This window comes from Eleutherodactylus coqui, chromosome 9 (genome assembly GCF_035609145.1).
Source record: "Eleutherodactylus coqui strain aEleCoq1 chromosome 9, aEleCoq1.hap1, whole genome shotgun sequence".
NCBI lineage: Eukaryota > Metazoa > Chordata > Amphibia > Anura > Eleutherodactylidae > Eleutherodactylus > Eleutherodactylus coqui.
The window spans coordinates 58,607,271-58,729,166 of NC_089845.1; the positions used below are offsets into that span (position 1 = coordinate 58,607,271).

At 42.9% G+C, this 121,896-nt stretch overlaps 2 protein-coding genes across 4 annotated transcripts in view; both read left to right on the top strand.

The window, feature by feature from the left end:
- The window catches only part of CARMIL1 (capping protein regulator and myosin 1 linker 1), a 267,172-nt gene extending 263,260 nt beyond the window's left edge, over positions 1-3,912 (top strand). For 2 of the 3 annotated variants that reach the window (XM_066579441.1, XM_066579443.1), the window contains one exon: positions 2,759-3,912. In XM_066579441.1, the coding sequence (XP_066435538.1) occupies positions 2,759-2,922 (164 nt within the window). In that variant the 3' untranslated portion in view covers positions 2,923-3,912. The remainder of the gene's footprint in view (positions 1-2,758) is intronic. The other variant, XM_066579442.1, reaches the window with a different exon arrangement.
- Positions 3,913-49,201: 45,289 nt separating this feature from the next.
- Positions 49,202-104,687, top strand: SCGN (secretagogin, EF-hand calcium binding protein). The gene is made up of 11 exons (XM_066578953.1): positions 49,202-49,329; positions 50,561-50,628; positions 71,755-71,847; positions 77,470-77,559; positions 78,794-78,850; positions 84,929-85,006; positions 88,561-88,616; positions 93,027-93,072; positions 98,696-98,755; positions 100,233-100,301; positions 104,123-104,687. Exons 1-11 carry the CDS (start codon positions 49,260-49,262, stop codon positions 104,249-104,251), a joined length of 816 nt encoding a protein of 271 aa, XP_066435050.1. The 5' UTR covers positions 49,202-49,259; the 3' UTR covers positions 104,252-104,687.
- The last annotated feature ends 17,209 nt before the right edge of the window (positions 104,688-121,896 follow it).

Consider the following 121,896-nt stretch of genomic DNA (forward strand, 5'->3'; position numbering starts at 1 on the left):
GGACTAAAATAAGAAAGGTAGAAGTTAGTGGAAAATATAGTTTTTGGATTATTCTAGAGAATAAAGAATCTTAAAAGTTCAAACCCCCCTCTCATATTCATAATAAGAAAATAGAAATCAAAACGCCAAAACATATTTGGTATTGCCGCATCTATAAAAGTACAATCTATCAAAATAACAGATTTATCCTGCACAGTGAACATCAGCATAAATAAAAATACACAATACCGGAATTATGTAGTTTAGCTTGGATGTAAGCTGTGATACAGGCGGGCATGGAGGCTCTAGTACCCTGTTGTACCACCTCTAGCTTGAATACAAGATGTGATATGGGCGGGCATGGGGGCTCTAGTACCCTGTTGTACCACCTCTAGTTTGGATGCAAGATGTGACATGGGCGTTCATGGGGGCTGTAGTACACTGTTGTACCGCCTCTAGCTTGAATAAAAGATTTCATAAGGGATGGGCATGGAGGCTCTAGTACCCAGTTGTGCCACCTCTAGCTTAGATACAAGATGTGATATGGGCGGGCATAGAGGCTCTAGTACCCTCTTGTACCGCCTCTAGCTTGGATACAACATGTGATACGGGCAGGCATGTAGGCTCTAATACCTTGTGCAGCCGTCTCTAGCTTAGATGCAAGATCTTATACTGCAGGGGTGGAGGCATACAGGTTCAATATCATGCCCTGCCACCATATGGCTCCACATTTGCTGTAACTGAAGCTTTAGATCAGGCAAACTTGTAGGCTATCGAAGTTGGCATCCCAGATGATCCTATACATGTTCTATTGGCGATACATTTGGTGACCAGGCAGCCACAGAAGTGTGAAAATGTTCTGGGGTCATTCCTGTGACCCCCTTGTGTGTGCGGCCGAGCATTATCCTGCTGGAAGCCACCATGAGAGGAACACATGTGGCTGCAGGATGTCCTGAACATATCGCTGAGCTGTCATTGTCCCTCGTACCACTACTAGGGGTGATGGACTGTTGTATCTGATGGACCCTCAGATCACCACACCAGCAGGGGGCAGTGTGCCACTCCACAGCAAAGGCAGGATTGAAGTACTCATCGCTAGATCTACAGACACAAACACAGCTGTTGTAAGTGCCTAAACAAAACCTGGATTTGTTGCTGAAGACCACTCGATTGCACTCATTACATAACTGCAAACAGAGGCAACAGTGGGTGGTGCGTACAAAGTCAGTACACATAACAGGCACCGTGAGACCAAATGTCCTTCAGCCAAGTGCCTGGAATTAATTCAGACACACAGGGGTGTAATGATGGTGCCACCTGTCTCTGGCCGGCAGACAACAAAACAGTTGGAGCTGCCTGTGCTTGTTACATGATCAGATGATCCTCTCTACTGGTGGTCTGTCGAGGGCGTCCTGAGACTCTCATATTCTAATAATACGCCTCCTCTCAAACTCTGTTAATTGGGTGAAATCTCTTTGATTGCATCGTAGAGGCATCTAGTGGTCAACAAGCTCTACACAAGCGGAAAAAGAGGTCATTACACACAAGGAGCCTCCAAGAGCCTTTTTATAGGCCAAGCATGGAACCACTTTTAGGGCCTTAAGTGGCAAGATGGTTCATCTAATCACCACAACTCTACCTGAGATGTAACTGCATGCTGAAGTTTGTAGCAAAACAACTTCTTCTAGGTGCTGGATTATTTTTCCCAAGGAGTGTATATAATATAAAATATCTTTAAAACTATATATATTTAAATAGTACAGCAAAAATAAATACATTTGGTATCCTAGTAATCCTACTGACACACAGAATAAAGTTATCGTATCATTTTTGCTGCAGTGTGTAAGACGTAAAAACAATACCCTAGCAAAGAAGGTGAAGTTGCGCTTCTTTTTCATTTCACTCCACCTAGAAATTCTTTGAAGTTTTTCAGTACATTTAATGGTATCATTGAAAGTCGCAACTTGTTCTGCAAAAACACAATCCCCCATACTGCTATATCCATGTTGGCGAAAAAATAAGAGTTTTTTTAATTGTTTTGAAAGTGGCTAGGAGAAACTGAAAGAGAAAAAAAGTGAATGTGGAGATAAATATGTAAGACCGTTTTCTGGCACAATGTTTTACAACAAAACTGTTGTATGTTGAACGGTAAATCTGCCCCATTGTGTATTGACTGCATCCGGCCTGATACTGCTATTGTAACCTTCTCGTGTACAGGGGGTGGACAAAAATATGGAAATATTGTACGAAATGCATGCCTTCCATTACATGGGATTATAAATCCTATTTCACAATACTACCAGTAAATTTCAACTGTATCAATAAGACATGTAAAGACCAATTTTAAGTGAGGTAATATGACACAGATGCTGCAGGGCATAAACGAACGTCTGCCTGAGGACCAAGGTTCCATAGAATCATAGAATGGTAGAGTTGGAAGGGACCTCCAGGGTCATCAGGTCCAACTCCCTGCTCAATGCAGGATCACTAAATCATCCCAAGCAGATGTCTGTCCAGCCTTTGTTTGAACACTTCCATTGAAGGAGAACTTGCCACCTCCTCTGGTAACCCGTGGAACCCATTGGTCAGGGGTTTCCATATTTTTGTCCGCCACCTGTAATTGTTCTATACATATGGCCTCTTCCTCTCTACAAATTTCCCACAGTGTGCCAATTTGATGTTACATTATAACATTGTCTGCCAGGTGATCTACATCCAGAGTCCATCGCAGTTGACTGCAATAATAAATAATGGTTTTGCCTTTTTTTATTTTTTTTAGCAGCACGTCCAACAACTCCGTCTGAGTCATCCCCAAAAAAGAATCACAGCCAGTCTCCAGATGGACAAGAGCTAAAGTCGAGGTCCTCAAGTAAAGATTCTCACCAACGCAGCAAGTCCAGTGACTCCGGAGAGGAGGCCGATAAGGAATTTGTCTTTATTTAAACTACTTAGACATTCTGTAACATTACCTGGAATTACTTTTACTTTTAATGTTACTTTAGTATGTTTTCTGTAATGCCCAGTTCTATAATTGTGTCTTCTTTAAATGTCTTTCTCCTCCAATTTTCGGATGCTCAACACTCTCCAAAGCAATGCTTTATTCAACATTAAAAGGACCTTCTGGTCCTGGACAAACAAAGATGGCCGCATCAATTCTCTGACTTCCTGAAGCACTCTGTGCATTGGTAGTCTAAGACGCAACATGTTGGTCTGATTGGCCAGTATTGCTCATGTGATCAGCGTTGGCCAATCTAAGCAGGTGTGTAGTGTCTTAGCCTAATGTACATTGTTTCACTGACTGTCTGATGCACAATGCGGCCATCTCTGTCCAGGACTCACTTCAACGGTCTACCAAGTACTTGTAAATTGAGTAGGTACAACTGTCAGCAGTCTCATGTCCTTTCTGTATGTAAGCTGTTGCACATTGTAATTAACAGAGCACACTAATGACAAATTATTTGTATAAATGGTAAATACCTATAAATATAGATATATATAAACAAATCTCTCTCTACGTACATATATAAATATATATATGATAATTGGATACACTTTTTACATCCTCTGGCAGGATTTTTTCTCCATCTTGTGCTTGTACATAAACTAGTACTTAATACTCATGCACTTAAGAAAAAGCACAAGCGCTGAAAACCCTCAAAAGGCCGTAAACTGAGAGGCCTTTTAATGGAATGAAAAGACAGATGCAGCATCTAATCTGGTTCAGTGATGGGAGTCTGAGATGCCGTCCTATGTTTTAACATTTTGATTTTGCTTTATTACACCATTTTTGAAAGGAAAGGACTAACTTGTGTAAATAAATAGATGAAAAAACTTTTTGACAATGCAGTAACATAAATATTCACTTATATTACAGGTTATGGGGGTTTTATCTATATGTATATTTGTATCAATAAAACAATTTTACAACTTTAAGATGACTTTCTTGTCTTTTAATTAATAGTCATTGTTGATATTTTAAAATTGGTAACATCTATCTAATCATGCAACCTGGGCTGGGATTCCGATTTTTAATAAGTTCCCTACTTGGCGTGAGGGATACCTGTGCCGTAGTGCACCACAGAAAATTATTTCCACCTTGATAGTCAAATGTACCAATTACCAAGTACCCTTTCCAATCCAATTTGTATCCTGGTTTTCCTAGGGGGTTTACTCTTTTTCTGCTGTTATACAACAGCGCTATATGCTGGCTAAAGCCAGTACTGCATGAGGTGACACGTTGGATAGGCTCCGACAGCAGAGAAGCTGGTAATGTACAGTAAGAGAACCCCGACGGATGTCTTCCAACATTGGAACCGTACAGCCTTAAATCATCATGTCTTCAGAGGTCAGACAGTGAATTGGAAATGGGTAATATATGCTCTAGGCTAGCTGGACATTTGCGTTAAAAAAATTATTTTGTGCTACGTGCGCAAAACATGGATGATTATCAATTCATGTGTCATTCTGTATGGCATCCGTATTCAATCCGTAAATTCGCTTTTTTTTTACTTTCTCAGAAAAACTGCGACAGACCCAATTGTTATTTTTCCGCATCTCTTAAGAAACATAGACTGCACACAAATGGCATCTGAGTGCTTTCCTTTTTTTGACATCCTCATTGACTTGAAGGGGTGAGTCTTGTCCATAAATTGGATCAGAATAGTGTATGCCATAAGTTTTTTTTATTTAGTTTTTTTTATTACAGACCGTGTGCACGTTTAAACGCACTATGGCATGTCTTGCCACATTAGTTAATATGAGGCCCGTATGGAGTACATTTTTAATCAGATACCACATGAACCAAAAAAAAAGCACTAGTGTGCTGGAGACCATACAAGTTTTTACCATGTGAAACTAAAATACTATGGTATGGATGCTAATGCAATCTAGTCAATGGCAGAATAATACGTACAGTGACATTGATTGACTCTGCATAGTAACATAGCATGTTAGGCTGAGAGAAGACAATGTCCATCCAGTTCAGCCTGTTTCCACCTCCCCTTCTTGATCCAGATTGCAGATGATGTCCTATCATTGAAGTCGTCCCATTTCTCTATACCTGGTTCAGACTTTCATTACTTCTTCCAGCTAAATCTTGCCTCTGTAGAGTTTGCGACCCAGACAGCTTGGGCACCATTGAAAATAGTAGTGCCATACACTATGCCCCCAGAAATGAAGAATACACCATGCCCCCTGAGATTAATCATGTTGTGGTGTTGTTGGCAGTTTAGTCGTTAATGACCCTCGGCGACCCTAAAGGCGAGCTCCCTCCATGTTTTTCGGTTTTGCGCTGCCTCTTTCAATTGTTTTATATCCATGCCATTATCAGCTTTGACAGTATCGGCCATCATGTTCTTTTGCCACTGATCTGTCCAAGCATTATAGATTTTTCAAGCGACTTTGCTCACATTACATGGCCAAAATCTGAGTCTGAGTCCGGCCATCTTGGCCTCCAGTGATGCATCAGGTCTTATATGATGCTGGATTTCTCTGTTTGTTACTCTCGCCATCCAGGGCATACGCAGCAGTTTTCGCCAGCACCACAGCTCCAACGCATCAATGCTCCTTCTGTCAGCTTTTTTCGCAGTCCAGCTTTCACATCCATACATGACTATGAAAAAACGTTGGTTTGCACTATCCTGCATTTAGTTGGTATGCCGATATCCCTACTTTTCCAGATTCTGTCCATGTTTAGCATCACGCTTCGCCTCGATGCTATCTGACGTTTTATCTCTGGCTGAGATTCTCCAGCCTGGTCAATTTTGAGCCAAGGAAGAGGAAGTCTCGCATGCATTCTACGGCCTTGCTGTCAATTTTGAATTGAATTTGGCCATTTTTTGCAGCTGTCATAATTTTTGTCTTCTTTAAATTCAGGTAGAGGCCCATTTTTTCACTTCTAGTTTTAATCTTCCATATCAGCTGCTTCAGACCTGCTTCTGTTTCTGCAAGCAGAGTTGTGCCATCTGCATAACGGAGATTGTTGATGTTTCTTCCACCTATTTTCACCCCAATTTCCAATTTGCCTAGGTCCATTTTCCACATGATCACTTCTGCATATAGGTTAAACAAGAAGAGTGAGAGGATGCAGCCCTGTTGGACGCCTTTGCCGATCCCAAAACAATCTGTGTCCCCCATACTGTGTTCTTCCAGTGGCTTCCTGATTGGAATAACGTGATTTTATCAGCTTGACTAGAGGCATTGATACACCCAGCTCTTGTGGGGCCTGCCATAGCTTGTCATGGTCGATGTAGTCAAAGGCCTTGATGTAGTCGATGAAGCCCATGTAGATATCCTTTTGGTATTCTCATGGTCCATCGCAGGTTTGCAATATGGTGGTGGGTGCAGCGTCCTCGTCAGAATCCTGCCTGCACATCAGGGAGTGCAGCTTCAACTACTTATTTCAGTCTTTCCTGTATAATATTGAGAAGTAGCATAATATGCACTTTGCTCCTTGTGATTAATTTTAATTCACACACTGTAACACGCATCGTGCCTCCTGAAGTTTACTATAATACATACTGTTCCCCCTGAAATTAATTATAAAATAATTAAGCCTTGTGAAATTAATTAAAATATGCACCATTGCCTTTTAAATTTATTATAATCCACACCTTCACATAGGCCCTGTTACAAAGTTCTTAATTGGCCTTTATATAAATTCCCTAAAAGCAACTGAAAATGAGATACATGGGATAATGGTGGCCAAAAATAGCTGATTTGGGCCATTTCAAGTGACCCTCATTTGAAAACTAATGCAAATGAACATTTGCTATGTCAAAGATTGACTATTAACCCTTTAAATGCCGCTGTCAATCTCTGTCAAAAAAAGTGTAGTATAGTAAAAAAAAAACTATACAAGTTTGGTATCGTAGCAATCATACTGACCCGTAGAATAAAGTTATCATGTCGCTTTTGTTTTAGTTTGTGCGCCGTAAAAACATGATGCACTGAAATTTGGCGGAATGTTGTTTCTTTTTCATTTTACTCCACTTATAATTCTTTTTTAAAGTTTTTCAGTACATTATATGGTACTTTAAGTAGCACTATTAAAAACTACAACTCGTCCCGCAAAAAACAAGCCCTCATATAGCGACGTCGATGGATAAATAAAGGCGTTATGATTTTTTTAAAGGGAGGAGGAAAAAACGAAAATGGAAAAAAAGGGGGGGCCCAGTCAAGAAGGAGTTGAAGACTAGGGGCATAAAGAAGGAATTATCAAGGACTGGAGCACTGCTAAAACTGGTGGCATTGTTAAAGAGTGGGAGCATAAAAGGGGCACTTTTAAAGAGTGAGGCCCTAAACAGGGCCTTTTTGATGAGCGATGTCTAAAAACAGAGAATTATTTCTGAATGGGGAATAAAAAGGTGAATGGGAGCATAAAATGGGGTACATTTACTGGGTGAGAGGCATTAAAAGTGACACCTACTGTATGGGGCATATAGGGGGCATATAAGGGACTATACTAGTATTGTGTGAAACTCAACAGATGGTATTATTACAATTTAGGAAAGCATAGTTGGGGAGATTTTGTAGAGGTAAGGATAATGTAGGGAGAGCCAAACATGTCTGTGTGTCAAATTCTGCAGAAACAAGTCAAGAATAGCAGTCTCGGTTGGATGGAGAAAAGAAACGGAAATTGGGCATACAGTATGCCTTGGGACTTCAATAAGCCTAACAAGAATGTTCCTGGAAGCTATAAAACCAGCGCTGCAGCGCTCTATATACTGTTCACACCAAATATGCTGATTTTGCTGTGGATTAGCTGAGGATTTTTTTCTGCCCCAGAAAATCTGCAGCAAATCCACCATATGTTAAGACACTCTTGAAGATTTGCCACAGTAGACATTTGTCACCTATAGGTGATTATTGTCCCATCACTGGAGGCCCCTCTGTAGGGATCTCAAAGGATCACTAGAACAGGCTTCCCAAGTTCCCCCATTATTGCAGAAAGGGGAACTTTGAATTAAGCTGCAGTCAAGCATGCACCCTACCACTCCATTCAAAGTCTGTGGGACTGACGAAGACAGCCTGGTACTGTGCTCGGCCCTTTCAGTCAGTCCTATAGATATTGAATGGAGATGCAGGAAGCACGCTTCACACCATTGCTCTATTTAAACTGCATCCTATCCCCAGCCCTGTTCAACTTTTATGCTGAAGTTATAAAGTGATGCAATCTGGATGAATCCCCAATTGGAGTGAAAATTGGTGGAAGAAACCTAAACAATCTTCGATATGCTGATGACATAACCCTACTTGCAGAAAATAAAAATGACCTTAAATACCTAATTCAAAGAGTCAAAGAAGAAAGCGAACACATGGGACTATATCTCAATATTAAGAAAACAAAGCTGCTGACAACAGCAAGCAATGTTGTACCACACATAACAATCGAGAATGAAGAAATTGAATCAGTCCAAGATTTCACTTTCCTTGGATCCAAGGTCGACCGCCATGGCGAATCGGGACCTGAAATCAAACAAAGAATCAGCCTTGGCAAAAACATCAGCGTTACAACAAAGATGCAAATAATCAATGCAATCATTTTCCCAATAACTACATATGCATGTGAAAGCTGGACACCCAAGAAAGTAGACAGAAGAAGGATCAAGGCCTTTGAGCTGTGGTGCTGGCATGTATGCTGCGCATACCATGGACAGAGATGGTCACAAATAAGGACGATCCTAGACCGTGTCAGACCAAAAGTATCACTAGAAAGCAAAATCACCAAGCAACGGCTTTCATACTTTGGTCATGTCCTACGAGCCAATTCTCTGGAAACAACATTAATGCTCGGCAGTCAGTGGGTCCAGAAGAAGAGGACGCCAAAGAACATGCTGGCTAGACTCAATCAAGGTTGACCCAATCATGAATGTGTAAAATCTGAAGGAAGCAGCCAAAGACAGGGAAGCATGGTGTATGCTGATCCACAAGGTGACCAAAAGTCGTCAACGACTGAACGGATAAATGATCAATTATGGGCGTGCAGTGAGAAGGAGCCGGCTCAAAACCCCCATTGTTGTGATCCGTGACAATCATAGCAGTGGGAAAATGCCTGTTTTTGTTAAGGACCGCTGCCCGGTCACATAACCTTTCAGGTCTTGAGGTCCAAATTAGAACCGTATCTGGATGCATCCCAGAAACCAAGAACTAGACACTGAGACAGTTATCAGTTTCCTCAGATGCGTAGAGAAAAACCACGGCAGGCAGCAAGCAGTTTTCTCTGTAAGGAGGTGAGTACATACTGAGCGTTTATTCACCTTTTTATAGATTTCTATACAGGAAACGAATGTCTTGTTAGTCACAGCATAAATCTCATTGGGTTAGACACAGATTGTGAGTTATACATTGTTCAGCAACCGCATAGAGTGAGAGTCTATGAAAATGTCTTTCATATCTCTGTTTTGGTTTCTTGACCAAACCTCAAGACGTGGGGGAGCTTCTACTGATAACAGATGCACACCAGGTGGCCAGACATGGTTCTCGGAAAGAACAGAAAGAAACAGATCATGAGACACTGTACCATACCTCATGCCCTAAGCTTATCTCTGCTTTGAATTATTTGTTCTAGTACACACAAGCCTATTCACATCTTATAATGCTCCATTTTGTATCTAGCGTCCATTTTGAGATAGATTCTTCCATTGTTATGGACGTGTACCCTCTCATTTTAAACTTTTATCATTCATAACTAAATGTAATATTTGGTATACTTAAAAACTGCTGTCATGATAATAAAAAGAAAACGCCTCTGGTTTGACTTTCAAAAACAGAACTTTGCATGAAACCACCTTATGTGTTGGATGGATAAGTTGCTATTCGATAAAAGCTTTGCTAAGTGAGTTTTAAGTCATTTGAATTTTTTAACACATGCACTGCTCCATCAGGCAGCTTCATACTGTGCAGCATGCATTTGCTTTATCATACACCGTAATTAAAACAAGACTGGTCCAGAAAAGGAAAGTAAACACGTTCTAATGAGTGAAAAGCAACAATTGAAGTATTATACAATGACTCTCCTAGCTTGCTGACAAAAGAGAATGCCAGGATTGATGAAGCAATAGCTGGCCTTTGAAATGGGAAATGTTCTGGCAACTGTATGCTTTTACTTAGTGCTGTGATAAATAGAGGGTTCAGTCCTACCGTGCTGAATACAAGCTCACTTTTACACATAGGCAATACATTAAATTATATGCTGACCTATTTACAAAAAATTTTACATGTTGGGTGTTGTTTCTATTACATTTCGTATCACATTTTCGGCATAGGACTTTATTGGCTAAATGGAAAAGAGCTCTGAAATGACAGCTAAGAAAATATTAAATGCTATTTGAAGATGAAATGACAGCAGCAATGATATCGGACATGTTACGTGTGCTTCTGGGATCTGTAGTACTAAGGTTCCTAGCAGCACAGCTCCACAGATGGGGTTAATTGAGTTGGCTGGGTTTGGTATTTTCCAGCAGCCAATCCCCTTTAGTCTGCAGCACATATAAACCCAGCTCCTGTCAGTAGTTGTTGCTGGTCTTGTACTGCTTGGATGTATCTGTTTTGTTCCCACTCAGATCTGTGTTTGCATGTACGTCTATTGTGTCTCTCTGCTTCCCTAAAGACTGTTTGGACACCTGTAGTCCTAGTCTGCAGCACATGCAGCGCCCCTTTTCCCTTCCCCTGACAGGTGCGGCCTCCAAACGTCTTATGTCTTGCTCTGTGTGTCGGTGGATCCCTAATACAGTTCCCAATGTCAGCTTGGTGGCTGACTGTCTATCCCCCCTGTATGAGGACACATAGACTTGCTGTGGAATTTCATCTGTGTGCATGTGAGCTCTGGGTGGAGTCAGTGTGGTTTTCACTATATGTTGTAGTCTGCTGAGAGTCCGTGCCAGTAGTTCTGTCCTGTCTTTTTGCAGCTTGCTGTCTGATCTGTGTTCTGTCCTGTTGTAGCTTTCTGTGTGACCTGTGTCTGGTGCCGCTGGACTCCTGGTTAGTGTAGGGATTAGCGGTATAGCCAGGAGCCGTGAAGTGGCCTGCTAGCTTCCACATTTTGATCAAAATGTCAACTAATACCTGGTATTTATATTCAGCTTACCATCTGCTATTAGTGTTTGCATTTTGGCTGCTGTATTTTCTGGCTGTGTGTGTCCTGTTGTTCTGTACCTGTCATGTAGCATGTGTATGTTTCCTGTTCTGGTGGCGTGGTTCCTAGGAGCAGCTAGGGCCCAGATCCGAAGACCCCTGGGCTGCCCTTTATCGGGGCGATGTCTCCGCTTAGGTAGGGGCATGTCATCCTCCTTGTAGCACAGGGTCAGTTGCCTGAAATCCATGCGTATCCATCTCTTGGTCACGATCTTGTGGGCCCCATGCTTAGTTTGCCAACACGATCGTAACAGGACACCGAGACATTATCAGCTGATCCTTTTAAAGTTTTACTTAACTATTCATATTTAGCTACCCTGTTCACGGGAGGAAAAACACTATTTCTGGCTGTTATATGACTTGTATGCTGTACTTTTCATATTTCCCTCCCTGCAGCGTGTACGTCTGATTCTTAATTCTCTCTGGACTGGAGGCTTGAGCCTGGCTGTTGTGCTATGCTCTATAGACTGTGCACAAAGATCTGCAGATCCTGCTTTCTAAAACCGTGACATACACATAAACATAAAATCACATAGGACACTGCACAGTAGGAGTGAGAAATGGGGATTTGATTTCTGCAGCTGAAATACAATACAAAGTAACTGTGGTCAGGATATGTGAACAGGTTTTGCAGCTCCTTACATTGCAGGGATAAGTTCATAGAAAATATGACCCCCTAACACCAATTTAGAGACTATAAAACTGTCCCATCCTTATCAGTGGACTAATTAAGTATTTACTCCTCTACTCATCCTGTTCTGGTGTTGTTTTAAGTGCAAATTAATCACACCATGTCTGTGCCTTTTTATATGTATGTATGTGTGTCTATATATGTATGCTTCTTAGGATCTATTTCATTAAGCTTGAGGAAGAACCCTAAGTAGGTTGGAAAGCTTGCTATAACATCATGTGCAGAATGTCCCCTTCTTACGGTTCCAGGTTCCATTCCAGGAAGCTGTTCATAGGTGCATTTTGTTCGTATGTCCGAACAAATGATTGTATGGAGAGGGATCGCGGGTGGATCCCGCTTCATACGACGTCAGGTGCCGGCTGTTCCTTCCAGCCAACACCCAGCGGCAGCAGTTCCGACAAACCGTGCTGCTCATCGGAGCTGTTAACGCTTTAAATGCAGCTGTCAGAACTGACTGTAGCATTTAAAGCGTTAACAGTTTCGACGAGCGGCGTGGCTTGTCGGATCTGCATCTTGGTGTCAGCTGTAAGAAACAGCCTCGTCCTATATGTCCTCCCACGATAAGATCGTGGGACGCCGTGCGGAAGCCACAGCAGCCGGGGGTCTTCTGAAAGGCCCCAGGGCTGCCTATGTAGAGTGCCTATCAAGCCGTGCCATATAGTCTGCCTGTCCGATCGCTGCGCAGTATGATGTAATGCCATAGCATTACATTATACTGCAGGACAGGCTTGTTCGTATCTTGCGACGTTCGTAACTTACTGTATTTTTGTTAGCCATTAAAATGTATCATATCTGCAGGATTACTTGGTTTCTCTTACTGACAGCAAATCACGATTTTAGCTCTACAAAAACACAAATGGTCTTTAAAAATTACATTTAGCTACTTTATCCATAAGCAAGCATATCCAAGCAGGACTAATTATTATTATTAGTCCCTAAAATAACTGTCTCACAATCTCCCACAAAATTTGAGCAACCGTGTTTTTGTATTATTGTGTTTTTACCAGGTCTCTGATTCTGCGTTTCAGGTCTCTGATTCTGTGTTTCAGTCTTGGAAGAGTTGGCATGATCCTCAGCAGGCTTTACTAATATTAGGAAACTGGCTTCCTTAGATGCACACACATTGTGGGTTATATATTTGGAAGCAAGAACTGCTGTTAAATCAGTCGGTGATTATTTATGTCACTTGATGTACAGGACACCTGAATGTGCTTATTTCAACAGTCCAGGCAAGAGTTTAGTCGATCACTTAACCCTGTTCAATAATGTAATAGCTTACCTGATGGAGGTACGTTTGTTTAATGAAAGGATCAAAATTAGAGATAAGCAAGCACCAAAATGCTCGGGTCCGCGTTATTCGAGTCGAGCTTTTCGTAAAATTCGAGAGCTCTACTTGAGTAACGAATCCCATTGACTGCAATGGGAGACTAGAGCATTTTTGTATGTGGAACGCAGGGTCCCGAACTTTTGTTTAGTTTTTTCCTTGGTTCGTCTCTCTCCCTCCCTCTCCCTCTCTCTCCCTCCCTCCCCCTCCCTCTCCTTCCCTCTCCCTCCCTCCCCCTCCCTCTCCCCCAGCCTCCCCCTCTCCCCCTTCCTCTCCCTCTCCATTTCCCACTCTCCCCCTCTCCCTCTTCATCCCCCTCTCACCATCTCCCCCCTCCCTCTCCCTCCCCCTCCTCCCTTTCCCCCCCCAGACTAAAAATTTTCAAATGGCGCGTGCTGTGTCGCAACGGGGAGGGGCCAAAAAAGGGCACATCACTGCGGGGAGGAGCCAAAAGCTGGGGCGGGGTCGAACGCGATTTGATGGCCGTTCGAGTAATGAGCACCATCGAGTACGCTAATGCTCGAACGAGCATCAAGCTCGCCAGAGTACGTTCGCTCAACTCTAATCAAAATCCACATTTTTTCATCAGTAACTCTACTAGTTTTTTTTATTTTTACCACATACTCTATGAAACGGTCCCTCACAATATCCACAATAAAATATTAATATTTTAATATGCTCTGTTATGATTGAATAAAAGTTTAATAGCCATTTTCAACAATAAGCAAATAAAAAGTTCTGTTGTGTTCTAAATGGAAATGGCGCTCCTGCTATTTTAAAGTCCAGTTTTTGAATGCTAACGTTTGTGTTTAGTGCCTCCTATACAGTTGCAATCACCATTACTCAATCCCCATTGAAAATTAGGTTTGTTTGTTAAATTTGCAAACTTTCAGTTGTTTATTATAAAGCAATCAAACAAGAACAATTTAAATAGCTCAGCACAACTAATATGCATTTTTTTCCAAATTCAACACAAAATACCATTTTTAATGACTACTGCAGTCTTAGAATTACTCAATCCCTTGAATAGAATCCCTCATAGGCGCACACATTTGCAAATCAGATGTTGTTTCAAACATTCAAGGGCTTCATTAGTTGTATTGGGTATGCTTGAAATAAAACACATCAAGTACCTGAACTAGCTAGAGCTATGTTGACTGGCATTTAATTACACAGTAGAAACAGGGTCACGTAGAGTCATCCAAAAAGTTAAGAGAAGAGATCATTGTCTTGCTCAAACAAGGAAAAACACAAAAAGGTAGCAAAAACACTGAATGTTCCCAGAGTTACAGTTGGAAGAATAGTTCACAAGTTCAAAGTTAAGGGATCACTGGTTACACCACCTAGACATGGCAGAAGAGGAAGAGATCACTGGTGCCACTTCTGAGGAAGCAGATGGTCAGAAACCCTGCAGCAAGATCTGGTGGCAGCTGCCACTTCAAAGTTTTTAACCATCTGCAACCTCAGGTATCTTGTGGCAGGCAGTGATAGCTTCCTTTTTCTGCCATATTCAGGTAGTGTCGCCAGTGTTCCTTTAACTTTGAACTTGTGAACTATGCTTCCAACTGTATCTCAAAGGACATTCGGTGCCTTTGCTCTCTTTTTGTATCCTTTTCCTTTTTTGTGCAAAGCAATGATATATTCTCTCAACTTTATCGACCTCTCTCTTCGCTTGGCCAGATTTCTACTATGCAATTAAATGTCACAGTCAACAACGCCCTAGCCAGTTGAGGTACTTGATGAGTTTTATCTTAAGCACACCTGATACAACTAATGAAGCCCTTGAATAGTTGTATTAGAGGTGCTTGAAACAACACATGATTTGCAAGTGTGAAGAAGGTGGTGGCAGCAGCCCACAAACTCAAGAATATTAATGAACTGCAGGCCATTGTCCATGAGGGATGGGCTAAGATACCTCAGGAACGCTGTCTAAGGCCAGTTTCACAAGAGCGTTTTATCATGGCTATTTTGCCACAGTAAAACGCTGGCCAAAAATCGTGACCATCTGAACATCGGATTCCAATGCATCCGGTCAGATGGGCGATTTTTCGGCACTTAAAAAGATGGCGAATACAGTGTGCGTTCTGGCCAGACGCTTTTACGCACGGCCAAAAAAAAGATAGGACTTGTCCTATCTTTTGCCGGAATACGTAGCCGATTCCCATAGACTCTTATAGTAGCCTATGAGAGCCGTTAGAAAAGGGGAGGGGGAGAAAGTTTAGCAGCGGGTCTCATTGCTAAAATTCTTTCCCCTGCCAGATTTTCCTATATGCTGGGGAGAGAGGGAAATTAGCATGGCAAGTGCTGCTAAAGTCCTTACCTCTCCCTTTGCCGGCAGCTCTCATAGACTTCTATGGGTACTTCTATTTCCGTGATCAGCCGCAACGGGAGGGGGAGTGAGGGGGAGAGACTTTAGCAGCCTAAGGTCTCTCCCTCCCATCCCCGGCCCACGTATATACGCCGCAGCCAGACCATCTGAATGAACGAGAAAACAAGAGATGTAGCCGTGACTTTGTCGTGGCTTCCTCTTGTTTATGCACTTTTTGGCTGCGATGAGGGCAGCTGAAAATCACAACGCCCGTGTGAAAGAGCCCTAGAGCTGGTGTCTGTCTATGCATCACATTTGCAGCAGGTCATAACAACAGAAGGAGCTCTACCAAGTACTAAAGACACTTGTCATGAAGGAACTATTTGTTGTATTAGTTGAGTTGAGCTATTTAAATAGTTCTTGTCGAATTGTGTTTTTTGTTTTTTTTTCCAAACAGCTGAAAGCTTGTAAATTTGACAAACAAACCTAATTTGCAGCGGGCGTGAATCATTTTGATTGCAATGTTATGTCCTAACTAGAGATGAGCGAGCGTACTCGCTAAGGCAAATTACTCGAGTGAGTAGTGCCTTATGCGAGTACCTGCCCGCTCGTCCCTAAAGATTCGGGTGCCAGTGCGGGTGAGCGGTGAGTTGCGGGAGTGAGCAGGGGTGACCGGGGGGAAGAGAGGGAGAGAGAGATTTCCCCACCGTTCCTCCCCGCTCTTCCCCGCCGCTCCCCACCCCCTGCCGGCACCTGAATCTTTTGAGACGAGCGGGCAGGTACTCGCAAAAGGCACTACTCGCTCGAGTAATTTGCCTTAGCGAGTATACTCGCTCATCTCTAGTCCTAACCTAAGGGTGCTTTTAGATGGAACGATTATTGTTCAAACGAGCAAAAGTGAACAATATTGTGCAGTCTAAATGCAAGCCAAAGACTGAACAACAAATGAGAATTGTTTGCTTCTCGCTCATCGTTCATTTTATACAGGCATGAAAACAATCATTGGCTCGTTCAGCAATTGTTCAGTTTAAACAGCGCTCGTTTAGTCTTTCACATTCACGAATATGAAAGACTGAATGATTCTCAAACAAGTCAACGATAAATCTGTCAGTCTAAACAGGCTGCATAAGAGCGAACCAGCTAGCGGTGACGTCATCCACTCTTTCGCTCATACAAACAAGAATCGTCTCGTCTAGAGAGCGCCAGTGATATTGTGCCTAGCTTAAACAGCCTGTTTCTGATCCCAATAGAGAGTTTAAGCAATACTATGAGATCTTTGGTGCCACTGATGCACAAACAAATCTGCTATAACCATGTAAATGTATGTGCAGATATCCTCAAATGTGTTATCTGTCACACCGAATGGTTTCTGGTCTTTAACTCTTTGGTTAAGCTGTTAGCTCAATCTGCTATATATGTATGGCACTGACATTCTACAGAAACAGCCAGGATTAGAGATTTCTGGAAGTTTAACCCCTTAGATGTCATGCTTAATTGTGAAAATGGCATCTGAACAAATTTAGACAAAGGAAGGAGATTCTCTGTGTCACCGCAAAGTCTCTCTGTGATGTGATTGCACGGTGCCAATGGGTTCCGTGGCAACCATGGGACTATTGAAGACCCCAAGTCTGCCACCTTTGTTGCCTTATGCTGACAGGCATAATACATTGCAATACAAAAGTACTGCAGTGTATTATATCACTGATCAAGCAATCGTGTGATTTAATCTTTTTAATTGGGTTTAAAAAGAAACATAAGAAATGTAAATAAAATGTTTACAAATCTGAAAAAACTACATTTCTTTGTATAAACAATAGTTTATAGTTATTATTTATTGATATACTGAAATCAGAAGGCAGTGAATAATTCCTCGGGGAAGAAATCAGATAGTCTCACCGGGGACCTATACCAACGTGTAACCACCTAAGAGGTTACCTCTATTAAATTAGCGCACATAGAGGCTTTATTTGCCCACACGTGTGTAATTTTCCATTGCTGGGAAGAGAAGCATTGCCCCCCTCCATCTCCCAGTTCAAGATATGGGGTTTTTGTGTACATCTTGTACAGAATTTCCCTCTCTGCAAAACACTTCATAGATATATTTTAGGATTGATTTATATGATGGTGGGTCAAAGAGAAACTTGCAATTGCTTATTTTATTCAGCAGGGACTGGATTGGTGGCCCTAGACTGGGGGCACTGTGGAAGGGTGAGTAATGCCTTTTTTTAAGTCATTCTCTACTGTGCGGCAAGTTTTAAGGTTGCATGGCCCCTTTAAAACAAAAGAAGATTGTGTACTGTTACAAATGGATCTGGATAGGTTAGAGGCTTTGGCAAAAAAGTGGAAAATTAGGTTTAACACTGATAAATGTAAGGTTCTGCACATGGACAGGGAAATACATGTCACCATTACACACTACATGGGAAAATACTGGGCAGAACTGACAAGGAAAATAATTTTTGGTTTACTTTACCAGTGTCAGGTAGCTGCTGCCAAGGCAATTGTTCTTCCTCTGTACAAGTCACTGGTCAGACCACACATGGAATATTGTGTACAGTTTTGGGCACCGATACTCAAGAAGGATAGCAGAGCTTGAGTGGCTTGAAAAGTGGGTAAATAAAGTAATAAATGGAATGGATGAATTATAATACCCAAAGGTTAGAAAAAGATGACTGAGGGGTGATCTAGTAACTATGTATAGATATGTCAGGGGACAATACAGAGATCTCTCCGATGTTCTATTTATACCCAGGACTATGACTGTAACAAGGGGGCATCCTCTGCGTCTAGAGAAAAAAAGAATTCTACACCAACATAGAAGGGGGTTCTTTACTGTAAGAGCAGTGAGACTATGGAACCCTCTGCCCGAGGACATGGTGATGGCGAATTTGCTAAAATAGTTAATGTGATGTTAAATACTCATGTAAAAAAAAGACAGAAGTATTGTAGAGGTGATACGTTTATTGACTAACTAGAAAAATTATATTTTGAGCCATGGGAATACACTTGGCCGGCTTCAATTGTAGTCAATGGAAGCCAGCTGTCATGCTATACTTCCGCTGTAGCACAGCGGAGGTATCGTGTGATTACGCGTCCCCGCCCACTGCTGGCCGCGTCATCCCGCACTGTTGGCGCGTCACGCGCTGTACTGCGCATGCTCTCCGACTCTCCAGGCAGAACGCGCACAAAGGATCTGGAGAGGTGAGTATGGGGTCTTTGTTGGTGACGTAACAGACTCCGCTGCAATATTCCGCTGGCGGAATCGGTCATGGGCATGAGGCCTTAAACTTAATACTTTCTAACTTTACCTTCAGCAGCAATAATTTCAGGAAAATGTTTCTCATAGTTTAACTTTTTCACATCACACTTTGTAAGCTGATTTAATTGAGACATATTAAAGGGAATAGGCCCGTGTTTTGCACATTTAAGATTTGGCCAGAACAAATCTTGGCTTCTTACCAGGACTTTGACTAAACCAATCTAAGATACTCATTTTTATGGAATGAATATCAGACAATAGAAGACATTTCACAAAAAGCTTTAATAGCAAAACTGTATCGTTATTGTATCAAAGACAGCTTTAAAGACAAATCATTAATAGACCGAATCCTCAGTGACTTACTTTTCCTATTCACAGTTTAGCTTTTAAAGCGATACAAAAAAGTGTCATTGTATTATAGTGATGATACCAAAATGTTGTAATGTTATTACTCATCTGTCTTTGCAAATAATATAATGCATTGACATTATTATATTGGAATAAATTAAACCAGAACAATGAATATATATCTGGACTTAAAAAGGCGGTTTCCTCTGTTACTCATGAATGTACGTAACACATCTTGCTGCATCAAGGCTGTTAGAAATCATAGCATCTAGATATAAGTAAAGGCAGACAATGTAATGTGTGCTATGTACTATCTTACAAAAAGTCTATTTAAAGGGAAATTAAACCAAACAGGATCCCCTATATGTCGAAAGAGACCTGTTAGGGGATTATGTCAGTGAGGTCTCTGACTTTACACCTTTATTGAGTTCCAGAATACATAGTCGCTGAAACCCTTTCACTTCACTTAATTCAACCTTTGTAAATCTGTATGTTTGTTTGTTGTGACCTATTTACAAATAGGTGCACGAAATGGAATATTTGTGTCTCTATTAGAGATGAGCGAGCACCAAAATGCTGGGGTGCTCGTTACTCGAGTCGAGCTTTTCGTAATGCTCGAGAGCTCGTTTCGAGTAACCAAGCCTATTGATGTCAATGGGAGACTCGAGCATTTTTCAAGGTGACCCATGCTCCGCAGAGGGGAGGGTGTGTGATTCACCTGAAAACATCAGAAAGTGATGGAAACACCACAGAAACGGATAGGGAATAGCAGGGACAACATGCATGGATGCATCTGAGGCTCCCAGGTCGCACTATTAAGCCAAATTGGGGGCAGGAGCCTGGTGGTCACCCCCCTAACAATTTAGTTGGACCAGACCATAATCAACAAGGCACATCTTAACTAAGCACGACACGAGGTGGAACGAAGGCCAATCACTGCCTGCGGGTGACACCGCTGCATCTTCTTCTGTGTTACATGCTAGCATTGCTGTCCAATCCCCCCCCCCCCAGGACACAAGCACGAGCCTGCGTCCACAGCGTACTGAAACTTTTTCCCACCGCAGCGTCCAGCTGTCTCCATCCCAGATGGTGTAAGTCGCACCCCTTCGCCTACTCAGTAATCCACAGCGTACTGAAATTTTCCCCAGCGCAGCGTCCAGCTGTCCCCATCCCAGACAGGGTAAGGCGCACCCCTTCGCCTACTCAGTAGGCCACAGCGTACTGAAATTTTGCCCAGTGCATCATGCCACACGATCGCTTGATAGCCACACCACCCTCATGTTTATTTATAGGTGCGTACTGGATGAGGAGGAACAGGAGACACACACTGCAGAGGGTTGGCAGGACCTGGCAGCGATAGCCTACAATGCTGATGAAAGTTGATGATAAATTAACGTATGATCATAATTCCAATCCCATGCGGCCTCCGTCACAAAATTTCATGAGCCACAAATGTGGGCATAAAGGTGACTCAGATGCCAGTACTTCTACACACAATTCAACAATCCATTCTAAAGCAAAAGATTTTTTTTCTTCTTTTATTAGCCATGGTGCCAGAGTGGGTGCTACCGTTGTGCCTCTACTATTGGTATCTATGTTTCTATCGGAAATTATATTAAAGTCTCCACATAATAAAAGTTGACCCTTTTGAATTTTCTTTACCTTTCTTATTACTTTATTAAGAAATCGTATTTGAGCATTGTTCGGTGCATACACATTTACTAGTGTTATAGGATACCCGTTAATTTCTCCAGTTAATATTATGTATCTACCTTTTTCATCTATATCAGATTTGGCAATTTTGAGATCAATAGAGTCTCTGATTGCTATGAGAACACCTGCTTTTTTCTTCTCTGTGCTTGACATAAATATCGATGGATACTTAGGGTGTGAAAATTTTGGGAGTTTCCCTTTTAAAAAGCGGGTTTCCCGTAGACAGATAATGTCCGCCCGGGCTGCCATTGCATCTTTCCATACAGAGGCCCTTTAATATGGGGAATTAAGCCCTTTTACGTTAAGGGACATAAGCTTTATACTCATAGTGGAAAGTCCTTTTGCCGCTTTGTATGCGAGAGCTTAATACTTAGCTTTAAACAGTTCCAGTTGGTCCTGCAGGAGGAATCTCATCCAGGATTCCATTCCAGATTGTGCTTCAGTGATACTGAAAGTAGATTGGCGATCAGGGTATGCCTCCAAGATAAGGGAAGGTGACATGATGGGGAAAAAACACCTAACCAGGTGAGGGACAACAAACTTAGGAAAGGCAACTTAACAATGTCCTTCTTTGACCCTTCGAATGTCATCAGAAAGAACATCATTTTCTTGTGTTGGGGGAAAAAGTGTCCAGCCATTGTAAGACCTGGCCCTTCTTAATTAACTGTGAAAGAAGGGATTCTTAACATTTTCCAATTAAAGACTACTTGTAAGGAGAGAACCTGAAGTGAGGAGTATATTTAAGGGTTTTCCAGTATATTCAGTGGTTAGGGACTCTGGCCCACTCTGGGTTAAGATGTGCCGGAGTGTTCGGGTTTTCCAAGTGAATATCCCACTTTTCCAGGAGTTGTTGTCCTTCTTCAGGATTTTGAATAAGGTAGACTCTGTCTTCTTTGGTTATTATCAATTTAGGGGGGAATCCCCATTTGTAAGGAATCTTATTTTCTCGCAGAGCCAGCGTGATGTTGCAGAACTTTTTCCTGTTTTGGATAGTCATTTGAAAAAGATCTGTGAAAAGTTTTATTTGCTCGTATGGTGTTGGGAGATCTGCATTTTTCCTAATTGCAAACAACATATTCTTCTTGACATGGATAAAATGGATCCATACTATAACATCTCTAGGGAGATGGTCAGGCACTGTTTTCGGACGTGGCAGTCTATGTGCTCTATCGATAATTCTTTCCTCTGGAGATGTATCTGGTAGTAAATGTTTTATAAATTGCTGGACAAATTCTTTTAGCTCAGATTGCGGTATTGACTCTGCAATTCCTCTAATTTTTAGGTTATTGCGTCTATTTCTGTCTTCGATGTCCGCCACCTTAGACTTTAATGCTTCTAATTCATCTGCCACGTTGTAGTGTAGACAAATTAATGTATTATTGTAAGTGCCATCCCATGCCACCTCCGATGCAGAATTTCACTAGTCACAAACGCCAGCATAGGGGGGACTCAGAGGCCAGTAATTCTACATTTTGTTACGTGTGCTGCTGAGACATGTTGTACTACTGTGCTTCCAGCAGCACAGCCCTCACAGGGTTAATTGATTGGGCTGGCTGGGTGTGGTACTTCCTGCTAGCCAATCTCTTGGGTCTGCGCTCACATATAAACCCAGCTCCTGGTCAGTCTGAAACTGGTCTTGTACAGTTTGGATGTGTCTGTGTCTAGTGTTCAGGGTAAGCAGTCATGAATGCTTGTCTGTTGCAAGCTTGCTGCGTGATCTGTGTCTTGCTGGTTCATGTCCGTTTGTAAGTTTGAATTCTGTCAGTTTTGTGTTGGCCTGCTGTGTGACCTGCTATCTGCGTCCTGTCCTGTTGCAGCTTGCTGTGTGAACTGTGTCCAGTTCTGCTGGACTCCTGGTTAGTGTAGGGACTAGCAGTATAACAAGGAGCCGTGAAGTGGCCTGCTAGCTTCCACGTTTTGTACAAAATGTCAACTAATACCTGGTATTTATATTCAGCTTGTTATCTGCTATTAGTGTTTGCATTGTGGCTGCTGTATGCTGTGTATTCTGGCTCTGTGTGTCCTGTTGTTCAGTCCCTGTCATGTGGCATGTGAATGCATCCTGTTCTGGTGTGTGGCTCCTAGGATCAGCTAGGGCCCAGATGTGAAGACTGCTGGGCTACCCTTATTGGGGCAATGTCCCCACGTAGGTAGGGCCAGGTCAACCACCCCTATAGCCAGGGCCAGCTGCTTGAAATCCGTGTGCAACCTGTGTGCATACCCTAGTCCTCTCTTTGATCATGATCGTAACATAAGAGAGGACTAGGTTATGCACACTCATCTCCAGTCTCTATGCAAATGAAGGCTCAATTACAAACGTAAAACAAATTAGAAGTGCATCCACAGGTTGTACCTCAGGAAAATGAGGGTGGCAAAATATTATTGAAAATACCCACCATGTGTGTAGTACCTGATGGTATCACCCTACAATTCACTATAATCTTGAAACTAATATAGAATAACACCAACGTGCTATACAATTAGAGGACCTGCTAATCCAATGCCTGATACTCAGTGACCTACATCACAGGTCCAATAATCTTAGCTAACATACAAAACATATAGAACTGGGTGGTGGTGGTGGGGGGAATCAAACAGTATTGGTATAGGTCAATAGTGTAAAATAAATGAATACATGATAGTACGGTATATAGTAATGTAAGCAAGCGGGGGTAGATTACACCTTCCCCAACTCCCATTAGAAGAAGACTACCTTAAGAGATTCCAAATTACAGAACAAACATTTTATTCAAACGCATTTTTGGGGTATAAATTAAATAAAAAACTTTCTCAAGGATACATGACCCATACATAAGACATTGCCACAAGGGGCCTTTCTACAGGATGTCCTCAAGTCATGATCTGTTGGGGGATCATGAAGACTGGAGTTTAGGAAACATTGATCTAGAACATTCATTTTATCCTCTCTTCTTAAAGTGGTTAATGCCCTAAAGTCAGCAGTCCTGTTTTGCTGGCCCACTACCCACATTAAATACCTTGGAATTTGCCTGAATAACTATATTCAACATTTTTATTTAACTAGCTCCACCCCCCACCCTCCTCTCCAAATTGGTATATTATTTTCAGGTGCTCCCAGTGTTTGTACCAAGTTATTATCAGTCAAATGGTTGATTGTTGATCTTACAAATCATTTGGAATGGGTATATCCCTAGGATTGGCACGTTTACCCTTTATGAACACCAACTTTCCCTTAACCCCTTCCTTCTCCATGACGTATAGGTACGTCATGGAGTGGCGGGGTATGTATGAAGAGAGGTTGCGAGGCAAGCTCTCTTCATACAGTGCAGGCATCAGCTGTTTATAACAGCTGACACCCGTGGGCAATAGCCGCTATCGGCCGTTCGGCAGATCGCAGCTATTAACCATTTAAATGCCGCTGTCAATTCTGACAGCGGCATTTAAATCCCCCAAACGATGTTCGGGGGGTCCTGCACGGCCCCACCGCGGTGAGATCGGGGGAGCTGTGCAGGTGTCATGGCAGCCGGGGGCCTTTAGAAAGGCCCCAGGGCTGCCTTAGCAGACTGCCTATCAAGCCATCCCCGTGGGGTGCCTTGATAGACTGCCTGTTAAATGGCAGTATCGCGTAATGCTATAGCATTACATCATACTGCAGGAGCGATCAAAGCATCACTGATTGTAGTCCCCCGGGAGGACTTTAAAGTAAAGTAAAAAAAAATCAAAGTTTTTTTAATTGTAAAAAAAAAAAAAGTTATAAACGTTTAAATCACCCCCCTTTTGCCATATCTATTATAAAAAAATCTAAATCATAAAATAAAAATATGTATTTGGTATCGCCGCGTCCATAAAAGTCCGATCTATCAAAGTGGTGCATTATTTTTCCCGCACGGTGAACGTTGTCTGAAAAAAATATAACTAACGCCATAAATGCACTTTTTTAGTTACCCTGTCTCCCAGAAAAACGCAATAAAAAGCGATCAAAAGTCCTTTCTATTCCAAATTGATACTATCAGAAACTACAGGACATCCCGCAAAAAATGAGCCCTTGCTAAACTACGTCAATGGAAAAATAAAAAAGTTATTGAGCGCACAAGTTGACCACAGAAAATAATTGAAAAAAATTTTAAATGTCTTTGAAAAAAAAGAGTAGTACAGTAAAAAAAAACTATACAACTTTGGTATCGTAGTAATCGTACCGACCCATAGAATGAAGTTATCATGTCACTTTTGTTGCCGTTTGTGTGCCGTAGCAACAAGACGCACTGAAAGATGGCGAAATGTCGTGTTTTTTTTTTCATTTTACTCCACTTAGAATTTTTTAAAAGTTTTTCAGTACATTATATGGTACATTAAATAGCACCATTGAAAAATACAACTCATCCCGCAAAAAACAAGCCCTCATACAGCGACGTCGTTGGATAAATAAAGGAGTTACAATTTTTTTGAAGGGGGGAGGAAAAAACGAAAATGGCAAAAAAAAAAAAGGGGCCGCGTCATTCAGGGGTTAAAGTATTCTGGGCACAAACTAACATTTTAAAATCTAATGTAAATCATCATAATAAGTCATGTTATAATAGTTTCCCTGCACCCGGTCTAGCTACTTTATTTTCTATCTATGTCACGTGACCTTCTGCGCAAAAAATATCTTCACTTCCTCTGACATCCTGTCCACATCTGCTCCTTCCTCCCCTGTCCATAGCCTCCAACATCCTGTGAGCAGTGGATGATGGAAGGTCAGGAGTGGAATCATTGTACTGCATTGCTCATGTACAGTTTAAACTGCTGGAAGGTCCTGTCTGCTGCTTTCATCAGGCTTTCTCTGGCACTCTGAGTGAGAGGGAGGTTGGTGCTGGTAAGTTGTTGGACCTGTTAGCTGTGGGCGGAGCTATATTGCTGACCATACAGCTCTATACATGCTGGAAGTTGTAGGTAACGGTCTGTGGTTGTCTGTGGAAGTGATGCATGTAACACAATGGCAGATTGGCAGCTACACAGAATGAGGAAGAGGATCCAGAGCGCCAGATAAAAGGTTCAGGTTGCCGCTGCTTAGCTGTACCTTCTACATTTCAGCATTTTCAGAATTTCCATTTTGTGCCCGGAACACCCCTTTAAAGGTGAACTGGGACTGTCAAACATCACTAAGTACTACTTTGCAGCTCAAATCAGGCAACTAGCTAAATACTGTGTCATGCAACCAAAGAAACACCATTATGGCTCACACTGGAGGCATCTCAATATTCACCTTCCACCCTTCCTGCTTTGCTATGGACCCCTCCCCTTTGAGACCATAAATTAATGATCCAATTATGAAACATCCTTTAAAACTCTGTGAAATACTTTTATATCTACTTATCTACCTCTACTATATATACCTGGACCTCCCCTGGAACAATTGGCTCCTTATCCATTTTTTATGGCAAATCCCAAGTTTGAATACAGTATAAGGCTTTCCAACCACTGCTTGTGTAATTCCTTTCTATACTATTCAAAAAAAAGTGTAAACTTTTCTCAAGTGAGCTTTTCCAATATTTACAAATGAGAACTGTCCTTGTGTCCATCCTTCCCCCAAAATCACCTCCCATCTGCTTTCCTTCACAACATAAAGAGTAGCCCCATATATCTCAGGTCTTTCCTCTACCCTATATTCAGATAGGCTGCAGACCAACTATAGAGCTTATATTTTTAATGTATCTATATTGGAGGCCGACCTGGGCAGTATGCAAGAGATATGTGAACCCATCATGAAGAGCTCTCTTAACAGATTGATGTTTGAGACTTCTTCCAAGCTATTATTGAGATGGTACCTTGTGCCAAACCAAAAAGTCCACGTTGTTCTACATGTTTCAGAGCTTGTCCTTCTACTAGTGATATACCGATATTACAAAATTGGTAGTTGTAAGGCAGGTACTCCTTACATCCCCCCTTACATAAAATGTGTGTATTCTACTTCAAAAGTTAAATTTTGACATGCTATGTGCTTTGTATGCCTATATTTGTTTTGTCCCTCTTAGCCCTATATATACTGTTGTCAGAGAATATGCTAATTGTCAGCATTGGCTCATACAGAGACCAACCATAGAGTGTGTGGTGATCTGCTCCCGAAGTCTACTTAGAATATGTGAGAAGAGCAGACCTGACCAGCGTATTGGAATGTATTGATGGACTGTAGGCAGATCCAGAATATACTTTTCTCAGCATCCAAAAGTGGGCTTACAGGAGTAAGCATTGTAGAGCACAAGTTTCCTATGTGATTTTTATGCGTCTTTTATAGACTGGAGGTGATAAATGATATAACTATTATGTAGTGTAAGTTAGAACCGAAAGCTTCTATTATCTCCCCAGGGATTTAGCAATGAAGAACACAAGGTAAGTGAATTTTCATCCTATAAATTAATTGCATATGTCTTGCTGTACTTTATTTATATCGTAACAATCCCTTCAAGCATAAATATACCACTAATTACAGTTTATTTGATTTAACTGTAATTGTTGTAGACTAGAGAGAAATGTAATTACCAGCTGAAAACACTAGTTCTCTAAGAATTATTACCTGTAGCCATCCACTGCCAAGGTCTGATGGGTAGTTTAAGGTGTCCACACAGAAGAGATATCTGATGGTTGCATGCTGAAGTATAACATGGCCAATACTCATTTACTACAACACTTACATTTGACACACAGCTGGAAGGCCATTATATACGTTACATTTTGGCAGATCCCCCATTTTATGTTCAAATGAGTTGTCCAATTAATAAAACTGATTTTCATATAGCCTATTTGGGAATCCTCTATTCAGGATCCTCATCTATTAGCGGAAATGGGGAAGAGCCACAAAGAGCTTCTCTTGGAGGATCTGTCCATTCCTGCATTACACAGACAACCTGTTGAACTGAATGGGCGCTGTGTGTTGCATAACGTCCCTTGCTGTGGAGAAATTGAGCACTTAAATAGTCACTAATTTTTCAAGTAACCTGTGCTTATGTAATAGCCAATGTGATAACTAGCAAAAGTGCAAATCACTTTATTTACCTAAAATCTCCATTCCTTCTAATTTGCTATCTGCTGCCTGTTGTCACGTGAAATCCACCTCTGGTAACAGAGATAACAAGATGGATAACACGAGAGGGATAACTCATGTTGCTCGTAGATGTCTATGGAGAGGAAGGATAGAGACAGAAGCAAAGATGCTCACAAATGGCTTCTGGAGCTAATGGTGAGTAATTTACTGCCCCATAACTAATGAAATAACATCCACACTGCTCAGTACTGTTCTACACTTTTCTACTTGATGCAGTTATTCATGTGAATATACTACAGAGAGTAGAATCTGCTGTTTTCTCCATGTGCAGTGTGTAAAAGACATCATAGCAGCAGTCTTCATAGAGAACTAAAAACATATATACAACCTGCAGAAGGGAAAACTGGTGAAAATTGCAGGATATAAGTCATATAATGGCCAGAAATAGTTTTATTCTGAAAAGTCATCTGTAAATTGAGGTATATTGTAGAATGTTTTTACATAGCTTGATTTGAGCCAGATGACATGTGCCAATCAATGATATGGCTAACCGGTAAGTGATTTACAGCTGGTGAAATTACATCAACACTGCTTAATACTTCTCTAATGTCCTCCAGGCTGATGGTATTCTTCTGTATGTGCTACAAAACGTTAGTGAGCAGAATCTGCTGTTTTCTCCATGTGCAGTGTCATCATAGCAGCTAGTCTTCACCTACCAGCTCAGAGAGAACTGAAAATTAGAGATGCAGCCTGCAGAGGAGAAAATAGGTGATAAATGCAGGATACACCAATAAATAGAAAGTAATCAGCAACACTATATACCAATATCTGGGAAGTGGATTACTGATGCACACTCAAGGAAAGGATCCTGACTCTGGAACCAAAGACAAATTGCAACTGTAGAAAACCCAGGAGCAGCATACATGGTGCAAATTCCAGCATCAATAAAGATGCAACTTTTATTGCTCCACAATATGAATCGCTACATTTTGACCTTACGCAGAAGGTCTTTATCAAGTGACCTTCTGCGTAAGCTCGAAACGTAGCAGTTCGTGTTGCGGAGACATAAAAGTTGCTCCTGGATTTTCTACAAATGCAGGATACACGTCATGTAATGGCCAGAAATAGTGTTAACTCTTATATACTACTCTATTAGTAGTTTAATCTGAAAAGTCATCTAAAAGTGCATGTTTAAGGGTTTCTTCACACAGGTGTATTTGTGCACGTTTTTGCATGTGCAAAATTTGCACACAGAATCCGCAAAGAATAGAACACATTAATTTCAATGAGTTCGTTCACATTTCCTTTTTCTGCACGTGCAGAAGAAAACCCAGTATGCTGTACGTTTGTGTGCATTTGCGCATCAAAGCTCCCTATAGAAGTCTATGGGGGTCTGCAAATGTATGTGCAATACACAAGAAGTGGGAAAAAGAACACATCTGGAACTCATTAGGCTAAATAATAGAGATGAGCGAGCATACTCGCTAAGGCAAACTACTCGAGGGAGTAGTGCCTTATTCGAGTACCTGCCCGCTCGTTTCTAAAGATTCGGGTGCCGGTGGGGTAGAGCGGTGAGTTGCGGGAGTGAGCAGGGGGAGCAAGGGGGAGAGAGGGAGAGAGGGATCTCCCCCCCACCCCCGTTTCTCCCCGCTCATCTCTACTAAATAACCATTCAAATTGGGGCATGGTTGTGTCCCGCGGCGGAAAAAGGACAATAAATATAAAGACACGCATAAAATCATCGTTCATGGCGGAAATACGCTGCACTGAGGCATGCGCGTACGTTCATGTGAAGGAGCCTTAATCTCAGCAGGGGGACACTTTCTGATCTGCTAATTGTCAAGGGATCCTTATAACAATATTCGAATTATTAACCATGTATATCAGTAACGTCTGGAAAATATTCCCGCACAATCCATTGCAATCGCCTGCTAGATTAAAGGATAGAGTTTACACTTGGTAACAATGCAGAACAGGTCATCTTTATAAACTGCTTAGTGCTGTAGGTTGTATGCTGTGATGCATATTATATTTTTCGGTTTGTCATAAGGTCCAAATGAACAGATGTTCATTATTGTAGGGCAAATGTGTCAATTCAATATGCATTGGATATGAATAATTTATCCTTGTGGGACATTGCTTGGAGCAGATAATGAAAAGATGAGTCCATTTTTATCTTGCTGCATAATTTATAAGAGCACACCCACAAATATTTAGCAGAAAAATAGGTTGTAAGAGATTAGGAAAAAGGGTTTTCGTTTTCCAGAAACAGCGCCACTCTTGTCCGTAGGTTTTGTCTAGTATTGTAGCCCAGTGCTCTGCCGTTTTCACATCAATAAGACTGGGCTGCCATATAAGACACCATGCATGGTCAAGAATAGGTCTGTTTCTGGAAAAATCAATGCAGGATGTTTGCCTGTTCTCAGACAAGACCTTTTGAGAAAAATTAGACTGCACTTCTTGCTATTCGCTCATCTGTTGGAGCACAGAAGTTGATGGTATAATATAAATAACCCTAAAAGAAAACTGCATATTTGGAATTAAAGCCAAATTTTAATAGCCATATAGGCTATTATGGGGCCATTTAGTATCTGTGGAATACATGGACAGCGCACAGCTTAAATATACAGGCAACGGAAAAATATGAGTTGCTACTTAAGGGCGCCCACCCACTGGCGTTTTTTTTTCCCTGCGAAATTCGCAGTATTTTTTTTCTCCTGGGGTCTATGGGACTTGTAATGTTAAAATCGCGATCGCGCAAAATCGCAATTTACCGCGAATCGCGGTAAATTGCGATTTTGCGCGATCGCGATTTTAACATTACAAGTCCCATAGACCCCTGCAGAAAAAAAATGCTGCGAAAGGGAAAAAAAAACGCCAGTGGGTGGGCGCCCTTAGTGTGTGATGCTTTTGCATGACAATATAATTTCTTGGAATTCGCCACTTGGAAATTAAGAACTTTCCTGCTAACAGCCCCAACTTTGCACCATCTAAGTTTCATATTTTTCCAAAGTTGAAGGAATGCCTTCGAAAGATACTTGCAGTCTGACACCAAAAAAAAAAAATGAAAACCTCTACATAAGTAGGGTGGATTTTTTGTTGCCACCAGGGTTTTGATTCTTTGGTCTGCTGCTTAGTTCTTCAACATAGAAGCCAATTATTTTTAAAAATCAGTTGAGTAAGCGGTGCAATATGATTCATTGTATTACACATTAAATATCAGGAAAATATGTTTTTTTGACTTTTCCTTTTATAATAGTTACAAAACCATTCTGTAAAACATGTGTCTTTTATGTATGCCGGAAATCTTGCTCCTCTCTCTGTACTATAACAACGTCCATGAAACAAAAATATTTCCATAAACAGTAGGCAATATGAAGACTGTGAATTTTGATTACTTGGACTTTGATATCCACTAATACTGGAGGATATATGCCTACGAGAGATGAGCGAGCATACTCGATAAGGCAAACTACTCAAGCGAGTAGTGCCTTATTCGAGTACCTGCCCGCTCGTCTCTAAAGATTCGGGGGGGCGGGGAGCGGGGAGTGGCAGGGAAGAGCGGGGAGGAACGGAGGATAGATCTCTCTCTCCCTATCCCCCGCTCCCCCCTACTCACCGTCGCAACTCACCGCTCTCCCCCGCCGGCAGCCAAATCTTTAGAGACGAGCGGGCAGGTACTCAAATAAGGCACTACTCGCTCGAGTAGTTTGCCTTATCGAGTATGCTCGCTCATCTCTAATTCCTACAATTAAGATTCTTATAATACTTTTGGGCTTTATCTAAAAATGTATATAGGTCTCCTGCTGAAATTAGTGTTGTAAGTAACAGAAATGTGTTAAAGCTTGTTTGGGCGTGTGCCTGGACCATGTCTGACCTTGGACAGGCTGCCTGCTAGAGAGGGTATAGTAGTGCTAAATAATGGGCATATATTCTGCATGCAGATATTTACGGATAAAGAGTTCCATAAAGTCTAATGTGCCTTTAACATGGGACGACAGTAGGGTAAATGACTGCACGACTGCTTACATCACTGCTAAGGTCGTGGATGCTTGTGCAGAGCATTTACACTGACAGACTTCATCGCTGGATTGCGGGCTTCTCGCTCAGTGCTTCACCTTCTATGGTTTTGCCATTTCCTACCCCAGTCCACTTTTACCACTGAGCAAGCTGAGTAATCATTTTACCAACCCTGAACAGATGGAAGGCTGAGTCAACCCTGAGCCAGCTACCTGAACCACAGGGATTGAACCCACAACCTTCAGGTCATGAGCGAGAGCTTAGGACTGCATTTCTTTTGCCTTAACACTCTGCGCCACACAATTTCCAATTGTTCAAGACTAGAGATGAACAAGCATGCTCGCCCGAGCTTGATGCTCGTTTGAGCATGAGCATACTCGAAAGTACTCGTTACTCGAGTGAGCACCACGCGGTGCTCGAGAAAATTTTACCCTCTCCTCCCCACATGTTTAACGGCTTTTTTTAGCCAATGAACATGCAGGGAAGGCTTTAGCAACTCCTGCTATGACGTGCCAACCCTGTGCACGTTTACAGCATTTTTTTATTTGTTTTTGTACAAGACTGTACGGACTTTTCATACTGCCTATTTTGGGCTTACAGTGTATGCAATATACCGCTGTGTGTGTCCTGTCGATCCACACTATATTACAAGCCTGTACGCAGTTTACACATTATTTTTTTTTTGTTCTTACAGTGTACACAAAATAGCTCTGTGTGTGTGCTGTTGATCCACACAATATAACAAGTGTACGCAGTTTACACTGTTTTTTTTGGCCTTAAAGGGTATGCAAAATAGCCCTGTGTGTGTCCTGTCGATCCACACTATATTACAAGACTTTGCGCAGTTTACACAGTTATTTGTGCTTATAGCGTACGCAAAATAGCCCTGTGTGTGTCCTGTCGATCCACACTATATTACAAGACTTTACGCAGTTTACACTGTTTTTTGGGGGCTTAAAGCGTATGTAAAATAGCCCTGTGAGTGTCCTGTCGATCCACACTATATAACAAGACTGTACACATTTTACACTGTCTATTTTGGGCTTAAAGCATATGCAAAATACCTCGCAGTTTGCATAGCATTTTGACGGAGTGCATTATACAGCATGATAAAGACTAGGGGTAAGGGTCGAGGACGAGAACGTGGACGTGGGCATCCGAATGAGGGTGTGGGCAGAGGCCGAGGTCCTGGGTGGGATAAAACAGTGCCTGTTGCTGAGGGAGATGTAGAACGCCACGTATCTATGCCTCCTGGCGTCATCTCACAGTTTGCAGGTCCGCATGGTACACCATTATTAAAAGCACAACAGTGCGATCGGTGATCACGTGGATAGCGGATAATGCATCGAGAAATGTATCCACCACCCAGTCTTCCACACAGTCCACTCACGCTAGCCAAGGGACTGGACCTGTGAATCCTCACGCTGATCCTCCTTCCTCCCAGCCTGGTCACTCCAGGAAAAGGAAAGATTCAGAACAGGCATACTCAGAGGCACGGGTATCAGGTCCCTTCCCTGAGTCGCAAACGATGGTTCATGAGCCACCTGAGGAGTTTGTCGTGACCGATGCCCAAAATTTGGACCTTTCACAGTGTCTCAAGAGGTATTTGTTGATGAGGATGAGGAGACACAGTTGTCTGTCAGTGAGGTTGTTGTTAGGTCATTAAGCCTGAGGGAGGAGCAGACTGAGGAGTCAGAGGAAAAGCTGGTGGATGATGAGGTGACTGACCCAACCTGCGTTGCTAAGCCTACTGAAGAGTGGGCTTCAGAGGGGGAGGCAAGTGCAGCACCAGAACAGGTTGGAAGAGTCAGTGGGGTGGCCAGAGGGAGAAGCAGGGCCAGAGCAAGTAATCCCCCAACTGTTCCCCACAGCACCTCTTCACGGCAAGCTCCCGTGCAGAGGGCTAAGTATTCGGAGGTCTGGAGGTTTTTTAATGAGGACGTGGATGACCAACGAACAGTGGTGTGCAACCTGTGCTGCAACAAGATCAGCAGGGGAACCACCACTTCCAGCTTGACCGCTACCAGCATGCGCAGGCATATGATAGCTAAACACCCGATGAGGTGGAACGAAGGCCATTCACCACCTGCGGGTCACACCACTGCCTCTTCCCCTGTGTCACATGCTGGCACTGAGATGCAATCCCCCTCCCAGGATGCAGGCACGAGCGTCTCCTGCCCTGCACCCACCCCTTCACCTGCACGATCCTCCACTGCCTCCACCAATGTGTCCCAGCACAGCGTTCAGCTGTCCATAACACAAACATTAAAGCGAAAATGCAAATATGCAGCCACCCACCCACATGCACAATCGTTAAACATGTATATCTCCAAACTGCTGAGCCTGGAGATGCTGCCATACAGGGTGGTAAAAACTGAGGCTTTCCGCAACCTCATGGCGGCGGTTGTCCCTCGCTAGTCGGTCCTTAGTCGCCACTATTTTTCACACTGTGCTGTCCTAGCCCTACACTAGCACATGTCACGGAATATCAACCGTGCCCTCACCAACGCGATTACTGGGAAGGTCCACTTAACCCCCTCCTCCTCCTTCACCTTTCAATTACCATCTGTGAGCATGTCGCCTTCAGTTGGTAGCTCGAAGCGCTGCAGCACTGCCGTGGGGAAGCGTCAACAGGCCGTGCTGAAACTCCTGAGCTTAGGTGACAAAAGCCACAATGCCCAAAAGCTGTTACAGGGTTTGACGGAGCAGACAGATCTGTGGCTTTCGCCGATGAACCTCCAACCAGGCATGGTCGTGTGTGACAATGGGCGTAACCTGGTGGTGGCTCTGCAGCTTGGCAGACTAACACATGTGCCATGCCTGGCCCACGTGTTCAATCTGGTGGTTCAGTGTTTTCTTAAAAACTACCCCAATTTGCCTGAACTGCTCAGCAAGGTGAACATTTCAGAAAGTCCACCACAGATGCTGCCACCCTCGGAACCCTGCAACATCGCTTCCAGCTGCCAGTTCACCGACTGTTGGGCAACGTGCCCACACGCTGGGATTCAACTTTGCACATGTTGGCGAGGGTTTATGAGCAGCGTAGAGCCATTGTTGAATACCAGCTGCAACATGCCCGTCGGAGTGGTAGTCAGTCTCCGCACTTCTTCACAGAGGAGTGGGCATGGATGTCTGACATCTGTCAGGTGTTAGGAAACTTTAAGGAGTCAACACAAATAGTGAGTGGCGATGCGGTCATTATCAGCATTACTATCCCACTGCTTTGCCTGCTGAGAACGTCGCTGCTAAGCATTAAGGCCGACACTTTGCAGGTAGAACAGGAGATGGGGGATGACAATACGTCACTTGATAGCCAGAGCACCCTCAGGTCTGTTTCTCAGCGTGTATTGGAGGAGGAGGAGGGGAAAGAGACTGCTGGCCACACTGCAGAGGGTACCCATGCTACGTTCTTCACATCTGTTCTGTGTGTATGGGCTGAAGAGGAGGAGGAGGAGGAGACTGAGAATCATCCTCCTAGTGAGGACAGCAATGTGTTGCGTACTGGGACTCTGGCACACATGGCTAACTTCATGTTAAGCTGCTTTTCCTGTGACCCTCTCGTTAGACGCATTCTGGCCAACACAGATTACTGGGTTTTCACCCTTCTCGACCCACGGTATAAGGAGAACCTCTCCACTCTCATTCCTGAAGAGCAAAGGAGTACAAGAGTGATATAATACCACAAGGCCCTGGTGGAAAAGCTGATACTAAAGTTCCCATCTGACAATGCTAGCAGTAGGGGACATAGTTCAGTGGGCCAACTAGCAGGGGAGACGAGGGGAACAGGCAGCATGTCCTGCACAGGCAGGTGAACACTCTCCCAAGCTTTTTCCAGTTTTATGGCACCCCAGCCAGACTGTGTCACCACTCCCCAGTCTAGGCTAAGTAGGAGGGAACAGTGTAAAAAGATGGTGAGGGAATACATAGCCGACCGTATCAATGTCCTCCATGATCCCTCTGCTCCATACAACTATTGGGTGTCAAAGCTGGACACGTGGCATGAACTTGTGCTGTACACCTTGGAGGTGCTGGCCTGCCCTGCCGCTAGCATGTTATCTGAGAGGGTGTTTAGTGCTGCTGGGGGGATTATCGCGGATAAGCGTACCCGCCTGTCAACGGGTAGCACTGACAGGCTTACACTTATTAAGATGAACAAAGCCTGGATTTCCACAGACTTCTCTTCCCCACCGGTGGAAAGCAGCTTAACATAAAATATCCTTAAGCTGGAATTGGAGAACCATGCACCCTCTTTCACTCCAAAAAAGGGTAGAAGTAGCTTGGTCTACCCTTCTCTGATCCTCCTCCTCCTCCTAAACCAGCATGTCAGCACGCTGAACAGCCAATTCTTCAGAGGGCCAAAAGGCTCTGTAAAAACTATTTTTTTCGCAGGGCTGCCTCCAGGCTGTGTTAAAACAATTTTTTCTGAGGGCTGCCTCCAGGTTCTCGCCCCCAATTTTGAAGAGGTTCACCACTAGAGTTCAGCAAACGTGTTGGTTCCAGTTTCATACACCCAGAGAGTCCACAAATGTATCCCAGCGCAGTGTCCAGCTATCTGACACCGAGACAAAATGAATTGTCCTGGTTTGGCCATTCTAATTTCTTCATAGTACATGCTGTCTTTCCCTCGGGCACTGGTTAAAAAGCCCCTCAGGGAGAGCCAGGGGCTGGGACAGGCGATAGCTTGCCTGTCGGTGGACCGCCACCTGGATCCCATTAAGCAAGTATGTGCTCTATGTTTAAAAAAATATTTCAGGGTTTCACCTGCACTCTTGGTAAACAAATATTTCAGGGGTTCAACTACACTCTTAATAAGCAAATCCTTTTAGGGGTTCACCTATACTCTTGGCAAACAAATCTTTCAGGGGTTCACCTGCACTCTGGGTAAAACAATCTTTTGTTTTAGAATGGGTTGTTGAATTGTGGATATGTGTAGATGTACTGAAATCTGAGTCCCCTTTATGCCCACGTTTGTAGCTCATGAAATTTTGTGACGGAGGTGGCATGGGATTGGAATTATTGGAATGCAACAGTCCTTTTTAGGACTACAACTCCACTTTTGTGCACCATCAATTTGGCTGCCTAGGACCAGTAGTGCGCACAAAACATTCACAAGCATCCCAGCTGTATACTGCATACTGTTAATGTTTCTATACAGTATACTGCTACTGGTGTACACAGACTATATAGGAACTAACAAAACTCCTCTCATTTTTCATTTTTTTATTTGTTTTTGGCTGAAGCATTTGCATAATATGCCCAAGTGTGTGCCCTGTCGATCCACACTATATAACAAGACTGTACACATTTTACACTGTCTATTTTTGGCTTAAAGCGTACGCAAAATACCTCACAGTTTGCTTAGCATTTTGACGCAGTGCATTATACAGCATGATCAACGCTAGAGGTAAGAGTTAAGGACAAGGATGTGGGTGTCCGAATGAGGGTGTGGGCAGAGGCTGAGGTCCTGGGTGGGATGAGACAGTGCATGGTTTGGCAACTCTAATTTCTTCATAGTACATGCTATCTTTCCCTGGGGCACTGGTTAACAAGCCCCTTGGGGAGAGGCAGGGGCTGGGACAGGCGGTAGCTTGCCTGTCGGTGGACCTCCACTTGAATGGGGACAGCTGGACGTTGCACTGGGAAAAATATCAGTACGCTGTGACTACTGAGTAGGCGAAGGGGTGCACCTTACCCCATTTGGGATGGGGACAGCTGGATGCTGTGCTGGGAAAAGTTTCAGTATGCTGTGGACTACTGACTTAACGAAGTGGTGTGCCTTACCCCGTCTGGGATTGGAACAGCTGGACGCTGCGCTGGGAAAAATTTTAGTTTGCTGTGGACTACTGAGTAGGCAAAGGGGTGTGCCTTACTCCATCTGGGATGGTAACAACTAGACGCTGCGATAGGAGAAATTTCAGTACACTGGGGACTACTGAGTAGGTGAAGAGGTGCACCTTACCCCGTCTGGGATGGGGACAGCTGAACACTGCGCTGGGAAAAATTTCAGTGCGCTGTGGATGCAGGCTCGCGACTGTGTCCTGGGGGGGGGGGATTTGGACAGCAATGCCAGCATGTAACACAGGAGAAGAGGCAGATGTGTCACCCACAGGCAGTGATTGGCATTGGTTGCACCTAGTGTGGTGCTTAGCTGAGATGTGCCAGCGTGTGTGCCTTGCTGATTATGGTCTGGCCCAACTAAATTGTTGAGGGGGGGGGGCGTGGCCTGCGACCAGCATGGAAGGTCGCAACTGAGAGGAGCTCCCCAGGGGGGATAACAAGATCCCACTAAAATCCTGGCCTGACCAGAACCAGAGAAGCCCAAACAACACCAAGGGGCTCCTGGACCAAGCCCGAGAGTGATTGCAGCCCTCTAACTCCCACAACAGAGCCGCGAGAGGGAGACGGCGCCAACATCCTGCCAATTCTTCCCGCGCTTCGCACACAGCCACCCTCGCCACCCCAGCCCGCCACCTGAACGATCCGGAGCCCTAACGGGCTACCTCCCCCCAGCTACCACCCCGCAGGAGACCCCGCTGGCACTTTGGACCGGCCGCGCCGCTCCGGTCTCACCGGAGCCCCCTCCGCGCTGTCTCCGGGCCACGGAGACCAGCGCTTGTCGCAAGTCGGGTGGGGGCAACCCCCCGGCTGAACTAGGCAGACTCACCTCGGAGAAGTGCGGCGCTCCGCTCACGCCGCACCCGGACCCAGACCACTGCTGCAGGAGCCGCAGATAGACCGCCGGCGCCGGCCGTCCTGACACCACCCATCCGTAGCCGACCGCGGAAACCGAGGCTCCCCGCCCGCTCCCCGCTGGTAAATACTTGCCTCCGATCGAGCCAGAAGCGGGGCTGAGTCGTCGCCGGACATCCCCCTCCTTGGAGAGCGGCGGAAGACATCTCCTGCGCCCGTACCACTGCCGCGGGGCCCGACGGAAGCCGCGCCTCGCCGAAACCACCATACAGCAGCTCCTCCATCGCCACATACCGCTGACACACGGCGCCTCACACGCGCCGACCTGATCCCGGCATTGCAAGCTGCAAGCCTCTCTCCCTATCCTCAGCGCCGGTTGCAGCGGGTCCGACCACCCCAGACTGATCAGCTTCTGCGGCTCAACACATCGCCGGTCCGCTCAGCCGCAAGTGAACCACACCATCTGAGGCTCGAATCCTGAGGGAATCCCCCCTCCGAGACCGGTCCTGCGGAGCCAGCGACGAAAAAACTGTGAGTTACGTACAAGGGGCTGGGGGACAATACTCATGACTGTATAGACTCCTCACATACGCAGGCACGGGCCAGGCGGCCTATAACACAACTAAACCACCTTAATTCCTAATTCCTATTCTCCTGCGAACAGACTGCACGGGGTCGGGCCAACAAACAAAAGACCCAGCAACAGGTACCGACCCATCCCTGACTATAAACCACACCAGTAGAAGCAGATTATAATATCCCGCGGTTGGTCGACCACCATACCTGACTGGCATAATCTCCTACCCTCTTCTACCGCGGCCAGACCTAGGCCAGAGACAATCGGGCACTATCAAGATCTAGACAAACGAACACTCTCTGTTTAGCAGCCCACGACAACGCAAAGATACAGACCCCTGATCTCTACAAGCAAATACTGACACAGTCTATACTATAACAACAACTCTCATAACCCGCCATACCAACCCAACGAGTTCTAACATGAGTACACGCGCGAAAGGTGGCACCGCCACCGAAAAACTAAAGGAATTCTCTCGTTCCGAAACCCCTAATCACACCCCGCGTGCAACGCGACCTACACAGGCGAAAGAGCCTGAAACTGAAACAGGGCAAAACCCAGAACCTACCATGCGTCAACTCCTAGATGCAATCAATACTTGTAAATCTTCTCTTACTAATAAAATAGAAGAGATTAAATCTGACGTCTCCCTACTAAGACAGGACTTACACAATATGCGCGACAGAATGCGGGAAATGGAAGAGCGCGTCTCCAACGCAGAAGACTCACTGCGTCCATTAACTACGGCGTTCAAAAAGGCAACAAGAGCTATAGAATTCTGCCAATCCAAAACAGACGATCTGGAGAATCGCTTGCGTCGTAACAACTTACGCATAATAGGCTTACCTGAAAAATCAGAGGGTTCCCATATAGAAACATTCGCCGAAACCTGGCTAAAAACGCTACTAGGAGACGACACCTTCTCTACCAACTTTACAGTAGAAAGAGCCCATCGAGTCCCTGCAAAATAGCGACAGCCGGGAGCCCCCCCGCGCCCCTTTCTAATAAGGATCCTAAACTGCAGGGACCGAGACGCTGCACTACGTCAAGCCAGAATAAAAGGTCCGTTAAAGTATAACAACACAACGATTTCCATATTTCCTGACTTCTCTGCTGAGCTACAAAAACAAAGAGCCACCTTTACAGAGGCGAAACGAAAATTCAAAGACAGACAGGTTCCCTACTCCATGGCATACCCCGCCCGCCTATGAATCGTAGCCCAGGGAAGGGCGATCTTCCTCCAATCTCCCACAGAGGCCTTGGAGTGGCTAGATATGCACCCTGAAACACCAAAAGGATGAACGCCCCCACAACACTAACTAATGGGACTTTAAATCTTGTTGTGACCCAAACGCCCAACACTCCTTTGACGCATAGACTGTGTGCAACACGACCGGGACACCGCTAAAGTTATTGTTGGAGCCCAGTGGTCAGCCTCAAGCCTCTAAAGGCCAACAGAAGTCTCCCCCCAAAAGACAGAACATCTGCTACTTCTAATTAGATTTTAGCTAAATTGTTTTCTTGTTTTCTTCTTTGACTTTTCTTTTTTCTTATTCTCCCCCTCCTTCCCCCCTCCCCCCCCCTTCCCTACCCTTTCTCCAACTTTTCTGTTTTGCTGTTTTCTTTGATATCCGCGGTATAATTTTAGTGAGATGTCAATGTTCAATGTTTTGAATTGTTATGTTTCTGCTCTTCATCAATGTCTTCCACAAGCAGGTGCTAACACAATTCCCCCCCTTACACACACCAATACCAACCCCCTCCCATCCCAAAATCACAGACAAAAGACTAAATCTTACACCCAAGTAAACAATGACGTCCCTAAAATGCCTTAGCTGGAACGTCCGAGGGCTTGGCACAGCACTCAAACGAAGGACTGTATTCGCATATATCAAACAACTAAAACCGCACATCATTAGCTTACAAGAGACCCACCTTGTCAAAGATAAAGCAGACACCATGTCAAAACCATGGATCCAGTGGACTTCCCATTCCTTTCACACCTCCTCCTCTAGGGGCGTCTCGGTGCTAGTTCACAAATCAGTGCGCTGGAACCCAATCACCACCCGCAGGGACCCCGAAGGAAGGTACATATTTATATACGGAGAAATAGACTCCAAACCATATGTCATCTTATCCATATACAATCCGCCCCACAATAATCTCCATCTTTTGCAGACTGCCATTGCGTTTGCACATCACTATCCATTAGCGGAGGTGATGTGCCTAGGTGATTTTAATATGATAATGGACCCTATCAAAGACAAATTCTACACACCCTCTAATCCCACCCCCACCTCAAACTCCCCTTTGAGACAATTAATCGAAAGCATCGGATGGGTCGACCTTTGGCGACTACGCCACCCCGAAACACGGGAATACACTTGCCACTCACCGGGATACAACGCACTGACAAGAATAGACTACATATTTAGCTCCATAGAACTAGCAATACATCTCACAAGCATAACACACTGCCCGAGAGGCATCTCAGACCACAGCCCCATACTGCTAACCCTAAAATTCCCACAAATTAAAATAAGGCCCACATGGAAACTGCACCCATTCTGGCTCAAACTTATTGGATCGGACGACCAGATGCCTTTTCACATCTCCTTATTCTTAGACGCCCACAAGGACAACACCCACCCCGCCTTGAAATGGGACACGCTCAAGGCCTATATCAGAGGATTCCTCAAATCAGCTATCTCACACATTAAAAAAACGACATCCCAGGCCGATAGGGAGATAGAAAACCAAACCCTAGAGGCCGAGAAAACATATATATCAGCCCCCACAGACGCCAACAAAATAGCCTGGCTCAGTCTATCCTGACTTTATAAGCACCAAATACATGCCAAAGCCAAACGTCAACTATTTTTCTCCAAACAACATTACTTTGAGCTAGGGAACCAATCCAGCCACCTACTCGCCAGCCTCATCAAACGGGAAAATCAAACAAACACGATCCTTAAGATCAAAAACCAGCAAGGAATAGAGTACACTGACGCCCCATCCATCGCCAATTGCTTTAAAGAATTCTATGCTAACTTATACACCTCCACCTCTCGTAATACGGTGACAGATGTCTTAGATTATCTGAACGATCTAGACTTCCCTACCCTCTCTGAAGAGCAGGTCAACCTCCTGGAAGCCCCCTTCACTCTGGAAGAGATCCAGCTAATAATCCAAGATATGGCCCTTAACAAAATCACCAGGACCCGATGGTCTTCCCATAGAGATATACCGCAAATACCACGAGCAACTAGGCCCACAACTTCTTGAGGTGCTAAATCAAGCGCAACTAGACAAAACACTCCCAGCCTCATTCTATAAAGCATCCATAGTAGTCATCCTGAAACCTGGGAAAGACCCCACAGATTGTGGATCTTATCGACCCATATCACTGGTGAACGCGGATTACAAGATCCTAACTAAAATTCTGGCCACTAGACTGAACCAGGTGATCCTCTCCATCATATACCCCGACCAAACGGGCTTCATGCCAGGGAAGTCTACAACCATAAATATCCGCAGAGTCCAAACAGCTATCCAGTTAGGTAAACAATACAACATGCCCTGGGCTCTGGTCTCACTCGACATGGCAAAAGCCTTTGACTCTGTGGAATGGGCTTTTCTGGAGGCCTGTCTGATCCGTTTCGGATTCGGACCCAAATTTCAACAATGGGTAAAAACTATATACAAATCCTCGACTGCAAATGTGGTCGTCAATGGTGTCCCTTCGGCGGATTTCCAACTAGCAAGAGGTACCCGACAAGGATGCCCTCTATCCCCGGCCTTGTTCGCCATAGCCATAGAAGCACTGGCGATCCGACTAAGAAGCGCCCCTAGTGTAACCGGCATTAAATGGTCAGACCTCGAAAGCAAACTAGGACTATACGCAGATGATACAATCCTATTCTTATCGAACCCATCAGACTCCTTTGCCCAAGCCATGACACACATAGACAGATTCTCCCACTTCTCCGGACTACATGTTAATTGGTCCAAATCAACAATCTTCTATACAGAGGCCAACCCAAAAAACGACCCCTGCGTCGCAAGATACGGACTAAAACCAGTCTCAACATTCAAATATTTGGGAATGATCATGTCGCACGACCATAATAATGCAATAGCAGATAACATAAACCCACTCTTAGAAAATATAAAACACAAACTGAAGCGATGGGCTATACTACCACTATCCGTAGCCGGACGTATAAATCTCATCAAAATGGTCGTCCAACCCAAATGCCTATACATATTACAACATATGCCAGTGAATGTCCCCAAGCGCCTCTTTAAGTCCCTAAATTCCCTAATTATAACATTTATCTGGAATTCCTCCCGCTCTAAGCTGAGTCTATCAATCCTACAAAGACCCAAAGAGCAAGCCGGAATGGCCCTACCGGACCTCCGGCTTTACTACCTGGCAGGGCAACTGCGAAACATCAGAGCTTGGGTCTTGGGAAGAGAACTACCCATAGCAGACAAACAACTTGCTAAACAAGTAACAGGACAAAATCTCCTGAACTTCTTAGAATTCCCAGAATACACCAAAGCCACCGAACTAACCCCACTTCATAAACTGGCTCTTAGCGTTTGGAAAGAAATAAAGACTCTGCAGAGCTACCAGGGTGTAATACCAGAACTCCCCCTCTGGAACAATCCTGGTCTTACCGCACTACAGACCGTCCCAGACCCACAATACTGGATCGCCCAAGGGGTACAAACAATAAAAGACATATATATAGACGGAACACTCCCCACTTTTACACAACTGCGAGATAGGCTACAGGCCCCACACCTCTAACTGTTCAGATTCTTTCAGTTAAGACATGCACTAAACTCCCAATTTCCCCCCCCCCCCCCCTTCGGCCCGCATATCCAAATTCCCCACAATAGGCATTCTCAAATCCCAAGGACCCAAAGGCCTAATATCAGCTTTATACACACACCTCCTCTCAGCTAAAATAGATCCTAACCCCCCCCCCCCAGCATATGATAAATGGAAACTTGCCATTGCTTCCCTTACACCTGAGGAATGGCAGGATATTTCTGAATCCCACCTGTCAGTATCACCAGCTGTAAATAACAAGTTAATCCAGCTATACATTATACACCAAGCCTACCTCACTCCCAATCGACTACACAAAATGCGCAATACGACCTCGGATTCATGCCAGAGATGCCGCCAACCAAGGGCGGACTTCTGGCACTTGATCTGGGAATGTCAGTACGTTAGGGAGTTCTGGTCAGAAGTAATAAATCTTGTAAACTCGCTGTTACGACCCCCATTATCCATTGAGCTAGACCCTAAGGTGGCGCTGTTTGGTCTACTGGAGGAGGAGGTGTGGCCATTCCACATTCGGGTCTTCCTAGAGAAGACACTATTTCTGGCCCGCAAAGAAATAGCCATGAAATGGATGGCAACAGAGCCCCCTTCGACCCTACACTGGATCCAAAACGTAAACACTGTAACCTCGTATGAAAAAATCATATACCAAAACAGAGGATGCCCGGCTAAATTCCAAAAAGTATGGGGAGCCTGGCTAAACTCTTACTCTACTCTGATCACCAACTGAAATTTAAACTCAACTCACGCTAACCCCCTTCCTCCCCCTCCCCACCCCCTAACATCCCCCCCCCCTTCCCCCATTGACAAGCGCCTGGAAGACCTGTAACCTCCAAGACCCAAATAAGGAAGAGCAAAACTCAACTTACGGTTTATATAAGTTTGAAAATGTTTATTGTTAATAAAGATACAGACGGATAGTTTGGAAGACACAGTAACAAGTTCGATGTTAACTTTTAAAGTACGAATATGTTTCTATTTACACTAATATGTACTGTACAAACCTTCTTTATTATGTGTCTCACAGACTGCTCATTATTAATAAATAAAACGAATTTAAAAAAAAAATTGTTGAGGGGGTGACCACCAGGTTCTTGCCCACAATTTGGCTCAATAGTGCAACCTGGGAGCCTCAGATGCATCCGTGCATGCTGCCTCTGCTGTTCCCTATCCATTTCTGTGGTGTTTCCATCACTTTCTGATGTTTTCAGGTGAATCACACACCTTCCCCTATGCAGAACATCGGTCACCATGAAAAATGCTCGAGTCTCCCATTGACTTCAATTGGGTTCGTTACTTGAAACGAGCTCTCGAGCATTACGAAAAGCTCGACTCAAGTAACGAGTACCTGATCATTTTGGTGCTCGCTCATCTCTATTCAAGACTTCTAAACTGCAGTCACAAATAACAACTCTGTTATAATGGAAAAGAGTTTAAAAAAACAGTCAAGCGAGATTATTACGCCTAGTAGCATTGTTTTTACTTATGGTCTTTAATACATTTATTTCACAATCCTTTTCAGAGAAGGCCACACAGCAGTGTCTGCATATATTCTTGCTATAGTAAAATCTGTACAATATCAACCAAATATAAGAGCATTTGCATGTTAACTACATGTACTTTTATTTCCATATTGATTTGCATGCCACATTTTAATAGATGACACAATGCTAACCGTCCATAGTGAACTGAATGAGGCATGCTGTTGGCCTGGATACAGAACAATGAAAGTTTATTTAGATGCAAATGCATTTATCCACAGCGTTTAACCTTTCTGACTGGGACAAACCTGGTAATATCCCTGTACTTATTATCTCACAGCATTTAAAGCACCTATTGTGAAATATTATGAATGTCAATTCTGGTAAAAGGTGCAGGAAAATACTATGACTGATTTAGAAAAGTGAATGATTAAACTGCAAAGTCCATTAGAGTGTATAAGTCTGACATCTAATTTTGCCCAAACTCACTTTTTCTATGTTTTCACGTTTATTTAAAAGTATTTTCCAGTTTATAAATAAAGCTTAATAATAATGAATGTAATGAAAAGTTATGCATCTTTTAACGCCTTCCCACTGCCCAACATAAATACACATCATGCAGTGGCAGATGAGCCTGCAGTATATTTTGAACATTGCCTATGAAGCTCTGCCAAAGTCAGAACTTGGTAGGCATCTATGCATGGCAGCCCTGGAAGCCTTCAGGTGGTTTCAAGCTGTCATGGTAGCCCATCTGCACCCCTTAATCTGGTAACATGGAGTACAAATGGGGTGTGGGAAGGGGTGTAGTCAGCTGTGAGCACAACATCTAATAGGTTAACTGCCAGGATGAGAGCTAACTCTAATTGTAGCAGTTACTGTCGGCTGTCAGAAAAAGCTGATAGTCTCCAGTAATGGAATGAACTCTGCTCCCAGGCCTGTTCCATATACCCTTCACAACCAGATGATGTATAGTTAAGTTATGCAGTCAGGAAGGAATTAATGACTAACAATATGCCTTTTACAATGTATAATCACTGTTGTATGGGTGTTTTATGCCACTCTAGAACAGGTTGTCAGATGTCTGATCTCAGCCATTTAGCCCTTTGATTACCATCGTCGAGAGTGATTTTAGCATGATCAAATGGGGCACATCTTTGAATTGGATGACTGATTTTCCAGGATGGGATCAGGAACTGAGGAACCCCTGCGTAATTAGCCCTGGGGATTTGTTTAGGCCATGTGAATGAGACTGAGTTTGCAGTACTATTCATGACCATGCTGCATAACTTGTAGATCTGTGAGCATTCCGATGCACAGCAACCATCCAATAAGGTTTACCTGAATGTGAATGTGGATGATGGGCCACAATGTTTTGATCAAAATATGAGCTAATAATCTTGCATTTTTATATAGTTAGTATAAATAACAGTTGTGCAGTTCTATTCAGATATTAAGTGTATGAGTGCTGAGGCACATGTTTCTGTTGCTCATCACCATTAGTGCAGGATGTTGGATGCCCACTTACCTGACATTGGTGAGTAGTGATGAGCAAACTTTTCAAAAGTTCAATTTGGCTGGTTCACTGAATTTGGCCAAAACTTTCAGTTTGTTCCGAATTAGTGAGAATGAAATTTGAACTTCACCAATGCCTCTGAAATTGCATAACACTAGGAGCCATAAAGGCCCTGTATAACACTGTTAGGTCACCTAGGAAGTTAATGTCAAAGTTACAGCAACATGTATGGCTATAGGTAAAAGGATGGCACCTGGTAGTAACAGCTTCTTTAAAACACACTGGACTAGTGAATTTTTTATGCTTTTTAAAAGAAAAAGGTTCCAAAACTCAACTCTTTTTGCTGGCCGGTGGCAGTGTTTATACATACATGGTGGTAATTAAAGAAGCAATGGATTTTTCCAAGTGGTTCAAAAATTATCACACTCTGGGGAGTAGCAACAAGATTGGCATCCTGAAAAGTGAAGAAGACATGTTTTTTTTGTAAATAAAAAGCTAGAAAAAATTATCCATACTTGGAATCATCTTGTTGATCTGTGCTTCTGTAGGCCTGGTAGTAGCAGCAGCAGGGGTGGTGGTAGAAGTAGCTGCATCAGCAATGGCATAGCATCAGACAAAGAACAGGACAGAGATCTGTGGTTGTGTAGGCCTGGTAGTAGTTGGTGGCTGCAGGTGTGGTGGGCTGTTGGTACTAGTGAATCGAAAGCAGAGGTAGTGGTGGTAGCAGTAATAAGTCAACAGCAGTAATGGCAGATCTAATCTGACTGGGTGACTTGGCTGGCAAACACAGCTCTGTATTATACACTAACCCTAGTAGCCACCTCGCCCTACAATTTATAGTTTTTTTTTACTGCTCTCTGGCTATTCAGTTCTCTGTTCTACTGCTCAGAATCATCAACTCCTACCTATAATTTTCTTTGAAGTAACAGTACTCCTGTCCCTCATAGAGATCTTCTCACACTTCTATCTCTGGTCAAAATGGCTACTGAAGCTATGAGGCATAGCCTTTTAAGGTGGCTCTGACCTCATCCTCATATCAACTTCTGATTGGCTGGAAGAGCTGTTTCCAAGGCATCATTGGCTACCCTGAAGTCATGTAATCCTTGATGCTTCTCTTTTTTGTCATGTGGCAGATGCTATTTTAGTGGGTTCGGCCAAGGTGAACCACCTGAGGTTTGGGTTGATGCTAAACTGAGATTTTAGCAAGGTTCAACCTGAAACAGGGTCTGACTATTTCAGTTCACTCAACATTATTGATGACCTATTTTAAAAAAAGGGAATCAATAAAAAAAGCTCCATAATAAACAGCTCTGAAAACTGTACTGCAACTGTAATTAATTCTGCACATGACCAAAATGAATATTCATTCCTTTGCGGTAAAAAATTAAAGGGGTTATCCAGGCAGCGCCATACGGGATACACTGGGGTCAGAGTGGAAGCACTGTTCTGAACCCTGTGTAGTGGCTGGGGCTCGTAATTGCAGACACAGCTCTTATTGAAATCAATTGGATCCCAGCCTGCAATTACAAGCGTAGCTCCCACTAATTTCGATGAGAGCTGCTGTGTTTGCAATTTTGAGCAGTGGCCACTACACAGGGGTCGGAGCAGTGCTTGTGCTCTGACCCTGGTGTATCCTGGTGAGTGCTAGTAGGTTCCCCAGAAAGACAAGCAAAAGTCTTGAAAATGGTAATTAATAATACAAAATGTATATGAAAAATCATAGAACTATTTATTATACAAAGAAAAATATGTATTTGTTGAAACCACAATACCCCTTTAAGAATCTTTAAAATCCGATCTGAGCAATCCAGTAGTTTACTATGTACTACTAGGAGTTCTCTTTTGATACACTATCTAGCTAAAACCTTCCAGTTTAAAATTACAGCTGTAATAATCTGAGTTGATTATAGGTTATTGGCAACATTCATCTTAAAGTTGTTTTAATGTAAGAAATAATTCATAAATATGCAGTTTTCCCCTGAAAGCAATAACTTTAGATTAGCCTAAACATGCTCATATTTACATACTCAGTAGTGAAGGTTGCAGTTCTTCTGTTGACTGGCCAACTTCTACTTGAGTAGGAATGCTGCTCAATATACTTTATGCAGCTAGTCTGTGATAATAGACATATGGCAGTGAGGCAGTCACCAAACATTAGGAATCCTGATAAGGTTTGTTGGACTTTACCCTTCAGCATATGCTGCAGCTACAAGACTGCCTCCTGCAAGCACAGCAACAAGTGTTTCAAGGGAGGAGATAGAGAGAAACTATAAATAGAGCAGAGAGCTAAAGTAGAGAGAGAAGGTTTAGCTCCCTTTGTACTATTCACATTGACTCAGACTTTCAGCGCTCAGTCTCATTCAGAACCATGGACAGCGGCTTCCTGAAGCTTGATGCAGCAGAATTCCTGGAGATTTGGCAACGCTTCGACTCTGATGGTAAGAAGGCAGAACTATTACAAATGGCATTAAGTGCAGGATATTAGTGTAAGACACACATAAAGCAAAGTAGATTTTTATACTATAAACTTTCAAACTAGATAAGTAGTAGATACATGATAGATAGATATTATATAAATATATGGGATAGATAGATATGAGATAAATAGATATGAGATAGATAGATAGGAGATAGATATGAGATAGATAGATAGATAGATAGATAGATAGATAGATAGGAGATAGATAGATAGGAGATAGATAGATAGGAGATAGATATGAGATAGATAGATAGATAGATATGAGATAGATAGATAGATAGATATGGGATAGATAGATAGATATGGGATAGATAGATAGATATGTGATAGATAGATAGATATGGGATAAATAGATATGGGATAAATAGATATGAGATAAATAGATATGAGATAAATAGATATGAGATAAATAGATATGAGATAGATAGATAGATATGGGATAGGTAGATATGAGATAGATAGAAAGATAGATGTGAGATAGATAGATAGATAGGTAGATGATAGATAGATAGATATGAAATAGATAGATAGATATGAGATAGATAGATAGATAGATAGATAGATATGGGATAGATAGATAGATATGAAATAGATAGATATGAAATAGATAGATAGATATGAGATAGATAGATATGGGATAGATAGATATGGCATAGATAGATATGGGATAGATAGATATGGCATAGATAGATATGGGATAGCTAGCTATCTAATGGATAGACTACATAGTTTGCATGCACAGAAAAAACTCTTAACTTTTGAAACATAGTATCTGTTCTTTGCAGTACAAAATATTTAATAAACCCATTATCTGCTATATTTTCTCTGGGTTTATTTATTAAAGTGATTTTCATTTCCTTTACAAGGCAGTGCAGGATATCGCAGTGCACAGATTATTTTGCTATGGCCATGTGTTTTCCATTCAAGGAAATTGCTTTCAGATTAATTGTATTGAAGAAAAAGATTGCTGGGAACTCATAGCCAAATGCAGGACTTTGTGTGATCCTGAATATCCTACAGCAAGTGAACAACAAATAATAGTAATCTGTAAATATGTTTCGTATCATACACCTCGCTATTGCTTTTTAGAATATGAGATATTTGGGTGTTACCGCCTTACACACGATGTTATGAAGTGCTCCTATGGTACTAGTAAACATTACAATGAAATATATTAACTTTATTTTTAGATAATGGCTATATAGAGGGTAAAGAACTTGATGACTTCTTTTGCCATCTTCTCAAGAAACTGGGCACAGTAAGTTTGCGTTTATTATTACTATGTCTATGTGGCACCATCAGTTCTATTGTCTGCCGACATTCTAATTTTGAGAACACACCACGTTTTTAATCTGTATTTTGTGTAAGCCTTTCCAAATGCTGATTGGCTGCATTGGAGCATCTGTAGAAATAACCCCTGGAATTGTATTATACACTTGGACAATGCAGTGTTTTTGCACCTGCTATTATTGCACAAAAATCTTTCCATGCCTGTAATAAGTGAACCTAAGATCTAACCCATTAGTAACCCATTAGTCACATTTGCTTGGTGAAATGTCTACATTTGCGGTATTTATCTTGTCAGTGTCTTGTGAGTCGAATAAGGATAATATGCAGTACCAATGCCTATAGGTCTTAGTAGAAGGAAGGCGGGGTGCACCCTTTCGGTTGCAGTTTCAGGTAGAAAAGAATAGCAGAATACATCCTACTATAATCAAGACTTCAATGAAGTTAATAAACCGGAAAACTGCTTGTCTGAATACTCTTCATTGTATACAATTCATTCCATTGTATGTTGGAAAGTGATCAATCTATATAAATGTACATTATAGCCTCAAATATATGCAGCAATAATACCAAATTCAAAAGGTTTATTGAGATACTGAGGTCTATAGATATAGTCGTAGAGGCTATACAACAAATACCATGCAGGTACTGAGAATGCACAGCGCATTCATTACACCAAACATTATAGCTGACAAATGCCCTTGTAAATAACATATAGAAAAAGAAGAGATGAAATGTATACAAGTCTATAAATGTTAGCTTTATGCCATTTTTAACCTTTTATTAGAAGCCCTCACATCTTTCCAATGCTAATATGTGACAGAGGTTCAAATGGAAACCAAAGATAATCTCAGATGGTCCCTTTATCTTTATTCCTGAACACCTTGGTCAGAACCAACTAAACCATTTAGGAGCTCCCAGCCAATACTATTAAACTTGAGTTTAGTTCTAGTACATACTATATGTGTTTTGTTTCTCTAGACACATTTAAATATAGCTTTACTGAGAAACCATTAGTGCCCTAACCATAGTAGAAGAGACTTAATAAGCATAATCTGCTAGAATTCTGGCACAACTTGCACCTCAAGAGTGGCATACATGGCATATGTCAAATTTATTATTAGACATTTTAGACACTTTTTATGCCTTATACTCAACATTTTGAAAAGTGTCAAGAAAAATGGGAACGAGAAATAGATTTCATAAAATGTTTCAGATTTACTAAAAATGTGTGCCGACTCGTCAAAGCATTTCAGACTGTAAACTCTACTGTTTGCCATCAAATCTGCTAGATTCTCCATTGCAATTTGAAATATACCACAGTTCTGAGTACCAGTATTGTATAAAAAAAATATAACCGTTATGGTATTACATGTTATAGTCACTAATTACCTCAGAAGGGTTGTAAATCCATGGAGTAGTCCGATTGCCAGACTTGTTGTCGGGAAGGATTTTTTTTCTTAAACGAGGAAAATTGGCTTCTAACTCATTGGGTTTTTTGCCTTCCTCTGGATTTACATGGATGGACATATGTCCTTTTTCAGCCTAACATACTATGTTACTATAATTTGTTCTTAGCCAAGAATCATTGCATATACAGTACAATGGTATGATGCCATCACGTATACAGATCTTGCCAAATCCATTCCTCTTTCCACCAATGGGGCAAACCAAGCATTTTTCCATGCCCTTTTAAGGTACTTTAAGTCCTATAATTATCTTTCTTGTATTCTTCCAAAACTCACCACATATTAGCAAGTGGAAATAAGCATAGCAATGTGTGAGGAGAGGGATATAAATGCATAATGTATAACATGTAACAAAACACAGTAAACGACGATTTACCAATTACTTTCATTTTACTAGTAATGAATATGAAATGTTGGTGAGACACATTTGGGTCTTAGATAAAGAGTATTTACAGCTCTAGCAATCATTAACATGACTTGTACATCATGAGAACGTGATTTACAGCATACAGTAGTGAAATTATCATAAAGTGTTAAATGTCAAGTTAATGTTTGCTACATCTGTACATAGTATCAATACTTTTCAGTGATTTATAATTGGGAGCCGAGGGGTGGACGGTGGAGCAACAATCAAGCAAAATGATGGGTAATGAAAACCAATGAACAAACGGTAGGACAAAAGGAGAGTGGATTGTTTGAGTTGTTATTTTATGTTAAGCTAACTTATGTTAAGTTATAACTAAGTGGCATACACTCAACTCTCCCCACTCTCTGCGGTGTACCACACCAATGCTCAGTCATCCACTCCAGTTGTTTGTTTGCAGTCTGCGGTTCTGCTTGTTTACGGAATGTCGAAGGCTTCTGCGGCCAATGGCGGAGGTCAGCGATCAATCGTTGAATTCTATCACTGGCTGCAGCAGCTTGTGATACCCAGTAGATAGGATGGGGCAGCCTGTAAGCATGATGTATGAAGGGAGACCCAGAGGAGTGACACAGGAAATAGCGGGGAGCAGGGAGAGGGGAGCCTATGTCAGTTGTGTTACTGCATGGGACACAGGGTCTGTTTTTCACAAATTCTTTATTTAAAAGGTCTCATTTTTGGTAAAAGAATACAAAAACAAGAATCCCGCTAGAGGATAAACAAAGTTAGCAACATTTCGAGATATAACAATAAAATACAGATTGCGGCGGACTCGGACAAGGAAATGTGAGATGGTTTAAACCCAGAGACTTAGAGTCTACCTTCAATGGTTATAACTAGAGATGAGTGAACCTACTCGGCCATGCCCCCTTTTCACCCGAGCGCCGCGATTTTCGAGTACTTCCGTACTCGGGCGAAAAGATTCGGGGGGCGCCGTGGGTGAGTGGGGGGTTGCAGCGGGGAGTGGGGGGGAGGAGGGAGAGCGAGGGCTCCCCCCTGTTCCCCGCTGCTACCCCCTGCTCCGCCATGCCTCCCCCCACCCCCCGGCGACCCCCGAATCTTTTCACCCGAGTACGGAAGTACTCGAAAATCGTGGTGCTCGATCGAGTAATTACTCGAAACGAATATGTTCGCTCATCTCTAGTTATAACATACAGGTTTACAATGTGACTTTAAATATGTCGCGAGGAAAACCATGATTACTTAATAATGTGAGAGTGCAAGTTGACAGATGATACCTCTAAACCAATAACCTAAACCAAAAGAAAAGAAAAGGGAATCTCTCATAAACAGAGACGATATTATAAACTAAAGCAAAGAGAGAGAAGAGGGAAAAAAAGAGGAAGGAAGGGAGAGGGGAACATAGGGAAGTGGGGAAGGACCGGGTTCCCAAGAGACACCCACTGATCAAAGTCAAGACACCTGGAATTTTTATTTCCGCCTCATCTCTCCTCTGGTGAGATGGTGACTCAGAGAATTGCAAGTGTAGAATTTTACATGTAGCAAGGTGGACAGCTTTCCAGAGAATTGCATATCCAAGGGCAAGCCCAGAAAATGTGTCAGGGGGTGCTTACTCCTTTACCACAGCACCAGCACATTGGGGATGAGAAAGGGAATATTTTGTGCAGTTTGAAGGGTACCATGTATCATCACGAGAGAAGCTTAAAGCTTGCTTCCTGATCTCTATTAGTGATTGAGAATCTGTGCATGAACGTAAGCACCCTGTCCACCTGGGCTGGAGAGAGAGACAGGTTGATCTCCTTGTCCAATTTGATCAAAAAGAGGGTTTAAAGCCCTATGGCTGTGAGATGAGGAAAGAGTAAAATACTGATGAAAAGTGATGAATTGGGCATATAAAGCTCATCAAAATCCTTTGGGATCCACACCTCTAAGTACTTAATGGCCTTCTTGGCCCATTTAAACTTAACATTGGAGATCTGTTGGAATTTTTGAAATTCTTCCATTAGACTAGAGACTAGGGTCATCTGCATATGCTGCTATTTTGACTTCCTGCTTGTCAAGTTGAAGGCCTGTGATATTTGAGTTAGCTCTAATGGTCCTTAATAGGGGGTCCAAAGATAGGGCAAAAAGTAGAGGAGAAAGTGGGCGGCCCTGACGAGTACTGTTACTAATGGTGAATGAGGGTGAGAAGACTTCGTTGACCTTGGCAGTAGCTGTGGGGACTGATACAAAGACTGTATCCACGTTCGCATGTCTGGGCCAAGACCAATGCATCTCAACATTACAAAAAGAAGGGGCCACGTTACTTGATCAAACATCTTCTTTGTGTCAGTAGATAAAAGACAGAGGGATACATTTACATTTAGCATAATGTATGGCATTTGTTCATAAAAGTTTTGTGGTATTGTCAGGAACTTCTCTTGATGAGAAAAATCCAACCTAGCCCTAGCCTGAATGTTCTAAATCTGCTAATAGTGATGAAAGACGCATTGCTAAGACCTTTGTAAAGAGATCTATATTAAGCAGAGAGAGAGGTAATTGAAGCAGAAAGTATAGTTTCTACTCTGTTTGTGTATGATCATAATCTGAGCACTAGTCATCTCAGGGGGGAGGGACCACCCTAGTTCAAGGCAGAGACCATTGACCAGATCAGAGTACTTCCTATAATAACAGGAGGATATCTGGGCCAGGTGCCTAATTGGAAGATATTGATTTTAAAGCTTGGGATATCTCCTCGCCTGATATGGGTAGGTCCAAAGCACTTGCCGACTCCAGTGACATTTTCAGCAGGCTGGAATCATCCAAGTACTGCTGAATTTAGGAAGCTAATGAGGTATTGGGCCTCATCTCTGAGGGAGGATCTAAATTGTACAGTCTTCTATAGAAGTGAGTGAACTCTACTGCAATTCTTTCAGAGTTACTGGTTGGGATGCTGTTGCAGGGTGAGATTACTGGTACAAAATTATGTGACCTCTGTTCCCTTAAAGATCTTGCTCGGGTCCTGCTACATTTATTTCTGAATTTGAATAAGTGATGACATCCTCTGGCTAGGTGGGATTTAAGCCCCTTTTAAATGGGATGACTGTCAGGCAAACGATGCCTGACACTCATCCCCACGTGTCTAGCTCACGTGCTTTTGCACAGGAGGGAGTATCGTTGCCTCACAGTGGGGCAGCTGCAGGGGATTTCTCTCCTCGTGCTCCCCTGCCCCTCTCCCTTCACTTAACATAGCGGCTGTTCAGTACTGAACGACTGCTATTTACACTCATCGTTAATCGTTCAGGATTTTATGCAGCTTAAAATTCTGAACTTTTTCTAGGGCTTCAATTTTGGAAATAAGAGCCACGATTTCATGAAATCTTTCTTTTTTACGCTTAGTCCCATCCCTCATGAACAACCCCCATACAATACATTTGTGGGCTGCCCATGCTGTGAGGGAAGAGTTGTTACCTGGTGGGTTTTCCTCAAAGTAGTAAATTAGGTCTGTATAGATAACCTCACTGATAGCTACATCATGTACTAAGGATTCATTCAAATGCCAATGTCAAGATCTAGGTGTGGTTACGGGGTTGCCAGCGAGGCATGCAGCATTGCATGTTTAGCATAAGTGATAGGATCAATTGTGAAGGAACTGAACTGGGACAGATCTGCATGTCTGATAAAAAAGGAGTCAAGCCATGAATAGATGTTGTGGACTAGCGAGTAAAATGAATAGACTCTCCCATCTGGTTGGGCTGTCCACAAGACATCCATTAACTGAATTGACTGGAGGAGATGTTTACCACGATAGAGAGAAGAGAAACTATATGGGATGTTCCTCACAAAACATCAGAAAGGGGATCTAAAGCTAAATTAAAATCCCCTCCCAGCAACTTTGCTATAATGTCATCTAAGTTAGCCTGCTGGTTGTAATTTGATATACATTTCGAAAGGTGAGAGTATGACCCAACAATTTCCCCTTGACAATTAGGAACTGTCCCTCCGTATCAAAGCAGAAATCATTAAGTTCCCATGGTCCCCCAAAGGAGATGAGAATACTCACACCTGTGGCCTTTGTGGTATGGTAACAACTGTGATAGGCATCAGTGTACCTAGGAGAACAAAGTGTAGGAGCCAAGCCTTTTTTCGAAATGGGTTTCCTGAAGGAGAGCTACCTGGACCCTTTTATTTCTCAGAGGTCGGAGGAGGAGGAGGAGGAGGAGGAGGGAGGATCTCTTCTCTGATGAGTTGAGGCCCCGAATACTGAGCATAGCAAAGAAGATGGCGCCCATATCAGGAACCTGGCCCTAAAGAAGAGAGAAAAGAGGAATGTTTAAAGGGAAGAAAAAAAAAGGAAAAGAAGAGCACAAGGATAAGTTAGGGAGATGGCAGAAGCATGAGAGAAAATAAACGTAGGCAATTATATATCCACATTTAGCTAAGAGAAATGTCTACATCTATATAATTCTTCAGTTGATATAGCGCATGGTGGCAGAATCTCGCTGCTGTTATCCAAAGTCGAACGTTGGAGTCTGGAGGTTGGGTTTCGGCTATTTCGCTGGGCAAGCGGTGTTGCTGTGTAGGATGAAGTGGAAAAACCGGACAATCTGGAATAGACGAGTTCTCTAGGCCCAGGAATTGAGCCAAAGCTGCAGCCTGATCTGGAGAGTGTAGTTGAAATATAGATCTGTCTTTTCGTATAAAAAAGTGAAAAGGGTACCCCTATTTATATGTCACACCCAGATTTCAGTTGGCATCTCATCCTTAAGGTGCGTCAGGAGATATCTTGAAGCAGCTGAATAGAAATGTTCTGAATTGCTATTGGGGCCCAGTCTGCAGGCTTGTCATAAGATCTTCTCCTTCTTTCTAAAGAAATGGACTCTATACAGGACATCTCTCAGTTTAGAGGATTCAGAACGACGAGGACCCATAATTCTATGGACCCTATCAATCTGGATCTCCGCAGACTCTGTCCAGGCCAATAATTTGTTGAAGATAATCGTTACAGCAGTCCGGAGATCAGAGGGGATAGTATGGACTCTGGGATGCCGCATAGTTTAATGTTGTTCCTATGGCCCCTATTTTCCTGATCATCCACTTGAAGTAAAATTGCTCTGTTAAAGGCACACTGTGATGCTAGTGTTTCCTTGATTTTGACAACACTGAGGTCTAACATAGAGGAGGCTTGTTCCGCAGTCGATAGACGCTGGGTAATTGAGCAGAGTGCTGTATTAAATGCTGCAATGACCTTTTCCTGCTTAGATTCCATGTGATGGAGCATGGACTCCAAGTCTTTTTTGGTTGGTAGTGAATAGAGGAGATTCCAAAGGTCTGTGATGTCCGGAGAAGTCCTGGTGGCTCGAAAAGAGGAGGAGATGGGTCCGACTGGAGAGTTGAAACTCAGCGTAGAGTGTATAGAGTTGGGAGAGGAAGCTGGAGTGTCCTGTTCTATCTCTGACTCGCTGACAGAACCCCAGGTCTCTGCACTGCCAGAGTCTTTTAATAATGATGCAATTCATTGAGGCTGAGAGCCTGTGTGCATCCTGTGTGACTCTGTCCCCTCAGGCTGATTCAGCCATTTAGTGATAACAGTAGATAGGAGGAGGGGATTCACTGGACCCTCTTCATATGCAACTGCCTGGCTGGGCTTACGTTAGCCAGTCTCTCCCCTGATAGCTTATGCTGTGCAGGGCTGGTGTCTGATGGAGCATGTGTGCCCTTCCTGCTTGGGCTACAGGCTGGAGAAGCTGTGGGGACTGCAGCCTGAAGAATGTCCTGAGCCCCAGCTTCAGGACTCAAGCAAAGGGCCATGTTTACCAGGCTCACCCAGGCATCCACCTATGAGTGTCGTGGTGGTGCCATGTTGGATTTTGCCAGTCTATCCCTGAGGTCTGAAAAGAGCTCCTCCCACGAATAGCACACCAGTGCCCGGCCATATCCTGCAGCCCCAGACCCAGGGCTCACGAGGGAAGCCTCCACTGAGTGGCACAGCGGTGCTGTGTTGCCATCTGCCATCCGAATTTCAGGGCTGGAGGAGGTAGAGGATAGTGGTCTTAACATGAAAAAGAAGTTGGATAACACCTTTAAACTATTGATTCATGACAGGTTTTAACAGTAATGCAGACATCCCATCTGTGTCTTTTTCAGAAGTCTATGGTAGTGGGTGGTTGTGCATGCACATCTTTGCTCCATTCACTTCAATGGGTCTGCTGGAGGTAACAGACTGTGCTATCTCTGGCAGTCCCATTGAAGTGAATGGAACGGTGGAGTCCATGTGCAGCCATCCACTACCATCCACTTTGGGGTGGGCCAAGGCTGCGGTGTCTGCATGAGGGGTAAAACTGTCATGATACAATCCCTTTATGAGCTTACAATCTAAGATATATTTTGTGCATCACCCTTAGTTACATGATTATAGTATTCTGCAATGTTTCATAGAGTGTATTCTTAGAGCTTGAACATAAAATATACAGTGAGAGCATTCTACAGCATTCTGGATGATACCAGTATTTTCTGCACATTTGCTCTGTTTGTTAAATCATGTTCCACATGTTTTCCTTAATTTCTTTTGCATATTCATGATACAAATCATAGGTAAATTATAACAGGCATTTGTAGTCTAAAGCTCTAATAAAGTACAGCTTGTTCTGTACCAGCACACCATAATGGGAGAACATCATAAATGATCAGACAATTAATATTCAGTATGTGATGTTGAACATTTCCAGGTCACATGAGCACATTTCAATCTATAAAGAGAAAATAAAAAGGTGGATTGAAAAACAAAAACAATACGCAGCTTAAAACAAAATCCACTAAAATCATGGGGCACAGATTTTTTTTTAAACAAAAATCCAGTAGCTTTCCACATTAAGTAATTTTTGGTGATGCTCACCACCTCTAATGGCTTACTTGTTCGATGCCAGAAATTGGCATTGATTAAAAATCTCCCGTTTATGGCTCAGTGGGAGTGTCAGTACTTGCTCTGTAGTGATAACTAGAGATGAGCGAGCACCCAAATGCTCGGGTCCGCGTTATTCGAGTCGAGCTTTTCATAAAATTCGAGAACTCTACACGAGTAACGAACCCCATTGACTACAACGGGAGACTCGAGCATTTTTGTATGTGGGACGCTGGGTGCCGAGTTTTTTTTCCCTAGGTTCGTGTCTCTCTCTCTCTCTCTCTCTCTCTCTCTCTCTTTCTCTCTCCTGCCTGCCAGACAAAAAATTTGCCAATGACACGCGCTGTGGCAGGGAGGGGCCAAAACAGGCACGTCACAGTGGGGAGGAGCCAAAAACTGGGGCGGGGTCGAACACGGCTTGATGCTCGTTCGAGTAACGAGCACCATTGAGTACGCTAATACTTAAACGAGCATCAAGCTTGGCAGAGTACATTCGCTCAACTCTAGTGATAACCCTTTTTACTCTCTTTTGGCTTGGTACGTTCGCTATATGGATGATCTGTTGACCGTTTGGGCAGGTGGTGTGGCAGCCGTACCAGAGCTTGAGGCTTATTTTAATAATAATCCATTGGGGCTGAGATTTTCTTTTTCTTTTCATTTATCCCAAATTTTGTTTCCGGGGTTAAAAACAATGGTGACAATTTGCTTCAAAAATGTTGAGTAAAAGTTTTTTAAAAATATAATCCTTAAAGCATTGCCAAATGTCTTTAAATGCTGTATAGATGTTTTTCATTCTGACAATCACTGATGCTTTGAGAGCACGGACTTCACATGTGATCTTGTCAGGTTTTTCTAGGAATTATCCAAAGATCATTGTGACTGGATTTCCCATTAAATAAATGTATTTTCACTGTTAAAAGTACTGGTCAATTTAAAGACTTTGTCTACTTTGGACAACCACTTTTAAGTTCATAAGTAGAGTTGAGCGAACGTACTCTGCTGAGCTTGATGCTCGTTCGAGTATTAGCGTACTCGATGGTGCTCGTTACTCGAACGAGCATCAAGCCGTGTTCGACCCCGCCCCAGTTTTTGGCTCCTCCCCGCTGTGATGTGCCTGTTTTGGCCCCGCCGCGACGCAGCACGCGTCATTGGCAAATTTTTTGTCTGGTAGACAGGGGAAAGAGAGAGTGAGAGAGAGAGACGAACCTAGAAAAAAAAAAAGATCGGCACCCGGCGTCCCACATACAAAAATGCTCGAGTCTCCCATTGTAGTCAATTGGGTTCGTTACTCGAGTAGAGCTCTCAAATTTTACGAAAAGCTCAACTCGAATAATGCGGACTCGAGCATTTGAGTGCTCGCTCATCTCTATTCATAAGTCTTTCTAAAACAAGTTGATTGTGGGAGATATTGTTGCTGGGATCCCATATTTCACAAGGGGATCCAGTGTAAATGAAGTATTGAAGGACACCCAAGGTAGTTAGACTGCAGTGAATGTCAGTGATTCACCCTGGAAGTGGCTCTTAGCAGTTGGAGGGAGAGCGTAGCACCTAAGTGCGCTAAAAAATCTGCACCATTTACAGTTCCATGCTATAGTTCATATGGCACAGATTTTTCAACTCATGTATTTTCAAATTTGTGTCGCAGAAAAAATAATTGGCATTGCAGCATCCTGTAGGTTGACCCCAGACACAGGGCGTACGTTGAGGAGCGGGTAGGGAAAGATGCTGGCTTATCGTGGCGGCACTCACCACACTCCCTCCCGGAGGGATGCATGTAGCCATGGCGAGGGCAGCACAGGGCCTCTTCTGGACACCCCTAGGAGATGGATGCCCAATAAACGGTAGAAAAGGGATAGTAGTTGTCATGGTTGACACCACCATTCTGTTACACACCGTAATGACCTTCGGCAGAGAATAAAGGAGCCGCAGGCAAATATAACGTACCTCAGGTCCATGGGAATGGTAAGGGCCTGGCAAAACTTTATTTCAATATAACTCCAACAGTATGAAGCCAAGTAGACAATATTCAAAGTGCAGGAATTTAGACAGACTTAATTAAGAGTACCTCCACACGGCGATCCCAGACTTCAGGATGCCTATGTGTGAACAACTGAAGACACGTACCTCCACCCAGCGGTCCCTGACTTCAGGACACTTGGGCTTAAACAATTGAAAAAGAGGACTACCACCCCCTGGCGGTCCTAGACTTCAGGATGCTCGGGTGTGAACAATTGACAAAAAATATCTTTGCACTGGGCCTTGAAGAGTAACATTCATGTTTCACTAACGCTCTCTACCTTTGGGGCTTATTCTTCTCTCATGCTAGAACAGTCAGTCCAGGGAACCTCTCCTCCTCTTCCATTCTTCACTGCATGAGGGTTGAAGGTACCCTAATGCAGCCGGCACTCTTGATCAGGTATGCAGAAGAAATAGACCTTGAAGAATGGACCTTTGCTGCTCTCAACACTCACATTTATAGCCTCACTCCTACCAGGTGACAAGACATAAATTGATACATTCACAGGCAATCTTCAGGCTTTTGCAAACACTTAACCCATCACATGCTGCAGCTGTGCAATACATATAACAGAATGACTAGACAGATTTATACAGTGCACCAACATAAGACATGACATGTATGGCATTATGGAGAGGGCCAGGAAAGCATGAACTTAGCCACTACAGCATGTCAATTCTTGGCTCAGTCTTAGCAAGAAATCCATGCAGAAACCGCATTGGACAGCAACACATGAATTTTTCATCATTGACTGAGGCTAAATCTGTATGAAAATCTATGGCAGATCTCTGAGGCTCAGCCTTACAGTTCTGCTGTGGATTAAAGTGTCAGATCTATGTTAGAAAAATCCAACATGGATACGACTCTATACGGTCTATGCGAACATTACAGTACATTAAAGTATATCTGAATTGTAAGCTAACTTTTAAGAATAAGCTGCTATGTGTGTACATAAGAAATATCACTATGACTGACTATTACATGACTTGTATCCTGCATATATCACTATTTTTCCCCTTTACAGCTGCATCTCTAGTTCTAAGTTGTCTCTGAGCTGGTGGGTGGAGTGTAGCTATTATTCTGTCCTTGTACACTGAACATGGTGAACTGCAGCTTCTGCTTCTAACTCCCTGTAACACATACACACAGAAATAGCATCATCATGGATGACACAAATGAAGTACTGAGCGATGTAGGTGTAATTTCTGCAGTTGTAAATCACTCACTAGTTAGCTGCAGGCACATCTCTGTGTGTGTCTCTTCCTCCTCCTCTCCCCTCCCTCTGCTCTCCATAGATTTCTATGCACAGCGTTACTCATCAATCTGCATCATTATAGGTAAATGAAGCAATTTGCACCTTAGCCATTAATTACATTGGCCGTCATGTAAGCACAGGCTGTTTTAAAAGTCAATCATTATTTCCTGTTAAGATAGTTTAGCAGTATCTTTCTTAAATCTTATTTTGTGTTTTTGAATGATAACTGAATTGCTGACTGTCTTATAAACACCTATCCTATTATAATTACAAGACATTTATATGAATGTCTACTTTTCAGTGTAATTTGCTATAACCAGATAAATTCGGACAGCAAAACATGACCACTGCTATATACTTCTTGTCGAACAAGTACTTAGAGATTACTGCAGTACCACAGAGATGAAGAACAATAGCACTTTCAATGGATTCTAATACATAGAAAGTTGCCCATCGCATCCAATCAGATTGCCAGTGCTATTTTTCCAGTGTAGAAAAGAATATCAACAGCTTAATTGTCACTGAAGGTCAGAGCTATCTTTAGGCTTCACAAAAGTAACCAAGATACTCTTGAAAGTTTTAGCATCTGTGAGTTATGAAATTGGACCTTGAATACTTATATGCTTTATAGATAGACTTTATGATTACAAGCTTCAATGAACTTGACATCTGCACATTAACCCTTAAAGGGGTTGTCCCGCGAAAGCAAGTGGGTCTATACACTTCTGTATGGCCATAATAATGCACTTTGTAATGTACATTGTGCATTAATTATGAGCCATACAGAAGTTATAAGAAGTTATTCACTTACCTGTTCCGTTGCTAGCGTCCTCGTCTCCATGGTGCCGTCTAATTTTCAGCGTCTAATCTCCAGATTAGACGCGCTTGCGCAGTCCGGTCTTCTTCTTTTCTCAATGGGGCCGCTCGTGCCGGAGAGCGGCTCCTTGTAGCTCCGCCCCGTCACGTGCCGATTCCAGCCAATCAGGAGGCTGGAATCGGCAATGGACCGCACAGAAGCCCTGCGGTCCACCGAGGGAGAAGATCCCGGCGGCCATCTTCAGCAGGTAAGTAAGAAGTCACCGGAGCGCGGGGATTCAGGTAAGCACTGTGCAGTTTTCTTGTTTAACCCCTGCATCGGGTTTGTCTCGCGCCGAGCGGGGGGCTATTGAAAAAAAAAAACCCGTTTCGGCGCGGGACAACCCCTTTAACTTTGAAGGGCCACATTTATAAGCCTTTTCCTAATGGACAGTTGTTTAATGCGATTAATTGGTTTAGATGTTTTCATTTAATTCATCAAAATGGCACAAAGCATTAATACATAAACTGTCATTTAAAAGTTTTAAAGCACCTGAATTTTTCCACTTTTTATTGATATTCACAGTTTAATGTCACAAATGTACTTTGAAATGAAAGTATAGAACAAATAAATAATGAATAAAAATAATAGATTAACCTTGTGTCACCAAATAAAAGCTTGATTAGCCCAGGCAAGTCTTTTTATTACTTTGCAATCATAGCACGGCTTTCTTAAGGCCCATTTAGATGCAATGATTATCGCTCAAAATTCGCTCAAAAGAAGCCTTTTCAGCAATACTGTTTCTAAATGTGCTCATCTTTCAATTTTCTGCTAAACAATGGTTTTCAGTTCTGCTTGAAAACCATCATTCAGCAGAACAGCTGATAAGAAGGACCACACGCTGTGTTATGCCCGAGGAGAGCTGATTACAGCTGATAACGTTGTATCAGCTGTTCTCAGCTGTCAGCCCCGCTGGCGGATCAAAGCGAAAGTAATCAGGAAACCGATGGAGGTCGGTTTCCTGATTACAGCTTCATGCAGGTCATACTCAGCTACTTGGTACTAAGAGGCATTAGTGCCAAGTAGTAGTTTATGCAAAATGATTGCTCAAAGGCCATCTTTTGAGTGATCATCTTTGCAGTGTAAATGCACCCTTAGCCTAGCTTGATATGGCCGAGAGCCATATCGGGCCATGAAACTCAGCTCGATATCGCACTCGTGCACATCGCATGTCCCCGTGGATGCTAAAACACCTCCCATCACTTCAGTACAGTTGATGGAGAGTCAGCAAGTGTTTACCATTTTTTTCAATAGGAAACCTCGCATCGCAGGCCCTGCAATGTGTTTTTTCTGCCCCATTGAAAACAATGAGCAATGCGTTCCAAGCGAACGCCCAAAGATAGGACATGCTGCTACCGCATTCCATCAAAAAAATGGGGTTCATATTCATGCAAAATTTGTGCATCTCGCAAAGCAGAAATCTTGCATGATTATCTCGGCCGTGTGAAAGCGGCCTTACTGATACTTGACTTTTATTTGCAGGTTTAATAGGTAATCTCTTTAGGCCTCATGTTCATGGGCAGTTCGGATTCTGCGTGCAGATTTCCACAGCGGGTGACCTGCGGAAACCTCCTGCGAGAAATCGCGAATGGTTTTTCTGGGTGGATGTACGTGGATGCATTGCGGGTCATCCGCGTGGGAAAAAATCCACAACCCAACCTCCCTAATTGATTTTAACCTTCAAATCCGCAGTGCATTTGCAACTGTATTTGCGGATGCACTGCGGATCGTCTGCACCGATTGACTTCTATTGAGCCCGTCCGCACAGAATCCGCACTGAAATGGAGCATGCTGCGATTCGTTTTCTGCACCAAACGATCAGCAAATCAAATCTGCATGCCCTAATTCATTTGCGGATGCCAATGCTTGCCTATGGGCACTTTGAATTGCGGATCTACCGCACAGGTGACCGTGTGGATTCCGCAAATCAAATCCACTCGTGGATATTGGGCCTTACAGTTGAAATTGAAACTTTTTTTGCCCCACTAGAACTCTCTCACACGGCCGTAGACATTTTTACGTGCACCAGCCACTACCGTTAAAAGGCGTGAAGGGATGCACAAATCTAATGTTTGTGGGCCCATTCAGACAGCACTGCCCCAGTGCATATTCGCCAAAGCCGCAATGCCATTGGGCGTGGGGAAACAGCTTAGCTAGTTCCCCCTTCCCTCCCACTTGCCGGCTCCACTACTCTCTCCTCCCCTCCTGCTGTTTGCAATGGGAGAGGAGAGAAGGGGGATGGCGTTTAGCAGTCACACTGCTAAACTCCCTCCCACCTCCCTTCTCTGGCTGCTGTCATTGGCTCACATAGGAGTTCATGCAGCGGCCGATGTATTCCGGACAAAAAGATAGTTCCAGGACTGTGAGGCTCTGATCACACAAACTGTTGACTCTCAAAAACTTGTCATCTGATTTTGTAGTGGCCTTTGGTCTTCCACACCTCTTCCTGTCAGAGTTTCCTCCAGTTTCCAAGTGCCTTTTAATGTTATAGGAAACTGCACTGACTGCCACCTTGGCTTTCTTGGCAATTTCTCTGTAGGACAGACCTACACTTGTAATTGCCCATCTGTCTTCTTTTGTTGTTTGCCTTTTTCTTTCCATTATGACAGCCATGTGTTCAGTCTTGAAGAGCAAAACTGTCCAAATCTAGCCCCAGAGTGTGTTGTAATGCAGTTTGCTCCAACACTGATAATATAGAATCAGAAGGTTTGAAAGTAATCTACAAAAGTTGAGACACCTATAGGAATAGTGTGCGTCCAAATTCAAACCATAATGTGTCCCTGATGTGTTCTCTGAAAAAAGCTTTTTTAGTTAAAATAATAAATTCAGACTATTGTTGCATTTCAGGTTAAATACAATACTATTTTTATGTTTTTAACTTACTTTTGAACCATTTCACATTATTTTCTGGACTTGAACTGTGTTAATGTAAAAAATAACTGGAAAAATTGAGTTGTTCCAAAATTTTTGTCTGGTAGTGTATGCTGTATGTTTCTTCTCATAAAAGGTCACTAATAGAGTGACCATAGGCAAGCATTGGCACCCAAATGCTCAAGTCCACGTGATTCGAGTCGAGCTTTTCGTAAAATTCGAGAGCTCTACTCGAGTAACGAACCCCATTGACTTCAATGGGAGACTCAAGCATTTTTGTATGTGGGACGCCGGGTGCCGAGCTTTTTTTTTCTTCCTAGGTTCGTCTCTCTCTCCCCTGCCTACCAGACAAAAAAATCTGCTAATGACGCGCGCTGCATCGCGGCGGGGAGGGGCCAAAACAGGCACGTCACAGCAGGGAGGAGCCAAAAACTGGGGCAGTGTCAAACACGGCTTGATGCTCATTCGAGTAACGAGCACCATTGAGTACACTAATACTCGAACGAGCATCAAGCTCGGCAGAGTATGTTCGCTCAACTCTAGTCATTAAGTTTACCACAAACCATAGCCAATGCAATAACTAGCAAATTGCTTTAGTTACCTAAAATTACGTTTTTTGCTGAAAAATTCCTCTAAAGTTCTGGCCATTAGAAGTTTCCCTTCCTTCTATTTGGCAGTCCAATGCCTGATGTCATGTGAAGTTTATCTCTAGTAACAGAGATAACAAAAGTGAAATTGGGGTTATCTCATTTTGCCTATAGATGTTTATGCAGAAAGAAGGGGGGAGAAGGAGGAGGGAAAGAAGTAGAGACACACACAAACACTGCTGCAACTAATAGTGAGTGATTTACTTACTGTGTTACAGCTACTGAAATAACATTTACACTGCTCAGTACTTCTCTAGTATCCTCCTTGCTGATGTTGTTTCATGTGTGCTACAGAGAGTTAGGGAACAGAATCTGCAGTTTTCTCAGTGTACATTGTATGGGAGCTATCATCACAGCAGTCTGCACCCACCAGCTCAGAGATAACTAAAAATTAGGGCTGCAGTCTGCAGAGAGGAAAACTGGTGATAAATGCAGGATGCAATAAAAGTCATATAGTAGCTAGAAAAGGTCATCTGAAAAGTTAGGTACACTTTGAGTCATTGATATTATCTGGAATGTTGCAATAATGTGTATTAAAAAAATAGATATAGTGCAACATTTGCCATTTTCCAGTATTTTCTGTGGCATTACGTGCTAAACTGTTTTGACATAGATTACAAACAATAAAGAAATTCTTTAAAATATTAAGATGGTTTGTAGTGTAAAGACTAATTTGTGTATGTAGCGCATCCTGTCAGTGTCACCGACCTATGACCCATCAGCCTGTGATACTCATCTCTGTTGTGTTTAACCCATTTAGGACCAGCCACAGTAAACTTATGGCGGCAGGTCCTGGGCTTAGAACACCGCCGATAGTAAAATTACAACGGTGCTTTAAGTCTCCTGCTCTGCAATCAATCAGAGACAGGAACGGGTTATCAGCTGTTAGTGACAGCTGATAACCCGGAGAAGAAGGCAGGAGGGGTATTTAACCCTTTCTGCCTTCTGCTTCCCGATACACAGTGCTCAATGAGCACTGTATGGGGAAAGTGAAAGTAAAATGCACTTTCACTACGGGAGCTTGGTGGGTCATGTGACCTCCCAGGATTCCCTGCTACTGCAGAGCTGGAGGGTCACACTAGACCCTGGCAGCTCTGCAAGTGACTAATGTCACTACAGGGGTTGGTTTCCTTTGTAACTGGGACTCCTATGGATGCCCCAGCTACAGGGGGAAAGTGTCAAATTAGAAAAAAAATGTGAATGTCCCCCAGAGGTCTTAAATGATGTAATGGGGGACATAAATAGTAAAAAACACAATTACATACATCAGTAAAATAAAATTCCAGAATAAAACAATAATATATACATAAGAAAGAAAATAACCCGAAACCAACACCAACCAAAAACGTTGCTATAAGCGCCCTGTAAACCAAAATCATACATATTATATATCAAAACATCCGAAACAAATAGAGGAACCCTTTCCCATACTTTATTTTAGCGTAAATATAAAAATAAGTTTTAAAAAACTATAAATGTTAAAAAAAATATTTTTTTTTGTTTTTTACCCCCAATAAAACTAAAATACAGGAAAAAAAAGTCAGTGAAAAAGATAAGGTACAAAACAACCTGGTCCTTAAGGGGTTAAAAGTTATTTTTCACTGTTTCACACTTTTAGCCTGAAGAAAGTGTTACTACTGCAGTGAAACGTGTTGCCTGTTTGCCTTGGTTTTTCAAAATGAAGAAGTCTATACTCACTTTACTGAGTCCCTGGTTATGGGCGCTTTATTCTATAGATAAAAAATGGTGTACAATGGTGGCCGTAAACTTTAAGTCATATAAGAACTTTCTATGTTTATGCAAAAAGGCTCTGTTCTCTCTAGCATCATGGCATTAATTATTACCGAAGGCATGATGGTTATAACAGATTGATTTATAATGGATCATTCGGAGTCCCGTTTCTTGTACAGGAAAGAATAAAGCTGCAGACTACATTAGTTTGGCTATCAAAATGAAATGGAAACCCAACGGGACAGACTCTCACGTCAGTGTGAGCATAGCATATGGATTGAATATCACTATGTTTATAGCTCCAATGGTCTAATATAGTCTTTCTAGTGTATCCCAAACTAAAGTACAGAGATTGAACAGAGACCAGTTTTTCCTCAACATCTTGCCAAACCCTTGGTTAACCTAGAACTAGAGATGAGCGAGCATACTCGTCCGAGCTTGATGCTCGTTCGAGTATTAGGGTGCTCGAGATGCTCGTTACTCGAGACGAGCACCACGCGGTACTCGTCTCGATTAAACGAGCACTGACCATTGAATTCAATGGAGCCGGCAATACAGCCGGCTCCATTGAAAGCAATGGGCTGCCGGCGATCTCAGGATGAATTTTCGGGAAGGGCTTAAAAATATAAGCCCTTACCTGAAAATCATCCTAAAATGTGTAAAAATAAAAAAAAATGTATACTCACCTTTCCGCTGCAGCCGGAGTTCAGCCGCATCTGGCCGGCAGTTCTCCTGAACTGCTCTGTGTAGTATTCAGCAGCCGGGGATTTAAAATCCCCGTCTGCTGAATGAGCTGCCTCTGATTGGTCACAGCCTCACCAATCAGAGGCAACTCTCACTCACACCCATTCATGAATGGGTGAGTGAGTGCTGCCTCTGATTAACAGCTGAGAGCTGCCCCTAATTGGTCCCTGCGCTGAGCCAATCAGAGGCAGCTCTCACCCATTCATGAATTCATGAATGGGTGTGAGTTAGAGCTGCCTCTGATTGGTGAGGCTGTGACCAATCAGAGGCAGCTCATTCAGCAGGCGGGGATTTTAAATCCCCGGCTGCTGAATACTACACAGAGCAGTTCAGGATAACTGCCGGCCAGACGCGGCTGAACTCCGGCTGCAGCGGAAAGGTGGGTATACATTTTTTTTTTTATTTTTACACATTTTAGGATGATTTTCAGGTAAGGGCTTATATTTTTAAGCCCTTCCCAAAAATTCATCCCGCGCTCGCCGGCAGCCCATTGCTTTCAGTGGAACCTGCTGTATTGCCGGCTCCATTGAATTCAATGGGCTAACATCGTTCTTCTCTGCCACAGCTGTTACAGCTGTGGCAGAGGAGAACGATCTTTATGCTGACAGTGGGGGGGGGGGGGGGGGGGCAACCCTTGCTGCTATTGTGGCTTAATAGTGGGACCTGGGAACTTGAGATGCAGCCCAACATGTAGCCCCTCGCCTGCCCTATCCGTTTCTGTGTCGTTCCTATCACGTTCGGGAATTGCCCAGATTTTCACAAATGAAAACCTTAGCGAGCATCGGTGATATACAAAAATGCTCGAGTCGCCCATTGACTTTAATGGGGTTTGTTACTCGAAATGAGCCCTCGAGCATCGCGGGAAGTTCGACTCGAGTAACGAGCACCCGAGCATTTTGGTGCTCGCTCATCTCTACCTAGAACTTAGAACCTAGAACACAAGTAATTGAACAGTCCTAAGATGAAGGCTTCCCAACTGATTTTAAAAAGAGGCTATATTAGAAAGTTAGAGCACTACATCACACTAACACGTATTACCTGTTTATAATGACATGTTGTGATGGAATAGAATTATAAAAATGGAATCCAACATTTTCACACTGACCACTAAGCCTAATAATAGGTTGACACTTCTTACTCTGTACAGAAAACTTTTCTGTAGTCATTTTCTCATTACAGGATTACAAAGAAAGGTAATACCTATTTATAGATGATATAGGATCCACCATTTACAAAAGGTGCTCCTCACAGCTCACCTCCTCCCCTCCTTACACAATGACCTCACAGCACATGCCCACAGCACTCTCCCATAGAAGTCAATGGATCAATGGTTGTTCGTTGCATCTATAGCCCATTAAGTTGCTGTAAAGCATATTTCTTAAATGCTGTTAATTGTAGTCTTGGTAAAATGGTAACCCCTATAGTCATATACAGAAAATAGAATTTAAAAAATGTAAACAGATTAGACAAATGTCATATGTTTTATTCCATGTATCAGCAAGAAGAAAAACCAAGGCGATACATTTACTTAAACTAGAATACAGCTAAAAGTATCTCCGACTGTCCTCCCCTCTCCATGGTTCTCTGCAGAATTGTGACTCATTCCTGAAATTGTGATGACCCAGAGTACCTGTGACAGCCTTTGTGAGCATGCAGTGCCTGCGTGTGATCCTTGGCCTGTGCACAGGAATAAAGAAGAGGTGGACAGTAATGAATGTAGGGTATTGTAGTTCATGGGCGAAGTAGAGGATATAGCACATTATTTCTCTTTCTGATGCAGTCCCCCACTGTTTCCGCTTCTAGTTTTAGAAGGAATTGCGCAGTGGGAGGTTAAGGGTAGGGGCAAACAATTATGAAAAGCCAGAAAAAAACTTTGTTTTTCCAATAAACAAACAGTTGACTACCATACGGCTTGTGTACAATAGAGTAATCCCAAACACATTGGTACTTTATTCCAGGGCAACTTCCTATAAATGGTTTCCATTTTTCTATAATAAAACACATTTTACTGTAACATGTATTCCTATTATTTGAATGAGATATTCCAGAATATTGATGTACCATAGGTTTCGTATGTTCGTAGATGACGGCCTCGTCAGCTTTATATACAAATACATAGATGAAAAACAAGGGAAAAAATACAATTTCAAGTGATTACACTTTAAACCCTTGAGAAAGCAAAGTTTTACAAGAAAATGAAAGTTTGTAAATCCCCTAAGAAAGCAATGTGTTTGTTGACTTCTAGAATGCAATAACTGCAGAGAAAGTCCAGAGGGTGAAGGACCGATTTATGTCTGCATATGACGTCACTTCTGATGGACGCCTACAGATACAAGAGGTAAGTGTACACAAGCTGTACTATAATGTTCATATCCACTGAGAAAGACAGGAATTACTGTCAGCGTACAAGGGCAATACGTAAAATAAACCTTCAGTATGAGGTGAGCTAAATATGTAACAAGTATGTTTATCCATATAAAATAAGGTTTAAAAGGGTCCAGAACAGTAAAGTTTTACCCCATTCCCTTGCTGCTTGACTCCTAGATCTCAAATGGTAACTTGTTTAGAATGGTACTATGATGTGTCATCCATACTGACGTGAGATTGTTCTCAGTGAGAGAAACCAAGCAATCTTGTAGATATGATACCTTTTAACGGCTAACAAAAATACATGATGTTACAGCAAACTTTCGGGGATATCTGGCCTGCTTCGTGAGGCTAATGAATAAAACTAGTTTGCATGGCACATTCCTTTTGATCTAAATAAATGTTCTCACACAGAAATTTGAGACTGTTTTGTACTCAAAACCTAAAACAGACAAACTGAGCCGAGACATAAATCATAAATCAGTCCACTGAGCTCAAGACAGTTTTATGATGTGTCTTATCTCTCCTTCAACCTGCACATGGAAGGAGATGCAGCACCACGTATTAAATGGCAACATTATTACGAGTCAAGTTCTGAATTTTTATGAAGTTTCAAAGAAAGAAAAGAAGAAAAATCAAATTATGATTGGGAAGAGGACATTCCTCTTGACCTCCTTCAGACCTTTCATATTTTCCACTTATGCAAGAATCCCAGGCTGAGGTTAATTCCATTCTCCGACTTGAAATTGCCCTTCAGTATAATAACTGAAGGGCAATTTCAAGTTGCAGCATCACAGAAGAATTTAGGAGTACAATTTATAGCCATGTTTTAATACCCCCAAGAATGGAATTAACTTCAGCCCGGGATTCTTACATAAGTGGAAAATATGAAAGGTCTGAGGGAGGTCAAGAGGGATGTTCTCTTCCCAAGCATCATTTTTTTTCTTCTTTTCTTTCTTTAAAACTTTATAAAAATTCAGAACTTGACTTGTAATAATATTGCAATTACAATTAAACTTGTAATCCTGAAAAATGCATTTAGAAATTTCGAACAATCACAGAAATATTTGTGTCCATACAGCCTGGTTGTTTGAGTTGCTACAAGGGAAAAGGAAATTAAGAGGGAAATGAAGCGGAAAGTTTCATAACTCTTGTATAGAAAACTAATAGGATTAATAGAATAAAAAAACCAGACAATTCTGTTAATGACCGAGGTCTGGTTAGTAACCCTTTTTATTAATCATACCTTCATAAAGTTTTTCTTCATGTGATACTTTTTCAGATGTACTTACCACAGTAGAATTTCCTGTCTATTACTTAATATACAAACATAGCAATTTTATTATATTTCCTGAGCTGTGTGTCCTGGTGTTTGCTTATTGAAGTAAATGGAAGTGCATTAAAGGATATCATTCTGTCTGCCCGCAGCTACTACGGTAGTAGTTCGGGTTTAAGAACTTAGAATACAAATACGCTCTGGCTTCTCCACCGTTGATTTTACTGCCAATCTGCTGCTAAATCCGTGACAAATGTCGCAGCGAAATCCTCATGTATTACATGCAGATTCATCTAGGATTGAGTTACTGTGGATGTCCCCCATTGCATTGCAAAGTGTGAAATCCGGTGTGAAAATCGGCCACGTGAGTCGAAATGCTGAGAGATCTGCAAAGCATGTCAATTGGCGGATAGATCATTTTTTTGCAGTGTGGAGATGAAATTTGATCATCTACTTTGCTGCTAATGTAATACACTGTTAATTCTACATCCTTAAATCTTGAAAAAAAGTGTCAGCAGCACATCCTCCTTGTGTGAACTTACAATTAATCTTACTTTAGTAATGTCCCCATTTGTGGCAGTCATACCGAATTCTATCATTTAACCCTATGTCGGTTTAAAGGTAAAAAACGGATTTTGAGTTCTTCTTTTATAAAAGAGAGAGCACTAGTTTTATAATAAGTGCTGCACACTAGAGATGTGCGAGCATGCTCGTTTAAGCCTGATGCTCGATCGAGCATTGATATTGTTTAGTAACTGATCACATAGAGGCATAGAAGATGATCCTCAAGCGTTGCATAAATAATATTTTCAATTTTTGTTAAATATATGAAAACATATGCACTATATGACATACCAAAAAAGCTAAGGAATTGCGACCACCAAAATATCAATCTAGGGATTGCCCTATTATAACAAAACCAGTTTGCTAAAGGAATCCTGGTCAAGCCCCAATCAGCACCTTATGACATCATAATAAAATAAATAAAAAAACATAGTATGTATATAGTACATTAAAATGCATAAATATAATTAATGAAAATAGATGGATATAGTTACTTTGGCACATGTATGATCACATGAGGTTTGTCGGAATCTGACTGTGGACAAATATGTCTTTAAAATGCCCATATTTAAATGACCAGATATTATGATCACTTTTGATAAATCATTTATGCTATAATTACTTTAATAGTGGTTTTGTGAATGATGAGCAGGTTTCATTTTCTAACAAATGTTTCACGGCTTCCTCTGACTCTGACATATTTTAGAAATAAAAACTCATGGAGCTGCCAAAAAGTGACTAATGCAGAACACCTTTAGCTACAGACCTGGCAAGAGATGGACAGCACAAATGCCCCCTATCCACCAGACCATTTCCAGCTGCTGTTCTGTAGCTGCATTTACTTAGTATCGGAAATACCCATGGGGACAAACATGCCTAGCTCTTGACATAAGATAAACATTAACTCCGGGTGCAGAGAAGCATTTCCATGTCTTGGGAGATCTTAAACCTCCTCTTGAAGGTCTGAAGACTACATATATCTTAAAACAACATAATATCAGTCAGTCCTCAAATTCTGTTAAGATCCTTAAGAGGGGTTATTTTTAAGAGGGAATACAAGTAACAGTGGATTGAATCATTACAGTCAAATATAGTTTCTTTTTTATCTTGTCCTATGTTATTATTGTAAGTTGGTTGGGAATTTTTTATATCTGGTGATCCAACATACAGAATGGGGCATTGCATATATTTTTGTACTGTGCCTATTTGATGTTGTGTTGGATGTCACTCGGTTCAGTATGACAACATACATCTAGTAAAGTCATAATAAGAAATCCATAGTTGTTTTTTTTTTTTAATAAGTGACAGCATAATCTCAATATTGTTTCATTTGTAAGTCAAATCTATATACTTACAATGTTCTTAAAATGACATATACAGGTATTTTTTATGTTACACATTAACATACTACCGTGATGGCGAACCTATAACACGCGTGTCAGCACTGACACGCGGCCGGTCACCCAGATAAGGAATACCGGCAGGGGCCGTGACTCCCCTGCCGGCATTCATTAACCAGCACTACTAACAGCGCTGATCCCGGCGCACACTGTGATGTCAGCGTGCACCAGGATCCTCCTCCCCCCGTCCCCTGACGTCTCCTACCTGTTGGTTCTGCGGGAGCGTCCAGGGGAAGAGGCATCCTGCAACACACTGACATCACAGTGTGTGCCGGAGATCATCGCTGCTGGAGGGCGTCGGGCACAGGAGGAGTGGAGCATCCAAGCATCCACGAGGTAAGTACGTGGGTCTCGTGGGGGGCAGTTACCGCTGGGGCCGCTGTAAGGGAGGCAGGTAATGCTGGGGTGGGGCACGCTATAAGGGGGGGCAGATACTGCTGGGGGGGCGCTGTAAGGCTGGGTTCACACAGAGCCGCGGCAGCCGCGGTTTCAGCCAGACTTACCGCAGCGGATTGGCCGTCCCGTGTGGACGAGGTTTCTGTGTGAACCCAGCCTAAGGGGTGCAGGTAATACTGGGGGGGTCAGATACTGCTAGGTGGGGCAGATACTGCTGGTGGGGGGCAGATACTGCTGGGGGGGGCACTGTAAGGTGGGCAGATACTGCTGGGGGGGAGCACTGTAAGGGGGGCAGATACTGCTGGGGGGGCGCTGTAAGGGGGGCAGGTAATGCTGGGGGGGTCCGCTGTAAGGGGGACAGATACTGCTGGGGGGGTCCGCTGCAAGGGGGGCAGATACTGCTGGGGGGGGTCCGCTGTAAGGGGGGCAGATACTGCTGGGGGGGTCCGCTGTAAGGGGGGCAGATACTGCTGGGGGGAGCTGCTGTAAGGGGGGGCAGATACTGCTGGGGGGCTGCTGTAAGGGGGGCAGATACTGCTGGGGGGAGCTGCTGTAAGGGGGGGCAGATACTGCTGGGGGGGCTGCTGTAAGGGGGGGCCGATACTGCTGGTGGGCCGCTCTGGGTGGTACTGTAGCTGCTGCTGGGGTGGCCGCTCTGGGTGGTGCTGTCGCTGCTGGGGGGGGCGCTCTGGATGGTGCTGTCGCTGCTGGGGGGGCGCTCTGGGTGGTGCTGTCGCTGCTGGGGGGGCCGCTCTGGGTGGTGCTGTCACTGCTGGGGGGGGCCGCTCTGGGTGGTGCTGTCGCTGCTGGGGGCCACTCTGGGTGGTGCTGTCGCTACTGGGGGGGGCGCTCTGGGTGGTGCTGTCGCTGCTGGGGGGGCCGCTCTGGGTGGTGCTGTCGCTGCTGGGGGGGCCGCTCTGGGTGGTGCTGTCGCTGCTGGGGGGGCCGCTCTGGGTGGTGCTGCCGCTGCTGGGGGGGCCGCTCTGGGTGGTGCTGTCGCTGCTGGGGGGGGCGCTCTGGGTGGTGCTGTCGCTGCTGGGGGGGCGCTCTGGGTGGTGCTGTCGCTGCTGGGGGGGGGCGCTCTGGGTGGTGCTGTCGCTGCTGGGGGGGCCACTCTGGGTGGTGCTGTCGCTGCTGGGGGGGGCGCTCTGTGTGGTGCTGTCGCTGCTGGGGGGGCCGCTCTGGGTGGTGCTGTCGCTGCTGGGGGGGCCGCTCTGGGTGGTGCTGTTGCTGCTGGGGGCTCATCATTACTAAGATAAGTGAGGGGGAGGCTGCGAGAGGCAAGGGCCTGTGCGAGGGGTGTTTTGGGTTTATTAAATACAGTTATACATTACAATTATACATATTTGTTATTTAAACTATAAATATTGCGGATTTATGGATTTTTTTCTCGAAGCGACACACCACCCAAGTCATGCTACGTTTTTTTGGCGAATTTTGACACACTGAGCTCAAAAGGTTGCCCATCACAGACATAGTATGTAAGGCTGTAAAAAAAGACATATGTCCATCCAGTTCAGCCTACTATCCTACAATGTTGATTCATAGAAAGGCAAAAAATCCTTCATGGAGTAGATGACAATTTTCCTAATTTTAAGGTAAACTTCCTTCCTGACTCCAATCTGGCAATCAGAATAATCCCTGGATCAACAACCATAATCTAGTGACTATAAACTGTAATATCGTTACACTCAAGAATGACATCCAGGCCCCTCATGTACTATTTAGTGAGTTCTCTATCACCACATCCTCAGGCAGACAGTTCCACAGTCTCACTGCTCTTACAGTAAAAACTCCCCTTCTATGTTGGTGTAGAAACTTTTCCTCTAGACATAGAGGGTGCCCCCTTGTTACAGTCATATTCCTTGGTACAAACAGATCATTGGAAAGATTTTTTATGGATGTTTAGATATTTTTACAGAATAATTTTCACTAACATTCTGATTTCTTGTCCTAGCTTGCCAACATGATTTTGCCAGAGGATGAAAACTTTCTGTTACTTTTCCGTAGAGAAACTCCTTTGGATAATAGTGTGGAGTTTATGCGAGTAAGTCAAACCAAAAAGGATGTATCTGCAAATGCATGTTCTTTCTATATCTATTAAAAGTCTGGTTTAAATCTGTATAACACTCTAAGGGCTCAGTCAAACGGGCACCTCGGCACCCGTACACAGGCACCGATGCGCCCGTGTGACTGAGCCCTTCCTGCAGGAAGAAGAAGGCCGTACCTCAAGACGGACGTCTCTCTGCAGCGCTGAAGAAAGAACACATGACCAGCAATGAAGCCAGTCACATGTTCTTTCTCCCGGAGCTGCAGAGAGACGTCCATCTTGAGGTACGACTGTCTTCCTACTGCAGTAACACGGGCGCCGATGCGCCCGTGTGACTGAGCCCTAATGATAACACCCTAATGATATTTAAAGGAGCGGATTGTCCAGGATTAGAAGAAGGGTCTGCTTGTATTCCTAAAAACATCACCCCTCTTGTCCATGAAAAAAGGTTTTGTTACTTTTAGATTGAGTATATGATAAATATTATTAGTACAGTCAAACCTCTAACTTCTATAAGAATCAATGTAAATCCAATTAATTCGTTCTAGACATTTCAAAAAACACACCAAACCACATTTTTGTACAGCATTTAGCGCAGCGCCATACGCTGTACAAGGCTCCGATTCATTTCAACAGGTCTGTTCACACAAGCGTTTTCGGCCCTGCTTTGCCCATTTAAATGGATGAGCAGCTGTTTCAGTGCTGCCGAAAATGCGGCACAACTTGGTACCGTGTTTTTGGCAGCACTAAACGCCCTAGCTACACTGCCCGAGAGAAAAAAATATCAATATACTCACCTAGCAGGTGCCGTCGGTGTCCCGAGGGCCGCTCTCCAGGAGCTCCGTGTGGGCTTGTCAAGCCGGCAGAGCATCTTGCTAGTGACGGGGAATTGAAATCCCCCGCCTCCAGTAAGAGATTGCTCTGATTGGCTGAGCCTGCTCAGCCAATCACAGCCAGGGCTGGATGCTCCAATCACAGCCATTCATCCGTGAATGGCTGTGATTGGAGCAATCCATGAATGACTGTGATTGGAGCAATCCATGAATGGCTGTGACGTCAGCAATAAGAGGCAAGATTCTGCACTGAAGATTTGGTGAAACTGGAAACCGGCGAAAGACAAAGGTGACGATAGTATAATATTAAGTAACGTTTGACAACAGTATAATCTAATCTACGTTTTTTCTACGTTTTCCAAAATACTGTATTACAGAATAATTTTTCTCTTCTTCAGATTTGGAGGAAATATGATGAAGACAGCAGTGGATTTATTTCTGCTGTGGAACTAAGGGTAATTCTTTTGTGTCTAACTCTATATCTTTTTCTAACCACCTGTCTGTTATTGTCTAGTAACACTATAGATAGATTATGATGAGGCCAGTTTGACCAGTCCTTTATTTGCATCGTTTTATATGCAACAAGGGTTATTTTAACCCGTTCCCGCTGCAGGGCGTAAGTTTACATCCTGGCAGCCTGCTACTTCCCACAACAGGACGTAAACTTACGTCCTGGAGATAGCTCGGGATCACATATGATCCCGCGCTATCCCGCAGCGGGAGCCGTCTGTCAGTGACAGCCGATGTCCTGCTGCAACAGTGGGGGGGCATCGGAGATGCGCCTCCCGCTGTTAACCCCTTCCCTGCCACGATCTAAGTAGATCGCAGCAGGGAAAGAGTTCACAGAGGGACCGCTGTATAAGCGATAAGGCATGGCACAGCAGTAGCTCTGCCATGCCTTATGACAGCGATCATCAGGGCAGTGGTTAAAGTCCCTCAGAGGGATACAAACAGTGTAAAAAAAACAAAGATTAAAAAAATGAATTAAAAAGATGTAAAAAAAGAGTAAAAAAACATTTTTTTATGCTTTTTCTCAGATTAGCATAAAAAAAGGTAAAAAAAAAAAAACCCACATATTTGGTATTGTCGCGTCCGCAACGACGCATACAATAAGTTGCACATGCTTTTGACTGTGCACGGAAAAAAATGCTTAAAAAAACCGCTAAAAAACTGAGGCAAAATGCTAATTTTTAGCATTTTGCCTCACTAAAAACGCAATAAAAGTGATCAAAAAAGCCGTATGTACCCCAAAATGATACCAGTAAAAACTACAGCTCGTCTCGCAAAAGATAAGCCCTCATAGAGCTCCGTACATCAAAAAATAAAAAGTTACAGGACTTTGAATGCAGCGATTTAGAATAGAAAAAAGATTTCCAAAAAAAAGGGTTTTTATTGCAGAAAAGTGGGAAAACCTAAAAAAAAATGTAAGAATTTTGGTATCGTTGTAACCGTACCGGTCCGCAGAAAAAATGGAATGTCTCATTTATGCTGCATGATTAACGCTGTAAAAAAAAAAAAAAAAAATCTATGGCAGAATTGATGCGTTTTCTCTCCCTGCTATCATAAAAAAAAAAAAAAGTTTTACAATATAGTCTATGTACCCAAAAGTGGCACCGATAAAAACTACAGTTCGCCACGCAAAAAACAAGCCCTCATGCGGCCGCGTCGACAGAAAAATAAAAAAGTTATGACTTTTGATAAACGGAGCAGAAAATCCGCCAAAAATTGTTGTGTCCTTAAAGGGGTTGTCCCGCGGCAGCAAGTGGGTCTATACACTTCTGTATGTCCATATTAATGCACTTTGTAATATACATTGTGCATTAATTATGAGCCATACAGAAGTTATAAAAAGTTTTTTACTTACCTGCTCCGTTGCTGGCGTCCTCGTCTCCATGGTGCCGACTAATTTTCGCCCTCCGATGGCCAAATTAGCCGCGCTTGCGCAGTCCGGGTCTTCTGCTTTCTTCTATGGAGCCTTTCGTGCAGGATGCCGGCTCCGTGTAGCTCCGCCCCGTCACGTGCCGATTCCAGCCAATCAGGAGGCTGGAATCGGCAATGGACCGCACAGAAGAGCTGCGGTCCACGGAAGAAGAGGATTCCGGCGGCCATCTTCACAGGTAAGTATAGAAGTCACCGGAGCGCGGGGATTAAGGTAAGCGCTCCGGTAAGCTTTCTGTACGTCCCTGCATCGGGGTTGTCTCGCGCCGAACGGGGGGGGGGTTGAAAAAAACAAAAACCGTTTCAGCGCGGGACAACCCCTTTAAGCCCAAAATAGGCCATGTCATGAAGTTTATAGAAAGAAAAAAAAAAAAGAAAAAAATCACACTTACATTTTTAATTGCGCTACTGGGTGCAGTGCACTCCTGATCTACTGGGGTTTAACCCTTTGCAATCCAGTTTTGGTTTCAGGGTTTCCTAGAGGGCTTTCTCTTTCGGCCATTATACAATGGTGCCATCTGCTGGCTAGAGCCAGTACTGCAGTATGTGACATGCTGGAGAGGCCCCTGACAACAGAGTGGCCAGTAATCTACAGTAAGAATACCCTGCCGGACGTCTTCCGACATTGGAGCTGTACAGCCTTCAATCAGAATGTCTTTAGACGTCAGACAGTGGATTGGAAAGGGTTAAAAGGTGTCACCTCTTTACACGGTATGATAAGAGCAATTGCAAAAATATTTTACACCCAGCACAGGACGCATTTTCAAGGGCTCCAGAATGTGTCCTTATCCAACCCCAGTGCCTACAGTTCACTGAGTTAGAAAATCAATTATAAACTCCTTAAGGAAAATGCAGTCCCGACATTTCTGGCTACCCTGCTATAGCTCTGTGGATACCATCACTTTTCTCCTAATTCCATCTTTCACCTCCATTACTTATCTATTTAATTTTAAATATATAAATGTACCCTACTCCTTGATGCCCTAGGTAGCGACCTATTCCTCCTTATCGCGCTTCTGGTTCCCTTCACCACCAAACGGCTTAGGATTTCCACCATACCTCTACAGTTCTCCTTCAATCCTAATTAATATCTCCAACGGACTTTTACAGGGAGGTACGGTCAGTTGGACCAATGAGTGCTTTGTAATAAAACTTGTTTTTGTTTGTTTTTTTACTGCACAATGTAAAGTACATTGTATGGTAATATTTTATCCCTGGCTAGCTCACATGGATTCCTTGCTGGAGTAAAGGATTACTGTAGTACTATATTTGTGGTATGTATGGTTAGTAATTCACCTGCTGGAGATTTTCTGTCTACGGTATTCCTAAACAGCTTAAATCATTCTATGTCCAACTTATGTACAAGGATTGCAATGGAACATTGTATCCAAGATTCAGGTCATATGGTGCTCATAGTGTACTGTAGTGATGGCTTCAATTCAATTGAAGCAACTGATGCCAATTTTAAGTTGGTTATTAAAATGAAAATACAACTTCTCTGTAGTCCCTCTAAAATGTATCTCTACTTAATGGAGAAGGGGGTTCTTTCCTGTAAGAGCAGTGAGACTATGGAGCACTCTACCCGCAGACCTAGTGATGCCGAATTTGATAGAAGAGTCTGAGATGGACTGGGACAGCAATATTACATGTTATAGTCACTAATTACTTCAGAAGGGTTCGTGATCCAGGGATTATTCTGATTGCCAGACTTGGAGTCAGGAAGGATTTTTTTTTCTCTTAAATGAGGAAAATTGTCTTCTACCTCATTTGGTTTTTTTGCCTCCGCTGGATCAACATTGGGCGAGGGTTGGGTTAAAATGCTGAACTAGATAGACTTATGCCTTTTTTCAGCCTAACATATTATGTTGCTATGTTAAAGGCTGATAGGGACCAGTGCACTGAAGCCTAGGTAAGCAGGGTGACAACCTTTGTGTGAAACTAATTTTAAGCAAATGTCCTGACTGGACAGATTATGGGCCCTAGTAGGGTGTACCAAAAAGTGGTGGGTGCTAAAAAAGTTTTAAAAAATACTTGCTTGCTATGATATAGACTAGAATATAACGTTTCTCATTGGGGTTTACAATTCTATTCAATAAAGTCTATTTGTCAAAGTCCTATAATGCCATTAATACTATCAACTGTATTGTATATGATGTTGACAGAAAATTAATAAAAATATATTGAACAAAAAAAAAAAACTTGCTTTTCCCATGGCTCCTCTCCTAGCTTCAAAATTAAACAAGTACGTCACCAGTGATGCCCATTCACTACATTTAGATAGACCATGATGATATCAATTACCCAAGAGGTGAGCAGTATTCGGAAAAGCATGGTGACATATTATATGTTGCTATGACTACTACTGTGATTGAGATAGTGATAACAGCTCCTAGCACGATCCTAGGGATGAACGGATCTCAGGGCTCTATATATAGCTACATCCATTATGATACCCAACGAGCCCTTTAATTAAAAAAACACTTATTTTCAATGAACTACAAAAAAGGAAAGCTCAAAGTCCCGTCGTTGAGGTTTTATTTTTTATTTTAGCCTTATGAACGGACATCTGCTTAGTTTAAAACATAAAATAGTGGTTCCCGTCTAGACAATGATATGTTGTTTCTGCAACACAACCCTCTTGATAGTTCCAGCTAGATAAATATCTGATCTAAATTTTATTTCGTTTTAATGCCGGTCTGATATACGTGATGAATTCAGGACTGAGTGGGAAAGACACATCTGTTTGGAAAGTAAACACATTGCCCAGAGGAGACATTACCGACCACTTAGTGTATGTTTTGCACAAAGCCATTAGTGAATGAAAATAAATGGTGTGTTACAGTGTCACATGCGAGTTCTAGAATAATGCCACCTCCGACGCAGTACACTGACCGGCTGATCTCCGTTAAGTATCCTCTCTTATCTATATACATCACCGCAGTTACATGACTACAGTTGCCAAACTGTGAATAAAACATTAACCGTATCCGTTTAGTCCTGACATGTATTATGTATTGATAGACATTACGATACAATGATTTCACTGCCAGAGACAACCCACGTAACGATATAATATGCTGTCCTTACACCAAGTGGATTACTAAATGGGCAGCTCATCATGATCCATTGACAATGCCATTGTGAACTCATCAGACTTTTTTCAGCATATGTAATATATAAACGAAAACCAGTGTATTACATCACAACATGACAATTGTGTTATATCGCAGCAAGGCCAGGAGAATGAAAATGGTGATATATTAAAAATGGTATTGTTGTCCTTCATTTACATTCAGCTACAGTGAATAATGAGTTCTTCAAATTACTCATTTCTTAGTAGACAATGCTGAGGCCAGTTTTTACGCAATCGATGCCGGCGGCATAGTCGTTTTTGTCAGGATTCTTTTTTGCAAATTGACCAAAAAACTTAAACACAATAATAAAGTTTTCCACTTCATTCTGAGCCTGTGTAGAAATGTACCCAGTCTAATGGCCTCTACATGTCCCTTGTGTATATTTTTGTCTATTTATTTGGACCCGTATGTTTTTGGACTGTGACGAGAAGACTTAGGGTTCATTTAGCCGGGACCCGCTTCCATGCTGTCACAGGGAGCTAGTAACACTGGCTCACTTACAAAGCGGCCAGCAGGGAGGTGTTGAGACTGCAGGAGATTTCCCTCCCCACGCTTTCCGCCCCTCTCCAATGACGTAACATAGCAGCCGTTCAATACTGAATGGCTGCTATTTACACTGAAAGATCATTGTTCAGCCCATCGTTTATGCTGCATAAACGATTGAAGATGAGCTGATTGCTGATTGTTCAGTGTAAATAGCAGCTGTTCAGTATTGAATGTCCACTATGTTAAGTCAATGGAGAGGGGCGGGGCGCGAGGAGAGAAATCTCTTCCAGCCTCCTCACTGTGAGCCAGCAATACTAGCTCCTGTGCAGCAGTACGAGAGTAAGTATGTTTGGGGACGAGTGCCAGATGTCGCTTGCCTGACATTTATCCCGTCTAACTGGGGCTAAAGATAAAACTCAAATCTGTATGGTGCGGTAGCACACAAAGGCAACACCATCTAGTATGCCTATTAGGGTATATGGATGTCATAGATGGAGGGTCTCTGCTCTGGCTCCCCCTCTACTGGCCAGAGCAGGCAGACAGCCAATATAGGTAACATAATATAGCCAATAAAGATTCTTCCAGACCAAGCTCCCAGCCTGAAGGACTTGGTGCTGCCACTTATCCAATATTCATCCATTCATTATATTGGGCACTTATAGCCACCTATATCCTGCCCAGGAGTATCTACTGATTGGCAGATATTACAGCTGTGACCAACCAATTACTGAAATAATTGTATTCTAAAAGGAGATTGTCCATTTCCAACAGGCCATTTCACATTAAATGAATGCTGGGTCACAGCAAACAACACTGTGCAGAAATAGATTTGATGTATAGCTAATGGACACATTGCCCCATAGTTGTAGTATCATTGAAATGTTCGGTGAGAATAACAAATGTCTTGAAGATCGCAATGCTTTCCTCGCTCTATTTAGAGTTTATATTCATTGTTTTTCATATTCGTTTAACCAGAATTTCCTGCAAGATCTCTTCTCACAACATAAAAAAAAGATCTCTGCTGATAAACTGGATGAATACACCGATACAATGGTAAGTCATGCTTCCATAATTGCAAACAAAGTGGGAATTTCAATTAATTTTCATTATTTGCTACTATTTATAGTGTATAAGGCGTGGTCTACTTTTGGAGAACCTCTCTTAAATTGTATTTTAAGGCATCATTTCAAGACTTCCCTTTATTAGCTAATGCCAAAGGGTTTGTCCAGCACAGTTTCCAATACAGGACAATGGGCATACCGTGTGGTACACAGGGGCTGGCCAACAAATTTTAGCTTGGGTGGCAAGCACACAGCACTGGCCCATGAGTAGTAGCCCATGCTAATATGTTTACACATTGCAATCTAATGTGGAATCTTCTATGCGAATTCCGCCTCTAACACTGTAGAATTACACACGCTGTTTGAGACCTGTCAATGGATAAACCCATGTACAGAATTTTCAAAGTGATTCTGCGCAGGTCGCCATCAAGAAGTGACATCCACACGTAGATTTTACGCATTGACAGTGATAATACTGCATGTGGATCTGCACAAATACGCAGCAGAACAGTCGTGGACTTCTGCCACAGTTTAAGAGATGGAATCCACGTGAAAAATTTCATGTCAGATTGTGCCATGTGAATATACTTTAAGGGTGGCTTCAGACGAGCGTGTTTTTGTGCGTGCATATGTGCGCAAAAAACACGCATCTATTACAAGCAATGCATTCTCTATGGTGTGTTCACATGTCTGTGTTTTACAGGTGTGTGCTTGTTAAGGTAGGACATGCGTGCACAATAGGGAATTCACACATTATTTCCAATGGAGCCACGGCTGCATTGAAGACAATGGTCTCCCGGCACTCTGTAATTGTTTTTCAACAATTTTAATTGTTTTTCAATAATTCAAAAACAACAATTTTAGTGTAAAAAAACAACAAAAAAACCCACTTACCTGTCCGCTGCTGCCGTGTCCCCGCAGGGATGAAGAACACATCTGCCGCATGTGGCAGATGTTTCCTTCATCACCGTGTGGAAAATGAATTCCCAGCTGCACCTGCTACATCTGTGACAGATGCAGCAAAGGAATTCTTCATCCCTGCGGGGAATAAAGAATTCCCTACCGCAGCTGTCATAGACGACAGCTGCATTGGCAGGTCAAGCAGGTCAATTTCACAGCATTTAAAGAACAAGCCATGGGGAGGGAATTTAAGAAAACTCTTTCACATGATGCAGACAATTTCCACAACAAATCCACAGCATGACTATTTATGCTGCGGATTTCGCCGTGAAGTTCAAACCTTGAAATGTAAGGGTTAAATCCAACAGCAGATCCGCTAGAAAAACCACAGCCAAATCCACACCATTTAGTTGCAGATGTGGTCACTGTGGTTTTCCAGTATGATTGCTGCAGGTTTTATGTTGCGGAATGCCTGCTGCAATTATGCCCTGTGTGAAGGCAGCCTAAAGGTGGAGACACAAGCCCTGCCTCGCCACACCCATCCGATCCATGGCCGCACAAATTACTGGCAAAGTATGTGGTCAATGGCTATGATGGGTAGGTCTAATCCAGCTGTGTGCGGCCAGCCACCCCATGTCCTTACATCCTTAACCTGTCTATCTATTTAATATAAATAGAGCACCAGAACTAAGCTCAGTACCAGCGTCCATTGTACTGTGAGTTACAGAGCCAAGAAAGGAGGAGCAAAGCTATGCCAGTGTTTGGCCTTAAGGCAAAGGCCACTGAAATTTAATTTTTCCACAAATTGGCACAGTTTTCAAATTCAGTCTTAAATGCCCACATGATTCTACTGGTAAGAGTGCTGTTCATTTGCAAAACTGCGCAGACATTAAGATTAGAGATGAGCAAGCACACAAGTGCTTGGGTCCACGTTATTCAAGTCAAACTTTTCGTAAAATTCGAGAGCTCTACTCGAGTAACGAACCCCATTGATTACAATGGGAGACTCGAGCATTATTGTATGTGGGACGCCGGGTCCAGGGCTTTTTTTTTTTCTCTTGGTTCGTGTGTGTTCTTTCTCTCTCTCTCTCTCTCTCTCTCTCTGTCTCTGTCTCTCTCTCGGCATGTCACAGCGGGGAGGGGCCAAAAACTGGGGCGGGGTCAAACGCGGCGTGATGCTCGTTCGAGTAACGAGCACCATCGAGTACGCTAATACTTGAACGAGCATTAAGCTCGGCAGAGTACGTTCGCTCAACTCTAATTAAGATCAATTAAAAATCCTTTTAATTTCTGGTCGGTTTTACAGTAAAATTACATGTATGTGCAGTTTTTGTCCACATTATACTGTTACATGTTGTATCACCCTATACAGGATTTGTCATATATGTCACCTCTGAGAGTCCCACCTATCAGGTGACTGGAGTCTACTAGTTCCAGTACCATATACTGTATATACTCGAGTAGAAGCCAAGTTCTTCAGCACATTTTTGTATGCTGAAAAAGCCCCCCTTGGCTTATACTCGAGTGAAGTAAAAAAAACAAAAAACGCACATGTCTCAGCCGGCGTCTGTGTCCCTGGCATGATGGTCTCCCCGGCGGTGCAGCAAGCTGCTTCAGAATTCTCCCCGCTGTCATCTCCCTGCTCGGCTTTGAATTTCCCTGCTGTCAGCGCTGTGTAAGTAAGCGCTGTGATTGGATCAAGGGCAAGCCAATCACAGCTTGCGCTCGATCATTCACAGCCATTCAGTGAATGACATCACTGAATGGCTGTGATTGGTTTATTGAGCGCCGGCTGTGATTGGGACTAAGTTCCACCCCGTCCCGCCCCTCCCATTGCAAATAGCGGCGAAGGGCGGAGAGAGGGCGGGAGCTCAGTGCACTGATCCCGGCCCAGCCCGCCCCTCCCCCTGTAGAAAGGGACACCGTATATCGGTGAAAACCCGTGCGATATGCGGCATGTGAATAAGCCCTTACACTGCAATATTATTAGGCTGTTCAAGCTGGAAAACCTTTTCAACTGATAATAAATATCCACCTTTTAACACTATCTACTTTTTTAGGTTGGCATTTGGGACTCTGAGTTTTTCTTTTACAGAACTCCATATCCTGTACATAGACATATTGTTAAAGGTGCCTGCAACAACCCTGAGTGACAAGGGGGAGGAGCTTTCTGCACACTGAACACAATGTTCACTTTAAGCTCCAGTGTGCACACAGGGTTAGAAATATTGCTGTAGCAAAGCAGGAGGGTCTGCCTCTTTAACACGATGCTGAAAGCTTAATTTGTACTTGAGTTCATACCCATTGCTCCTGCACATGGCACAGAGTGACTTTTAGAGAGAGACTATATTTTCTATAAAAGCAGAATGCTAAACTTATTTTAACTTCTTTCATTAAAGTCTAATATGTAAGGCCAAACACTAAAAGCATCTCTGTATATCACCAATAATAGCCATTTATTTCCCGAAGGCCATCCACCTCCACTGTCATTTGTAAAAATACATGTTTATATAGATATTAGTAGGAGAAAGTTACCAGTAAATTACCTTGAAATGTTTCACATTTTACAGGAACGGAAAATATGCATTTAGTTTTTTTTGTTTATTAACTGGAGATGTGATGACTAACCGTGTCTGTCTGCTTCAGATGAAACTCTTTGACAAGAATAAAGATGGCCGTCTAGATCTGAATGATTTGGCAAAGTAAGTGTCTTATCCAGACGTTCTGAATGCGTCATTCCATTCACTGTATTACCGGTTGGAGAGCTTTACTGAGTACTCTTGTGAAGATGTCTTACTGGATTCCAGATAAAGGAGGGTACTGTATATGTATATGTTTTCATTGCACATAATACTGAAAGTTTTAACCCTTTCCAGTCCACTTTGTATCCTGCTTTTCCTAGGGGGCTTACTCTGTTTCTGCTGTTATACAACAGCGCTATATGCTGGCTAAAGCCAGTACTGCATGAGGTGACACGTTGGATAGGCTCCGACAGCAGAGAGGCTGGCAATATACAGTAAGAGAACCCCAACGGGCATCTTCCAACATCGGAGCTGTACAGCCTTAAATCATAATGTCTTTGGACGTCAGACAGTGGATTGGAAAGGGTTAATAATGTCTTTATAAATAATTAAAGGAGATGTCCCGCGCCGAAACGGGTTTTTTTTTTTTTAAACCCCCCCCCCGTTCGGCGCGAGACAACCCCGATGCAGGGGTTAAAAAACCCACCCGCACAGCGCTTACCTGAATCCCGGCGGTCCGGCGTCTTCATACTCACCTGCTGAAGATGGCCGCCGGGATCCTCTGTCTTCATGGACCGCAGGGCTTCTCTGCGGTCCATTGCCGATTCCAGCCTCCTGATTGGCTGGAATCGGCACGTGACGGGGCGGAGCTACACGGAGCTACACGGAGCCCCATAGAGAAGAGGAGAAGACCCGGACTGCGCAAGCGCGGCTAATTTGGCCATCGGAGGCCGAAAATTAGTCGGCACCATGGAGACGAGGACGCTAGCAACGGAGCAGGTAAGTATAAAACTTTTTATAACTTCTGTATGGCTCATAATTAATGCACAATGTATATTACAAAGTGCATTATTATGGCCATACAGAAGTGTATAGACCCACTTGCTGCCTCGGGACATCTCCTTTAAGTTCTCGTTTGTGTCAACCTTGGTTTTCCCCGGACATGGATAAGTGTTTATTAACCTACTACGGAATGTCAGTTATTATTACACCAGGTTTCTTTAGGCCTCATGCACACGGGTGGATCTTTGCTGCAGAATCTAGAGCAGGCATCCGCCTCCGGATTTCGCAGCAATAGCCCTCTGAAGAATGCTATGGAAAAATGATTCTTCATACACACCAGCGGATGAAAAATGAAAACATGCTCCATTTTACTGCGGTTCCCACACAGGCGGCTTCCATTGAAGGATGGGCCGTGGATTCTGCGGGAAAAGCAGGAGTATAAAAAAAGATCTGTACTGTGAATGTCTGACAACGAGACGTGTGGACCATCTGCAGTACAGAGAAGCCGGCAGGTATTTTTGGGGAAGGTCTTGAAATATAAGCCCTTCCCTGAAAATAAGCCTTAGCTGTTTGAAAAAAGAATACATCATCTCTCCGGCACGTCTTCTCCCTGACTTGCCTGCACTGTTCTAAAGCAATTTCTTCTGGCCGGGGATTTAAAAATCCCCACCTCCTGAAAGTACTGTCTCTGATTGGCTGAGCGCTATGCCCAATCAGAGGCAGCACTCAGCCATTCTATGTGATTTCAACATTAATGATTGTCTATGAATTTCATGTTATGTATAGATTACTATATCTTCTTTGTAGGGCTATAGTTAATATATTTGGCCATTATGTAAGAAAATTGGAGATGGTGGTAATTACTCTATCATGTGACCTGTTAATTGATATACAAGTGTCTATAATTATCCATCAAAATACTAACGACCACCTGTCCGTGAGGGAGTTACATGTGATGATGTCACCATCATGTGATCAGTCAACGGTCATCTGAGCCCCACCCCTGATCACATGACAGTGGCGTCATCACAGGTCCTTCATTCCTGTGCATGGAATGAAGGATTTCTTGTGATCAGTCTTGTGTTCTGAGCTCCACCCTGATCACATGACAGTGATGTCATCCCAGGTCCTTCATCCCTGTGCACTAAATTAGGGATTTCATGTTATCAGTCACTGGGGCTTTACACGGCTGCCATCTGGCTCTGTTGATTTAGCCCCTGTGATGATGTCACCGTTATGTAATCAGGAGCGGAGCTCAGAGCCAAGGTGACTAATCACATGATGGTGATGTCATCACAGGTTCTGTAAGCACATGGCTCTGCTGGTTTAGCAACTGTGACCAAGTCCAATCCCTTTCACTACATTATATTAGTAAATGGTGCATTGTGCCACACGAAACACTGGTACTGTAATTTCCTAATAATTACTAGTTTGCTTTTTAAATGGCATGTTAGTGGGTCATCTCTGCTATGACTAAGGCCAGTCTCACATGAGGGGATTTGAATTGTGGATTCCGCTATCGCTGTGCAATTGGAAGATCCGCAGTAAAACACAGGCACTGAAAGGCCTGCATTTTCGAATTTTCCTTCACACTCATGGGTTACGAATAGCGTATTTCGCGGGCAGAAGAAAAATTGCAGCATGCTTCATTTTAGTGCAGATTCCATGTGGACGGCCTTCATTTCCCCGATAGATCACAGGTCTACCATGGTGGATTTCCGCATACGAAATCTGACCTGTTCGTTTGAGTCCGGCCTAAGGGTGCAGTTAAGTGCCAGGATGTGCCAGTGAGATTTTTGTAGTGGCAGTCATCTTTCATTTTTTAACATTTATGAAATAAAGTGGATTTTCATCAGCAGCCTGGGGTGCTGAAGGGGTGCTGGAAGTGCCCTCTCCACAGCTTGCTTTGATTGCTGCCATTGTTGGCACCTGTTAGCTGTATGAAACAACTGATAGCTGCCGTGCTAGAAGCTGAGCCTGTTCCATAATCACCCAACAGAATAATGACATACATGTATATTGTTAGTCGTTCAGGGTTTAAAAGACGTGAAACTATTATCATGAAATAGTTGAGCCATATAAAACTTCTTAGACTTCCACCAAAAAATGAGTATTGCCCCGAGTCTAAAGACCCAAATCACTTTAGCTACCAGACTGGTGAGAAGAAATTACCTAACCGCCACTATAGATTTTATTTTATTCCACACAATGCCTGCCGTGTGCCTACTAACTATACTTTAATTGCCTTTTTCAGAAAACCGACCTCCCAAACTGTAAATCTGTTAAAAGACTCATTATAATAAAGAATTATTCAAGAAAAGTTTGAAAAGCTTCAAAATACTGTAATCCCACCCAATGAATAGTAGTAATTGTGAAGCTTAATAAGTAATTTCTAGAATTAGGGAGTGCTACCCCACCCCAATTGAAAGGTGCAGTAAGTCAGAGACTCTAATCTTACACTTGTTTTTTTTTTTACCACACCATGAAATACCTCCTATTAAAGAGATCAAAGTGCCGTAAATTCTATTTGTGATAAGTACAGGTGAGTTTTACATAAAATAAAGAATTTAAGCAAGACACACCATTCTTATGAGAGTTGCTCCTGCTGAGAGAGAAATAGGGGGTTACTTCCAAGATTTTTACTTTATCACTAAATCCTTTAATAGGGGGGATAATGTTAAGCCTTATGTAATCTAGGGGCTGCTTTGAAATGGTCACACCGAGATACTTGAAAGTCTTGAAAAGTTGCAAGGCATATTTTGTCACTAAAGTCTTGAAGTATTATTATTTTTAATTAAAAGCCAGTTTTGTGCAGCTGCTCTTCTATAAGTGGGGAAAGGATATGCAGCAATAGCCATTTTGCAAGCAATGAAGAGATCTCTTGTTGTGCAGTCAGCCTTCAAATGCCATTGGAGCTAATAATGTAAAGTTCTCACCCAATTTTAATAGAAGTCACAACATCGGGAAATACAGCTATAGCATTAACCCCTTAAGGACATGGCTTCTTTTGGCCTTAAGGACCAATCCTTAGTTTTCAAATCTGACATCTGTCACTTTATGTTGCAATAACTTTTGAATGGTTTGAGTTATCAGCGCAATTCTGAGATTTCTTTTTCATGACATATTGTAGCTAACTAGAGATGAGCGAGCACCCAAATGCTTGAGTCTGTGTTATTCGAGTCGAGCTTTTCGTAAAATTCGAGGGCTCTACTCGAGTAACGAACCCCTTTGACTACAATGGGAGACTCGAGCATTTTTGTATGTGGGACACTGGGTGCCGAGCTTTTTTTTTTGGGGGGGGGGGGGGGTCGTCTCTCTCTCTTTCTCTCCTGCCTACCAGACAAAAAAAAAGCCATTGACGTGCGCTGCGTTGCGGCGGGGAGGGGCCAAAAACTGGGGCAGGGGTCGAACACGGCTTGATGCTCGTTTGAGTGACGAGCACCATCGAGTACGCTAATATGCGAATGAGCATCAAGCTCGGCAGAGTACGTTCGCTCAACTCTATAGTTTACGTTACTTGTAATTTTTTTTATCAATAAATTTTGCTTTATTTAGAAAAAGAAAATCAAAATTTACTTTGTTTTTCAGGATCCTTGCCCTTCAAGAAAATTTCCTTCTTCAGTTTAAAATGGATGTAAGTATTGGTAGTGTCCTAATTCTTCTCTTACCTTGCGAAAACTAAACAAATGTCTATTAGGCCGAATTCACACGAGCAAGTGTCAAACATGAGTTTTAAACGATAGCAATATGGACAGAACTCGCACGTGAAAATAACACAGTAATTTCAATGTGTTTATTTAACTGAGCAATTTTTCTCTTGGACCGATGTTCCGAGATAGGGAAATCACAGCATGCCCTATTTCTGGATGATTATGTTCGGGAATCGCCCATTAGTTCCCAGGGGAGGGGAAAAAATGCATCGCTCTTACATGTACATGTGAGTTTCATACGAATGCAATGTGGTTTTTCTATTTTTACTATTGAAGCAACATATGATTTTCGTGTGCGTGAAAATTGTCTATGCAGCAATGCAATGTGATTCTGTTTTCCTGTAAAACACATCATAATGACAAAAACACTTGCTGGTTTGCAAATGCGATATCAGCCAGAGTTTCTTGGACCGATATCGACCTCGCCTGTGTAAATAAGCCTTAACTATGTTTTCTGCAATAAGATAATAGCTTTTCTCTACATATTGGAAAGACAAATACAATCTCTTGAGCATAACCAATAAACAAACTCATATTCTGAAATATCATGCAGATACATTCAGGTCCTAATGGGGATGTCCAGGTTTTAAATATTGGTAGGCCTTCAATTGTAGATCATTGGGATTTGTCAAGCAGAATCCCCACTGATCAGCTGTTCACTAGGCCGGACACGAAGGGATGGACATATAATACAGGTAGAGAGCAGTACAGCACGTATAACACTAGTCTGATCATTAAGGACATTGGAGGAAATTAACTAAGACTAGCATTCCCAAAGCCAGTGTTCGTATAATTTCAATCAACACAAGGAACGAATCATATATAAAGGGGTACACTCCGCCGCATCTTGGCTCCTATGTTCGCTGTCATAGAAATCTATGCCAGCTAGGTGCTGCCATAGATTGCCGGTATAATTTATGCCAGTTTCTGGCATAAATTATACAAAAATCTCAGGTGGTCATGCCACTTTCCAACCAGCCCTGACCATTTTTCATAAAAGTGGTAAGTCTGATGCAGAAAGAAGAAAAGCCGCAACGTTTTTGTGTAGAGGTTCTTGATCTAGTCTGAAACTAGCCTTACCTGTCATTTGGTGTAAGGCTTCATTCCCACCTGCGTTTTTGGTTTTCAATGTTCGGCTCGTTACAGAAGCTTAGCAACTAGAGATGAGCGAGCATACTCACTAAAGGACAATTACTCGATCGAGCATTGTCCTTAGCGAGTATCTCCCCGCTCGGGAGAAAAGGTTCGGCTGCCGGCGCGGGTGACAGGTGAGTTGCAGCAGTCAGCAGGGGGGAGCGGGGAGGAGAGAGGGAGAGAGAGAGATCTCCCCTCCGTTCCTCCTCACTCTCCCCCGTAGCTTCCTGCCCGCCGCCGGCAGCCGAATCTTTGCTCCCGAGCGGGCAGGTACTCGCTAAGGGCAATGCTCGATCGAGCAATTGCCCTTAGCGAGTATGCTCGTTCATCACTATTAGCAACCAAAATCTATGGAAGTGCCAGATCTGGCACATGCTGAATATGAAAGGTGCCTGATAAAGATGAGCGAACGTGTTCGGCTCCGCCCCTTTTCGCCCGAACACCGAACTTTGCGAGCAATTCCGTGTTCGGGCGAAAAAAGTTCGGGGGTCGCCGTGGCAGCGCGGGGGGGTGCGGCGGGGAGTGGGGGGGAGAGGGAGAGAGAGAGGGCTCCCCCCTGTTCCCCGCTGCTGCCGCCCGCGCCGCCGCGCCTCTCCCCGCCCCCCGGCGCCCCCCGAATCTTTACGCGCGGACACTGAAGTCCTCGGTAAAGCCGGTGTCCGGGTGCGTAAGTGTTCGTTAAGAACACGTTCGCTCATCTCTAGTGCCTGATAGACCCTGTTGAAGTATTTGTTCAGTTTAGGTGATACTAAGGGGTATCATAGCCTTACTAATCAGGTATGCCTAATTGTATATATGATGCATCAGAGAAGAATACACTATGAAGCAATCAAGTGATGTTTTTAAGCTCTTCTGAAGTGCTTTATTATTTTCATAGTTTCTATAGAGAAATGCAAAGCAGTGAAAATAAACATCCAACTATCGAAAGTGACATAAATGCTGCATTTTTCTCCAGTATTTTGTTACAAATCACAAACAAGGTCTTGTATGACATTTGCATATATTAGTTTATTTCACAAACTGGTTCTAACAGCCTGTTCTGCTTTTGACCACTTTTATGAGTCTTTTAAGTGAACTAGATTAACCTTAGGGAAGTAATGCCCAGAAGTCAAGTAAATTTTATTAACCCTTGGGAATAATGTGCATAAATAACTTTTATGACAATTCACTACTAGAGATGAGCGAGCACGCTCGGTAAGGTCAGTTACTCGAGCGAGCATCGCTCTTCTCGAGTAACTGCCTTCTCCTCCGAGCATGCTTAGGGGGGCAGCAGGGGGTGGCGGGGGAGGGGAGGGGGGGGGGGGGAGAGTGAGAGAGATCTTTCTCCCCCCTCCCGCACACTCGGAGGAGAAGGCAGTTACTCGAGAAGAGCGATGCTCGCTCGAGTAACTGACCTTACCGAGCGTGCTCGCTCATCTCTATTCACTAGCAGTCAGGTTTTATTCATCTTTCGTGTTGCTTAGCTCACTATTTTCCACATATTTTGAATACAATGGTCCAAAAAAGATCATTGTGTATTGCAAACATTGTAATCTGAGCACATTGTAACCAGAATGATCACAGTAATCCACTAGACTAGATACATCTGCTATTATAAAGATTTCTGTATTTTTATTGCAGAGCTTTGTAGGTTGGTGTGTGAGCCTGAGAGCACCATTACTGCATCCATTGTTTACCTGTGTTAAATGAGCTGAGCACTGTGCTTGTAAAGCACCTTTTACACTTAGTTACCTTCATCAAGTTGGCGCTTAATGGATATGTTGTGTTTGCTTTAAAAAAATAGCTAATATGTTATCTGTAATCATTCTTTGATACAGAACGTGTTTTATTACAGACATAATATTGTACATACACAATATTTGTTCATTTTACTTTTCTGAAAGTTTTGCTGAAATTTATATTGAGAAGAAGACAAAATACACATCACCATTGTGTTTACTGGTGTAGGGGCTGGTTTCTTCAATGTTCTGTACATTATTATGATTTTATGGCATCTTTGCACAGTACATCTAGGGCAGGGGTGTCAAACTCATTTTCACTGAGAGCCATATTAGCATTAGGGTTGCCTTCAAAGGGCCATTTGTAATTGCAAGACTATATTTTAAAGACTATATTAAAATGAGTGGAGGAGAGAACAGAAGGACCAGAGCAAGATTTAAGTCCAGAAAAGTTGGGGCTCAACTCCCTAACACAGACACTTAACTCTTAATTTTTCCATTTCCATGACTAACTGGCAGTTAAAGGAGATGTCCCGCGCCGAAACGGGTTTTTTTTTTTTTCAACCCCCCCCCCGTTCGGCGCGAGACAACCCCGATGCAGGGAGGTAAAGAAAGCTCACCGGAGCGCTTACCTTAATCCCCGCGCTCCGGTGACTTCTCTACTCACCGCTGAAGATGGCCTCTTCCTCCGTGGACCGCAGCTCTTCTGTGCGGTCCACTGCCGATTCCAGCCTCCTGATTGGCTGGAATCGGCACGTGACGGGGCGGAGCTACACGGAGCTACACGGAGCCCCATAGAAGACTGCAGAAGACCCGGACTGCGCAAGCGCGGCTAATTTGGCCATCGGAGGCCAAAAATTAGTCGGCTCCATGGAGACGAGGACGCTAGCAACGGAGCAGGTAAGTATAAAACTTTTTATAACTTCTGTATGGCTCATAATTAATGCACAATGTACATTACAAAGTGCATTATTATGGCCATACAGAAGTGTATAGACCCACTTGCTTTCATGGGACATCTCCTTTAAGAGAGTTAGCAGAACCTGGTGAAAAGTTCCCCAAAAATTCCTTAGCACAAAGCCCTTACTCATTGGGTTAAGCAACAGTATAACACAACGCCCTCTCTGATACGTGCAGCAGGCTTAAGTCGCATTTAGACACAGTTATCGCTCAAAAGATGTCTTTTAAGCGATCATCGTTGTGTGCCTTTAGGCACAAGGTGATTGTTTAAATGTTGAGTGATCACCCTGTGCTCCTAGTGGGTTATGCCAAAGACAAGTGGAGCCGCTTGTCTTCTGCATCCAGCTGTTCTCTGCTCAGAGCGTTCGGCTGTTATACAGCTGAGCGCTCCAAGCAGGGGATGCAGAAGACAAGCGGGGTTGGTTGTCTTCTGCATCCAGCTATTCTCTGCTTGGAGCACCCGGCTGTTATACAGCTGAGCGCTCAGAGCAGGGTATGCAGAACACAACTGGACCACTGTGTTCTTCATAGCCCGGCTGTTCCTGGAGCGCTCAGCTGGTATACAGCTGTGCGCTCCGTATGGAGTATAAAGAACTCAGCTGGACAGCTGTGTTCTTCATACTCCGCCTGTCTTCAGGGAGCGGGATGCAGCTGAAACAATAGTATCAGCTGTATCCCGCTGTGAATTCCTGATAACTGATCACTGATCTTTCAGCTTGCTGAAGGAGATCGATCAGCGACTGCTTAACGAAAACTGCACTATGTCAGTGCAGTTAGACACAACGATTATCGCACAAAATTGCGCGATTTTTTTTATCGTGAGAGTTAATAGGAGTTTGCAATGTTAAAACTGCATCGCAAGATCATGCGATCCGATGCAATAAACGAGGAGGCTCCATAGAATAACATGGGAGATTTAAAAAAAAAAAATCCCACATCGCAGACAAATACAGCATGCTGCAATTTTTTTTTCCTCGCAACATAGCATCAGTGAAAACATCGCTAATGTGAAGGAAACCATTGAAAAGCATAGGTTTCACAAACATGCATTTTGTAGCGCTGTTGCATCGACTGAAAATCACGCAATTTTTTAGCCCATGTGAAAGGGGCCTGAGGGTATGTTCCCACGTGGCAGATTTAGTGTAGACATTCTGTAACTGAAAAAGCCACAGCAAATCTGCACCAAACTCCACACCGTTGGGTCGAAAGGGTAAACTCTGGCCCAGATTCACGCCAAACTGAATTGAAGGGATGAAATCTGCTGAGCATCTGCATAAAAATCTATAACAAATACGAGCGTAGTGTGGATTTCGACACGGATTTTGGTGGCGATTTGCTGTAGATTTTTCCACTGCAGGAAATCCACAGTAAATCCACTATGGGGAAATAGACCCTAAATATTGTATAAAAATACACCCCCTGGCTCCCCATCACCTTCCCGAACAGCATCATTTAGGATATGGTGTTTTTTAAGTTAGATCATCATTACTGACGTAAAATACTGACCAAATCTGAATTTTGTAGCCAATTCCAGGACTGGGTCTGGAGCACATATACTTCTTCCCTTTTTTGTGACCACTTCTGATTTTGGCTTCAAAATACTAATGCAAAATCCTGACCAAATGTGTGAAAAAATCCTAAAATGTTTAAAAAGTACGTCTATAGAAACCTGATTTAAATAATATGCCATTTTTCTGATTATACGTTGCCTTTAATGTCTATTCTATTTTTGTAGGCGAGTAGTCAAGATGAAAGAAAAAGAGACTTTGAAACTATATTTGCACACTATGATGTAGTAAGTGCAATTCGCTTTTTTTCATTGCCAATGTAATAATCACACATACAGTAAAAACTGCAATGCGGTTCATACGATGCATGAAATAGCTTTGGAGTTCTTTCTTCATTCATAGTTTAATGAGATGCATACAAGCATTCTATGAGTCCTGCTGAGGTGTCTTTACTTCTAGAGAAAGGACCTGTCACGACACTACAGATAGGGCTTATTGAATCCTATAAAGAGGCTTATAACAGACCAAAGCACAGAAGCATTCAAAATATAGGATGGATAGATAAATAGAGAGGGGCATATCTATCTCATGTTATTGTCAATCTGCCTTTACTCTGGTAGAGTGCCGATGCCTTTGCTCTCCTGTATACAATGACATCCAATGACATGGTTCAATGCTATTATCTAAATGTAACAACACAGCAGAATTCAGCTGCACCTTTAACCCTTTCCAATCCAATTTCTATCCTGGTTTTCCTAGGGGGCTTACTCTTTTTCTGCCGTTATACAACGGCGCTGTATGCTGGCTAAAGCCAGTACTGCATGAGGTGACACGCTGGATAGGCTCCAACAGCAGAGAGGCTGGCAATATAGAGTAAGCGAACCCTGACCGATGTCTTCCAACATCAGAGCTGTACAGCCTTAAATCATAATGTCTTCAGAGGTCAGACAATGGATTGGAAAGGGTTAACAGTCTCCTTTCCTGAGTACTAACAGTTTCTCCCAGTACTCAGATACCCCTGGAGCTTACATCTTAGGGCTGTTTAAGGAAATGGGGTCTGTCGTTGAGGGACAGTGTCAGGGAGAGACACAATGAGAGTCAGTTATAAGGTCAGCTTTTTTCTGGTTACTTTGGTTCCATCCCATTTCTTCCTATCTCCACTGCCAATTTCATTATATTTATCATCATCATCATCATCATCATCAAGTTACCATCATCTTCTGCTCCTCATATATTAACACAGGTAAGAGCAGAAAGTAACTGGATGATGATCATAAATATAATTAAATTAGCATTGGAAGAGATGGTATGGAACCAAAATAACCAGAGAAAAACTGACCCTATCACTGGCTCTCTCCCCAATTTCTCCCTGGCACTGTCCCTCAACATCAGACCCCATGTAATTAGCCCTAAGTTGTCTCTATGGATGACCCTGTCTAAAGCACTATCCCCGAGAACAGAAGAGAATTAGGATTCAGACAAGAGACTAAAGTATAAAGTGCTGGAATGACCCAAGGCAATCAGAAAAAAACAAGGAGAGAGTAAATAGACTACAAACAGACTGGGCTTGAAAATCAAGGCGCATAATGCACTGATTGGACAGACTTGACATAGGTGCTACTTGTTTTCCTTTCTACAATAATGCAATTATTCATAAAACCAGCAAGCTATAGTTTTACTGGCTGAGTTCACATACATGTGTGTCAAAGAGTTCTGGGTTAATAATATATTAATGACATATGTATGTATATGTTTTTTTCCTAGAGCAAAACAGGGGCCCTGGAAGGGCCTGAAGTAGATGGATTTGTTAAAGACATGATGGAACTAGTGAAGGTATTTTTCTCAACAACAGTCCCCAAATTCTTTTAGATCAAGTGCCGCATTCAAATGACGGAGATTGTGTTGAGCCCAATTAGGTATTATAGTTGTCTCTATTGTTTGCAATTCACTAAGACTGCCACCACAACATCGCTATGGCCCCCACCAATTGCTAGAACAAAGTGGCAGTGGCACTAACAAAGTTATGTGCCACTTAACCCCCTAACAGTTACATTATAATTAGAAAAACACTCCTGAAAATGTTATCTTTTGAGGGTTTTTTTCACATATAGCAGAAATGTTGCATATTTTGGCTGGGGAACATCTGCAGCATTTTCAGTGCTATCAGTGTAGATGAAAGCGTTAGAAAGCTCATGAGGTAAAACAAAAAAGGGTTGGTACCGTGTTAGCCAGTAGAGCAAAATGTGATTGCTCTCAGTAAGAGAAACCAAGTCATCTTGTAGATATGACACCCTTTAATGGCTAACAAAAATACATGGTGTTATAGCGAGATTTTCAACCTATTTAGGGTTCATTCTCAGGCTTAATGGAATAGATTCTAAGAAGCATATGTATATATACACATAAATATGAAAAAACACAGACATGGTGTGATTAATTTGCACTTAAAAGAATACCACAACAGGATGAGTAGAGAAGTAGATACTTAAAGGGGTTGTCTCGCGAAAGCAAGTGGGGTTAAGCACTTCTCTATGGCCATATTAATGCACTTTGTAATATACATCGTGCATTAAATATGAGCCATACAGAAGTTATTCACTTACCGTATATACCGGCGTATAAGACGACTTTTGAACCCCGAAAAATCTGCTCTGCAGTCGGGGGTCGTCTTATACGCCGGTAATTCAAAAAAAAAAAAAGTGTAAAAAAAAAATTCATTACTCACCTCCCCCGGCGTTCTGTCGCGCTCCGGCAGGATGTCGCTCGCTCCTCGTCCCCGGCGCAGCGTTGCTTTCTGAATGCGGGGCTTGAAATCCCCGCTTCCAGAAAGCTAATACACACGCCGGCAGCCATGACAGCATTGAATGGCTGTGATTGGCTGAAGGCGCACGTGTGTTTTAGCCAATCACAGCCATTCAATGATGTCATTGAATAGTGTGATTGGCTGAAGCCACGTGTGTTTTAGCCAATCACAGCCATTCAATGATGTCATTGAATGACTGTAACTGGCTGCCGGCGTGTGTATTAGCTTTCTGGAAGCGGGGATTTCAAGCCCCGCATTCAGAAAGCACTGCTGCGCCGGGGACGAGGAGCGAGCGACATCCTGCCGGAGCGCGACAGAACGCCGGGGGAGGTGAGTAATGAATTTTTTTTTTCTCCACTGTATACCGGCGTATAAGGTGACAGTTGGGGGGTCGTCTTATACGCCCCGTCGCCTTATACGCCGGTATATACGGTACCTTCCCTGCGCTGGCGTCCTCGTCTCCATGGCTCCGTCTAACTTCAGCGTCTAATCGCCCAATTAGACGCGCTTGCGCAGAAGGTTCTTCTGCCTTCGGATCTGTCCGGCAGCAGCGGCGTTCTGGCTCCGCCCCCTTCTACGCATCATTGCGTAGCTCCGCCCCCGTCATGTGTGCCGATTCCAGCCTCCTGATTGGCTGGAATCGGCACACGTGATGGGGCGGAGCTATGCGATGACGCGTAGAAGGGGGCGGAGCCAGAACGCCGCTGCTGCCGGACAGACCCGAAGGCAGAAGAACCTTCTGCGCAAGCGCGTCTAATCGGGCGATTAGACGCTGAAGTTAGACGGAGCCATGGAGACGAGGACGCCAGCGCAGGGAAGGTAAGTGAATAACTTCTGTATGGCTCATATTTAATGCACGATGTATATTACAAAAGTGCATTAATATGGCCATACAGAAGTGTACAACCCCACTTGCTTTTGCGAGACAACCTCTTTAATTAGTCCACTGATAAGCGATGTGAAAGTTTTGTGGTCTCTAAATTGGTGTTAGAGGGTCACCGGGCCAGTGTGTTATCTCTGCTTTAGATGTCTCATATTCTTCACTGATGCAAAAAGCCCCCTTCGAGATTCATTCCAGTCTTGACAGTGTCAAAGATGGTTATAAAGAATTTGGGAGTACAAGTTTATAACCATCGTTGACAATGTCAAGACTGGAATGAACCTCGGAGGGGGCTTTTTGCATCAGTTGAGAATATGGGAAATCTGGAGCAGAGATAACATGCTGGCCTGGTGACTACTAACACCAATTTAGAGACCATAAAACTTTCACATCCCTTATCAGTGGACTAGTTAAGTATTTAATCCTCTCTCATTCTTTTCAGGTATTCTTTTAAGTGCAAATTAATCACACCATGTCTGTCACTTTTTATATGCATGTGTGTGTATATCTATATGCCTCTTCGGATCTATTTCATTTAAGCCTGAGGAAGAACCCTGAGTAGGTTCTAAAGCTTGCTATAACATCATCTATTTTTGTTAACCATTAAAAGATATCATATCTACAAGATTACTTGGTTTCTCTTAACTGAGGACAATCACAGAAAGCTCATCGACACACTACAGAAAAGATCAGCCTCACGTCAATTTATGCTGTGGATTTTCAGCACCAATTTTATATGTTATATACAGATTTTGATGCAAAGTTTGGTGTGGATTTTAAGGCTGATCCACACCAAAATTATCAGCAGATTTTCCACCGCAGAAAATATACTACGTGTGGATGGAGCGTTATTGTAGATTTAGAATTTTCTATAATGTTTCAAGTAAATGTAGTTGGATTATAACTTAAAGAGGTTCTCTGAGTAAAGTAAACCCTTGTCACTGGGTCCTCCATGTGTTAAAATAACAAATCAGATTTTACTCACTTCTTGCTCCATGCTCATATCCTGCCACCAGCTCCAGTCTGCAATGTCTTTGTGTACAGGTTGCTGTAACATCCGGTAAACCTGCTGTAGCAGCCAATGACAGCACTCAACGATGATCGCTGAGCTCTGTCATTGGCTGCTGCTTTGCTTGTAGATTGGCTCAGGCTGACTAAAGCCCGTAAAGTACAAGCACAAACACATGGCAATGACACATATACATTTTTTATCAGAAAAATACATAACTCTAATGTATATACTAACCACTAGTATATAGTATAAGTATATTGGCCCATCCACCAACGTCTAGGTGACCATGCTTTCAGATGAGTCCTGTAAAGTGACATCACAGGGAGACTAGAGCCAGTGGCGAGGACAGGCAGGGGGTCAGGGAGAGGTTCATTTTTGAATGACTGCCTGCTTACTGTGAATCAGGGGCGTAACTATAGAGGGTGCAGGGGATGTGGTTGCACCCGGGCCCAGGAGCCTTAGGAAGCCCATAAGGCCTCTCTTCTCTATACTGGGAGCCCAGTACTATAAAAAAAAAGCATTATAGTAGGGGGCCCTGTGACAGATATTGCACCGGGGCCCAGAAGCTTCAAGTTACGCCTCTGCTGTGAATGGAGGCGGGTGGGCAGGAACGATCCCCATTCACAGAGCGATGCTTGTTTCTCCGCTTTTACACATCTGTGCATCTATGCCCGACAGGTCGCCCTGTGGAAAAGGACCCATAGTTTCCCTCTGCTCTCTTTCCTGCACTTTCTTATCAACTAATTTGTGATCACAACAAAGTTTGTCTTCTTTAGCAGTGATCATAAATTAGTTGATGAAGGGTGCAGGAGAGGAGAGATAATTAGCCTATCGGTCCAGCCTGACTGATAGTGACTATTGTGCACATCTACATTTCCTATTCCTATATGACTGAATAATCGCCTGTCTCAGAGTTGTAGTGGAATATTGTGATAATATTGCATATCTTTTGCTTGCAGCCGAGTATCAGCGGTGTGGATCTTGACAAATTCCGTAAAATTCTGCTAAACCATTGTGATGTCAACAGGGATGGCAAAATCCAGAAGTCAGAGCTGGCACTATGTCTTGGTCTAAAAGTAAGCCAATGAGTCATGCAGAATATTCCTCCTTGTGCCTCTTATGCCAGAACATGCTGATTTACCGTAAACCATGTTCTTCAACAGAACCTTATCACTCTGGTCATTGTGGAAGTTAGGAGTATATGCAGATAAAATGCATTAGCAGTGCAGATACAACAGAGCATGACAGGCTTTTGACGAATCCAAGTTTATTTCTACCGGAATTGCTTTTCTTCTATTATTACAAATTGAAATCTCTTGTAATGTTCTCCAGGCCCAGGTTACACAGCGATTTCTGCCATGCCCCTCGAAAATTGCACAACTTTTTTCATCTAGAACTTAATGGTCAATGATATATACTGTAACATATTTACATTGAGTTTTACCTACTGTGAAGTGTTGCACAAGATTTGCAGCTAATGGCAACTTTTGTACAGCTTCAATTAATGGTCGCGTCTAGAGATGAGTGAGTATACTCGCTAAAGGCAATTGCTCGAGTGAACATTGCCTTTAGCGAGTATCTCCCCCGCTCGAGACAGAAGGTTCGGGTGCCGGCGTGGGGGAGCGGTGAGTAACGGCAGTCAGCAGGAGGGAGCAGGGGGAAGAGAGAGAGATCTCCCCTCCGTTCCTCCCCGCTCTCCCCTGCAGCTCCCTGCCTGCCGCCGGCACCCGAACCTTTTGTCTCGAGCGGGCAGGTACTCGCTAAAGGCAATGCTCGCTCGAGTAATTGGCTTTAGGGAGTATACTCGCTCAACTCTAGTCGCGTCTGCAATTTCCATGCATGAGATTGTTGTGCAATGTTGGAAGCGTCACTTCCGTGGGCTTATGAAGTTGCAGTGTAGCCCCGGTCTAATGGAGTATAATATGTAATTTAGTCGTGTCAATGTAAATCTCGTGACATTTGTTGAGTGTATGAGACTCTGTTTACAACAGCAAATGGAAAAATGCATGTACTTGTTGTCATTTAGTGCTGTCCAGTAATAAACTTGTATGTTTTTTTCAAAATACAACCAACTGCTTCATGTGTTTCTCTTTAAAATTGAGATTTCCCAGGAAGGAAAGCAAGTCCATGATGATTTCCTTTGGTTGTCCTTTTTTTCCCCAAATAATCTCTTTATCTTCAATAATATAATCATAGATATGTAATATTTTACTAAATAATAGAATGACCTTAAAAGCAATCATTTAATTATATAACAAAAATTTTTTACATATAATTATATTATAATCCATGGTGATGCCTCAAACACAGAAGATAGCATGTCTTATGCTTAGATCTTTCACTGAGCACTTAGAGCACACACGTCAAACACAAGGCCCTTGGGCTGAATCCAACCCGCTGCCTCATTTTATGTGGCCCACTGGCTGTGCATTAACCTTGATTTCAATGGAAGCTCACCTGCAATTACGAGCCCTGGCCACTACACAGAGCTCGGAGCAGCGCTTGGTCTTTAATCGCGATGTATGCTACTTGGATAACCCCTCTATAGGAATTCTACTCACCCTGCCTGCAGCTCTGGTCCAGCGGTGCAGTGCAAAGTCTGAGAGCGCTTACTTTTTTTGACCGCTGATGTCTGTGCCGAGGTAAGAGGTTAGCGGTCACAGACTGAGCAGCGGCTGTCGCTGCTACCGCTGTGCCGAAGCTGTGAGTGTAAAGTCTGTAGGGATGCTGCCTGACCAGAGGCCAATAGTGGAGGTTGCTATTTGCCTCTGGCTGGGCAGCATCCCTACACTATTACTATTGGGGCCAATATAGGGGACACTGTTACTACTGGGTCTACTATGGGGGTCACTGTTACTATTGAGGCCAATATAGGGGACACTTACTACTGGGGCCACTCTGGGGGTTACTGTTACTATTGGGGCCAATATAGGGGACACTGTTACTACTAGGGCCACTATGGGGGAGGCTCACTTACTAATGGGATCACTATAAGGATCACTAATACTACTGGGGCCACTGTGGGGGACATTGTTATTATTGGGGCCACTATGTGGGTAACTTACTACAGTGACCAATATGGGGTCACTATTACTACTGCGGACACTATGGAGGTTACTATTAGGGCTCGTTCACATGGGCGTAAGTGCATTTCGGTCGTGAAAATATGCTGCGTATTGGCACACGCAAAAAATATACAGAAAGGCTCATTGAAATGGTATGCAAATACGCACTATTTGGAGACAACCTTATAAGAGATCGGCTAGTAAATATAAGCTGAGAACGGTGCAAAATTCTGAAGTAGCTAAGTATATTAAATTCCAGGAGCATGGGGGTTTACACATTTATTTCGGTAATTTGAGGGCAGGCACATTTTATACAGGTACAGTTATAGCGTGAAGCATTTATCACATATCCACTGGACATGTAATAAATATGAGGTTAGACTGGGGGGGTGGCCTAGAGCGTGAGGTGAGCAGTGGAAGCACGCCAGGAGAACTCCCACCTGTCCTGTTAGTTTGGCTCTCTTTACAGGGCACTTTTTCTACCTCTTCTGCGCTGATTGTCTTGCTAGTTTCTGGGCCATTGTAATCAATAGGCTGTCATTAGTCAAACAACCAATACAAAATGCACTTCTTCAATGTATCCTGAAAGCATATTTGAGGTGTTTCTCATACTTAAACCACTTGATTTACACATTTTTTTTATTCATTGCTAAACTGTTATGCCATAGTATTCAGTGTAGAGCTATATGACTGGATCATTCATCATTGTTAAACCCTTTTATTTACAATAGTAAAAGGGGCAAGGGAGAGACCAATTAAACACAAACCATCAAATACCAGAGTGATCTACATAATGCTTGGGAAAAGAAAATACACCCAGATTTATACAATTGTTAACTGGGATGGCAGCAAAGCAGTCCACCCACTGGGATATTATGGTCACTGAAAATGATTGCCCTTGCAAGATAATTCCAATAAAAAAATAACTTTGGCAACTCACAAATTCTTGCATCAGGTACGCAACTATATTTGTGGACCTTTTTACTGTACATATTCTGTAACTGCAAAGTATAGAATCATTAATTAAAGATATTGATATTAATTCCTTAATGACTTCCCAAAAGCCTTCTTACGGCGGCCCTTAAGGGCCCTTATTCTGATGCATGCCCCTTTTTATGGTGCTGCACCAGGAGCCTGACATTGGTATGCAGGGGCTTGGGCTGCTTGATGACTATTCAGCACATACTCCAATGGCAGGGACCAGAGAAACCACCAATTCCTGCAGTTTAACCCCTTACATGGCATGTTTAACACCCTCGCGGCATGTTAAAGTTCTCCATTGGAACTCCACCACGTGATCCTGATGGGTTGTTATGAAACCCAGAGGTTAGAAATTGGCTTTTGGGTCTGACCTCTACAGTTGCCTACGAGGCTAGCTGAGGTTCATAGGACCACCTAATTCACTATAATACTGAAGCATTGCAGTATATTATAAGAAGTATAAAAATAATGACATTCAAGTCCCCTAGTGGGAAAAAATATAGAAATTAAGAAAAGTAAAAAATGTAAAAAAATAATGAATAAAAAAAAAGTCAAACCACAAGTCACCACTAATTTGGTATCACTGCGTTTGTAATGACCCATATGAAAAAGTAATCATGATATTTGACTCACATTGTACATGCGGTGAAAAGAAGTATAACAAATCTTGGCAAAAATGGCTAATTTTGCATATCTCACCTCAGAAAAAACAGAATCCAAATTGATCAAAAAGTCATATGGATCACCAAATGCTACCATTAAAAAGTACAACTTGTCCTGCAAAAAAACAACAAAAACTCATAGCACCATTGACAGAAGCTATAAAAATTTGCTATATTGACGTTATCATACTGACCTGCAGAATTAATTTTTTTTTAAAACATCCAGAATTGCAGATTTTGGTTATCTTCCCCCTAGAAAAAATAGAATAAAAAGTGATCAAAATGTCCAGCAAAAAACAAGCCCCAATATGACCATGTCAACTGAAAAATTACAAACTTATGCGATGATGAAAAAAAAAATAATTGAAAATTAGTTGGCCATTAAGGTGCAAACAGGCTGTGGGACTAAGGGATTTAGACAGTGATTTGATACATACTGTGTACATTGGACGCTATACAGGATGTTATACGGCAGTTTATATAAGCAAAACATACCATGATCCTGGTCATCGGCTCTAGAAAAAGACTTTTAGAATAACTTCAGACGTGAAAGAGTTGCTGCAGACTTGTGGTATAGAATAGATCTTACCGCTTTAATGTACATGGGCGAAACCCGCGGTGATATCACAGAAAAATCTAAAGCCAAATTCGTATGTAACACATGTAGGTTTTGCTGTGGGATCGCCACAAATTCACCCTAGTTTTGTGTAGACTTAGGCCTCGTCGAGACAAGCGGTTTTTTTTGCGCATCATTTAAAACCAATGGTTTCCTATTGAAGCGTTCACATGAACGATTTTTAGATGCGCAAAATACTCGCACCTGCAAAAGAGAGGATATGTGTGGCTACAATGACCGCATCTAAGGTCTGCTGTGTGAAAAGATAGCACCTGACCTATCTTTGGTGCGTTTTGCACAGGAGTTCCCACTGACTCCAATGGCAGCTGAATTAACACGCAGCACACACCACGGTTCGTGTGAACGAAAAAAATTATGCGTGAATGTAGATCACACCTTTAGCTTTGTTCAAGCGATTTTTCCACACGCGAGTGGCGATCTTTTTGCGCTGCCATTTGTGTGGGGGAAAAAATGCTCGTCTGAACAAGGCCTTACCCTTACTGTTTCTATGTGGTACTTCACTTTGGGCCAAGTTTACGTTCAATCCTTGTAAAAGAGGCAACTAGAGATGAGCGAGCGTACTCGTTTAGGGTGATTTCGCAATCGAGCACCGCTTTTTTTCGAGTGACTACTCGGGCGAAAAATTCGGGGGGTGCGGGGGGTAGCAGTGGGGAACTCTCTCTCCCCCCCACACTCCCCTCTGCAACCCCCCGCTCACCCCCGGCGCCCCCCGAATCTTTTCGCCCGAGTAGTCAGTTCCTCGGAAAAAGCGCTACTCGATTGCGAAATCGCCCTAAACGAGTATGTTTGCTCCTCTCTAGAGGCAACCCATTTAGTAGGGCAAGTCAAAGCTGCCAAAATTTAAATATTCTTCGCAAATGAATGGGCCTCGGTGTATACACTATATTGTCAAGTGGTTTAGGACCTTACTCCTCCAAGGTAAACAAGTGCTTGATGTCCAATAGTTCCATGTGTAAAGGAAGCATACATTAGGTCTTTGACTTAATACATCATTTATATATGAAGCCAAAGAATAGCACCCCAACATTATCGTAGCTTTACAGTTAAACAAGTATAGCTATTTATTACTACTGGGACAGTACATCTATTTATTTCTATAGGTGGGCAGTATGGCTATTTATTACTACAGGTGGGCAGTATGGCTATTTATTACTACAGGTGGGCAGTATGGCTATTTATTACTACTCGGACAGTACATCTATTACTACAGGTGGGCAGTATGGCTATTTATTGCTACAGGCACACATTAAGGCTCCTTATTTACTACAGGCGGTCAGTGTGGGTCATTTTTCATTGCAGCTTGTTATTCATTACTCAGGGAATTCTGTGAGTTGCATTGTACAAGGTTATAGGGGAAATCATGTGTGGAACTATTAAAAAGTTTATCTTAAATATAGGGATTACGGATATGAAAAAGCAAAGACATTTGCGTGGCAACCTTTGAAGGACAAGTTGTGTCCAAGACAACTTATCATGTCGGTCTGGGCTGGATGGAGAAGAAAACGTCAATACTAATTAGAGATGACATCATGTGTGAGTCAAAGGGTCATTGTTTATTCTGCTACTGGCAGCCTGTAGTCTCTGTATGGTCTGTAGAGTGATAATGGGTAGTAGTAATCTTGTTTGTGAACTGACAAGTCCCATCATACCTTACCATTGTTCATGTCATTTTAGAAAGTACAAACTTAAATCACAGGGGCTGATAAACAGTTTACCCTGTTATTGATCTTGATACTGGTGCTGTATTTATGTAATGAACTGTTTTAATATTAATGATTACAATAATATATATTTTGAGCATTGTAATTGTTTTATTGGGATAATGTATATACACACAGGGGGTGGACAAGTATTAAGCATTAAGTATCAAGCCTAACTTGATACTTAATAGTTAGGATAACTTTCTGTGCCACAGTTTGTTTACTGTTTCCATAGCTTTACAAAGACCCCTTCTGGACAGACTTTTCTGAACAGTAGATGGGTATCCTGGGTTCCACTGGTTTCTGCCAGCTGGGAGCAGATGGCACTTCTGATTTCAAAGGGAAGTAAGCATGATGCGTCTTAGCTGCTGCGCTAAGTTTCCATGAAGAAATAGAAGGACTTGAGCAAGCCTAAATCCACTGATCTGTGGCTAGTTCTCCAAGATATTTGGAACAACCTCCCTGCTGAGTTCCTTCAAAACCTGTGTGCAAATATACCTAGAAGAATTGATGATGTTTTCAAGGAAAAGAGCGGTCACACCAAATATTGCTTTGATTTAAATTTCTCTTTTGTTCATTTACTTTGCATTTTGCTAATTGATAAAAAATAAACTAGTAACACTTCTCTGTTTGAAAGTATTCTTACTTTGCAACATTTTCTCCACACCTGCCTAAAACTTTTGACAGTACTGTAGATCTGTGAAGCACTGTGGCTTACACAGAGCGACTATTCAGAAATTTGTCTGTATGTCACTGCACTGACTCAACTTCAGCTATGGATAGTGAACAAGTGGTTGCCCAAAACCAGACAGCCGCAGATTGAATATGCTGAAGTAATGATTGGAAAAATCGAAGTATTGCTACCTAAATAATAAAGGCAAATTAAGATGTAACAGTTGGAGTGCAACAAAACAACAACTAAAGTATAAGAAAAAAGATAAGTTTTTTTTTAGTTAAAGGTAAACTGTCATACCCCCACAGCACTATAAACTAATTTCTGGTGCTGTTAGGGGGGTGATGGGGATCCAGGTCATGTATTTTATATACCCATCGGCTCCCTGGATCCCGTGTAGAGTTGAGCGAACGTACTCTGTCGAGCTTGATGCTCGTTCGAGTATTAGTGTACTCGATGGTGCTCGTTACTCGAACGAGCATCAAGCAGTGTTCGACCCCGCCCCGATTTTGGCTCCTTCCCGCTGTGACGTGCCTGTTTTGGCTCCTCCCTGTTTTTGTCTGGCAGGCAGGGGAGAGAGGGAGAGAGAGATAACGAAAGAGAAAGAGAAGAAAAAAAAAAAGCTTGGGACCCAGCATCCCACATACAAAAATGCTTGAGTCTCCCATTGTAGCCAATGGGATTTGTTACTCGAGTAGAGCTTTCGAATTTTACGAAAAGCTCAACTCGAATAACACGGACCCGAGCATTTAGGTGCTGGCTCATCTCTAATCCCGTGCCATCGCCAGCTTATGTCCGCACGCCACATAAAAATATGGCTCTTTTCAGATTGCCGTGTGCATACTCTTCCATATACCAATATGGGAGAGCGCACGCACAGGAATCTGAAAAGAGACCAATTTTTGTTTGGACTTCCACGGGTGATAGAGCAGGATCCAGGGAGCGGATGGGTATAAAAAAAAATAAAAAAAAACAAGGCTCCCCGTCACCCACCGTAACAGCACCATAACTTAGTTTATGGTGTTGTAGGGAGGTGACAGGTTCCCTTTAAGGGTAAACGGTATATAATAGATGTCTATTTATGCGCATAATAAGAGTTCAAATAGTCGGTTCACCAATTAAAATCCTCTACTGTCCAGGCTGAGTGCACAGAATTTTCCCAGAGGGCAAGGAATCCACCGCATGCAAAAGGAAGAAAAAATCTAGAACAAAGCGACGAACAATAAAATTCTCTGGTTTATTAAAAAATAGTTAAAACATGCGGTCACATCATAATAAGATTAAGGTGCATGTGCTATGCATTTTGGATTAAGTTCTTTATCATGGTATAGCCTCACAGTGCTTCAAGCTTGTTTAAATACACACCGGATACAAGTCACATGGTAACAACTAACCAATCGCAGAAACTAAAAATAAAACAAGGAAATACAAATCTGCATAATGTCACGCCTGAAATAATGTTGTATTCTTGTCTAAGGCTGCATTCAGACGAACGTATATCGGCTCGGTTTTCACGCCGAGCCGATACACGTTGTCCTCGTGTGCAGGGGGAGGGGGAGGATGGGAGAGCCAGGAGCAGGAAATGAGCTCCTGCCCCCTCTCTGCCTCCTCTCCGCCCCTCTGCACTATTTGCAATGGGGAGAGGGGGCGGGGCTAAGTGGGGTGAATTAGCCCCGACCCCGTCCCGCCTCTCCTCATTGCAAATAGTGCAGAGGGGTGGAGAGGAGGCAGAGAGGGGGCGGGAGCTCAGTTCCTGCATCTGGCTCTTCCGTCCTCCCCCCCTGCACATGAGGACGACATATATCGGCTCGGCGTGAAAACCGAGCCGATATACGTTCGTGTGAATGCAGCCTAATATTCATACTACTAGGAATATGACTTTGTAAGTCAAAAATCCACTTTGCCTCATGACTTAATAATTTGTTTGTAGCCACCACCCCTTTTAGGGCTAAAAATCTTTTCAATCCCCTGGAATGAAAACACAGAAATATTGCCCCCATAAACCGGAACAAAATATCTAGACACAACAGCCATATTTACAGTTGTTGTATTAGATGCAACTGACAAATGATGCCAAATGCTAACTTTGAGTAGAGAAGTGGTATAATTTACATATTGTACATTGTAAGTGCAACACATGATCAAATAAACAACACCAATGAAGTTGAAATTAATGAGGGGTGTTATTTTATAGTCTGAATTGGTCTTGATTTAAAAGAATAAGATTAACATGCAGAAGGACAAGCATTATAGTCATGCTGTCCATACAGGTAAAAGCCCATAATGGGCAACCATGTTAGATCCAGGCCAGGTTTGGAAAGAAAAAGACTTGGGGAAAGAATGGAACCTAATGTAAGAGCCCAAGGCAAAACAAATCAAGTATTGTTGCACAATACCCTTTGAATTCTAATACCCTCATATAGAATCGGTAACCCTTTTGAGGATACTCACTATCTGACTAAACTGCAGAAAAGGTTAAGATCTGCTGCAGATTCAATTTTTTATAACTACAGTATTTCCTATTTTTTCTTTTTCCAACAAATCCGGCCTCTGTATTTGAGCCACAATATTCCGGTCAGTCCATATATTATAGACTTCCCCTGCTATGGGGGACCAGATGTGGCTTAATAGAAGATAAGAGATGGACCCACAGCTGTTAAATGAACTGAATTCTTTTTTAAAAGGTTTGTTATATTTTAGGACTTGCATTTGATAAATACTGCATTTTGAATAGCACACATTGAGATTGTTGCTGAACCCTTATTTATATACTTATTGCTGATAACAAGGTCTGGACAGGAACAACATGGCCATTTGCACAAGGTATTTTTGAATGTGAATATTCTATTTTAACTGTTGGACTATCTTAATTACATACAGTGGCATTGCGCTAGGGGTTTCAGTGGTTCCAATTGCAACCAGGCCCCAAAGGCTAGGTTGCTTACAGTGCAGCATATATATCAGGCACCTCAGGGCCTGGCATACAAGTGTCAGGCGCGAAGAGAAGCTAGGAGTAAGAAGTGGTAGGTAAAGAGAGGTCTAGTCTGCGACCTGAATTTATTGTTTTTAGTCTGAACTGGAGTATGAATTAATTTTGTGGTATGGGGTCTGGATTTAGGGGTTTGTCTTGGTCTTTAATTACTGTATTTTTCTCTCTATAAGACACTTTTATCCCCTAAAAGTGTGGGGGGGGGGGGAAAGTTGCTGCGTCTTATAAAGTGAATGTGCTAAAAAATTCATTGCAATTACCATTTTTAGCGCGACCGTGATTTAGTTAGCGCGGTCGTGCGTTAAACTCACAAAATCGCACAAACAAATGTGCAATCAGTCAGAAATTTTCTCTGCTCCCCACTGCCTCCCATACGTACGGCTGATTGGTGGTGAGCGCCAGTGGGTACTGCTGCTGCTCCCTGCCTCCACCAAGCGCCTTCTTCCCTTTCTCCTGCCACACACAAGCACTACTGTGACATGGAGAGCTGTTTTTTTCAGATCGCTGCTGCTTCTTCTGCTCCATCGCCCGGCACTAACCCCGCGCTGTCCCTGGGTGAGTTCAAAATATTTTTTACCTATTTTCCAGCTCTAAAACAGGAATGCATCCTATAGTTCGGTGTGTCTTATAGATGAAAAATACAGTAATTTAGAGGGTCTAGTCTTGGATCTTGAGTAATTGAAAACTCTGGTTTGGGGTCTTCATTAATTTAGAGGTTCAGTTTTGGTTCAGAATTTGTTTCAGACTCTGAATTACTTTAGGGGTCTAGTCTGGGGTCTGAATTTTTGGATCTTGGGTCTGAATTAACTTTGGAGTCTCATCCTGGGGTGTGAATTAATTTAAGAGTTTGGCTTGGTGTTTGAATGAGTTTGGGTTATGGCATAGCTTATAAAATTTGGGGGTCTGGTCCTGGGTTCTTAATAGTTTAAAGAGTCTGGTTTGGAATCTACATTAATTTTGAAGTCTGCTGTGTGGTCTGAATTCAATTAAAGGGGTTGTCCCGCGGCAGCAAGTGGGGTTATACACTTCTGTATGGCCATATTAATGCACTTTGTAATATACATCGTGCATTAAAGGGGGTTGTCCCGCGAAAGCAAGTGGGGGTATACACTTCTGTATGGCCATATTAATGCACTTTGTAATGTACATTGTGCATTAATTATGAGCCATACAGAAGTTATTCACTTACCTGTTCCGTTGCTGGCGTCCTCGTCTCCATGGTGCCGTCTAATTTTCAGCGTCTAATCGCCGGATTAGACGCGCTTGCGCAGTCCGGTCTTCTTTTCTGAATGGGGCCGCTCGTGCCGGAGAGCAGCTCCTTGTAGCTCCGCCCCGTCACGTGCCGATTCCAGCCAATCAGGAGGCTGGAATCGGCAATGGACCGCACAGAAGCCCTGCGGTCCACCGAGGGTGAAGATCCCGGCGGCCATCTTCACCAGGTAAGTAAGAAGTCACCGGAGCGCGGGGATTCAGGTAATCACTCTCCGGTTTTCTTTTTTAACCCCTGCATCGGGTTTGTCTCGCGCCGAACGGGGGGGCTATTGAAAGAAAAAAAAAAACGTTTCGGCGCAGGACAACCCCTTTAAATATGAGCCATACAGAAGTTATACACTTACCTCCTCTGGTGCTGGCGTCCTCGTCTCCATGACGTCGACTAACGCTGTCTTCTCCTTCCATTAGACGCGCTTGCGCTGTGCGGTCTTCTGTTCTGTTCAATGCAGCCCCTCCGGCGTGCTCGCGCCGGAGAGCTGGTCTGCGCATGCGCAGATGACCTCGGCGACGCGAGCACGCTGGAGCGGCCCCATTGAACAGAGCAGAAGACCGCACAGCGCAAGCGCGTCTAATGGAAGGAGAAGACAGCGTTAGTCGGCGCCATGGAGACGAGGACGCCAGCACCGGAGGGGGTAAGTGTATAACTTCAGTATGGCTCATATTTAATGCACGATGGCAGTTCACGGAGAGACCTCCAGTATGAGAGATGCTCTTTGTAGCTGCTCTACTCTAGCTAATAGATGAGAAAGCAGCGGCAAATAATGGCTTCATCACTGGATGATCCATTGTGTCTTTTTCCCTGTTACAGGCTGATAGGGCATTAAACATTTGTTGCCAGGTTACCTCTATATTGTTGGTTGGGGGTCTCAGTAGCGTCAAACATTGTAATGAGCTTATTATTATCAGTGGATTATTTAAACTGTCCATGTGCTACAGAAACAAAAACAATGGACCAAATGGAGCTTCTTATTCCTGACTGACAACATTTTTCGATTACGGGAATTCATCTGTTCAAAAATGGAACACTATGAAGCCCACTTACAATCCCTAATTAATTATGCAGAATTGCCTTACCCAAAGCGTTTGAAATAGAATTACATTTTGATGCAAATTGGAACTACCATGGCTCATGATCATTCCTGCTTGTTCAAAGTGAAACAGGTGTGTTATAGGTAGTAAGCATAAACTGTATCATGAATACTGTGATGTGAGCATGATGAAGTGTTACAGGACAGCCTAAAAATATGTGTGTGAGGATGTTGGAAATTAACGAGATTATCAGAGTAGCACATTTCAAAGAATTAGTGCAGCACAAGAACTGACTTCTAGACTTGCAAGGAAGGTTTGCGTTATCAAGGATGCTAGTCTTAGAGCTCATTCACATCAGCGTTCAGGAGTTCTGTTTACCTGTTCCATATGAGTAGCAGGAAAAATGCACCTCCTCGCCGAATGGTTCCATCTTCCAATGAAACCAAATAGCATTGAACAGACCCCCATTGACTATATTCCATTTAATTTCCGGCCAGCAATCCAACATTTTAGCAGTGACTCTACTACTTTTAAGAACATCAGGGAGCTCTGTTTGTTAAGCCCTGACCCCTCTGGTCTGGTACCTATCCAGGAGGGACAGCAGACTGGAAACTGGCAATTGCTGACAAGTGCTGTATGGCAATCTCCCCTCCACCGACCAGAGCCACAGTTGGGGGGGGGAGGCAAAGAAGGGCACATGAAGAGTGCAGAGCAGCACCACTTTGTGGTGGTCTCATAGAGGCTGAAGAAAAGGTGTCCCCCCCCTGGAATGATGTGAGCAGTGATGCGTATAGCACATCACCTCCCAGAAGAGATGCCTACATGATAGGGTAAAGTGTATAGAGGTGGGCTTTGCCCCACCTGAGCCCATTCACTGATGTGACAATGGCCATATTGGCCAGATAAGTAGCATTTCAGCTGCGTCACTAGGGTGTTATGGTAGCAGGAGAGAAACAGCAGTGTGAGCTCCTTTGGCCGCACACACACACAGGGACTGGACAGTAAGAGGGCCAGCAACAGACTTGCAGAGTATATAGCGGCAGCCATTTCACATGGTTACCTGAATGCTGTCCCCATGCAGGGGGAGCAGCGAATTAGAGAGCGAGGAAAGGGGTAGATAACCGGGGCAAATTAAAAGACACAGACTACGTGGAAGAGGGAAGCTCTCTTACCACAGGGACTTGGTCCTGAAGTAGATGATGGCAAAATGGACCTGACGAAAGCTGCTAGACATGTGAGACCAGTCTCAAATTACTAAGTGTGCGCACATATGGACTTTGTGAACTATGACAAATGTACGTGATAGTTGTTATGGGTTTATATGTACACTGGCAATGCAGGGGTTAAGTATGTTAAAGATATTTACCGATTATGCAGCAGTTAATGTTGAGTATGTACTGGTATGGCAGGGCCTTCACAGAGGTGCTATGCATATAGAGAATCTATAATATGGAAGTGATGTACCTTACACACCTACGGTGCGCCAAGTCCTTAAGTAGGCGTAACTCTGAAAGTATGAATAGAGGACAGTCTGTATGTAGAGACCTATTATTACGTGTGCTGCTGGGATCTGTAGTTCTAAGCTTCCTAGCAGAATGGCTACAGGTGGTTGAGGGTTAATTGAGCTGGCTGGGTGTGGTAATCTCCAGCAGCCAATTCCCTTTAGCCTTTAGCACATATAAACCCAGCTCTTGTCAGTCTGAAGCTGGTCTTGTACTGTTTGGATGTATCTGTCCTGTTCCAAGCTTGCTGTGTGATCTGTGTCTTGCTGGTTCATGTCCATGTGTACATTTATATTCTTTCAGTTTTGTGTCAGTTTGCTGTCTGACCTGCTATCTGTCTTCTGTTGCAGCTTGCTGTGTGATCTGTGCCTGTCCGGTTGTACATTTATTTTGTGTCAATTTGGTCTGCTGAGTTTGTTTACTATCTCTGCGCTAGGTTGGCCCCTAGGGCCCTCTGGTAGATGTGTCATGCTAGTGTAGGGACTGCAAGATACGAGGGGCCTTGCCGGGGCTTGCAGTTTAAGTTCATTGGCCAATGTACGAACTAACACCTCGCATTTATATTCAGCTTATCATCCTCTATCAGTGTTTGCATTGTGGCTGCTGTATGCTGTGTTTTCTGGCTCTGTGTGTCCTATTGTTCAGTCCCTGTCATGTGGCATGTGAATGCATCCTGTTCTGGTGCGTGGCTCCTAGGATCAGCTAGGGCCGAGATCTGAAGACCACTGAGCTGCCCTTATTGGGGCAATGTCCCGGCTTAGGTAGGGCCAGGTCAACCTCCTGGTAGCGCAGGGTCAGTTGCTTGAAACCTGTCTACATACCCAGTCCTCCTTTGGTCACGATCGTGTGGGCCCCGTGCTTAGTTTGCCCACACGATCGTAACACCTATGGTGCATTGAGACCGTGATGTTAGTGTGTGCCATGGATGTATGGAAATGAAGTATGCAGTACTAGCTTGAAGAAGGACATTTTGCTAGCATGGAATGCTGGTTAAAATTTATGCAAGCAATTAAATACCGAACCCTCTCATGGAGCGGAAATAGCATACCATTCTTAGTTCAGTAAAGTTATTTTTATACAAAAAAAGGAATCTGGCCTACGCCTGTCTGCTGCGCCATCCTGAGCCTATTGTTTCACCACCACTTGTGACATATACACTTAGTTGTAGCTACTGCAAAAAGCATGTTGTAAAGGGCATAATATAACGTGGCTGTCATAAAGCTAAGCTCTTAGCTGCAGAATACTGTCAGCCTTCCTCAGATATATGCAGGGTTTGGTACACAGGAGAAAGATATCAGAATAATGGGGACCTTAAGGCCATCAGGACAAAGACAAGCCAACATAGTCAGGCACAGGAAGTACAAAGCTCCGATTAAATAGGGCAGCAACAATTGTGATATGCCACAGAGCAAGTGCAATCAGTTAACTAATGACAGAGCTAAACTAGGACAATGCGTTCAGCACAGGAGCTGTCCAGAATGACCAGTAGCAGCTCAGAATGAAGAGCTTATTGCCCAGGACACAAGAGGTTCTGGGTCTGCATCCTCACACGGCATATCACGTGTTGCTATTATGTTTATGAGCGCAGGGTATGTAGCACTATTATATTCAGGAACACAATGTATGTAGTACTAATATTCAAGGGACACAGCATGTGCAGCACTATTATATGCAGCAGTTAATATTTGGTACGATTATTTTCAGGGGGACAGTGTATGACACTATGAAAAATTTGTATTACCATAAAATGCAGAGGTATGATGTAAAAGCAAGGATCCAAAGATATATTGCAAAGACAAGTTGTGGCCGGGAGAAGTCATCATTGTGGTGTGGATCGGAAGGAGAAGAAAACAGAGATTATGTCATCTGTGAATCACTAAATGTCATTGTGTATTCTCCTTCCATGTCGCACCTCACCAGTACTGCATTCACTGTATGGTCTGCAAAGATTGTGGGGTGCTAATCTAGTTCCTAAAACAACTCCCATTATATCCTAACTTTGTTTAGGTCAAACTAGATGCTGTAGTTTCACTTAATACAAACCTTTATAGAAACATTAACTTTGCAATTGATATTTGTACTGTACATGGTTCTAGTGCTGTATTCATGAATTATGCTTGGTTCTGGTACTGTCATTATGTACTATGCTTTGTTGTGTTACAGTTTTTATGTACTGTGTATTTACTACCAGACCCAAGCATAGAATATAAATACTGTATTGAGACTATCTTTATGTACTCTACTTGGGTCTGGTACAGTATTTATGTCTGTCTTCAGTTCTGATTCTGTATTTATGTTGTGATCTTGGTTCTAGTACCATATATATGTAACTAGCTTGGTTCTGCTGCTGTGTTTATGTGTTAAATGAGGATCTGATACGCTATCTGCAATACTTTGCATTTAATGGATTAAAAAAGGTTGGCAAATTCACTGTGGAGTCCTGTGCGTATTGCACATCTCTTCCCTCTTCTCACAATGCAGTCTAACTGAATGAAACTGCCCACCTAAGAATGCGCACATATAGTCTATAAGTCACTTATGGATCAGTTTAAGGAAGTGAGTGTGGGTAGGTATGTCTGTTATTACATCTCTAATATGTTCCACATCGAACTGCAAATTCCAGCTGGTAGGACTTGAGGCTATACTAAACGTCCCTCAATATATGGTGGTGGATGGCATCACGTTAGTTGGAGACCCACAATAAATGGACTGTTCCATAAATTAGAAACCCTTAATATGGCTCTGGTTAAAGTATAAAGATTACATGAGCTACCGTGTTTCCCCGAAAATAAGACAGTGTCTTATATTAATTTTTTGTTCAAAAAGGTTTAACTTTTTTACATGTATAGCTGCCTGGACACTATTTAAACTGACTTTTTTAAATTAACTGTTAATTTTGGAGTAGGGCTTATATTTCAAGCATCCTCAAAAAGCCTGAAAAATCATTTTGCATCCTCAATAAAATTCTGGAAAATCATGCTATGTCTTATTTTCAGGGTAGGTCTTATTTTCAGGGTATGTCTTATTTTCAGGGAAACAGGGTATTAGCAATGCTATTCTACTATACTTGTATCCACTACATTTCCACATGGTAACAAATTCGCCAACATTCCTTCCATAGAGCTGCCTGAGTGCTCCTGGCATGTAGAATAGATTCTGTATTTGATACAATGTTTTCATTACAGCACTTTTGCTGCTAGCATTATTCATCATGATGTAAATATAACTGCACCATCTGCCACCACAAGAAAAGGTTTTCTTTGGTCCAAACAAGAATTGTTCGGCGTTCATTAATAACTTGTTGCTCTCGGCTGATCAGCAGCAGTATCCCCGATAAGCTCCTCACACACTCACTGAATGGGACCTTGCTATGTAATTATACGCTTTATAAAAGTTCAGCTATAAAAAGACATTTTACATAGATTGTGCCAACTTGTAGTCAAGCACTATAATTTTTGAAGTCTTCCACTGCACCTGCTTTTTCTAAATTTTCATGCGGCATTATAAGTCTCAGCAAGGGACATAACCTCTATTGTGCACATAGTAGACTTAACAATTAAAGGCACAGGACACAAAAATAGCACAATAGAAGAAATATCTTCCCACAGCCCTCTATGTGCCCGTGCTATGTAATTGCTGTAGATATATTATTTTCTAAATAATATATGTTTGTTATTTTAGTGCCATGAGAAACTATAAGCACTTACAATTGAGGGGTATAGAAGATCTAACACGTGTCAGCAAATTAATGCATATACAAAGAGGCGAACACCATGAAACATTTAGATTGCATAGACTTGTGTAAGCCTTGGGAAATGTACTGTTATTTCTAGGGGCTATTTATCACACTAACAGAGATTTAGCGGATTATTGATATTATTTTGAATTATTTACAAATTCTTATATTTTACTACATTTTAACAATCACACTGAACTAAACTTCTTTAATACACTGTAATTTGAGTTTCTAACTCCTAAGTAATAGAAGAAAATGGTAATTATGTATTTTGTCATGCTTTTATTGGTATTGTAAAAGTTGATGCAACTTAAAATAACAGTCTCACCAGTTCATTTCACATTCCTTACAAGCCACTTATTTGAAAACAAGCCTGTTACCGTGCATTTTTTTTTCAGAATTACCATGACTCATAAGCAACCTCAATGCTTGCCCAAGCCGATACATTGCACAACAGTCACAAAAATTCTTCATAGAGTAACATTGT

Coding starts and splice junctions, on each gene's coding strand:
- SCGN (XM_066578953.1), top strand. CDS start 49,260: ATGGACAGCGGCTTCCTGAAGCTTGATGCAGCAGAATTCCTGGAGATT. Junction 49,330..50,560: donor GCAACGCTTCGACTCTGATG/GTAAGAAGGCAG, acceptor CTTTATTTTTAG/ATAATGGCTATATAGAGGGT. Junction 78,851..84,928: donor TTTCTGCTGTGGAACTAAGG/GTAATTCTTTTG, acceptor TCGTTTAACCAG/AATTTCCTGCAAGATCTCTT.